General features: G+C 35.6%; 2 protein-coding genes across 2 annotated transcripts; both read right to left on the bottom strand.

The window, feature by feature from the left end:
- Nucleotides 1-5,474: 5,474 nt before the first annotated feature.
- Nucleotides 5,475-74,679, bottom strand: LOC112046573 (nose resistant to fluoxetine protein 6). Its single transcript, XM_024083269.2, has 12 exons — nt 74,162-74,679; nt 29,079-29,248; nt 19,498-19,691; nt 18,662-18,944; nt 17,739-17,902; nt 16,529-16,697; nt 15,646-15,839; nt 13,986-14,111; nt 12,123-12,328; nt 9,038-9,180; nt 8,088-8,199; nt 5,475-7,509 (listed from the first exon to the last, which is right to left on the bottom strand). Exons 1-12 carry the CDS (start codon nt 74,625-74,627, stop codon nt 7,424-7,426), a joined length of 2,313 nt encoding a protein of 770 aa, XP_023939037.2. The 5' UTR covers nt 74,628-74,679; the 3' UTR covers nt 5,475-7,423.
- A 2,136-nt stretch (nt 74,680-76,815) lies between these two features.
- On the bottom strand, nt 76,816-110,343 carry LOC112046566 (nose resistant to fluoxetine protein 6). Its single transcript, XM_024083254.2, has 12 exons — nt 108,826-110,343; nt 106,703-106,941; nt 104,414-104,637; nt 102,068-102,228; nt 96,061-96,242; nt 92,314-92,456; nt 91,255-91,423; nt 87,236-87,429; nt 80,334-80,454; nt 78,714-78,903; nt 77,738-77,880; nt 76,816-77,396 (listed from the first exon to the last, which is right to left on the bottom strand). The coding sequence occupies exons 1-12, from the start codon at nt 110,141-110,143 to the stop codon at nt 76,854-76,856; spliced, it is 3,627 nt and encodes a 1,208-aa protein (XP_023939022.1). The 5' UTR covers nt 110,144-110,343; the 3' UTR covers nt 76,816-76,853.
- Nucleotides 110,344-126,096: the final 15,753 nt, after the last annotated feature.

Genomic DNA, 126,096 nt, shown 5'->3' on the forward strand with positions numbered 1-126,096 from the left:
TTTCCAATTTCTCCTGCCATTTTCCCAGTCTGCTCTGTACCTCAGATGCGTTTTCTCCGACAAGTACAATATCATCGGCGAACAGCATACACCAAGGTGCTTCTTCCTGTATGTCTGATGTCAGAGCATCCATTACTAGGAGAAACAAATAGGGGCTTAAAGCCGATCCTTGGTGTAAGCCCACCTCCACTTGAAACTTGTCAGTAACACCAGCTTCTGACCGTATGCTTGTGCATGCATCTCTATACATTTCTTTCACTATTCTAACATACTTCCCAGGTATTTTCTTCACGTTCATAGCCCACCATACAACCTCACGGGGTACTCTGTCATACGCTTTCTCTAAGTCAACAAACACCATGTGGAGATTCTTTTGTGCATTCCTGTATTTCTCACACAGTTGACGCAAAGCGAAAATGGCATCAGTTGTACCCCGTCCTGGCATAAACCCAAACTGATTTAGAGTAACCTTACTCTCCTCTCTTATTCTCTTATCTATCACTTTCTCCCAAATCTTCATAGTATGTGACATGAGCTTTATTCCTCGATAGTTGTTGCAATTCTGGACATCACCCTTATTTTTAAATATGGGCACCAACGAACTGCTGGACCACTCTTCCGGGATTGACTCTTCGTGCGGTCCCGGTGTAAGAATAGGACCGCTCCATATCCTCCCGTGGATGTCGTAAAAGGCGACTAAGGGAAAATGTTGCTAGTGGGTGGCGGTTCGAAAAAATCCACAACTCTAAGGATTCCCAAGGAGGGTTGACGTCAGGCAGGCGGCCGGTCACAAAAATTACTAGCCAAAACATTTAAAAAATATATGAATATATGGATATTTAAAAGGTAACCTGGCGCGAATCGGCCTGTATGAATTCTTCGCCGCTGCTGTTTACACCCATCTGCCAAATATACACAACGATATGACCCCTTTGTACTAGAGATGTCCTAACGCCTGTGACAAGAACAAACGCCCACTTGTTTGTATAGGCTATAGGCGTATTTGGTTTAACTTCGCAAGATAAACTGCGTGGTTTAAATAACACACAGACAAATATACATTTAAATACTACATGTCTTTGTATGTGTAAGACATTATTTTAACACGTAAAACTAACGTACTAACTTTTAAGTTATCTGCATCACCATTGTGAAGTGACAATGAGGCAGATAGTTCGAAGAGTCTATGAACATTGGTGTCCCAAGGTCTTGGCAACCGCACCAGTGTGCCTAGTGGAAGTTTTCAATGTTTTCATACTGTTACTATCGCGTTAACGTAAACGCGAATTTATATGGAATTGAAACAATTGTGCAGTAGTGCCACTAGATGGCGCAGTTTCAATTCCTTAGGAAATCGCGTTTACGTTAACGCGATAGTAACAGTATGAAAACATTGAAAACTTCCACTAGGCACACTGGTGGACTGACGACATCAATCGAGTCGCAGGGATTCGCTGGATGCAGGCGGCTCAGGATCGTGATGTTTGGAAATCCCTACAAAAGTCCTGCAGTGCACGTCTATCTAGTGGCACACACCAACTGAGAATTTTTACTTTACTTAGAACAAAAAAAACTCAGTACTTCATAGACCAAGACTTGAACCCAGAATCTCGTGATCCAGATCCAATAAGCAAAACCAATATATTCAGCTTTATTTATTTTTTATTGAATTATAGGTATCAGACTAATTTTTCATCATCATAATCAACCCATATTCGGCTCACTGCTGAGCTCGAGTCTCCTCTCAGAATGAGAGGGATTAAGCCAATTACAGAATTAAGAATATTCTTTGGTTTCCTCACGATGTTTATCCTTCACCGTTTGACACACGTGATATTTAATTTCCTAAAATGCACACAACTGAAAAGTTGGAAGCGCATGCCCCGGACCGGATTCGAACCTACATACTCCGGAACTGGAGGCAGAGGTCATATCCACTGGGCTATCACGGCTCACTGGGCTATCACGGTAATTAATTTACAATACGCAAAATATAATATTTGACTCTATAACCAACATTATAAGATGTTAATGACAATAATAAGCGAATCATCATCGAACCACAAAATAGATAAAGCGCTAAAGGTATCACCCACACCAACTCAGAATTTTTACTTTACTTAAAACAAAAAAGTCACAGTAAAAAAGTCCACAGTTCACAATGCTCTTCGCGTAGCCGGAGAAAGGAAAAAATGGCTTGATTGATGGAATGGATGGAGGTGGTTACGACCCTCACACATGAGGATTACGACTCACGGAGGAGGACGCAAAATATAAGCATGAATTCACATATAATAGATCATCTACAAAGTTTAAACGTACCGACACGTCTGTAGAAACTTCGCTTCCGACACATACGTCAAAACTAAATGCAGTAAATAGAAAGCATATTTTAAACTGGATCACGTCATGTAATTCCAGTGAAATTCTGCTCGCCTTTCAGCGCTCATCAGCCTCGCCAAAACTTTGTGGAGATACATTTTGAAAATAGTTTGAATAGATATACAAGCATCGTTAAGCTGATTGTCTACATTAATATTAATAACAGGAAAGATTTTTTTGTTTGCATGTGAAAAGGCTCCGGAATTTATTTTAACAAATTGTTCCCCCAATGGAAAACTATATTATCAGAGAGTTACAAAGACTCTTTGTCTCTATATTACTATTTATATTTCAAGTAGTTAAATCGTAATAATAAAACAAAGAATCAAAACTTACCTCTATACCTAATATTAGTTATGACACTCAGATTAGCGATGTTCAGTAACTTTTACAATAAAGTTAAAATTTTATATCTATCTATCTATTTTCAAAATCTCCATTTTGTTTCTAAAAATCCTTTGCACCGCAAACACGTTATCCGCGAGCCAATACTACAAAATACTTATATAATTAAACAATATATTTTTATCGGATCTAATGTCGAAAAATATGTCAGTCTTGTACTTGTCAAATCCCTCGGGAACCATAGATTTTTCCGGGATGAAAAGTAGCCTATGTGTAAAGTAGCCTATGTGTATGTATAAAGAGTAAAATCTATTTTCATTCCAAATTTCAGCATTTTCAGTAGTTGCGGCGTTAAAGAGTAACAAACATCCAAAAAAACCGCCACACCAACTTTCGCGTTTATAATATTAGTAGGATTCGAAGACACACATTTTTGTATTTTCATTACATAATAAAAACAAATTTTTCTAAATCGGTTCAGGAATCTTCGAGTAATCGGTGTACATACATAAAAAACAAACATACCTGTCAACTTGAGAACCTTCTCCTTTTTGAAATATGATGATAATAAAATATGATGTCGCGTAGAAACCAAACAAGGGGTAAATAGATTGAATAATCCATAGTAATCCTTCAACCATCTTAGACTGCATTGTACTGCACCTTTAGATCAAGAATGGCAAAGTGATTACTAAGTAGATAACTTCAAGGCAACATAATAAGCTGAAGGATTTACTGGAGTATGTATTAAATTCAGTAGAACACGCTAAATAACAAAATGTTAAAATTCTAAAATGTCCCCGGTTTAAAACTACCCCGTCCAGCGTTAAGCTATTAAAGCAAACAAGTATATTTACTAAGCAAATTTGTCCATCCCAAAGCCTAGATGTATTACCGGGGATGTACATCCATAGTGTAAGAGGCGATGGGGTATTTTGTAAGATGCTTGATAATATTTAAGAGTATATAAAGAAATTATGTAGGTAGGTAAATGTAATCCGCTTTTCAAAGTATTTGCTTTAAGAGTTGTAAAAATTTATAGTGTGATTTCATAAAAATAGAAACTGAAATTGTTTTTTACTAAATCGTCACCTTGACTGAAGGGCTGAAATAAGTAAACTATTCTATAGTGCTTCTCTCCTCACTGATTTCATTGGTATAACTTGCATACTTACAAAAATGGATATAGATTATTAAATAAATGTTGAGTATTTCAGTTACCGTAGCAGTGATTTGATTTTCAAATGATCCCTAAAAATAGCCTTAAAAAAGAATTCAAGCACTTGTTACTTTTTCTCTCTACTCCTAGACTATTATGGAGTGTAATAAAGAGAAAGCGTAGCGTAATCCGGATTACGTCACGAAAATTTCCGTCCGTCCTGCATTTGCTTAAATACGAGCCAACATAGAGATTATGCAAGTTACGCGAATTGTTGCCTACGTCCATAGATACAAGAAATACTACAAAATAGATAAATTTTATTCTTTTATTTTTCAAATAATTTGAAAGAGATATAATATATAATAGAAGATGAGTGGTTGTGTAGTCTACGATGGTTCACTGTTAGATGTCGAATTTGGCACCACAATGTAAACAATAACCTAAAATTAAATAAGTTGCGATAGCGAGAAAAATGCTAAAAAAAAGAAAAATGTCTCTAATCCTGCTTATCCCTCATTGTTTATATCACTCATGCTTTTCTCTAAAAGAAACAACTGGACTGGAGGGATTTCATTTTAAACTATGTAGGTACTTAAATGATATGCGTGTTGCCAGTGATGATCTACGGATCAGAGACTTGGTCGCTAACTATGGGCCTTATTAGAAGGCTCAAAGTCACTCAGCGGGCGATGGAGCGAGCTATATATAGCTTGGAGTTTCTATGCGTGACCAAATCTGAAATAAGGAGATTCGCAAACAAACCAAAGTCACTGAAAGCCGATGTTGGGGTCCGAATGAGCTGGAAAGCCGACCCCGCACCGGAAAGTGTTAGTCGATTCCCCACTTGGTGGACCGAGGATATCAAGCGGGTTGCAGCGAGCCGTTGGATGCTGGCGGCTCGAGTCCGTTGTGCTTAGAGGTCCATCCAAGAGGCCTATGTCCAGCAGTGGACGTATATCGACTGATAATGCTGATGACGATGACTCAATGATGTTTTGTTACTTTGTGCATCTTAACTGTTTTATATCATTGTCTACAACTAAAGCTTAATTTAGCCGCGAGTAATTGAAAACTGACTAACTTTTGCTCAACGCTGGGCACCGCGCAACGCTTGCAGGCGGCTGTTTAAGGCAAATTATAGCTTTTGAATAAAGTTTCCTAGCTGTGATATTATTCACTGCATTAATAAGAACAACATTTTATGTGTTATATTTATTAAAAATTATAATATTTACTGTACAATGATCTCGTAAAATTGTGTTGTTTTATGAAATTACTTTGCAAGTGAAATAAACGCCGCCATATTGGCCAAGGCTGCTTTGCCTTTCACTTTATCTTTACGGTGGGTTGTAATACGATGAAATAAATTAAGACGACGGATAAAAGTTCAAAAACAAAAAATTACGTAAAGTTGCTCTAGACCATATTTTCTTTTGTTTCCAACGTTGGTTATGGTTTTGGTTGCCATCCTTTGATACAGACCGTACCAGTTTAAAACACAAACTTTTTCATTAAAAAGGAAAAATAATAATGAATATGTGTAGGTAGTAAAGAGTCTTAGGTCCATAAAAAATAAAAAAAATACTTATAATTTTGAAACACAGGTTTTAATATCAAAACTGTAAAAATCTCATTTTTACATTCTCTTTACATCTACGTATTGAGCAATACACTATTAATAATAATTACAATAATGTCAATAGATACTAATATCAAAGTCTTATGTATAATACATCTACATTCTTTGATACATACCTGATACGAAAAATACCTAAAATTGAAACGAAATTATTACTGCTTACTAATACTTTGGTAATTATGACAATATCCCAAAAGAAAACACAATTTTATAAAACACTCGTATTACTCATTTTAATCAACGTGAATATGTAAAAAAAAAGTTAAATGTCTGTTTGTTTTTTCGCTAAAGTTACTTAACTAATTTTGTCGAATATTGCTCAATGATTAATTATTGATTTTGATAGATATAATTTTCAAGGAACACAAGTATTCTAATAAAAATATTAACGTAGAGAACGTTAAAGAAAAATCATCATTTTCCAATTTAGGGATATTAAATAAAAGTAAACACAACTTTTATGAAAAAAATTGTTTTCTCATGATTTGCTCTACAAAAGTTATTCTAGGTACCGCTTATTGCCTTGAATACTATTAAACTAAACTAAATGAGAATTTTCTGTCTCTCTTTTTACAGGGATTTATGTTATATTTGCAAGTTTTGGTTAAATAATTTTTATCTTAATTTGAAACTCAATTAATATAAAAATTACAGTAATTACTTGGAAATAATTAATAATCGTTTTTTATAACGAGCCCTTATTTCCCTTACCATAAAGCTAATAAAATTTAACTAATATTTACATGGCTTAATTTAATTAATTAAATAGTTATTTAAAGTCCAATACCACAGAACAACACGCCATACGTAACAAGGCAACAAAAATAACTATAATATGTACATCGGTTAAGTTACAATTGTTAGTTAAGGCGTGATAATAGATATATTTATTACCCGGCCGAATCTTAGTTTCAGATCAAAACCGAAGCTGTATAATCATGAATGACCTTACATTGAAGCACATAACTTTAACCTATACCAAAGTTCATTGCAAACTTTAGTATAAGTTAAAGTTAATCCACAAAAGCCGTAGAATTCGTCTAGTAACTCACTTTTTGGTTGACTCCCAACATTTTGGTTGTATATTCGACTCTGGATATAAGTTATTTTTACAAACATCGTGGTAAACCAAAGCTTATTAACAAAAGATATATTATTACAAGATCAACCAAAGCAAAGCTTAGACTTATTTTGCTATTTTTCGCCAAATCCAAGCGGCAAAACCAATCTGACCTTACAAATAAAACTACATAATATGTTTCACTCCAAAGCTGCAAGTATATAGTAAGTATTCTTAGAATTTCAGAGTGGTTTGCCGCCTCATTGACTTTTTGCGGGAAATAGCAAACGAAATCAATTTTAGACGTAACTTAAAACCAAGTCATCTTACATCTTCAACCAACCACAAATCTCTTAAATGAAGACCATGAAATTATTATGTAACAGGAAAATACTTGTATACAACTGTGAAAGCATTGATGTATACTCTTTGCTTAAATGAGAAAGTACTGTGAATGGCAAGCGCGATCCGCGCACGCTTATTCAGAAGTCAAATCATTTAGCTTTCGTTTAACAAACTTTTATAAGAGATAGCATCCAGTTACATTTTAAAAATGAAATACGATATATTTTGTATAGCTATCACAACAGCATATCATTAAATTTAATTATAGTACAGTACATAGGTTTTATGTACAGGAAAGTTTTAAAATATTATTTATGTAATATAATTTAAACGTTATTTAAAATGCATTGGCGTGTCTTCGCTTTCATCGTAACTTTGCGGAACGGTATAACATTCGGTTATTCGACGATTAGGTTTAGTCGAACTTTGAACTTCGGTCGGAATTTACTGGACATTATTCTTTTAGTCCCTAAAGTAATTGAAATATAAACTACGTTTCCAATTTACTTTGACTAGTATGTCGCGAAGCCTCACAGGAGTCGTCTCGTTTCGCGTTGTCACTCAATACTGGTCGAGCTGAAAATAGATACACATTTTCATTTTTTATCTGTTGTCCAATATATCCGGTACATTTTATGCACTAGTTCAGTAAAAATAGATTTACAACGTAGCAGAAATTCACAAAAAAACTGAAATTAACAAGAACTTTAGGGACATCATTATAAAATGAAATTGTTTAAGTCCTAATCGATCCCAAGTATGCACAAAATTTTAAATATTGTTAAACATTTATTTTTTTTAAATACGTTTAGTTTTATAATAAAAATAGCTTAGTCAAAAGAGTTGATCATAAATAAGGATTCTAAGACTGAAGTTATTGGTAGGTGATGATCTACAGTTGTGGGCGTTAAATCTTCTTAATAAATAAGGTTAATAATTAAAAATAAACTATTACTTAATTTTATATAGGATATATATAAAATATAGGATATTTCCTTGTTTGGTCTCTGTAGATAATAATTTTGTTTACCTTTTAAATAATATATTAGTTTATTAATAAGTTGCAGTTGTTCTAGTAATAAGATAGTCGTTGGACTGACGTATTGGTGTGTGACAGACGAAGAGTCATGAGTTTTTAAATGATTTATACTCACCAAACATACGCAGTAAAATCTTCTCTATCCCATGTAGAGGAGATTCGAATATTATACACAGTATCAAGGCGAGGAAGAATGTGAGGACTATGTGAGATATAGCGTTGGCTGCCTGAAAATAAATAACAATAATAATAATTAATTAAGCTCTATCATTTGTTTATAGAAGCCGTGCATTAAGTTATTTTATATTAATCTATAATTAGAATATCTACTAAAACCGCCTGACGTACTAAGCCCTTATGTGTCTGTAATTACACCGACAACCATAACCCTTCAGACCGGACCAGTTACAGCAATGCTGCATGGCGGTAGTACCTACTTCTCCGGACGAGCTCTTTGAGAAAAAGCTCTACTACTACTAATACTACTAGAGGAGTTATATTATTATAGTGAATATACTCTTAATATATGACCTCTGCCTCCGATTCCGGAGGGTGTGGGTTCGAATCCGGTCCGGGGCATGCACCTCCAACTTTACAGTTGTGTGCATTTTAAGAAATTAAATATCACGTGTCTCAATCGGTGAAGGAAAACATCGTGAGGAAACCTGCATACCAGAGAATTATCTTAATTCTCTGCGTGTGTGAAGTCTACCAATCCGCTTTAGGCCAGCGTGGTGGACTATTGGCCTAACCCCTCTCATTCTGAGAGGAAACTCGAGCTCAGCAGTGAGCCGAATATGGGTTGATGACGATACTCTTAAAGCGGTGTATTTACTAGACGGACGGTCCTGGGTTCCATCCCCGGCTGGACCGATAGAGGACCGCTTCGAGTGAGGCTAGCGGAAAGACGTACCGCCAAGCGATTTAGCGTTCCGGTAAGGTGTCGTGTAGAAACCGTTACCCCTAAGAAGGTAACCCGCTTCCATCTAAGATTGCATCATCGCTTAACATCAGGTGAGATTATAGTCAAGGGTTAACTTTTACAGATAAATACAGATTACTTACTATAGTAAAGAATGTGATGTGCAAAGGATGCCTCAACTGCCCCACGTAGTACAACTCCACAATGCCGTTGACCAAATAGGCGCAAAACGTTAGCCTTGCGATCGGAACTAAGAACTTCCAATTCAAAAGTTTTCCAAGGATTCCTGCAAAAATTAAAAAAAAAATCAACTCAGCACTTGACTATGATTTTGATGTTAAAAGAGATGGTAGTGGTAGTAATAGCTTATTTGATAAAAGCACATTTTAGGTAACTTAGCTATACCTAATATTAATATATTTTTTTATTAATCCGGTCCAGGGTAAGCACCTCCAACTTTTCAGTTGTAAGAAATTTAAGAAAATAAATATCACGTGTCTCGAACGATGAAGGAAAACATAGTGAGGAAACTTGCATACCAGAGAATTTTCTTAATTCTCTGCGTGTGTGAAGTCTGCCAATCCGCATTGGGCCAGCGTGGTGAACTAAAGCCTCTAACCCATCTCATTCTGAGAGAAGATTCGAGCACAGCAGTGAACTGAATATGGGTTGATAACGTTGACGATTAATATTTTAAGAGCACCGAGAGGAGATATTATGGAGCTTAGACCCACCGCGTTTCTCCAACGCATCTATGTATGCTATAGGAAAAGTATACTTACAATCCAAAAATGTTATTGTAATTCGCATATATCTTAATAAAACTAACAATTTACGCGCTTAAATAAAAAACCGTGCAATTTTAAACTGCACGTGATACTACCGCCGGCTATTTCATTTTAAAATTATTTATGGGAGCCATTCATTTTAATATAGACTGTTCTGTTCCGACCAATGAGATGTTATTGACTCTTAGAGGGTAGAATGTTAATATTTCTACATATAGAAATACTCATCATTGAATACCTAAACTATTTTATATTCCATTACAGGGTCAGACTCAGTAGCGCAGCGTGCTTTGGCGCTGTATACAATTGGTTGGGATGGCAAAGTAAAGTAATATGTACATGACAGTGACTTAACGTATGTAAGATGTTTCCATTTTTAGGCTGCACGCTTAACCTGGGGAAAAATGTTGCTTTTTTGAATTTTGTAACTTCTAAAGTGAAATTCTATACTTTAGTAGGCAGTTTTTATGTTTTTTTTTTCGGGAAGCACCAGCAAATCTGTGGATGGATTACATTATTTCAATAATTATGATAATTGTAATATTTTTAGTTAATAGTTTTGCTTCAATATATATAGAGCAATAGTCTTTTTTATATTTCATCCTTATTATTTACGCTATTGTCATACGGTCTAATGTTACTTTGAACTTTTTACTTATTCGGGTACTTGGAGTTTTTGCAATGATTATAAAACTCCAAGCTAAGATAAAGAAATAGCCATTTATTTTACTCAAATTATATTGTTTATCTAACCATGTTTCTATGGAATAGAATTATGTTATACCACTACGCAAGACTAAAGACACTAAATGAATCGTTTTAACTCTAGAGCTGGAAGCATCTTACTGGTTCTGACGTACAAAATAATATTTTTCTATTTCCCACGTCTAGGCACGCAAAACTTTTTTGTGATCCGTTTTCACATTATTACATTATTATTATTTACGTAGCCTTTTTGATGAAAACTTATATAAGCATAGTTCGTGAATAGGTATTATTAAAAATACCCTTTCAGATAAAACTACTGTTCCAAGGACACAAGTACATTTACAAGCAATCGGTGGATTTACAAGACGGAAGTGCTGGGTTTGATCCCCAGCTAAGTTAATTGAGTTTATTTTAATTGACTAGCTGACTGGCTTCGGCCGTGGCTAGTTACCACCCTACCAGCAAAGCCGTACCGCCAAGTGATTTAGTGGTTAAGTACGATGTTGTGTAGAAATCGAAATTGGTGTGAATTTTCATTCTCCTCCTAACAAGTTAGCCCGCTTCCATCTTAGATTGCATCATCACTTACCATTAGGTGAGATTGTAGTCAAGGGCTAACTCGTAAAGAATAAAAAGAAAGAAGAAAGAAAGAAAACGAAACGAATCAGATTTGATAAAGAAAGGAAAAACCTGGCTGATCTTGTTGTGGCCTCTCGAACCAAGGCGCCTTTGTAACCCTCGTAACTTTTATTTAAAGTTTTCGACTAATTATTTATTATCACCATTATCTTATAATGTGATGATGAAAATCGCGAAAAACTATTTTTTTTACCTTGAATAAAATTGTTTCCATACACGCGAATGATGGGGAACTTTTATACATTTTTTATAATTGTGTTTTGAACAATTTTATTTTTATTGATTTTCAGCTTGTTGTGACTTTATGCACATTCGAATGTCTAAATTGACCGGACTATATAGATATTAAGTTGTCTATAAAAAAGATTATACAAAGCTTATACAAGTGAATGATAGAGATCTTGATTACGTGGATGAATATACGTATCTTGGCCAAGTAATTTCTCCTAAAAATATAGCATGCAAAGAAATACAGAACAGGATTAATAAAACGTTGGGAAAGTATTGGTCGTTAAAGGATATCACTAAGAACCCAAAAATTCCACTAAAACTAAAATCTCGAACATTTAACTCATGTATACTTCTTTGTATGACATACGGTTGCCAGACATGGGGCCTAACGCAGAAACACTATAAAAAACTAGAAACATGCCAGCACAACATAGAAAAAAGTATGTTATGTATAAGGAGAAAGGATAAGATAAATCTTAAATGTATCAGAAAAAAAACAAAGGTCACAGATGTGACGTATACAATCAGAAACCTGAAATGGAAATGGGCTGGTCATTTAATGCGAAACAAAAACGCAAATTGGGCTAAGGACGTAACTGTTTGGTACCCTAGAGACAACAAAAGGAAACGCGGCAGACCATTAAGAAGATGGGAAGATGATTTGAAGATGACAGCAGGAACACTTTGGAAAAGGAAAGTTCATGATGGCAAGGCATGGAAGATCTTGGGGGAGGCCTATGCCGAAAGGCAAGACGATTTACCGGTGTCGTAATTTTTTTTTATATTGTATAGTTTTTTATATTAAGGTAAATTGTTAATAAAGGCTATTATTATTATTATTATTATAAAAAAGATGCCTTACCCCCGTTCCCTGTAGCGCATGCCACGATAAGCCACCCATTGGCTATACTCCAGGCAAACTTGTGGAGAGAGATGTAAGCAGCTGCTTCGATCGCGCTGTAGTGATACCAATCCTGGTAGAACAGGCTGACGGAGAAGGTGGTCACTGTTCCGAGGACTATGCTGGTCATCCAACCGAACACCTTCAGGATACTGGAGAATTCGTAACTGGAAATGTGAATAAGACTATTTAAAAAAAAAATTACACTACCTTCAAAAATACTTAACTCTGTATCTCGAAAACTACTGAACTAATTTTGATGATGATGATGATGATGATGATGATGAATGAACTTGTAGTTTCTGTGGATTTACAAGACGGAGGTCCTGGTTTCGATCCCCGGCTGAGTCGGTTGAGGATTTCTTAATTGGTCCAGGTCTGGCTGGTGGGAGGCTTCAGCCGTGGCTAGTTACCACCCTACCGACAAAAACGTACCGCCAAGCGATTTAACGTTCCGGGACGATGTCGTGTAGAAACAGAACGGGGTATGGATATTGGTGTGAATTTTCATCCTCCTCCTAACAAGTTAGCCCGCTTCCATCTTAGATTGCATCATCTCTTACCATCAGCTCCCCTAGCCAAGTGGCACGTCGATTCTCTTTCTACGATCGCTAACGCTTCGAAAACTAGAAAGATGTATGGGAATGACATGTGCTATCTACAGGTCATGTGATCAAGATCTGTTATTCCCATACATTTTTCTAGTTTTCGAAGCGTTAGCTATGGTAGAAAAAGAATCGACATGCCACTTGGCTAGGGGAGCAGGTGAGATTGTAGTCAAGAGCTAACTTGCAAAGAATAAAATAAAAACTTCGTACATTTGTACGATTTTATGAAATTTTGGCTTTGGCACGCATATTTAAAAGTTAGTATAGACTAGCAATTATAACTATAGGTACTAGTAGTTCCTGAGATTACCGCGTTCAAACAAACAAACTAACTCTTTAGCTTTATAATATTAGTACAGATTACTACACACGTGTCGAATTGATCGGTATAATTCTATCATGACGCACTGCCCTGTCAATGACCCTGCAATCAGCCATTAAAAAAGGGCTGACGATGCTAAACTCGCTTGTTGTGTTGGCGTATGCTCAATTAGTTTCAAGACCTTTCGGGGTTAAAAACCTTATTCTTGAAACAAGGCACGAAGAAAATTGTTTCGCAGTTCAAATTGCCCAAATCATCGTAGGTACTTTTAGGTACACTAAGAAAAACCTTTACTTGCAATAAAAACATTTTACGAGGTAAAAAATGTAAATGACCATAATTGTAGAGTGTACAAAGAGCAATAAAAATATTGAGTCAAAATTTTCGTACCTCAACGGAAAACCGAGTTATTATAAAAAAACTGAATTCAACCCGTTTTTAATGATAGCGGAAAATGCACATTGGAAATCTTGGTCGACAATTTGAAGTTTAGCATTCCTAAGCTCAAAACACGTCATATCCAAAGCTCAGATTTTTCGGTTAATTAGCATTTCCAAATGTATTTATTAACTAGACTATATAAAAACCTTTCAATTATTTGAAAACTAATGGAAGCTCGCAACGGTTTTCTGAAATTATGATCATTTGAATCATTTATAGTGTAAAGGTTTTTATTTTATGAAATTAAATATCACGTGTCTCCAACGGTGAAGGAAAACATCGTGTGGAAACCTGCATACCTGAAAATTTTCTTAATTCTCTGCGTGTGTGAAGTCTGCCAATCCGCAATGAGCCAGCGTGGACTATTGGCCTAACCCCTTTCGTCCTGAGAGGAGACTCAAGCTCAGTAGTGAGCCGAATATGGGTTGATAACGACAATGAATGGATACTCACTTTTCCAATTGGATCCTATGAAGAATATATCCAGTCAATATTCCCATAAAGTATGGCGTCATCTTCATATGAGTTCTAATATATGCCTCGATAAAATAATTGTTTGTAGCAAAATCTGCAAATTCCCTGAAAATAAAAAATATTCATTAAAAATTTCATCAATAATAGTAACTAAATACCGTTTAGGTGCAGTAATCATTGGAACTACCAGACGGATTGCAACACATATTTCTATATTATGATAACAACACACGAAGGTGGCAAAGGTGGCAAAGTTAAAGAGGGCGAGGTAATAGATAGAGAAACTTTTTATGTTCCTTAAAGTTCGAAGGATAAGGGTTTTCTAAGCGGACGAAGTCGCGGTCATCTGCTGCTGCCATTTTCTACTCTTTAGTAGGTACCAAATGCTTCTATTATGGGAAACGATAATAAAATATAGAAAATATTCTTTATTTCCTATCGTGACCCGTGAAAAAGGTTTTCCTTTTGGTTCGCAATGATTTCGTGTTTAAAAACATGGTAAAACGTACGAGTAAATACTGAATACATAAAACTGGAGGTACCGAGCCAAAGCAGTATTTTATGACGCACATAATATAAAAGATTCGAAAGGAAAACGTCGTCCAAACAAATTGTGGGTCAGAGTTGTAGCTCTGAATAGTTAAGGAGCTTGTGGCAATTTCAGTATTATGATTTTAAATAAATATTGTAAGTAGCGTATTAGATAAATAGCTGGACCGCAATGGAAACAAATTGCCCAGTTGCCGATTCTGAAAAGAAAAATGGGAATCCTTGGCAAAGGCCTTTACCTGAGAGGGGTTCCCAGCATAAATATGTAGAGTTATACAAAAAAAATGGTACAATGATTGTCAAGTACAATGGTTTGTCAAAAAATGATAATTTAACATACCTTATTACTGTTACATCTACTTAGAAAATAAAAGGTTTTTTTATTATTTTCTTAATAAGCCAAAGTTTCTGAAATTGTTGTTGTAAGTAGCTTCTTGGCAGTTTTAGCGAAAAATATTTAGACGAAACTTTTAAATTTTAAAAGTGTTTTAATTTAGAAATAAATTATTAACAAAGATCAACAATCAAGTGTCAGTACTTTGTATACAAAAGTCCTTAAAAATGTAAGAAAGTGTCTGTCTGTTCGCGCTATTAGATCTTCAGAACAATTTTTCATGCAGTTACATCACAGCACATTGAACGCTTTGGTTATATGCACTCGTTTTCAATAGTGCTTGGCCTATCATTAATTGATAAATTCATCAAATATATCATTTGAAGGTTTACTACGAGGCCAGTCCTCCCTCCTCGTAGGGTTTATGGAGCTTAGACCCTCCACGCCAGTCTAATGCAACCACTATCAAATGCTGACTGAGACCGACTTCGACGGCTTAACGTGCTCTCCGAGGCACAGCGGAACAATACCACCATTTTCGAACCCCGGTCCGAGAATTTTAACTAAATATTTCTTAGAAGAAAGAAAAGCTTAGTATCTCATAGCTCGATCCAGGATCTGAACCCAGGACCTGGTGATCCGATACCTGGTACACCGTTGGTCCAGTGAGACGGAACCAACGAGGTATTTATAAGGATGACTATGGATCTTAATTCTTGTCCGCTATCTCTTAAACTATAAACACACTTGACATACTTAGCATAAAACAGCAAAGTCGGATCCAGGCGCTCTTTAAACGTGATGACAGAGGGTATGACGAGGGACACGAAGGTGGCCGCCGCCGTAAATATGGGCCCAAATCTCCTCCAGTGCCACAGGCTGTAGATAAAGAGCGGCGCCACGAAGAATAGCTGCGTGTCTACCGCCAGATACCACGATTGGAACATACACTGTGGACAACAAAAAAACAATGGCATAGGCGTATTAAAATAAAACATATAAATAAATGTGTGTGTTATCTCAATAGTTATGTACACGACACGAAAACATAAACCTGCTTTTTAAAAAAAAATGTCTATCTTTTGTTGTATTTTTCCGGGCTAATATTTGAAATTGTTTACTTACTTACTTTCACAGGCTAGACCTCCCATTGAGCAACTTTTTTTTTATTTATTTTCTAGGTTTATCTGCGATCAGTAAAATAACTATTAGCAGATGTGTTCTATGATAACTTCTCTTTTCGAGTGTATTCCCCAGTTAGAATACATAAAGGCTACTTTTTGTTTTGTAGTACTTTTTATACTGTACTATAGTTTCCGAGGGATTTATAAAACAATTAATTTAATTTAACGTGAAAGATTGCCTGTTTTAAAAAAAAAAAATACCGACCGAATTGAGAACCTCCTCCTTTTTGAAGTCGGTTAATAAATAGTATTCTATAGAAGCAACCGTTAGTTAGCTAGTTAGTAGAAAAACCGACATATCCAAGTTACTAACTTTGTCGTAGTTATCATCTCCGAAGGATGCTTCTTTCGGGGTGAAACGTGCGTAGACGATTTTTGGGAGTTGTCGTTTGGATTCTTCGGTTTTTCGCGGATAATTGCAAAAAAGTGTTTAACGCTAATGAAAATTTTCTCACCAATTTATCTGGGCTAAAATAATTATTGATATACAGTATGTTCGCCCACCACACTTCCGAGCATCTCTCTTGTTCCAATTGCAATCTTCCTTCCCATAGTGGGCCTTCTCCTATCTTTGGTAACCAAGTCATGTAGAACAGTATGACTATTAGATATGCCGGAGTCACTCTGTATAAATGAAACAAAAAAATATTAAGAAACAAACGAAAGATAAGGCTTTTTCGTAAAATATTTTCTAATGTTTATGAGGCACTTTCCCTATTGCTATTGGATATAAATACTAAAAAAAGTGTGTGAAGTTTGCCAATCCGCATTGGGCCAGCGTGATGGACTATTGGCCTAACTCCTTTTATTCTGAGCCGAATATGGGTTTGATGACGAAAGAACGACCAAACAAAAAAATCTGAATGAATTCTTTCTTATATGTAGCTAAAGGCCTATGGATCCATTGAAGGTCGTTTCTATTCGGATCTTAGTCTTACAGTAATAATGGGGATCCTCATAAAGTTTGTGTTTCTGTAAGTCAATTTTATAAACCCATAAAAATACATAAATAAATTTTCTTAATATATATTTTAGTAGATACACTTACAACTAAATTATATTATGTTAGTGTGTTAATTATGATTTTATCTACCATTTGTGAAGCACTGTGAGTGCATAAGCAAGTGTATCCAATGCTTCACAAATGGCTTGTCACTATTTTTCAAAAGTGTTTTGATAATGCTGTTAGTGCTCTTTATGACTAAGATATTTTAATTTCATACAGGTTACTCGTATATGAATAAAACCTCATCATCATCATCATTATATCAGCTGATGGACGTCCATTGCAGGACATAGGCCTTTTGTAGGGACTTCCAAACATCACGATACTGAGTCATCTGCATCCAGCGAATCCCTGCGATTCGCTTGATCTCATCAGTCCACCTAGTGGGGGGTCGGCCAACACTGCGCTTACTAGGGACCCCAACGTCCATCGGCTCTTCGAACTATGTGCCCCGCCCATTGCCACTTCAGCTTCGCAACTCGTTGAGCTATGTCGGTGACTTTGGTTCTTCTGCGGATCTCCTTATTTCTGATTCGATCACGCAGAGATACTCCTAACATAGCTCGTTCCATCGCCCACTGTGTGTCTCTGAGCCTTCTTATAAGGCCCATAGTTAGCGACCAAGGAATAAAACCTACTCAAAAGTAATGTAAACTTACCTAATATATCGGAAAACCAGTATCGGCAGCACATTGAGCCGCCCCCTCCGCTTGTCCAGCTCAATGAGCAACAGTCGACTGAACAGAAATGCGCTGAGGAACAGGAAAGTGTCGACGAGGAGAGCATTATTCAGCATGAAAGCGTTGGCCGGGTTACGAATTAACTGAAATTTTACAAATGGTTACAAAATATGTTATTTACTTCTTGTTTTATATTTACTATTTTGCCTAATTGAATAAATGCAGATTGGTCACATGACCAGTCCACTTAACACCACTTTTTCGGTTAACGGTTCACTTAACACCAGACTATATTAGACTGGTGTTAAGTGAACCACACAAGGCATTGTATCTCACAATAACCCATTATGGGCCACGTCCGAGCGATTAGCCAATTTAGACCAGCTTGGCTATACTGGTTCATCTTGAGAGAGATGATGTCCCCCGGTGACGCCGCTGAGGTCCCATAAGGAGCCTACGGCACTTACGCAATCAGAAAAAAGGCATTGTACCCAAGATTGATTTCAAGAACTGGAATTCAATAAACTATTAAGTTATTTCCAAGCATGCAAGTTTTATCAATAGGCCGAGTCCTCGGTGTGTTTTAGGCGGAATTTATTCAGACAACAAACACATATTTTTTTTTCATATTTATGTTGTCAATTCTAATATAACCTAATTTCACTTTACGGCCCACATAATCAGGCCTCCCTTCGTCAGGATATTGAAGCTCTATCTTTTTATGTGATACAGTCTTATGGCTCTAAGAAGACTGTATCATATAAAGATGTTTTTTTATATGCGGAACAAGCTCGCGCTTGACATGACGATCTCGTAAGTAAGGTAGGTAAGTAGATGTTGCCTACAATCAATCAACCTATAACTTTTACAACAGATTGTAAATACGACAAAGTCTAACATACCCGATCCCAAGCTTCAGCGTCCATCACAGGTCCACTCCCAATAAACAGGCAAGCGTGGCCAGCGATGATGAAGATCATTGCTAAAGCCTTGATGCCATTGACACACTCTAACCCAAGGCTGTTGTTCTGTTTTGTCGACAGTATCTTCTTGGTATTGTTAATAAGAGAGAAAGAGACGATGAGATCGTGGACTACGCTACTTTTCTTTCTTCTCCATTTCATTGAGTAGACTTCGTAGGAAGTCGTGAATATGAGAACAGCGCCGAAGAATAACAGTATACCTCTGGAATGATATAGAGTCTATGAAAGTACCTACACAAAATATTTACAAAACTGAAACACTAAAATTTAGTTTACGGGGGTCAATTTCTATAGGTGCTATATGCTATAGTTTATTCCAGTTATCAATTGCGTAGAATTTGCTAGTAGTTTCATAAATAAATGTACTGACATGGAAACAATGTTCAGTTTGGTAACTTTCATGGGTTTCCGTGTATAACAGTCTTTCTCTGTAACCTCCACGCCGGTAGAGTGGCCCACTGTATGCGACAGTACATCGCTTACGACGTTTGGAACGTACACCGCCCAGCGAATTAATGTCAATGGGACAGTAAAAATAGTTAAATAAATTCATATACTAACATAAAAGCAATGTACAGTTTAGTAACCGTCATGGGCTTCCGTGTATAGCAATCTTTCTCAGTAACCTCCACACCGGTAGAGTTACCCACTGTATGCGACATTACATCGCTTACGACGCTTGGAACGTACACCGCCCAGCGAATTAATGTCAATGGCACAGTAAAAAAAATAGTTAAGTAAATTCATATACTAACATAAATGCAATGTCCAGTTTAGTAACCGTCATGGGCTTCCGTGTATAGCAATCTTTCTCGGTAACCTCCACGCCGGTAGAGTTGCCCACTGTATGCGACAACACAGCGCCCACGAAGCCTGCCACAGCGCTGGCGTCGCAAGCGCTTGGCACACACACCGCCCAACGTAGAGCCTCCCCTCTGCCTGTCCTTATCTGAAAAGACGAAAGACTCAACTAGAAGTCGAAGAAAATAATAAAAATGTATTACTCGATCAAACTAATTGAAAACTTGTTAACATTTAGACACTAAATAATAATAACTTAACCATTGAGTTTCTAAAGGCCGGGTTCACCACCTTCTGATAAGTGTTGGATTGTCTAACCATAAGTTTGGTCAGTTTGTTACTCTAACAAAAATAAAATATATATTTTTTTTTGTTAATATCTGATAGGTACAAATCATGCCTATTGAAATTTCAAAACCTATCAGCGCGGTCAAGACGCAATTAAATATTTATTAATAACTTTACTATGTAAGTATTGCAGCTAATTAAACCTTCCAGGAAGTTAACGATAAATAATATATAATTATCTTTATTTTTCATAAAGTAAGAATTTTTTATACCGTTTTCTACGGAGTTTTTAAAATTTTAAAGAAAATAACATAATATCTTCTTTAATATATTTTAAAATATGAAAAATACGTCGTGGCGTATGCTCGTAAAAATCACGTAACACGTAAGAGATCCACGTCATAAATTGTAATTTGTATACATTTTTTTCATTTTAGCCGTGATGACCCTCCATTCTCGTCGTTCTAAGTAAAAGGCCAGTACTAGAAGTATATAGTCCAATAATATATAGTCTAATAGTATATAGTCTAATAGTATATAGTCTAATAGTACGACAATAGTCTAATAGTTGGACTTTAAAACTAAAGTTCTTCTCAGGTTTGAATTCGAAAATCAAATCCGAGAAGTACGATCCAACCCAATTTATTTACTTTAATTGAGATTTTATAAAAAAAATAATTTAAATGCGACACGTTCTGGTACAGGTTTTACGCTTCTCAGAAGATCTCCGCTCAATAGGACGGCTTAAAACTTTTATTGTTTTTTATTAATTAGCAAGTTAACGTTTGACTTTGACCTTACTTGGTGTTAAGGGATGGCAGACAGTCTAAACTGCGTTGTAGTTTGCATGCATAGTTTATTAATGAAAATAATTCTTTATTGCTAAAACTAACCACGAGCAAAACTAGCCAACAAAACCATATATGAACAGTAAAGTTATAACAAACCCAATTAAAAAATATTGCTTTTCCCTAGGTCGGTGAAAAAGGCTGTAATTTAAAACAATGCTCTTTCACACACAATTGCCTCTACGAACTTTTCCAAAAGGAAACGGCGTAGCGACGTCAAGTAGCTCCACAAAGACTGCTTTGTGTCCATCGACTCATTTTGTAGGCACAAACGCATGACCTATTTGCTGCGGGTTCCGGTAAGTTACGGCCATTTGGAGCTCTTGTACTACGTCCGATATTGTAACGATTTCATACCGATACGATATCGTGTCGTATATCGTAGCATGTAATTGACAGTCGGGTATAGAGTTGGCTTCGCCGTGGCTTTCACATTCCATCAAAAACATCGCAGTCACACATTCTACACTAATATTAAAAAGCTGTAGAGTTTGTTTGTTTGGTTGGTTGAACGCGCTAATCTCAGGAACTAGGTACTGAACCGATTTGAAAAATACTTTCAGTGTTAGATAGCCCATTTATCGAGGAAGGCTATATGTTATATATTATTCCCGTATTTCTACGGGAACAGGAACCACGCGGGTGAAACTACGCGATGTCAGCTAGTATCGTATAATAAAACATAAAGCAAAATAGAACCTAACCTAATATATCTAATACTAAGAATACCTATAATTATCTAATACAGATTTTGAAATCTCGTTGATATATCTGACATTTAGGATGCTGATTACCTTGTCGCGAATTTCAAAATGAAAGTTCCATTTCTTAATAGAGTAGTCTAAGCTCTCATCATTGGGCAAGTCAAAATTTTATTGCTTTGGGAACATTTTTGTTAATATCTCGTCATAAATAACGTAATAACGTTACATAGTTCGAAAATCTGATGAACGTCGGGGTCCCAAGGTGCTGGAATGGTGACCCCGCACCGAAAAGCTCCGTGTTGGTCGACCAACTATATCAAGGAGCCGCTGGATGCAGGCGGCTCAAGACCGTTGTATATTTAAGGGAACACGGGGGAATTGGCACCACTCAAGAAAAAAATCCTATAACTTTTTAAGAACTTCACTGTTTAATATAGTTTTGGTTTTTTTACCAAAAAACCAAAAACTATATTATTAAACACAAAAATTAAAAAACAAAACACGCAAAAACATTTATTTACCCAAGAATTATGTAGGTACTCGTAATAAAAAAAAATAACAATTAATACGAAATCGATTAAAATTACACTTCTTACTCTGTACCTACAGGAAATTATTTTATAAACTTAGTTTATTTTGTTTCGTTAGTTATGTTTATTAATAAACATTTATTTACTGTTTCGTACAACACCTGTTGCTGCATTTTTTTTCATTGCGTTGGGTGACTTTAAATATCGATACAATTGTTTTAGTTTATAATTGAAGACCTGGGTTCAGGTTCAGGAATTTATTATTCTATCAGTATATGATAGTGTCGCTTAGATTCGTTGTTTTTTCGTATCAACAAACAACAAACAAACAAACTGTATCAATTACTTATCCTTATTCATAATGAACCACAACATAACGCCTGCTTCGTTTCAAGAAAGTTTTAAAAGTAAAAAAAGCCTCAATAGCTCAACGGTAAGAGCGATCGGACTCATCACCGAGGGGTGGTGGTTCGAACCCCGCCCCGTTGGTCTATTGTCGTACCCACTCCTAGCACAGTCTTTCCCGACTAGTTGGAGAGGAACGGGAATATTGGTCATATTATAAAGAATATGACAAATATTCTTCTTAAAAAAAAAAAAAGTACCTACAATTTTTGGAGTAAGTATTTATAATGTCCAAAATACTAAGTAGGTACCTACAAGAATTTCTGGTATTGATAACACATACGAGTACAATACAGACAGATAAATGATCTTTCTGTTGTAATAAATTTGTTAATGATTAAAGACAGGTTATATCGAGGTAATCGCATCTCAACACAAGTCCGGTTTGGGTTCACTGAAATTTTAAATTCCACCATTCCGGGCGACACTAACAAATTAGTCACCGAAAACAGCAGGCTAATTCACTATCTTTGACGTATGCCAGTTGACTTATACGAAATTGAGATTATATGTAACAAATGTCATCCGGTGCTTACTGGTAGACTATACCTACTACTGGACTATAGGAGCATCAATAAAGAATGAGGCAGAAATGGTAACAAATAATCATTTTGATAGCTTCTGCTAGGCAAATATCATATACTAGCTGACGCCGCGCGGTTGCACCCACGTGGTTCCCGTTCCCGTAGGAATATGGGGATAATATATAACCTATAGCCTTCCTCGATAAATGGCCTATCTAACACTAAAATATTTTTTCAAATCGGACCAGTAGTTCCTGAGATTAGCGTGTTCAATCAAACAAACTCTTCAGCTTTATAATATTAGTATACATAGTACAGATATCATGTATGACGGAATCACATACCTATCCTTAAGTAATACATAAAGAGCGTAATATGAATAGATTAAAATTTAATAAATAGATATTTTTCATCATGATCGACTATTAAATACGTCAATGTAACAAGGTATAACAAATGTCCCACAGGTCACAACAGGGCAACAAGGTCTGATAATAATAATTAGATGTTTTCAAAAACATACAATAGATAGGTACATACACCTAATGGCATAGAACTTACAAAGACTTGGAATAATTACTTTAATTTACGTACCGGTTAAGTATTAATTTCTTATTATGTCGTTAAAATTATATTATTATTTGCAGTGTGTAATTTACGCAGAAACCTTCAATAGAGACACTTTAAATAGTGTAAAATGCAATAATATCATGTTTGCATATCTAAATAAATATGTTACATTTAAGCAAATAGTACCTAGGTACTATGCAGTTTTCTGTGTAAAGTCTTAAGTAAAGACTAGCTCATATTAAGGTACTTGCATTTACGTTTTACATTTAATATCCTACAAATCAATGAGGAGTGACAACAATTTTTAAGTAATTTTCTGTTTTATTAGACAAAAAGGGATATATTACCATACTTTTTTAATATGTCCAATTTTCCATTGCCCTCCACAGTCGTAAAAATTTTGTTACGTATGACGTATACGTATGAGTCTAACGAACGAGACCCGAAGCTATGATCTTTTTTTTTGATTCCTTAACTTTGAAGCTCTTTCTGCTATTGAGGCTTAATTAAGTTATATCTTCTTATTCCATCACTATTGAAGCATGTTTGAAGGGCCCAATAGAAGGCAAGGGCCAGTGGTGAAGGGCAAAGGGCATGGTTCCAATCGGGACCAATGGTTTACCGTACTCGCGAGGCACGGTGGTTTAAAAAAAATCGTTTATTTAGCCAAGAAAAGAAATTACAGACTACTTATAGAAAAGGTAACTTAGATAGGTACATATTCATTATACCTAATGACATATACCTCACAAAAACTTAGGATAATTACTTTAATTAACTTTATTACAACCAACCAAACTCCGGCCTGCTCTTAGAATTACTCATAAGAAATAGGAAATCAATATTCCTCAAACCCAGTACTTCATGATCCGATGGAAGCTAACTATTGGTTAAAGTAAAACACTAACTAACTCGAGCTTTAAGATCACGGCAAACATACAAATAAACTAAACACTATAAAACATTTCCAATAGTTATTTGTTCGTTGAGTTCTGAGAATACCTACTGTTTAACATTAAGTAATGTTATTTTATTACACTTAAAACCCACAACCAATAGCCCAGAGAGCCGTGAATCGTGATAGCCCAGTGGATATGACCTCTGCCTTCGATTCGAGGGGCCTAGATTCTAATCCGGTCCGGGGCATGCGAAATTAAATATGAGGTCAAACGTATCGTGAGGACACCGGCATACCTGAAAATTTTCTTAAGTCTCTAGGTGTGTGAAATCTGCCAATCCGCATTAGGCCAGCGTGGTGGACTATTGGCGTAATCCCTCTAATTCTAAGAGGAGACTCGTACTCAACAGTGAGCCGAATATAGGTTGCTAATGATGATGATGATGATGATGACACCCCTAACACCATTTATGGAAGCATAAAGTCCAACGTTAGCAGAGGCGGGATACGAGAAACACCAAATCTGTACTAATATTATAAAGAGGTAAAGTTTGTAGTGTTGCAAGGGGTATCCTCTGGATCTACTACACCGATTTTGAAAATAGTTTACCAATAGAAAGCCACATTATTTGTGATTATAATAGATTATATCTCATTCCGGTTTTATCACGGGAACGGGAACTACGCAGGTGAGTCCGCGGGGCGGTGGCTAGTTGATGTAATAAATCTGTGACATACAAAAATGATTGAAAAATAAGATAAAGCCTCAATAGCTATACTTAGGGCTAATAATAAGGGCTCGACTGCACATAGATTTATCATGTGCAGTCGATATTATTAGATAACAATTCCTACTAAAGTTATGTTAGCACATTCTCTTCTTCTTTCGGTTTTAGATTATGCGGACGCGAGCTATCTAAATATAACTGAGGACCAACTCAATAAACTTGAGCGACTTCAAAATCTTGCTATTCGGTTCATATTTAGCCTACGCAAATATGACCATATTTCTGAATTCCGTCAGAAGCTCAAGTGGCTCCCTATTCGTCGTCGCCGGGATCTGCATGTACTTTCACTTTTGTACTGTGTGTTGTTTAATCCAAAATCTCCTGTGTATCTGAAGGAGAAATTTACGTTTCAGGGAGTGCAGTCTGAACTGAGACAGTGTCGATTACTAACTCTATGTTTACCCGTGCATAAGACGAAATTTTATAAACATTCTTTCGTTGTGCAAGCCGTTAAGTTATGGAATGCTCTCCCTTTAAATATACGGCAATCAAAGACGCTGGACATTTTTAAAAATGCCGTAAAGTCTCATTATCTGGTGCAGTAAAGACGATCTGTATATATTATTTCTTTTCAATATAAGGTATTTATTAGTATATTTTGATATGTATTTTATTCAATATTGTAGGTATTTGTGTAATATTGTTTATGTATTAGGATGTAAATTATTTGTATGTATGTGTATTACTAATACTATGGTTATTTTTGTTTTACGCCACCTGCTGATGTCCTTAAGTTTTCCTAAACCGAAGGTTGCCTGGAAGAAATCGCTACTTAGCGATAAGGCCGCCTTTTGTATGCTGATCTCTTCCTAATTTGTTTTTTATTTCACTTGTTTTTGTCTTTGTGGTGTGCAAATAAAGTATATTTATCTTATTTATCTTATAGATTCGAACCAGACGCTAAACTATTTTTTACTCAAAGCAATGTTCCAACCGTGTGTCGTTAGACTTATATAAAAAAAAAAACTCAACTTTTAACACGTAATCCACTAAAACCGATTTGTCGTCATTCCCAAAGACTTAAATGCGTAGCCATAAAAGGTCGTTAACGATGGTGGATATAAGAATTATGAACCGTCATAAATAAACATTATCAAATTTTTTAGCTGTGATTTTGCTGTGAAAATATATCAAAGTTTGAAAAACCCATCAAAATGTGATTATGCGTCAGCCTTAACAAGCATATAAAGACTTACATACTTATATACTTACATCCATACATAATATAAAGTTTGTTTGTTTAGTTGAATGCGCTAATCTCAGGATAGTCTATTTATTAAGGATAGCTAATAGCTATAGACTATATAGCATATCATTAAGATTAATAGGAATGCGTCAACCTTCCTAATAAGAACTGCCAAAATATGGAATGCCCTTTCGCCGTCTGTGTTTCCTGACACCTATAATTTGTGCACCTTCAAGGCAAGAATAGGCATCTTCTAGGCAAGTGCGCTTCATCTTAGCTTTCCATCTCATCATTGCTTTCCATCAGGCTTGATTGTGGTCAAGCGTAAACCTTTTTTTTTTTATTCTTTACAAGTTAGCCCTTGGCTACAATCTCACCTGATGGTAAGTGATGATGCAGTCTAAGATGGAAGCGGGCTAACTTGTTAGGAGGAGGATAAAAATCCACACCCCTTTCGGTTTCTACACGGCATCGGAACGCTAAATCGCTTGGCGGTACGTCTTTGCCGGTAGGGTGGTAACTAGCCACGGCCGAAGCCTCCCACCAGCCAGACCTGGACAAATTAAGAAAATCTCAATCTGCCCAGCCGGGGATCGGACCCTGGACCTCCGTTTTGTAAATCCACCGCGCATACCACTGCGCCACGGAGGCCGTCAGAACCTACACTACATAAAAAAAATAGGAGCGCAGCATCAATGAACAATGTGGCAAAACCAGAAATAATATTCCCTTTTTACAGAGTTCAGTATAAACTGCCTGTGATGGTATAGTCCTGTACATTATATACTTTCTTTATCCCTCAAAAGTAGTGAAAGAAGTCTTTCATTTTTGACATAAAAACAACTTTAAACCATACACACATTTGTGTCCAGAGTTTACAGCTATCATCACGTTGGTATTTTTTCATTAATGTTATTAAAAGAGTGAATACAAATACAAAAGCGAACTACGTATGTGCCACGTGTAGAAGCTTCGATAAGATACCTATATGGAGCTTGATATAAGGCGATTCACAAACGACGCGGCGCATTGCCACAGAGAGAAACGCTCGGTAAAGCATAGTACTAGTAAATTCGTTCATTTTTAAGTGCAAATTTATTTATTTAGTCAGTACCAAGCACGGGTTACCTACACTGTCAGATAAGGTATCAATATCATGACAAATTGCATACAAATTTTTAGTAGTAGTAGCATTTATTGTGACATAGTTCGTTTAGGGAAGTACAGCTACCATGGTTATTTCTGTCAAGCAGCACTGTTAGCGTCGGTCTGAAGTGCACAGTTGCCGGTGTAATTACGGGCACATACCCGTATATTCATAAAAAATGGATTAAGATTTAAACCTCCATTTTCTGCAAAGTAAAGTGAACCTAATTTCTACTGTTTCAAGTTAACTTTACTTTGAATAAAATTGAGGTTTAAATCCTAATACATGTTTATAAATAACGCCGATGAAGCCTAACACGTTGGAGGTGTGTAAGGAGGTTACAATGATTATCCACTTATTAGCAGTTAGGTTAGCTTGAATCGAAAATTAATATGTCTTAAAAAACGCCATGCGAAGTAAGATCAACGATCTTATGCGATTATAAACACTGTCTCTAAAAAATCGATGTTTTATAGTTTACAATCGTGTCCGTCGGTTAAAAACCTCCGTAAAAATACATTTTTGTGTACTTAAATGGTGTAAAAAACGACCAAAAACTGCTAGTTTAGTATAAGATATGCATGAAATCTAAGCTCGTTTTACTTAGAAAATGGCAGAAAATTTTGTTCGTGAATTTGGGTGCGATACTAGTCCTTATGTATTTAGTCTGAGGTTTTACCACGTAACGCGGCGTGGCCCAGCGTCGTGTATAAATGGCCTTACTCCAATCATCATAGCGGTAATTTAATGATTATGTTTGTATGAATTACAACAAATGATTTATTTATAACCGTGATTCAGCCATTGAATTATACTGTAACAACATTCAAAGCACTTCAATGATTTTAAATTGGCGGAAAAGTTATTGTGTGTTTTAAATCAACAACATCAGTTCTCAACAACTTTATAGGTAACTATAAACAGACTAACACTAACAGGTGTTATTTTTGCTTCTATCATTTTTTTTATAATCTTTGTCGATAAGTAAATCAAAATTTTGACGGCCTCCGTGGCGCAGTGGTATGCGTGGTGGATTTACAAGACGGAGGTCTTGGGTTCGATCCCTGGCTGGGCCGATTGAGGTTTTCTTATTTGGTCCAGGTCTAGTTGGGCGAGGCTTCTGTCGTGGCTAGTTACCACCTTACCGGCAAAGGCGTACCGCGCAGTGATTTAGCGCTCCGGTACGATGACGTGTAGAAACTGAATGGGGTGTGGATTTTATCCTCCTCTTAACAAGTTAACGCCCATCTTAGAATGCATTGTAGATGTAGATTGTAGATGTAGAGTGAGATTGTAGTCAAGGGTCAAGGGCTAACTTGTAAAGAATAAATAATTCAGATTTAAAGATACTGAAAAAGATGTTTTCCTGTATTTTTAGTTTCTCTATTTATTCAAGTATCATACAAACTAAAAGACCTATTTAAAGCATCTTGTTTTTTGCCTGTTTTGTCTAAAAAAATAACACCTCGCAGTAGAAAGTGCAGTATTGGTCGACCCCTCACCAGGTGGATTGACGACATCAAGCGAGTCGCAGGGATTCGCTGGATGCAGTAACGTGATGTTTGGAAGTCCCTACAAAAGGCCTATGTCCTGCAGTGGACCTCCATCGGCTGATATTATGATGATGATGATAGTGTGATGTGATACCTTGGTACTTTCGTCGCTACGTCGCCACTTTATAGAGGCGAGACAGTATTGGCCTTCCACAGTCACTCCCTCGCCCGGCTCCTTGATACCGACGCACTCGTCGAAGTTGCCCAAGTGGTAGGAGGAACCAAACAGCAAGCCCTGCGGTGATTTGGCCGATGCGTCGAACACTGCAATTAAAAACATCAATTATACTAAAGCCCTACTCGATGTACTGTTTCATCATTATCAACCCATATTCGGCTCACTGCTGAGCTCAAGTCTCTCTCAGAATGAGAGTGGTTAGGCCAATACCACGCTGGCCCAATGCGGATTGGCAGACTTCACACACGCAGAGAATTTAAAAAATTCTATGGTTTGCAGGTTTCCTCACGATGTTTTTCCTTCACCGTTTGAGACACGTGATATTTTATTTTTTAAAGTGCACACAACTGAAAAGTTGGAGGTGCATGCCTCGGACCGGAGTCGAACGCACACATCACACACAGACACAGAAGCAGAGGTCATGTCCACTGGGCTGTCACGGCTCGATGTACTGTTTACCGACAAACAAATTAGAAATGATAGTAGAAAACGCGTGTCATTTAACGGCTTGAGACCGTATTGTTTGGAAGTCCATGCAAGAGGTCTATGTCCAGCTGTGTCGTTCATCAGTTGTTAATGATAATGATGAGGTGCAATTAAATATTACGGTTCCTTGTGGACCACGGAATCCTTAAGACGTCTTTATCTATACTAATATTATAAAGCTGAAGAGTTTGTTTGTTTGTTTGTTTGATTGATTGATTGAACGCGCTAATCTCAGGAACTACTGGTCCGATTTAAAAAATTCTTTCAGTGTTAGATAGCCCATTTATCGAGGAAGGCTATACATTATCCCCGTATTCCTACGAGAATGGGAACTACGCGGGTAAAACCGCGCGGCGTCAGTTAGTTATATTATAAAAAAAACATACGCGTCGAATTGTGTACCTCCTCCTTTTTTTAAGTTGGTTGAAGAAGGTACTGAAAAAAAGGCTACAAACAGAAATTGAGTTTTAGAATTCACTTTTATGCAATAATTCGCCACTTTTATGAATTTATTTGTGGTGTTTATACAGAGTGCTCGGGAGAATTTCCCATAACTCTATGGTATAAGATTCCCATACTCATAAAATGTCTGAGGAACATGTATTCCAAAATGAATATTTTCGGAGTAAAAAATATTTATTTTTTAAATTGTGTCCCTTAATTGCATCCTTATATTATGACCTAGCCAAACTTATTCATTGATAAATTCATGAAGTAGCTTACTAGTGAAGTGCGGAGTGCCAGTAATATCTCGTCGATATCGACAATCTTACCACTACGATTAAGTTTCTTAAAATGCAAGTATAGATAAAGGCGTGTGTTACATCGATAGTCGGAATTATTTGAATTACTTTGTATGAAAACATAAAAAAGAAAGAAATAATTTCAAAAGAAATAGTTATGCAGTTCTGATCCTATAAGTGGACTTGTCAACATCTTGAAATTATGGGCAATACTCCGCAACACCCTGTATATTTTTAATAACATTTTAAGCTTTTTTACTTTTTTTTTTTTTACTTGTAGCTTACTGTTTTAACTTTGAGCGTAATATTAATAAGGTAAAAGTACCTACTTCGCACCACACCACATCAAACTTCACTTCGTCAAACATAATTTTGCGGGATCGACTAAATAGATTTAGGTGAGGATTTTTTATTTAAATCACATTATAAATTCATATATAAATTACATTAAATATTATATTAAGTTTAATTGGTAATTAATTATTTTTTGAAAACATATTTGCTGTAATTTGAATTTGTTTATATTTTTTATTTTAGCTGTGGATGTAGAAAATCAGCGCCGTGTATTATACGTGTATGTAGTGCACGGCATATGCTGAGCTGTACACCCTTTCTTTTTAATTGTTACAGACAGACTTGTCTTTAGGGTAAGATACTGTCTGTAACTTTTAAATCTGCATAAATTTATTTTCTTTCTTGCTTTTCTTCTATTAAAGACTGCTGCAAAAATAAAGAAAATAGAAGTTCTGTTCGGACGAATCCAAAGCCACCGCTAGTTGCATAGTCACTTGGTAATTAATCAAACCTTTCATAAATAATTCAACGTTTTAGACGAGCGCTGTTGATACGGCCGACCCTCCAGAACATTGTTTGTTTAAATTAATTTACATTTACTTTATCGGCCATCGAACAATGAATCTGTTTGAGTTGGAACCGCTGACTTTTACAATTAATTTGAATTATGAGGTTAAATCGCTTTGACGTTATTTGCATAATTATTATTGAATACCCAATTAGTTCGGTTGACAATAATTTCGTGTACCTACATACCTATTTATTATATTATGTACAATGTACATGCAATTTGATTGCTTGATGAGGGTAAACTGATTATTATTAATTAAATGCACATCGTCATACCCACGGGACATAAGCCCAGTGTGATGCGAATAAATCTTCTCTACTATTTTTGGAGAAGAATTTACCCATGAAGATATTAACGATTACTAAGAATCGATTTTTCATTTACGAAAAAATATGAGCAGTAAAATTCGATGAACGAATGACAGCGTTATGTTTTTGTGCGCAACCTATTCTGCGCACCTTTCACCGTGTACGCCGCCAACAGCATACACATGCGTGGGAGTCCGCCCTAGCGCGCCAGCATGCAAGTGCACGCAGTTGGCGGACGCGCACGCCGCGGCCTGCTGCTCCTCGGTTGCGCATCTTTCACTTTTCAGGCGTATTATTGAGACTGCGGGGCAACATATACCTATTTAGACAGTCGATCTGAAAGATTAGACGCCATTCACGCGTCGGATCTGACACACACTTTTTTAACATCGTTAGGACATCTCTTCACGCGAGTTCAACTCGTACTCGCACTTTTTTCTTAATTCTCGACCCAGCACTCAAACCCAGGTTCTGAAGTTACATAGGCTAACCGTTGGACAGGCTTGAGTCCTTTTTATGAAAGAAGTCCCACGGCTAATACCTGAACTAAAGTTTACAGCGCCATACACTAATTACCAAATGACAATGAGCGAAAATACCATTAAGACATGAGCACCAAGTCTGGGGGACTTCTTTTATGAATAGGACTCGGACGAACTATACCACAGCCCTACTCGATTAAAAACTACTACCACTACTGTTTAACAACAAACAAATTAAAAATGAGGGCATAAATACGTCATTTCACACTTATAATTACAATTAGCTCGTTCTTAAATTAATGAAAAAAAAATCTATTAATAAGCTTAGAATAATTAGATATAATATGTATAGTTAATATATTTTGAATAACATTTTATAAACAAACAATCATCATCATCATATCATATCAGGGCCATATTTGTAGGGACTTCCAAACATCACGATACTGAGCCACCTGCATCCAGCGAATCCCTGCGACTCGCTTGATGTCGTCAGTCCACCTGGTGGGGGGTCGACCAACACTGCGCTTATTAGTGCGGGGTCGCCATTCCAGTTTGGGACCCCAACGTCCATCGGCTCTTCGAACTATGTGCCCATTGCCACTTCAGCTTCGCAACTCGTTGAACGGTATGTCGGTGACTTTGGTTCTTCTGCGGATCTCCTCATTTCTGATTCGATCACGCAGAGATACTCCTAACATAGCTCGTTCCATCGCCCGCTGTGTGACTCTGAGCCTTCCTAGCGACCAAGTCTCTTAACCAAACAAACAATTCATAATTTAAAATCTCTCAATCTCTAAGTAGAAGGTATCGACATCGGACCAAAATGTAGAATGGCCTTACGTGACAGTACATCGTTATCGGCAGAACAAACCAATCACTGCGCAGGTACTATGCGTGAAACTATATCGATTATTCTAGATGATTATTCGATTATATTATACATGAATCTATTTCGATTAGATACAGTAAAACATGGTTTATACATGCCGATTGTAACTAATGTACAACCTATCTACACAGAACAGCGCTATTCTGTAAAGATGTTTTGTAACTCGACATTATGCGTCTCGAATTTCTTTCTTTCTCTATCTTTGCATCGTGTTAGACAAAGAGAGATAGAGACGAATTTGAGTCACACAATGAAGTTCTAAAAACATCGATGCAGAATAGCGCTATTGAATTTAGTTTCTTAACAAAGACAAGCAAAGCGACCTTCAACGAAATTGCGGAAAACGTCCCAGAACCTTTGAACATCCTCATAAATATCGTTTTCCTTTGACATTGATGTGATGAGTTTGACGATTTGTCAGACGATTTACAAAAATAATCGTTCTTAACAATGATTAATGATACAATGGTATCGCATTAAAATAATCGGTATAGTATTTTATACATTAATTTATTTACAAGTTCAAGGCCTTCTCTGTGACATAAATGGCAAACCAGTAGAAAAAAAAACTTATAGGAGTATTATTTAAATTTTATCATAAATATTTTACTTTTAGAGTTCTGTACCTCAAAAGAATATATGGAACTTATCTCGGGAACGCATAGAGGTTTAGAGTCTAAATTAAAACCATAATAATTCTGGTGTAGACCTGAATATTCTATGTTTTTGATTCCTTGAAATTTCAACAAAGTTCAAAAATAGCCTGAATTGCTTCACGAAACGTATGATAACGCACCGGTTTTTTGCTCGTCTTGGTCATTGAGGTGCATCCAGCTTCCTAGTACCTTGAAAAAGCCATTCTTTTTATCAAAATTGTTAGTTTTACATTAGGGTAAAACTCATCTAACAGCTGGTGTAAAACAAAATCTCCTGAAAATCTACTGAACCAATTTCGAAAGTTCTTTCCCCACTTTCAAAGGCTATATTTTTCCCCTTAATCTCACGGTAACAGAAACTACGCGAGATAAACTGCGGGGCGTCTGCTTGTATTATATAAGATCTCACTCATTCACCGTAGTATGTATGCATACGTAGTATTTTTATTCCATTATTAATTCCGTGGTTTGATAGCACCCATTGTCAGATTATAATTTATTTTTAAAAATAACCCCAAATATTGCACTTAAGATGCGTCATTTTTTAACAGTAGGTAATGTTTTTCTACTTGTTTATTAATTATCTTATTTGGAAATATAATTAACAATGGTTTTTCCTACCAAGGTAATTACATCGAAATGTTTTGTTGGAATTTTTAAGAAAAATTAAAAAAATTGACACTTGGTTGATATAGATTTGGAAACCCCGTTCCTATTAGTTACAATACTATTTGAAGAAATAACTTTGCAGCTTTTTACGAAATATACAAATAGCACGGCTCTAATTCAGGGCCTGTAGCCAAGTGGCATGTCAATTCTCTTTCTAAAAACGCTAACGCTTCGAAAACTAGAAAAATGTATGTGAATGATAGATTCGATCGTCAACTTGATCACGTGACCTGTCCATTGCAAATGTCATTCCTATACATTTTTGAATTTTCGAAGCGTTTGCGATCGTAGAAAGCTATCGACGTGCCACTTGGCTATAGGCTCTGGACCTTGTGTTCGAATGTCATATAGACAAACTACAGATGAATGAAGCAGTTAAATGGAGAGCACATTTTGATTAGTAATTTTAACTGACTGTGACGTCACGAGGGTCTCAGCTGAAAATCAGCGCTGGGTTTTACTTTTTTTTGCAATGAACTGAGATGTTGAACTGTAAACCCTTTCTATTTGGTGACACAGGCACTAGACAGTCATATATTACGTAAAATAGGATGTACTGTTTGTCACACTAAACATGAATAAACGTATTTTCTTTCTTTCTTTACATTATATTTGTGTTACTGTGTGTATGTTGTGTTGTGTATAGTTTTACCTACATGTTAGACAGTATTACACGCATTTTTGTCAGGTACAATTACTAAGCCAAGGCTTTACTCGGACAATTCATGTTCCTACGCCATTAAGCATTCCACTTTCTTGGCGTGCACGATAGCGTTAGATTAAGCACACATTAATCCCTTAATTATACCACTAAAAATTTAAGTGCAAAATAAAATTATTGCCCTTATAAATAACGGTTAACTACTGACCTGCGAAAGTAGATAGTTTTACGCAAATGTATATTCTTTTGTCCAACTTTAAATTATTTCTAGCGCTTGCCAGCATCACCTGAAGTTAAGTGACGCAATCTAAGGAAGGTTATTCTTAATTGGTCCAGGTCTGACTACCGGCAAAGACGTACCGCCAAGCGATTTAGCGTTCTGGTACGATGTCGTGTAGAAACCGAAAGGGGTGTGGATTTTCATCCTCCTCCTAATAAGTTACTCCGCTTTCATCTTAGATTTCATCATCACCTACCATCAGGTGATGTTGTAGTCAAGGGCTAACTTGTAATGAATAAAAAACCCTCCGTAACGCCGCTGATGTCCCATTAAGGAGCCTACGGCACTTACAATCAGGCAAGAAAACTCCAAGACGACAGCACACTTTTTGCAATTTGGCGGCATGGCGACAAAATTGAAAAAGCAGCAACCAGTGTTGGTCGATCCTCACTAGGTAGACCGAGGACATCAAGCGAATTGCAGGAAGCCGCTGGATGCTGGCGGCTCGAGACCGTTGTGCTTAGAGGTCCATGCAAGAGGCCTATGACCAGCAGTGGACGTCTATCGGCTGATAATCATGATGATGAACCAGAAGCAGCTTTGCTATGTTTTGGTCTAAAGAGCATGGTTGTCTGAGTATTTACAGCCCACGGCTTAGCAACTACCCCTTAGATTGGTGGACACAGCGCGACACTTTATAGGACGTGTTTATAGAACTGCAAAATGTTGCTCTGTTTAAAGGCGTTGGCTTTCTATTTGACTTATAAGGTGGACCACCTGTATAGTTCGTCAGAGAGACGAATGTCTAAGCATTCGTCTCTCTGACGAACGTCGCACGGGTAAATCCATTACCCGTGCGAGAGCTGGGTCCATCGCGTGGCAGAGATACTCTGTGCAGGGTCCCGGACTTGTGACCAATGAACGTAGAGTGAAGGAATTCCTTGGCAATCGTATTTTTCTTTCTGCATAGCCAAATTTGGTAAGATCCTTGATCTTGAAGATGGTAATCCTCTCACGCATAGTTCTACGTCGTAAAAAAGTCTACTGTTGTCAAAAATGTATCGTATAGTTACGCCCTAATGAATAAATCTAACTTTTCTATAGATTTTTTAGAAATTAACACATAACTCAAGGATACAAATTGTCGGTAGAATTAAGCATGCTGGTGGTAGAGCATTTCAGAATTCTCACAAATAATCTGAAGTTATAAAACAGAAACACAGTTTTTAAAGAAATACGCAATTTTAAGTAAAAAATATTAGTGGAATATAACTTTACGACGTTCATAAGTCGCAGTTAAAAGCACATACATACTATATACTTAAGTTGGCTTTCCACTGGCTAGGAGATGAAGTTAAGAGGCGAGATATTTTAAGCTATGAAGCATGTCTATTTTTAGCAAAAGAAAATAAATTGAGCTATGAAGAATCAATCTTCATAGCTCAATTAACGTTAAATGATTGGATCAAAACGATCGATCGATTACTTAACGGTGTTAAGAAATGCTGAGACCTGATGAAGCATGTCCGAAAATAAGCACCTACCTCAGGAGGATTCATTTTGCTATCATCCGCGAAAAACTGACGAACCCATGCGACAACGTCACCAAGGTCCGACGAAATACTCTGACTCGACAACGTGCAATTGCGGATGATAGCAAAATAAATAAATTATTATATATTCATGATGAACTTCCGCAAAGTAACGCCTGCTTCTGTCCAAATCAAAGTCTGTTATTTTCATGTAAGCCCAGGTTACAACATTTGAATTTCAAACTAATTTTCATGATATACTCGTAAGTGGCAACAATAAATGTCATCATTAATATTATGTAAATAATTATGATAAGTGTTATTTAAATAATAATAATATTCAACTATTACAGATGGTATGTAATTTAAATGTGTTTCTTATTTCATGTAGTAAGTGAGAGACGCATATCAATCTCTCACATTGGTTAGAACTAGACTGAAGCAAATCGGCCTATATAGGACGAGTATTAGTTGTAACATTTTACACTGGCAATATTTAGTAACGCAGCAGCGAGCTTATAATACATATTCGAATAATTAGAAATAAAGCATGTTTCTTTATTACAAGCACAGATCTCTTGTGGAAAAGCAGCCTAAAGCCTTGTATATACTGGTGGACTGCGATACGCGGTTCCGGAAAGGAATATATGCCACGTTTTCCACACTATACATTTTTATGGCCACTTAAACTATATTTTGTATTCAACACCGCACTAACCGATTTATATATACAGAGACAATAGACCAAATAATATGCAAAACATCTGACCGCCATGTTTCTACCTACCACGTTCTACCTACCACGCATTACTACCTTGCTTTATCTACCACAATTTAACTTAAGGTCCATTTATATCTACAGAAATTCAGCGTGCCAGACGCGTGCCGTCGCAGACAAAATAATATTCTTCTACACATTGTTTATTAACGTATTTTATCTATCGTAACGCGGCCGCGCAGTCGTTGGCAGACACTGGCCAGCCCGGTTTAGTATTCGGGGAAGGAATATTTTGTCTGTGCGGTTCATGTCTGTAGAGTCCTTTTCATGAAACCTGAACTAAAATTGACAGTGCCTTACGCAAATGACAATAAGACCGCCATTACCAAATGACAATCAGCGCCGCGGCAATAGCGCCGCGTGTGGGGGACTTCTTTCATGAAAAGGTGACTTTAAGTGACTTTAGCTACCTGCAGTGTGAATAGACGGTGTCTGTGGGTGTCTGCCACGCTACTTGTCTGTGACGCACTGTGTCTGTAGATATAAACGAACCACTCGTGCATATTATCATCAACATGGCAGCAGATAATAGAGCTTCTTCAGGCACTTCCAATAATAGCAGCTTTGCGACACGATTGACTATCGGTCACTTTATTTTGTACGGATCTCCTAATTTCTGTGATAGTGACAGTCTACATAGCTCTCCATCATACGCTCAGTGACCTGTAGCTTTCTTATTAGGTCAATTGTTAACGAGCATATCTGTCTATTAGATCGTAGTCTTCATTGACTGTTAGAATCTAAGATCGAAATGTATTTAAGTTCAATACACGCTGTAAAACTTCTTTTAAAACTTCAGTACAAAGAACGCAATGCACAAATAATATAAAGGCACCAAACTCTTTAAATGGCTCCACAGAAGACCAGCGCTGCGCTGGTGGATCTATCTATATATGTATACTACCTATATATATATACTATCTTATATGTACTAGCGTAACACATGTTGAGTGGTATCTGCGTCGACAGGTACATAATATTAAAAGGTTTGGGTAAAATATAACGGCTGAACTAGGCTATTCTGTAACGATGTTTTGTTTATCTCGCAAGTGCCAGTTTCGAATTCACCTCTATCTCTCTCTGTTTAACACGATACTATAGAATGAAAAAGATAGCGGTAAATTCGAAACTCGCACTTGCGAGATAAACAAAACATCGTTAGAGAATAGCCGTGCAGATCTGGATTAAATTAAGCACAGAGAAAGATTAGGTACAATCTGATATATACCTAACACATTATTTAGTTTCATTCATCCCGTTATTGAAAGAACAGGTAGTTCATATACTGTCGGACACGCCATACTCTTTAATAATATTATCTTTTTAATAAAAGAACCGTTTTTTCTAAAGCATGATTTTTCGACACAAAGTGCTAAAAAAATAGTTTTAGTGTCATTTACAAACCTACGTTATTTGCTAAATAGCCATTTACTGATTTAATTAACTTATTTAGCGGTGCAACATTTGATTTTAAAAATCACACTTTGATAACATATTTCGAGTGTAACTGTAAAAATTATTTTTCATTTCATTACACACGGTCATAATACATTATTATCTTTTATTATACATATAATGAAAGAGCACAGACATTAAATATAATTCCTAACGGCTTTATTGAGATCAAACATACAAAGTATTTGCAGAAGAACACATAATTTTGTTTAAAAAAAAATTAAATTTATTGCAATCTTTAAGCCGTGTCTTTCTTTCTAAGCGATGTGAAAATTCACCTTTGATATAAATTTTATATCATATCTTAGGTCTTCACACAGAATATTTACTTTATTTAAATTAAATTCATTTAATATTGAAAGTTTATTTTGACTATGATACTTTATTTTGACTGGTCAATATTTTATTTATTTATTTATTTATAAACCTAAAAAAAAGCTCTTCAACATATTCATTTTAAAATTAACCCCAACAATACTCAGCAAAGTATATTTTTTTCACGACATTATTCCTATGGCTTATCTCAAACAGCCTTTCATACTTATGATGCTACGTTCATCACTTGATATATTAATAATGCATGCCATTCCTTTAGTGACTCGTTTATATTCATTAAGTCTTTTGAGTTGCAATTAATTTGTATGAAAATCACAGTTTACACGGCTTGTACCTAATTACAATGTTCAAACGTGTATTATATCGAAAACAGGAAGGAAATAATGATTAAAATAAACAATTAAACTTCATTTGTACAGAGCTTAGTAGGGTATTATGTATCTCAGTGTACCATTCAAATAATAATGAGTCACTATGTCGTTTTTTATCGTATTTTCGTTATTGCAATCACATAATCATGAGAGTCGTGATAGACCAGTGGATATGACATTTGCCTCCTATTCCGGAGGGCGAACGTTCGAATCCGGTCCGGGGCATTCATCTCCAACTTTTCAGTTATTTTCAGTTATGTGCATTTTAAGAAATTAAATATCACGTATCTCAAACGTTGAAGGAAAATATCGTGAGGACACCTGCATACCTGATAATTTTCTTAATTCTCTAGGTGTGTGAAGTCTGCCAATCCGCAAATTGGGCTAGTGTGGTGGACTATTGGCCTAGGAGGAGAGGAGACTCGTGCTCAGCAGCGAACCGAATATGGGTTGATAATGATGATGATGATCATATAACATTGTGTTTTGAACGAAATGACATAATTATCGTCATTCACATTCACAGACATTTTTAGATTAGATTTTACATAGAGTCGCAAAAAAAACATCTTAGATGATCGTAAAAACAAAATATCACTGCCACTTGATGTAAAATGTAGTCAAGGTTATTTCGTTGAAATAACTGTGTTAAATCATGACAAAAACGAAAATTCGATGAATAACTTTGTAGTGACTCATTATTTGAATAGTGCACCGAGATACATAATAACCCTGTAGACCACTCTAGAGTTACTGGATAGCGGATACTGTAGTCCGCCATTAGCGTTGTTAGAAGAAACACCAGTTCCTCTAGTTATGATTATAGGTACTATACAAGCTCATTAACTTTACTTCCTTTCTCAGTACCTAACTATTAGGGGCACTGACTCCCACCCACTCAAAGTCTATATTTTCATACTTTTCCAGTTAGCATCAGTGTGCCTAGTGGGAGATTTTAATGTTTTCATACTGTTACTATCGCGTTAACGTAAACGCGAATTTATATGGATTTACCTTCTACCAAGTGTTACAAAGTTATGGTCTACAGAAATAGGTTTACATAATTGTGTATAATGCCTAGGTGGAGCCAATATTTTTTGATAGCGGTAACTTTTAATGGGTAAAAACTTTTTATATAGAATGGGGATGATGACTAGGTTTCAATATATTGATTTTTATGATACATTTGGGTAAATAAGGTCAATGTTAACTAATTTATACATAAAAAGCAAAGATTGACTGGATATTTGCAAAATAAATAAGATTATAAAATTTCAAAATCTACTAAAAATATTTTATCGTAATTAGATGAAAATTCATACAGTTTTAGCTTCCTTACATTAAATGTGACATTTTGCAATAAATGAACTATAAACATAAACGCACAAATAACAAAAATATTAGTAATTTTGTTTACCGCCCATACAAATCTAACGATCATTAATTGCCTTCGACGTCATAAGTGCGTACCATTTTGTATGGGGCGTTTTTCAGGGATCCGCGGCAGCGCCGCAAATCTGACCCTTTAAATCCCTGTAACTCCGAAAGTAATGATCGCAGATACCCTGTTACTTTTACAAAATTGCTTTACTATGAGCATACTCTTAATTTATATACAATTTAAAAAACTGTCATCATCCCTATTAGAAGTAATCAACGATTATTGGGTTCCGTGGGTAACTTAAATTATATTGGGTTGCATAGGTTGCATAAAACCTACACTGAAGAAACGCCAGTGTAAAGGGATTGCAAGAGCGTATTCTCAAAGCACTGGCCTAGCGCTCTCGATTATCGCACGGTGACAACTCGTTAACAGTCCCGCCGCCCGCGTCGCTCGTCCTTGGCGCCCAGTGCGAATGCCTAAGCAGACATTTGGGTGCTGTGACTCACATGGTGATGTTGTACTCTGATATTGACCCACTATTGACTTGTGTAACAATTTTTAATTGTTACTTTTTTTGCAACCTTTCTATATAGTACAGGCGTTTATGATTTTAATCCGGTTCCAAATTCAAATTTGTACATGTAGTAATTGGCTTATATACAAGAACTTTTGAAAATCTAACACCGATTCAAAAGGCACATTCCAGTAGTAAAAATAATAGCTAATATGCTCTTGACAATTTTACATTTTAATGCCTTGTATATATCAGAAATAGTAGTCAATAGCTTCCATAAATACTTACCATTAAACTTATGTAGGTGTAGACTTTATTGTAACAGAGACAAAAACAAAAGTAACATGTATTACTTGCGTATACTGCAAATTTTTAATCTGTTTGCTAGAATAAAATATAGCCTATGACACTCACAAATATGAAATAACTTGGCTTTCTATTGCTAAAAGAATGTCCGAAATCGGATCAGTAAGTTCAGAGATTACAACCTTACAAATTTTACCTAAATATATAATATTAGTACTTATAGATGATTTCCACTCCGTTCGTCACTTATTATATTTTTTTTATTCTCTACAAGTCCATGACTACATTCTCACTTGATGGTAGGTGATGATGCAATCTAAGATGTAAGCGGGCTGAGAGTAGGATGAAATCCACGCTCCTTTCGTTTTCTACACGACATCGTATCGGAACGCTAAATCGCTTAGCGGTACGTTTTTGTCAGTACTAGCCAGACCTGGACCAATTAAGAAAACCTCAATCGGCCCTGCCGGGGATCGAATCCAGGACATCCGTCTTGTAAATCCATCGCGCATACCACTGATCTACCGAGGGCTTCAAAATATATACTAGGTATAGAATAAAAAATCAGTCATAATTCCTCGACACAAAAAGTTTACAATATAAAAACTTTAAAGAGAATAAAAAAAGTTGACATTACAATAGTTTCCAAGCAGCATCGTACGGGAATTACCTGTAGCATTCCGGTATGATGCCACGTGGAAAGCACTTCAAGGCAAACAGGATCTTTGCAATTTCACATACCAGAAAGAAAAAACTTATAATGAAATAAAAATGTCTATAAAGCAATATTAAACCGGTCACATATGAGGATAAATTACGGAACTCTGGAAAATAATATTACCTACATATTGGAATACGAAGTATGACATCATTAAGTTGTTTTGGTCTTCCCGTTCCTTTTGAAGTTGAGTTGCCATTTACATAATGCTTGACGGGTCATCGCTCGTAATTACGTTACATCTCAAATACGACGTCGAGTGATTGATCTGCCGTAATTGATAAATATATTTAATATACTTTATAATAGTTCACCGTTAAGTATTCTTAGAACCATATTGCGTACGTATTCTTTGTTATTGTAAAAGATTTATAATGAAACGCACAATATCTAGTTGTATTTTTTAAATAGAATATAATTACCATAACTTATAAATATGATTAATCATTTCCTTCGTCCTTCCCCAATATAAAGACTCGCCACAATAGACCAATAAGCAGGGTTAGAACACATGACCTCTAGGTTAAGTGTTACTCCTTATCCGTAGAGCTATTGGATCCCTGTGTATTACTTATCTCAATATTTATATTGTCGACACGATATCTTCTTGTAATATAATATATTGTTGTACATTGATCTATACATTGTAAGTTAATATTACAGCAAGTATTAAATTCCTACGTACCTGTGAAAAACGCATGAAAAAATGTACATACAGCCGAACATAGAACCTCCTCCTTTTACAAGAACAAATAGTACAGGATAACTTAACTTGCTCATCAAATCACAATTCACTATTACACCGAGATATAAAATTGAAAATGTGTACTTATTCTGTTACCCAGTATTTTTACAAAAAAAAAGTTATTATCAAAATCGTGTTCAGAAGACGATCAATGGAATGCTATGTTGAATGAATAAATCATCAATGTTTAGAATGTAATAGTCATTTTGCTATAGTCCAAGGTCTACGAAAAATTAAGTCATTTGAATATAAACTGCTCGTAAAAGTTACGCATGCATAATAGTTTCGTGTAGACACAAAATAGCAGTTATAGTATGCAATTATTTTATTCACACTAACGAATATTTAGAGAGTTATACATATAATAAAAGCAAACGCCATAATAATGCCTATTTCGTAATCCTTAGCTATCGATAAAATGTTCTTATTGCATATGAAACTTCTATTTCATGTACCTACCAACTGCTTCTTTCAAATCTGCATTAACTCGTGCATCTTATTACGTTGATGCGGCTATTTAAATTATTTAATAATAAGTTTTATTAGACTAATTGTAAACCATCAGTGAAGGGAAATTTGTTTATTGTTTTTTTACTATATATTATAACATTTTTTTATGATTTATTCTATAATTCCTTTGTTTTTTACCCTACTGTCAATACATTGGTTTCACGGTTGCACGTTCTACAGCATAAACAATTTGCCGATTTTTAGTTTTAAATTATAAAGAATCATTAGATTCGTCTCGGTCATTGACGTAGACTTTATTTCGCGGAATACCTTTTACGCAGGCATTTTTTTTTTAATTTTAATCAATTCATAAGTCGATATTAGGTAATCGCATACAATGAATGATGATCATATCGGTATCAGGACCAATTACACAACAATGGGCGCTATACTATGTGCCGAGTGTTATTATGCGTGTCATCTATAGTGCTTCATCGTCATAATATTAATTAGCGGAATTGGCTAATTTAGCTGAATTGCATTACGTTCCATGTACATTGGACGCGTTTGCAACGCTGTCTCAAGGTATTCTTTGTAACCGACCTCGGCGAAAATGGATCCGTTTGAATGTAAAGTATCATCGTTCATATTTACACTTAATTTTTTTATTAAATCTTTTTTATTGTAAAAGTTTTAGCTAAAATTTTAATTTCAGATAGTATCCTTTTTATTCGTATAATATATTTGTACTTCCCCTAAAAGTCATCTGCAACTTCATGTGCATGAATAATAAGATTCAGAGAGAAAGGAAAAGTGTGTGGAATATTGTCAGTAAAAAATTAAACTTATTTTACTTACAACATGCTATCCACTTAATGTATCAAACTGTTAACATTTGTATCATTACTCCTTTTATAGTCATTTCTGAGGCCGTATATACAGGATGCCAATATTCAAAAATAATTACCAAGTTAAAAATCAAAGCTGTAGTAATTTTTCAGCACATAGTCCGACTAAAGGGCACTGAAGGTAGTGATTTTTGTATTTTGTAAAAAAATCAATATGACTTAAAAACCGTAAAATTTCGGCTAACATGTATTGCGTAATTTTATTAGGCTTTGATGTCAGCTATCACCTGTAGAATATCACCTCAATAGAGGTGAAATAGACTGATTAATAAATAAGTTTTGTTAGTAGAGCTTAATCCGGTAAATACCTGTAATATATAACTATATGGGGTATACAGCTTATGTAGTTATACTTTACTGATAATATGCTAGCGTTTTTCAGTGTACGTTTAAAATCTAGTGTATAGTACCCCTAAGATTATAATTAGACGGTCAATGGAGGTCGTTATATGCAACGAGTCCTACACGAATTTACTCTGACCTCCGAATTTTAATGTATTCATGACCCGATTTATTTAGATCGCGTCGGCTATTCCTAACATACTGTATTATTTATTTACCTACAAGTGTTTCAATTGAAACATTCACTTTGTTGGTTGTAAATTTCTAGTTTTTCCCTAAACCTATCCATATAGATTGAAGTTTAAAACTGTGTTCCATAATGTATTAACACCAACCAAAGTACTAAAGCGAAAAATGTACAGTAGCACAGAATACATTATGTATAAGACAGTAGTAACTTTTCCGATTTCAATTTCCCTTTTAAAGTCGAGATAAAAATTATACTATTGTTATAAAATATCGACCTAATAGCCTAACAGCCGTGATAGCCCAGTGAATATGACCTCTACCTCCGATTCCGGAGGGCGTAGGTTCGAATCCGGTCCGGGGCATGCACCTCCATCTTTACAGTTAAGTGCATTTTAAGAAATTAAATATCACTTGTGAAACGGTAAAGGAAAAACATCGTGAGGAAACCTGCATATATGTATTTTTTTTAATTCTCTACGTATGTGAAGTCTGCCAATCCGCGTTGGGCCAGCGTGGTGGACTATTGGCCTAACCCCTCTCATTCTTAGAGGAGACTCGTGTTCAGCAGTGAGCTGAATATGGGTTGTTATTGATGATGTTTTTAATTTTTTTTTCAAGTCGTATTTGTTTTTTTTTTCAAGTCGAGGCAGCAAAGCAAATGAACCTCAACGAGTACTCTCAACTTATGTATGATAAGAGATGGTTTACTTATTGAGCTGAAGCACAATTCGCATGGCAAACAAAGAACACGTGCCTGAAGCCTGTCTCAAGACACATACGTCAGTAATTACACCTGAAACCATACCCTTTAGATCGGAACACCAAATTGCTGTTTGGCGGCAGGAATATGCACTGTCACCGTCATGTTTTGTGGGAATAAGCATTGCGGTACTATAGTTACTAGTACCTAGGGTTGCCAACCGTATTATCTATACTAATATTATAAAGCTGAAGAGTTTGTTTGTTAGATTGAACGCGCTAATCTCAAAAACTACTGGTCCGATTTGATAAATTCTTTCAGTGTTAGATAACCCATTTATCGAGGAAGACTATAGTCTATATATTATCTCCATATTCCTACAGGAACGGGAACCACGCGGGTGAAACCGCGTGGAGTGAGCTAGTAATATATAGTATTGTACTATATTTCGGGTTTGCGTACTATATACTGTTGAAGAAATATATAGTAAACTTTACAAACATCTTTTATTTCTTAACTTTTAAACATTATCATTGAAACCAAACTTCTCTGTCATATCGAATTCCGAAATTAAAGTTTGGTTTTAGTTTTTGAAAAAAAAAAAATTTGGTTTTAGTTTTTGAAATATTTTACTTGAAAAAGCAAATATATCTCTTAGTTACTTATGACAAAAAATCTTGAAAATGCGATAAGTGTAAACAAATATAGATTTTATAAAAACAAAAGTGTTTGTAAAATGTTATATTTTCTTTAAGCCGAGGTACTTTATTTTGTGTGGCTGAATCTGAAAAATACTATATTTTTCCTAAGAAATGTTAACAACCCTACTCTTTTGCTTCAATAACGTAATAACTCAAAAAACCACAACTTTACAGGAGGTTATTTTTCTACTTTCAAAAAAGTTTCGTGCCAACACTAATGTTATTCGAGTAAATTTAAGAATAGAATACTTGAAAAACACATCATTTTTGACACATTTTTTTTTAAATATAAAAATAGCCTGTAAAATGGTGTTTTTCGAAATATCGTTCGACATTATTGAAGCAAAAATGCGCGTAACTTTTGTATGAATATATTTCTCTATTTGTAGTTTGAGCTTATTCTTTTCGTATGTCTTACATTTGTTTAGACCTGTTTAGAATTAATAAACAGAAAAAGGTGTTGTCATGACCTACTCAATACGTTCTTGAGAACACAAAACAACAACGCTTTTAGACCCCATTCGCACAAGCGTTCTATTAACGAGCGTTAAAAAGCGTTCAAATGTTAAAGGTCTATTTCCAACGCCCAAAGGTCTATTTCCAACGCCCAAAATTGAAAAAAACGTCGTGTTTTTAAAACGCTGACGTGTGAACATAATATACTCGTAGTTAAGAATGCATTTATTCTATTTGAACGCTTTTTAAAGTCCGTTAATAAAACGCTCATGCGAATGGGGGCTTACTCAACCGCTTTTACTAAACTAAATAATTCAATTATCTCCCAACAAACATTCGATACATAATAATCAAATATGACTAATATTATTGCAATATAACTTATGAGTCTGTCATTTAGTTGTGTTAGTTTTGCATAGCAGCAGACCTTTTAGTTTGCTAAGATAAATTAATTACAGCCACCTGTGCTGTATTATATTAATAAAATTATTTTCATTAAAATAAATTTAGGCATTGGACACACGACTAATATTCCGTTATTAAAATTTTACATAATTTATAGGTTCATTTATTTTATGTTTTTGTTTTTGTAGTAAAATTCAATCGACTAATTTATTTCAATTTATACATAGGCATTTCAATTTATGCATATACCTGAATGAAAAAACAAGATAGTATGCGTTATCTAAAATGCTTATTGAACTTTGCCATGTTTGATAATGATAAATAATAATAATGAAAAATAATAATTTATTGTATTCATTAGAAAACTGGTAAACCAGTTTTCTAATTAACACTACCAATAAATAATAATCAAAATAAATAATAATAGAAAAAGAGATTGCGATGACCAGACATACCTCATAGTAGGTACGGTAGCCAACTATGGAGTTAGAACGATCCAAATTCCATAGCTATCTAGCTATAGTAAGTAAAATAGTAGGTTTCAAAAGTGCAGATCCTCAATTGTCGGAGTAAAAAAACGTATTTTTTTATATTTTATGCTGAAACATGAATAATTCCAGCCGTAGCTTCATGACTACTTTTCGCTAGAGATTTTGAAAGTTTGTTTTGTAGCCATAGATTTATAGCACATAGCGTGTAATCGCAGGATTCGTAAGCCGTTTTATGTGCCCCGAAATGGGAGCCCTTGACGCATCGCTGTGCTACTATAAGTACGCCTGTGTGCGTGTCGACGAGATTTTATACTAGAGAGGGTAATTAGCTTAGCTCTTATGCTCACGTAGTCACAGAAGTGGCTTACGTTTGGAGTGAAAAATTGTTAGGTTTTGTGAGTCTAAAAGGTTAGTCTAAGTCTTTAACAGTGTTATTGAAGTCTTGCCAAGAAGCTAGGTAGGACTGGGACATGATTTCTCAAATCACGCTGAGGAAATACAAAAAATACGCTTTATACTTGAACGGTTGACGATCCTTGAAACTTGGTACCTTCCAAAGCCACCACAGTCTAAACTCCATAATTAGCTACTTTCCGGTAGGAGCATGCTGACAAATTTTTGGCCTTCATAAAATGAGGTTAATTGGTTCAGGTCGCCAAGCGATTTAGCGTTCCGGCACTATGTCGTGTAGAAACCAGAAGAGGTGTGGATTTTAATTCTACTCCTAACAAGTTAACTCCCTTCTATCTTAGATTGCATCATCACTTATCAGGTGAGATTGTAGTCAAGGTCTAACTTGTAGAGAATAAAAAAAGCATGTCTGACTATCACACGCTCTTAATGCAACACTATAACAAAACTTAAAAATGTTTTATTGCATTGACGGCCGTGTGGCGCAGTGGGTAGTGACTCTGCTTTCTGCATCCACGGTCGTGGGTTCGATTCCCACAACTGGAAAATATTTGTGTGATGAACATGGGTTTTTTCCAGTGTCTGTGTGTATTTATATGTAGTATATAAATGTATATGAATATTATAATATCAACTATCTTAGTACCCGTAACACAAGCTGCTCTGTATGCTTACTTTGGGGCTAGATAGTGATGTGTATTGTTTAAGTATATTTATATTTATATGCATTGAAGTGAGAAATAAATGTACAAACGTTTGCCTACAAGAAATCGTCCCTTACCGTACAAATCGAATAGTTCAGTTCACTATGCCCAGTCTTTAGGCGGGAATTATTTTTGGTATGCAAGCTAAGTTGATATGCAAAGCTCGTTTAACGTCGTCATTGTTTCACAACGGATTGTTCTAGAATGTGACGTCAGACGTAAAATACGAGCAATACTTGGAAGGCTTCCACTGAATGTTATGCTCTACCAAGTTAGCGTCGGGGAACAAAACAATACCAAGCTATCGAAACTGTACTTTAAGTATGTATGATATAGTCACAGATTAAATAATAATAGGCAGATAGAGCGCACGGAACACGGCAGTGATGCAGCCATTCCAAATACAACTTCAAAAACGAATACATTCTCTAGTCAGTACGACACAAAGCGAAGCATCAGTAATTTCCAATATTATACAAGAAAAATAACGTATTATGTTTATATATATTTCAAAAACTGTTTACAGAATACTGTTCACTAGTATTGATTATTAGTCTATTATGATATTAATTTACGTGATTGTTGTTACTACTACATAAAGACTGTGTTAATCAGTAGGTTTTGAGTCCGGCTCCTTAACCTTTTGGGATTTCAAAGGTATGAAATGAACCTTTTGGTATGAAATGCTAAGGTATGCTTTATATATTTTAGATTATATAAGATATGTATTGTATAAACTCACAAGAGTTATTTAGTGACATTCAACCTTGCTGTTGTGCTGACCCATGGTTTCGAGACTTGGTCGTTAACTATGGGCCTCATAAGAAGGCTTAGAGTCACACAGCGGGCGACGGAATGAGCTATGCTCGGAGTATGGAATGAAAATGAGGAGAAAAAGAGAGGAGAGAACCAAAGTCACCGACATAGACATAGACATTAGGGACCCAAAGTGCTAGAATAGCGACCCCGCCCTGGAAAGCGCAGTGTTGGCCGACCCCCCACCAGTTGGACTGATAACAAAGCTAGTTGCATGGATTCGCTGGATGCAGGTGTCTCAGGATCGTTATGTTTGGAAATCCTTACAAAAGGCCTTATGATTACGATTTTGAACCTTTTTTGTACAGTTATGGTTTAAAAGCGTGAAATCAAACATACATAATTAATATTTAAATTGATATAATGAGTTAGGATTTATTTATATAATAAACATAAAATTATTGATTACGTGACCTTACACCATACTACATATTGCAGCTTACTGTGAACATGTTGTTATTGCACAGTCAACCATAACAGAGTATTTTTCTTAAGATATTGTTCATAAATTGAAAACTGTGAAAATATATCTAATACGAAATACCTATATTTTGTTTGTCTGTATTTGAGTTTAGTATCAAAAATACAGCACAACTATGAACCATTTTAACCGCGAATCTGTTTTGGCAGCTGCCCAGCTGTACAGAGTATGTAAAGGCGCGCTTACATTGCACTAAATTTTTGTAAAAAATAAACATTATTTCCTACTAATTACATGAGCAAGAAGGCTCAGAGTCACACAGTGAGCGATGGAACGAGCTATGTTAGGAGTATCTCTGCGTGATCGAATCAGAAATCAGGAGATTCGCAGAAGAACCAAAGTCACCGACATAGCTCAACGAATTGCAAAGCTGAAGAGGCAATGGGCGGGGCACATAGTTCGAAAAGCCGATTGATGTTGGGGTCCCAAAGTGCTTAAATCCCTACAAAAGGCCTATCTCCTGCAGTGGACGTCCATCGGCTGATATGATGATGATGATGATATGAGCTTCTTTAAAAAATAATTAATTATAATAGTGTTCATAATTTGAAGAATCTAAGGTGGATCCCAAGTTGTAAGGATAGTCTAGATAGACCGCAACGAAAAGTGCAATGATCGATCCTCCACTAGGTACCACAAGGCAAAACAGGGAGTCGCTGGCTACACGCAGCACAGGACCGTTGTGTTTGGTTGTTCTAAAGTCCTGCGAGTAGGTATATCAACTAATAGACGTTTATGTGACGTCTCATATAAAAAAGAAAGGGAAGGGATAATAGGGAAGATAAAAAATCCTTTAAAAGACTGTTTATGACTGCGGTTTAAAAAAAGTTCTTGGCCGGCAGTAATCAGTCACCCGAAATTTATATAAAACAATATGTTTACTAATGTAAACGGTCCGTAAGTGCAAACGGGTATAGTTTAGTTGGACTCGCCCAATAACATTGCAGCCGCGAATTTTAACCGGTCTGGCACAGCGCTGTGATCCCTCGACTAACCCGGCGGTTGCAGCACAATGATTTAAAACTCTATCCTCTGTCTTATAAACCTGCCTATCTAGGTTAAGGGAGAGTGTACACTTGGCCAACTGTAAGTGGGCTTTTAGTCAGCCCATAGCCTCTTTTTAGCTTCTACTTAGTTTTCCCCGTATGTATGGTTTTGTGGGTAAAATTTTTAAATTTTTCAAATCCTCTAAACTTCGGATTATGGAATTTTAATTGCTTGTTCAGTTACTCCAAGTTTGAATAACTTTGTGCTTTTCAACTCGTCTTAACACGAACATAAAACTTTGCCTGTATGTTTTTTTAGAATCAAAATATATATTAGAAAATAAATTTATGCTGCAACCATGATTTTAGTATGTTAATAAATTTAATATTTTATATTTACCTGCTCGTATGTATAAATGTGCATTTAGTAAAGATTTCTTATGGGGCGTACAGTAATAGAAGCTTCAAAGTTGAAGTACTACAAAAAGCGACGGAAGTTCGATTGATGATCATATTCGTGAATATTTACATTATTAAAAGGTTCTACAACTATGAGTCAAGAGTCGTTAAATTTTAAGTTTGGTTTTATCAGGAATTTCTTAACAAAAACTGTTAACAACTAAAACTAAAACTGTTTTTTACATTGGATCCGTCCATAGACTCTGATTCTGCCTTACTTCTAACTATAATTACTAACTTACTTATAATATATAACTATAATTTGTTACATATGTTCCTACTTGTTTATCTTTTTACAACAATCAGATTTTCAATAGTAAAAACGATATTTACTGAGGTTTTATAACTACCAAGCATAGTAATTAGCGAAATCCGAAGGTAGTTAAAGGCCTTGCATTGTCCTTTGAGTTTTCGAATTTTAAAAAGCTAGAATTTAAATTACGATATACAATTACGCTCACTGACCTTTATTACTCGTTACATAACCGCGAGCAAATTAGAACATTTCCGAGTTTCATACAAATGTATTGTGAAATCGTTCAGTACTGTACGGTTCTATACATAACTTTTGTATATTCGTAGTTTTTTTTTTATTCTTTACAAGTTAGCCCTTGACTACAATCTCACCTGACGGTAAGTGATGATGCAGTCTAAGATGCAACCGGGCTAACTTGTTAGGAGGAGGATGAAAATCCACACTCCTTTCGGTTTCTACACGCTAAATCGCTTGGCGGTACGTCTTTGCCGGTAGGGTGATAACTAGCCACGGCCGAAGCCTCCCACCAGCCAGACCTGGACCAATTAAGAAAATCTCAATCTGCCCAACCGGGGATCGAACCCAGGACCTCCGTTTTGTAAATCCACCGGCCATACAAGAGGCCGTCAAAAAGTTTTCGTCGAAGTATTTTTTTTTTACTTTAGTGGTTATAAATGAAGTCCCGGGACTTTGTGGTCTGTTTACAAAAGTACCAATTATGGATTTAAATACTAATTCTGTCTCTTTTCTTCCTAGTGCCCTCTAGATTCTAGATGAATCAATATTTAGATTTTGTTGGCATACCTACATATACATACATTACATTATACATACTCTACTCTATAATTGATTGATTTGGTTTATTTCTTACTGCAGTTTCCAGCTGGCCTATTCACTATTTTGGTCTTTATTATCAACCTTAATAAAATGAACATCAAATCAATTGACAAAATGTCGTTTACCTACTGTTGACATTTGTTACATAGAATGTCAATTTCAACAAGCATATGTCTACTATAATATGTCAACTAGCGTACGTCAAAGATAGTGAATTAGCCTGCAGGCACAGTAAATAAGATTTTCAGTGTAATTTTCATTAGATCAGGTACTATGTGTTATGACTAATACCTACGTCTCAGGTTGATGGACTCACAAGGGCACTTTTCAGGGCGTGTTTCTTACATGCCCTGCGAAGTACGAAGTTTAAGATATTTATTGTTTCAAAACTATATAGTTACAAGTTAGTTATAAATATAAAGTTACAATTTATATATTTGTGAGCGCGCTTGCGGGCAGTAAACAAATTAGTCATTTAATAAGTTCAATTTTATACTGTAAGGTGTACGCATTAGTTATTTAATAAGTTAAAATTTATACTGTACGGCGGCTACATAGATGTTCGATATCAGGATGTGGCATCACTGAACATTGAGTACCTAAATATGTTGTTCTTTTTGCAGGCGATAGCGATTTCCACATATCATCAAGTGGATCACCTTCTTGGTTCATCAATTATTATCACAAAAAAGAACCAAAGCGGCCGTATAAGAGTTTCTATATTATGAGATATAGAACCTTAAAAGGGTTCCGGAACAATCTAAAACCAGTATCCTATAACATGATTGCACTAAAGTGATTGCACTAGAGTAAGCTTGCCATTACTGCTATTTGGACTGGAATTAAGCACAGAGACCTTATAGGAAACTTGTACTGACACGTAATAAAACAACTAAAGCTTTGGCAAAAGTTACGGATAGAAATAGACGCCCTGCAGATTCAACCGCGTAGTTCCTGTTCCCATGAGAATAATGATTTTTTTTTATTCTTTACAAGTTAGCCCTTGACTACAATCTCACCTGATGGTAAGTGATGATGCAATCTAAGATGGAAGCTCGCTAGCTTATTATGAGGAGGATGAAAATGCACACCCCTTTCGGTTTCTATACGACATCATACCGGAACGCTAAATCGCTTGGCGGCAAGTCTTTGTCGGTTGGGTGGTAACTAGCCACGGCTGAAGCCTCCCACCAACCAAATATATGACTCTCACAAATAACGTGGTAGTCTAGTGGTAGAAGAATTTTCAAAATCGGTTTACTACATCCAGAGATAGACTCCTACATTCATTATATGATAAGTTATATTGTATATTTACAAAAGTATGCCAGATAGCCAGTAACTTTTAACCATTAGGTAGGATCGTTTGTATCGAGTAAATATCAACTGAAACTAGTCTATATTAATGTTAAAATTTAGAATATTATGTAAAAGACGATAATAATATATTAGAAGTATATAGTAGTAGTAAATTAGACGACTCCGCTGAAAGTCAATTTCATGCATGTCTTTGAAAATTTTTTAAAGAAAAACAAAAAAAAAGCAGCAATTAATTACTTAAGATGTAGAAACTACTGAGCATTTCTTTAAAGTGTTAAAGACTACTGATCATTTCTTTAAAGTGTAAAAGTTTAATTTTTCTAAAAAAAAACACATTAGGTACTCCGGTTTCTCAGATATCTAGATACAACAATGAACGTAAATGGATTTTTAAAGGTAATCCGCCGGGAATTGGCTTGCATGAATTCTTCGCCGTAATATATGACTCTCACAATCACATAATAAAGTTATTTGAAACACACAGACATACAGAACAGTGTGTCCGCTAATTTATCATAAAATTACTTAAGGACATCGAGCTTAGAAAAGTCAGGGCTACCGGTTTGCAATTTTGCATTTACATATATTATGTTTTATGACAAATAATTATTACATTTGACTCGGTAGTATTGTATGTGTTCTAAGTGGATAATATTATAATAACAGGATAATAAATCAATATAATCAAGAAATCAAATCTGAGAGGCTTCGATCCCCGCCCGTTGGACTATTTTTAACCGACTACGGCGAAGCCAAAAGGAAGGGTAATGAAATAAATATGAAAAAAGGACAGTTTACGTATGTATGTGTGTATGTTACACCTTAGCGCCTAAACTACAAAACCGCTTTACTGAATGAGGTGTCAAAAGATTTGTAATAATAGCCTGCGTGATATAGGCTATATGAATTTTATAAATTTGTTTTATGACGGAATTTAAACCTTTGATTCTAACCTCAAAAAAAATTAAATTAAGATAATTAACAAGTGTTTGGTATCAAACGGCAAAACATTAAGTTTAAAAACTATAACTCGACTACTTAAAAAAGAGGTCTGAAAAGGACGAAACAAGAAAATATTTCAGATAGAAATAGAAAAATGCATAGGTTTAAAAATGGCCAAGGTAGAGCCGTGGTCGCACCCATTATATACCTAGCATGTACATAGGTACATGCTAGGTATATAATGGGTTAAAATAAAAGTATTCCTGGCGTGACAGTAGTAGGTGCAACCTCGGCTCTACCATGACCATATTGTACCTATGCATTTCTCTAAATAAAAGTTAAATATAAGTATAGTTTTTAAACTCGATTTTTTCGCACAACCTATTCGGTTAGTTATCAGTCATATTTAAAAGATCATTATGTATAAACAAAACCATTAAAAATAGTAAAAACTACCAAACATTGGTACTCACATTGCATTTTTTTCTTTTAAAATACATCAATTACTCCAGATTCCATTCACAGAAAATAAAAAATGTTTTGAACCATTTGAAAATATATTTTTATTTAATAAGTAGCTAAATCCAAAACGATCCTTTTGCATAAAAAACTGCATTATTTATGGGCGGCAATTAACAATATTTTATAGGTAGACATTGCATAGTTTATAATATTTTAATCAATAAACGTCTAAGGTCGCATTTCTTGGTATACAATTATATATATATTTTTAAGGTAACTGGGTGAGATGCCTTTTGACGGTCTCATATTTTAGACCGGTTACCTGGAATTCCGAATTTGACCACGAATTATTGTAGGTTAAGTCTTCGTAAATCCTTCAGTCGACTTGAACCTTGTAATCCTCGATGAAAATAAATACTGTAAGCCCGTTTTTAATATACAAGTCATAAGAAAATGTGATAATTATAGTCATAATATATATATATATACTTGTTAACTCGGCAAACATTGTTTTAGAGTATAAATTTCTTTTATGTATATTATATACATAAAATATTTTTTACAACCCGTCTGGTAATTCCAGAGATTCATCGTCGTTATCATCCCATTTTGGCTCACTGCTGAGCTCGAGTCTCCTTCCAGAATGAGAGGGATTAGGCCAATAGTCCACCACGCTGGCCCAATGCGGATTGGCAGACTTCACACCCACAGAGAATTAGGAAAATTCTCTGGTATGCAGGATTAATTATGATATTTTTCTTCCCCGTTTGAGACACGTGATATTTAATTTACTTAAAAGGGACATATTCGAACCCACACTCTCTGGGATCACAGGCAGAGGAAAAGTGTATTTGTATAAAACATTTATACAAACACACTTTTCCGCTTTATAATATAACTGTACTTACATTAATGACCCAGCGTAAGTAAAGACCAGTAACTCAGTAAGTTCCAGAATAAAACATAATCTGCTAACTATGCTATGATCAGCAAAAACACATCTTACTGCACGTTGATGAGAAAATAACAAGACAAGACGCACTTTGCATTACAAGCAATTAATTGCTTACGGAAGCATTACGCATTTACTATGTACATGACTGTACTTACATATATATAATTAAAGCTACATAAGGCAATAAATATAAGACAAAGATCTTAAAAGATATGGCAAATATTCTTTTAAAAAATAAAAAAAAAGATCTAAAATCTCTGTATTGCAATATCTACCTACATTTTACGGGTTAAATCTTAGTACACGTATATACCTACTTTAAAAATATCTATGGGTTATACCTACTCATTTAAAAAAATAGCAATTACACAGATAATGTAATTACATATAAGATAATTATACAGAGTGCACAAAAGTAAGATCTTAGAATAAAAAATGTTATTAAATATAGTAACGCTAATTATTATTTGAGCAAATAAGATGCAGTCAGTTATAATGTAATTTAAAAATTTACAATTTATCTGACTGCAATCAGAATGCTGAATTGATTTGGAAGAGATATATTACAAGTTATACCCTCTGGCTAGTTTCTAGGCAACATTTTAATTTTAAACTCTTCGAATGTTAATTAATAAAATGTTTATTTCTAGTGATCGACGACGACTAGTTACCGACTAGTCGGTAAAGCCGACTAATCGGCAAAGTCGCCGACTAGTCGGTAAAGCCGATTAGTCGGCAAAAAATCGGCAAAAGTCATAGTCGGCGCATCTCTATTTATTTCCCATCACTTTTTACAGATTTATACTTTCGATTTCTCGAAGTACAACAATAATTCCAACAAGAGCCGTGATAGCCCAGTGGATATGACCTCTGTCTCTGATTCCGGAGGGTGTGGGTTCGAATCCGGTCCGGGGCATGCACCTCCAACTTTTCAGTTGTGTGCATTTTAAGAAATTAAATATCACGCCCCACAGCGGGCGATGGAACGAGCTATGTTAGGAGTATCTCTGCGTGATCGAATCAGAAATGAGGAGATCCGCAGAAGAACCAAAGTCACCGACATAGCTCAACGAGTTGCGAAGCTGAAGTGGCAATGGGCGGGGCACATAGTGCGAAGAGCCGATGGACGTTGGGGTCCCAAAGTGCTGGAATGGCGACCCCGCACTAGTAAGCGCAGTGTTGGCCGACCCCCCACCAGGTGGACTGACGACATCAAGCGAGTCGCAGGGATTCGCTGGATGCAGTTGGCTCAGTATCGTGATGTTTGGAAGTCCCTACAAAAGGCCTATGTCCTGCAGTGGACGTCCATCGGCTGATATGATGATGATGATGATGAAATATCACGTGTCTCAATCGGTGAAGGAAAACATCGTGAGGAAACCTACATACCAGAGAATTATCTTAATTCTCTGCGTGTGTGAAGTCTGCCAATCCGCATTGGGCCAGCGTGGTGGACTATTGGCCTAACCCCTCTCATTCTGAGAGGAGACTCGAGCTCAGCAGTGAGCCGAATATGGGTTGATGACGACGACCGAACCATGTATACTGAAAACCTAATATCGTAATACTAATTTACTTTTGTGGCAGGTATCTACAACAGATAGATACTAAATTTCTATAAATCTACCATAACAAGCAATTATTTTATTATAGAGTTTTAATCTTAAAAAAATTTTGGGGTTCCTTTCCTACATGCAAAGTAAGGATGATTTTTTTATCGTCCATCACATGGTGTGGAGTATGGTTATCGGTATTTTTGTACATTACAGGGTTTAAATTGCTAACTTAATCTACGGAACTCTACAATGCGCGTGGCGCGATACACACTTGGCTGGTTTTTACTTTAAACTTTATTAGTAGTAGTAATAGAAAGTTTTAAGTGATGAAAGTAATTATTTCAATTAAAATACCCTAATATATTGCGGCTGTTACATAGTGTAGATAATAGCAATGAACAACATGATATTATGTGAAGTGATTCTGAGGTTATGTTCTGTTGTTACTTGATTATTATCCCAGAGACAATAAGGCTCTCTCTACACTGCATCCTATCAGAATTCGCTATTTTTTTTTCTGTACAAGTTAGTCCTTGACTACAATCTCACCTGATGGTAAGTGATGATGCAATCTAAGACGGAAGCGGGCTAACTTGTTAGGAGTAGGATGACAATCCATAATAATAATCTTGTGAGTACCTCGTTGGATCAGCAGTTGGTCTATGTGGCCTCTTTTTGCGAGGTCCTGGGAGTCTTGGGTATATTAATTTACTACTTTTTTTAAGGAATAAGCTCGCGCTTGACCACGATCTCACCTGATGGTAAGTGTAGATGTGGCCTAAGGCGGAACGCGCTTGCCTAGAAAATGCCTATTCATCCTTCTTGGATTGTAAGAATTAAGAAACTGCCCAGGTTGTAAAAATCAGGAAACACTGACTTTCGTCCTTCTGAGAAACTTTAAATAAAAGTCACGAGTGGGGTAATTCGTGATGTTACACCACCGTACCTTGGAGAGCAAGTTAAATAGATTAAGATAATGATAATGATTAGTTATTTCAAAATGTTTATTTTGTTATTTCTAAAAAAAATTGAAACGAGGTTTGCGAGCTAGATTTGAATATTTTAGCTTTCGAAGTATCTACATTTCGAAAAGTTGATAACTAATTGACTCAGACAACACAACATGAGCGTCGACCAGCCAGTCTCAAGATATTGCACGCATATTGTAGTTTTGCATGAATGTAAAATCAACAACAGATTTCAGTCCGAATATTTTAAGACTGTATTACATATACTGTTTTTCAGCTACTTATATGTTTCAAATGTTTTATAAGATATAGAAGACCGTCTATCACAAGTCAAAGTAACAATACTATTTTACTAAAATGGTCCCAATATGTATTTCATGTATTATTAAGAAGAGATGATACTATAGTACGAGATAAATATTTTTGTATTTGTATTTGTCTCAGTTTCGGATCGGATTCAGTGTGCATATAGCCTTAAACTGACGAGCTAGCTGTCGTAAACAAGATATTTAATTATCGCGTAGCGTGAATAATTGTATATCTAATTGCGGTACATGTATGTAACACTGCATCTAATATATTAAAATCATGTGTTTGTGGTCGCACTCCCCCCAAAAGGCTCAAAAGTTTTTTTTTTATATTTGGTATGTACAGACACTCAATAGGGTAGTTGACTCTTATCAGAGATGGTCCATTTCAGGTCCACTCTTGCACCCCGTATCATTAAAATTTAAAAAATACAAGGGTTTTATTAAAATTTATTAAAGTGAATAAATGTAACTTAATAAAAAGAAATAAATAAAATTAAAACCCAAGTTTTTGAGTTATATCAGGCTGGCTCCCTTAAAGCAACTATGACATGACAATTGACAGCAAACGTCAAATCGACTACTGCATTGAAAACGTCATCAAGCCGCCATTATTACCCGTAATAGGCATAACTAGCCTTTGACTTTATCCGCGTGGAATTTAGTTACTCACAAATTTCGCGAAACCATATTTTTTTCCGAGATGAAAAGTAGCCAATGTTTTAATCCAGAGTATATATTTCCATTCTAAATTTCAGGCCACAAAAATTCAAAACAAAAACTTATTTTGGTTTATCTCGGACTTCGGAATTACCCATAAACATACTCGTAAGTGTACTTATTAATAAATGTTATAGTTGTTCTAACGCGGTATTGTTGCTTTATGTAAATTTAAACAGTAACACAAATTAATAAATTATGTAACAAGTTTTAACAAATTAACCATTTACATCGTAGCAGTACAATTAAACCAGTTAGACGACGTTGAAAGTACAACAAAAGTAGAAACAACTTTAAAATAATTTAAAAAATAACTATCCATGTTTTGTATTATACTTAGTTTGAATGTCTAATTCTTCAATCTATCTTGTTTCAAACTTATAGTTGGAGGGCATTATATAATCGATACTAAAGCAAACTTTATTTTTTTAAATTTTTGATGTGAAACATTATATATAGCAGGCGTGGCGACGCATGCTGTGGTGACGCGTCGCCACGCTATATGATGGTATATATATATACAGTCTATATGCAGTATGTGTGGTGTGGCGACGCGTCGCCATGCGCAATCGACTGTGCGATTCTCTTCCACTGTTCTTTTCTGCATATTACTTTTACAAAATAATGTCGATGTTTCACATCTGCCAGGCGTCCCGTGACGGCTCAATTTTTTTTTATCTGTAGGTATATCTGACTGTCCGTATTTTTGTTGATCGGGCATCACGCTAAAACTAATGAAACTTGACACAATTCGAGAACTTATCACGAAGAAGGTTATAGATACTTCTATTTTCGATCACGCAGCGAAACTCCAAGCATAGCTCGCTCCATTGCCCGCTGAGTGACTTTGAGCTTTCGTATGAGGCCTACACTATAGTTAGCGACCATATTGTCTAGGATCCGTAAGTCATCACCGGCAACACGCACTGTTCACAGACTTTTGTCTTCAGGGATTGAGGAATATGTTTACAGAATAGATATAGGTTATTCAGTACTAACGATTTAGCAGCATTAAATAATAGCAATAGCCAGAGGCGTGCATATTATCTAAGGTTTAAATTCCTTCTCCACCACAGGTTTGTAATGAGACCGGGGGTCATCATCATCACTATCTACCCACATTCGACTCACTACTGAGCACGAGTCTCCTCTCAGAATGCAGATTAGCACACTTTACACACGTATAGAGAATTAAGTGTGCAGATTTTTTCACGATGTTCTTCCTTCACCGTTTGAAACAAGTGATATTTATTAAAATGCGCAATGCACATAATTAACTGAAAAATTGGCGGTGCATCTCGGACCGAATTCAAACCAACGCCCTCCGAATCTAAGTCACAGGTTTCACTGGGCTAGCACGAATCTGGGGGTAGGCAGTGAATTTTTGCATCTATGGCTCTAAATAAATTGAGGCAAGGAACGTTCAAAGCCCCGACGTAGGTATTAGTAGTGTTATCGCCGCGTTGCAACGACTTGCGGTACGGACGGCTTTAGTGTGTTATGTTATGTAATTCTTTATGGGTTACTTGGAATAGGCGAGGAGAGTGGCTTGAGTGGAAAAGGGGAGTGTTTGTTAACAGTCGAAGGCGCCTTGAACCCTACACACAACGTTCACAAGTGCGTGACTTCACCCAAGGTGCCATTTTTGGCTATTTTGATTTGTTCAATTAAGTTGTCCTGACAAATGTTGTAAATCATAACCTTTGTTCGACATTAGTTTTCTTATTTTTGTAATCACTTCTGAGTCTGCTAAAAGTAGGTACTTTTGCATTGACTGCTTTTCATTGAACAAGTAACTGGAGCCCTGTGCATATGTAAACAGTATTGCGGCACTGTTGACGCGTCGTCTGACGTAGCGCGCTTTGTGAATACAAAAGATATGCATGTGGCTTACTACGCATTGTTTTGTCAGTATATTATTTATACAAATCTTAATATATATATGCGAAAGGTCATTCATCACGAAATCTGGAAACCGTTTGATGTACATAGCTGAAAGGGGAATACCCAGGCCCAGGGAATCCAGGTCTTCTTCTTAGAGTGCCTCTCCATTACTGAAGGTCGGCGGTCAGCTTTCTAAACTTTTCCATATCCATGGCTAGGCGGAAAAGTTCTTCGACGGTCTTTATGCCAGTCCACTCCCTTATATTTCGTAGCCAGGACTTCTTTCTTCTTCCTACACCTCTTTTGCCTGCAATCTTGCCCATCATGATGGTTTGAAGCAAACGGTATCTTTCGTGTCGCAAAATATGCCCTAGATACGACATCTTCCGCTGCTTAATCCAGGTCTACCCCCGTATATAAGTATATAGATAGTATGATGGTTAATTAATTAGCATAATAAAAGTATGTTTCTTGAAGAAAAATAATTGTTTTTATCAATCTTCTGGGACAAAGTGTTCGCCGGTGTACCAAATCGGCGAAGTGACATTTGAAGCTGTATTATTTATTTTATATTTTTTTTTCCGATACTAACAAGCTTGGGAAAGACTCACTCGAAAAGACTTTCCACCACCTGTCTTCAGAGGATCCTCGAGTACTTCGGTCACATTGCCAGGAGAGAAGGAGATAACTTCGAGAAACTGGTTATCACTGGCTAAGTGAAAGGGAAGAGACCTCGGGGACGTAGCCCGATGCGTTGGTCAGATCAAATCCGCACCACTCTCGATACAAAAGTACACGAATCGCTATAAGTCGCGAAAAGCCGAGCCGCATGGCGTGACATGATGATGTGATAGGGGTCACGACCCTCAGTAATGAGGAACACGACGCGGAGAGAGACCAACAAGCTTAACAAACAAGAAAACGAATAAACATACCGATCATAAGTCTACCAAAAATATCGCAAAACTCAGGCACTATGTTCAACGATCTTAGCTTGTCCCCGTTGTGGACAAATGAATTAAATATGTCGTAAAACGGTGTAGCAAACTTTTTTTGAGAAAGTAATGAAATAGAAATATCAATTTTTTTGTAGATATAAGTAAACTGCCGAGTGCTTAAAGCAGGCTTGGACCGGGAATGGGCATTCCCCTTCAGCAGGAAGGTAGTTTAAAGTTAGTAGGTATCCACTAAGAACGGATATTACGATAGGGCCAGATTAAAGAGGTATAAGGGCGGACGAAGACGCAGGCATCCGCTGGTATACATAAATCGCTACTTTTTAACCGACTTCCAAAAAGGAGGAGGTTCTACGTTCGGCTGTATGTATGTTTTTTTTTTTTTTTTATGTATGTCCAGCGATAATTCCGTCATTTGTGGACCGATTTTGAAAATTCTTTTTTTGTTTTGAAGGGTTTGATTCCAGGGTGGTCCCATTTTTTTCATGTCAGGATCTGATGATGGCATCCTGGAGAAATCGAGAAGAACTTTCGAAAATCGTAGAGACGGCTAATGCGTTTGTTAGTGTTTCCATAAGGTATTTTAAACCACTACAATTTTATGAAGGTCTGGAGTTGGTCTGATGATGAAGCCGATACACAGACGATGGAACTCGTCAACGATTTACAGCAGGTACCTTTTGTTTGGGCTTGATTTATTTGTATTGATGAGAACTTTCCACCTAGATGGTTGTGGCTGTATTAAGGGTCTGATGATGAAGACGAAGGACAGTGAAGAGAACTCCTCGACGGTTCACAGTAGCTACCTTGTGTTTTGACTTGATAATTTTGTATTGATGAGTACTTTCCACCTGGATAGGTTGTGACTGTATTAGAGGTCTGGCTATGAAGATGAAGGAGAGTTAAGGGAACTCCTAGACGGTTCACAGTAGCTACCTAGTGTTTGGACTTGATAAATTTTATATTGATGAGAACTTTCCACCTTTTTGGATTGTGACTGCATAGGGGGTCTGGTGATGAAGACGGAGGACAGTCACCTTTCACGTTTTTCTGAATATTCATATTATGTGTGGATAAAGGGGGAGTGAAATTTTGTATATGAGTTAAGGTAGTGTTTTTAAAATTGGGATTGTTGGACTTAGATACTTATCATAAGAAAATAACGTTTCAACTAATTACTCATTAATTTTTGTTTACACTCAGTTAGGTGTGCTAACACTAAAAATTAAAAAATAAAAATTTTAATAAAAAAAATTCAACCGACTTCCAACTCAAAAATTTACCTAAACTAAAAAGCAAAAAATAACATCTTACCTATGTGCTACCTTCTGATCAGTTTGAAGGCGGTGCCAAGCCAGTGATGTTTTAATTAAACACGTTTTACAAAAACACACGTCTACAAAATATATGTGGTTCTTTCAGAAACAGCTTTAATTAAAACACGACACTGGCTTGGCACCGCCTTCAAACTGATCAGAAGGTAGCACATAGGTAAGATGTTATTTTTTGCTTTTTAGTTTAGGTAAATTTTTGAGTTGGAAGTCGGTTGAATTTTTTTTATTAAAATTTTTTTATTCGGTAATTCAGTAGTGGCGTGATCATAGAAAACTTTAGAGCCATTAAATAGGGGGAAAATTTGTGAGAATCGAACCTAGGGCCTTGAATGCAGAAAGCAGAGTCACATATACTTAACAGTCTACACCACTTGGTCTTTAAAGAACACACAACACTCCAACAAATAAGTGCTTACTTACTACTTAAATGTACCTAACTGTAGTAATAGTTACTAGTAGTTACTCTTAACAACAACTTGAGCTTTTTGTAAAGATCCAAAATAAAAAAAGTTCTCAATATAGACTCATCTATATCCTCAAAGAACTGAGTTAAAATGACCTCTTCTAACCTTATTTGATGGGGACTTACCACATCGCCACTAATATGTCGCCCTAATGTTGTAATAGCCCAGTGGATATGACCTCTGCCTCCGATTCCGGAGGGTGTGGGTTCGAAGCCAGTCCGGGGCATGCACCTCCAACTTTTCAGTTGTGTGCATTTTAAGAAATTAAATATCACGTGTCTCAAACGGTGAAGGAATAACATCGTGAGGAAACCTGCATACCAGAGATTTTTTTTTATTTTCTGCGTGTGTGAAGTCTGCCAATCCGCATTGGGCCAACGTGGCAGACTATTGGCCTAACCTCTCTCATTCTGAGAGGAGACTCGAGCTCAGCGGGGTGGATAACGACGACATCTTTACAATTTTTATTATTAGTTTCTTCTTTAGTGTTTCCTGGAAGTGATCGCTTGTTAGCGATAAGGTCGCCAAAAGTGCATTTTTAGTATTTTTTTTTGTATTGTATGTTTCTTTGGGGTGTACAATAAAGTGTATTTGCTTTTTTTTCTTTCTATGATTGTGATTACATTTTTTGATTTATTGAAAACGTAAGTTTATCAGCTTTGTAGTTTGTAAAATTAAGCCGAACTCATTTTATCGGCTTACCATTTACTTTACTTTATCTGATAAAAAATGTCAAAATCAAGAAACTTTACGAAAATTTTACAATATAAATTTAAAAAAATTGTCAAAATAAAGTATGTCATAAATTAAGTTTAAGAAAGGGATTGAATTATATTAAACTAACGGAAAAGCCTTTGAATTGTAAGAATCAAACTTTTAGCCTAAACCTGTGTCAGTCCTTATAGTGTCTGCTATCATATTAAACAAAAAGATTTTTTTCAATCGGACTGATATGGTAATTCTATAGATTAGCCCGTTTACGCAAACAAACATCCAAACTCTTAATAAAACACCGGCAGGCCATTCGAACCGGGGCACAGAAATGCAAAAAAGCCGCGAATGTCTAACTATTACAGCCTCTAATTTTAATACAATTTTTCCACACGTCAAAAGACACCGAATATGACGTCACAATAACATTAACGGATTTATTGACGGCTTTAATTCAACGGAAACACGGTCTAGTTAAAAATAGCTTAAATATTCCGCTAAACAACTAGTTATGTTAATAAAATGACTAATTTACTATGAACTAAGCCCGCCATAGCCAGACCTACTTCATTTTATGAGAACAGAAAGTTCATCAGTCTCATGCCCCTTATGTAAGTACCGGTAGCTAATTATGGTGTTTGAACCATGGTGACTTTAAAGGATCCAGGGGTAATTGCACCTTGATCGGGTCCGTTTGACGGCAAATTCATTACATTAAAGTTGTCAAAGTGACATTTTCCCAGAGATTTTAAATTTATTTGACGTATATTTCATTAAATTACTTATTTCTTGCCTCATTGGTACCGTGGTTACCTAATTCAGCTACAAACAATAAGGACCTAGGTTCAAATCCCGGGTCAAACAACAGCTGACAAACATTCAGCCTTCAAAAAATGCAGTATATCTGGCTCACACAGGCCCTCGCTCTACTTCGAAAGAACGTCTAAACACACGTTGCCAAACAAGACGTGACAAAAAGATAAACTATCACGTACGATATGTTTCATTTCCTATGTTTTTGTTTGAATAAATGCCACATAAATCTTTTGGATTAACATAATACATTTAAGTAGTATTTTGTTTTACAAGTATGTTTATTACGAGTTTTTTTAATGTTTAATATCGCGTAAAGTGGAAAATTTGGATGTGTCCACTATTTCTCAGAAACATCTAAATTTAAATTATTGTTTTTTTTTTTTTGTATTTTATTACTATTAAGCAATCAGCTTCAACAGCTTAAGAAAATTGCTTAAGGGTACTCAAAACCTCCTCCGTGGCGCAGTAGTATGCGCGGTGGATTTACAAAACGGAGGTCCTGGGTTCGATCCCCGGCTGGGCAGATTGAGTTTTTCTTAATTGGTCCAGGTCTAGATGGTGGGTATAAAAAATATCTAATATTTTATAGCGGAAAAGTTTGTTTTTGTTTGTTTGTTTAAAAGCATTGATCTCGGAAAGTAACAGTAGGATTGTTATACTTAATTATTTTGGTATAGCGAGACTCATTTGCCATGACACAGGATACACTTTAAAGTATACGTCCCACTTCAGGCGGAATAGAATAGTTAAGGAAATTTTGTATGTAAGTAAATAATGTCCTTTAAAATTTCTCAACGTAAGGATTTTCTACGTGGGCAAAGACGCTGGCGACTGCTATCATAATTAAGATTTACTAGTATATAAGTTTAATATCAAGGTTGAATGTGCAAGTGGAAGGACATAAGAGGAGAGGAAGACCAAAGAAGAGATGGCTGGAGTGTGTGAAAGAGGACAATTGTGTAAAGGAAGTGAATGTTGAGTTTAGGAGTAAAAAAGACGAGTAATAAAGACGAAACTTAATTGGGTTATGGGAAAGAAAATAATGATGATATAAGTTTCATATCAAGTTGAATCATACGTAATTTATTTATTTATTTATTTAGGAAGACCAACCGCAGAACATTGTATCGTGTATACATATTGATTACATACGTTGTGTTCAATGGTGAATGTTCAACTTATTATAGATCTTCACAACGTTTACAATATTTAAAAAAATATAATACATAGTTCATGTCATCTAACTACAATATATATCTTAATTCTAAAAATTAAAAAATATTACAAACTATTTACTACAAATTGAATTAAAACAAAAAAAAAATAAAACATACAAATTAAATTAAAACAAACAAAAAATGAAAAAATACAAATTAAATGAAATTAACAGAACAAAAGTACAATAATTCAATTCAATTCAATTTAAATTTTTGGTTTTATGGGTACAATAATTGAATATTGGTTATTAAATGAAAATGTAAAATAAAATAATGTCAAATAATGTCAAAAAAATGCCAAGAAATAAAAAAAAAATGTCAAGGAATAAAAAAAAAATGTCAAGGAATAAAAAAAAATGTCAATAATGTCAATAATTTTCAATAATTTTTCGCCGAAAGTCGGTATATTTGTTGTGGAATAAATCGATGTCTTTCTGTTTTGTCGCAAAATTATTATAAGTATCTGATATCCTTGGTAAAGGAGAATGTTGACCTAATTTAGTTCTATATGGCTTGTGGTATAGCAATTTGCAAGGATACCGAGGTTTATTCGTGCGTGGTGTTCGAAAAGAAAAGCTTTGTATTAGCTCTGGACAATCGATTTCATTATTGAATAATTTGTATAAGAATGACATCGACAATAACCGTCTTCTATTTTCAAGACTGTCCCTCTTAAAAAATGTAAGTCGGTCCACGTAATTACTAAGATTTTTATTAAATCTAAAGGAGAGTTGCCGTAACAACCGTTCCTGTACCCGCTCAATTCTTTTAATATGAATATTAGTGTATGGAGCCCAGACTGCACAGCAATATTCGAGTTTGCTCCGTACGTAGCAATCAAATAGTTTTATAATTGTGCTACATTGCTTAAAGGTTTTAGAGGTCCTGAGAACAAATCCAAGTGATTTATTTGCTAATTGAAGAGTTTTGTCTATATGTGGCACAAACGTAAGTTTGCTGTCTAAAACAATTCCTAAGTCCCGAATAGTGTCTACTTCATTCAACTGTTTGTCATTGATACTATAGACAGATAATATTTTTTTCCTGTTCCGTGTGAATTTGATATGATAACACTTGTCAACATTTAGAGTCATTTTGTTTGTAATACACCAGTCATTTAACCTAGTCAAATCTTCCTGTAATAAATTTATGTCAGCATTGCTTCGAACAATTCGCGTCAGTTTCAAATCATCCGCAAAGAGACTTGCGTTGCTATTATGAAATATGTCAGTTATATCATTTATAAATATGTTAAAGAAAAGAGGTCCTAGGTTAGATCCTTGCGGTACGCCCGATTCAGCTATAAACTCTCCAGATTGTTGTCCATTGATGACTACCCTTGACTTTCTATTTTCAAGATAAGATTTGCTCCACTTTAAAAAGGTATCTGTGATGCCATGTGCTCGAAGTTTACTTAGTAGCATACGGTGATTAACCTTGTCAAAGGCTTTTGAAAAATCAGTATAAATTGCATCGATTTGACTACCGTCATCGATACATTCTGCAATATTTGCAACGTGCAATAGTAGATTGCAGTTTGTTGAGCGTTTGCGAATAAATCCATATTGCTTGTCACTGATAAATCTTTTTAAATGGTTATACATATGTTGGTAAACTAATGACTCAAAAGCCTTTGCCATGGTAGATATAATAGATATGGGACGATAATTTTTTACACTTTTCTGTTCCCCTGATTTGTGGACAGGAACGATTCTGGATTCTTTCCAAGTGTCTGGAAACTGGCCATCTTTTAAGGACCTGTTAAAAATTATTGTAAGCGGTAAAGATAACTGCCATGCACATTTGATTAGGAAGATCGGAGGTATATTATCTGATCCAGCGCCTTTGTATTTGTCAAGTCTTTTTAGTTTTTTATATACATTTGACCGAGAAAGATTAAGATATTCGATTTCTTCAAGAAAGTTAGAATTAACAATGTTTGATTCGCTCGCGTAGTTCATATCTCGTTCATATACCGAGGAGAAATGGGTTGCAAATAACTCACAGATTGACTTAGTGTCATTAGCTTTTATATCATTCAATGTCATAATGGGTGGATATACGCAGCTTTTGTTTCTAATGTTTTTTAAATGTGTCCAAAAATACTTGGGGTTTTTCCCTATTTCTGTTTCTATTCTGCTTATATATTGATTATAGCAAGTTTTAATTAACTTATCACAGTCCTTCCGTAGGTATTGAAACTCTAATAAATCTAATGGGTTATTATACTTTTTAAATTTCATATGATATTTACGTTTTGTTTTTAGTAATTTTATTAGTTGGGGAGAAAACCAGACAGGGTAGGTTATACATTTGTGTTTTTTTAAAGGGACATGTTTATTAATAATATTACGCAAAATCTTATAAAATTTAGCAACCATTGTATTGACATCATTGCAGTCGGAAAATTCATCTATCCACAATATAGCGTTTAAGTCATAAATTATTTTATCGTAGTCCGCCTTATAAAAGTTCAAAGAATTTCTAGATGTATTTATATTCTGATGGTCGCATACTGGTAGATTGACGTTCATTTCTAGAGGGGGATGATAATCATCTATATTTCTTATTGGATTATTACTTTTGCTGACCGTAATTTCTTCATTACGTAATCAATTGATAGGTATAATAATATGAGAATTATGAGTTCTTATGGTTTTTTAACAACCGTTTTATGTTAAATGTTATTGTTTTGTTTAGATTGCTTTAATATAGGATCGGTTAAAGACAAAAGAGTATTAAGAAAACCCCAGAAAAATAATAAAAATATGGAAAAGTTCCAAATTGTTATTCATTTAGTATGGAAGGTTCAAATGTATTTTTATAATTAACCAGCGGACGTCCGCGGCCGGTGAATCTCTGAACCACTACATTTATTGTTACCTATATACCTTTAGAGCAGTGATAGCCCAGTGGATATGATCTCTGTCTCCGTTTCCGGAGGGTGTGGGGTCGAATCCGGTCCGGACCATGTGCTTTTAAGTTGTGTGCATTTTAAGAAATTATATCACGTGTCTCAAACGGTGAAGGAAAACATCGTGAGGAAACCTGTATACCAGAGAATTTTCTTAATTCTCTGCGGCGTGTGTGAAGTCTGCCAATCTGCATTGGGCCAGCGTGGTGGACTATTGGCCTTACCCCTCTCATTCTGCGAGAAGACTTGAGCTCAGCAGTGAGCCGAATATGGGTTGATAAATAAGAAGAAGATATACCTTTAACATTTTACGAGTACAACATCTACTAAAATTATAAAGAGGTATTGGGGTGTCGTAGGGGTAATCTCCGGATCTACTAAACCGATTTTGAAAATTCTTTTGCCGCTAGAAAGCCACTTTATTTACGTAAGTGTTATAGGCTAAGGGAATAAGTCGTGTAAAACCGCGGGGCATCAACTAGTTATTTATGAACCTTCAATATGATTCTATATATCTATTGATGCGATTTAGTGTTCCGGTATGATATAGTGTAGAAACCGAAAGGGGCTGGATTTTCATCCTACTCCTAACAAGTTAGCCCGCTTCCATCCTAGACTGCATCATCACTTACCATCAGGTGAGATTGTAATCAAGGGCTAACTTGTAAAGAATAAAAAAAAAAATCCTACTCCTAACAACTTAGCCCGCTTCCATCTTAGATTGCATCATCATTTACCATCAGGTAAGATCTAACTTGTAAAGATTAAAAAAACCGTATTAAATCCGTTGCGTTGTATACACGATCTAAGACCCCATACGCACGAGCGCTTTTTAACGGACGTTAAAAAAGCGTTCAATCAGAACAAATGCATTCCCAAGTATATGTTCACACGTCAGCGTTTAAAAAACGCGACGTTTTTTTTCAAACTGTGTTACATTTTCAATTTTGGGCGTTGGAAATAGACCTTCATTTAACTTTATACTATATTTGAACACTTTTTTAACACCCGTTAAATACGCTTGTGCCAATGGGGGCTAAGACTAACTGCGGGAAAGGACATTGTCAATTCTACTAATACGTTGCAAATACTACGTACTATACATAGAAAGACGTATATGTCACTTATGTTAATCCTACTAATGTTATAAACGCGAAAGTTTGTATGGATGTTTGTTACTCTTTAACGCTGCTACTACTGAACCGCTTCAGCTGAAATTTGTAAATAAATTTTACTCTGGATTACTTTTCATTTCGGAAAAATCTGATTCCCGCGGGATTTGTGAAAAACTGAATGCCACGCGGGCGAAGTCGCGGTCGTCCGCTAGTTAATTTATAGTAAAACTTTTAGATGAAGTTGTGTAATAATTAAGAAACAGATACTTATTTTAGATACTGTTAACAGATTATAATACTAAAAGTAGTAACTGACTGATTTCCGATAAACTTAACCTTGTAGATGCTCTGACTCGGCGCTTATTACAATAGAATATCAATTTAGTGACGTTTCACTAATTAATTATGGGCCTACTGTTGAAATAATAGTCTAAGAGCCTGTGTTGACCAGACCTTAGCCTTTTTATAGAAAAAATTAAACCAAAAAAATAACCAAAAAATTACTATTATCCTTTTTTGTGCAATAAAGTTATTATAAGTAAATAAATAAATAAAAATCCGGTCTTTACAAATATAGTATAAATAGTCAAACGCGACGTTTCAAAAGTGCTTGTATACGAAGCCTTCTTGAAATAAATGAATTTGATTTATAATTTTAATTTTTAAAACATATTATACGTAAATATAAAACCTATCACTATGAAATCGTCTAATATTTATAAAATTGTTTGAATATGCATGTATTGCAAATTTTTATTTTCGATTAAATTTTCAATTAATTTAATATTATAATTAACAATAATAACTATAATTAAAGGTCATTTTTAAAAATAGCCTTATTTAAAAAAAAAGAATATTATGTCAAGTATAAAATAAAAAAGTAAAATAAAATAGCGACTTAATAAAAAATATAATTGTACATTTAAATGTCAAAAAAACTACTAAAACCGATTATTTTTAATTATCACTACGGAAGAAAATTCATATTTCTTTTATATAAATTATTTACGATTGTATACGAGACGAGAGATCTAAGATTTAAATAAATGCAACCCTTATCTTGTTAATGATATTTTTGTTTTATTAATAACATAAGGTTTAAAAAAACTGTAAAACAAATAAAAACTGTAGGCTAAATGTTTTAATTGGTAAAGACGCTGCTGTCTATAGTAACAATGAAACCAAGGAGATAACTCACTTGTAGTGCTATCATGCCACCAAAGACAATTATATCGTGAAGAGAAGTAGACAAAATTTCAACCAATGACGACGTAGTAGTTCCAGTACCAGTTCTTATGCCCAACGTAATGAAAGAGATACTTGTGGTAGTGCCGTAATTGGTTGACTTTTGTCTATTTCTCTTCACGAGCTACGTCGTTTGATCGCATGTTAGGGTATCTGATGGATGTAAAACCCTCGGCTAAATAAAGCTACAACTTCACTTAATTAATTTCTTTTTCTTCAATAATATTGAAAATTACTGATGCGACGGTTCGAGTCGTACTGACTCGAGAATGTATTACTTTTTGAATTTCGTATTGGAGTGGCTACGAAGACCGTCAGATAGATAACCTCACCAAATTACAAAATTACTATTGGATATTAAACTTATTTCCTTACATGTATCCAAAAACATAAGAAAGACAAACTCTATTTACATTTACTCTGTTGCTAATCTCATAAGCATCTTTCTGTATAAAAGACACTAAAGGAATTAATGTAGCGCGCTATTATCCGGGCTGTAGCAGGTAAAATATTCAAGATTTCTCGCAAAATCGATTTAGTTTCTTCGCGATATTTTATAGTTTTTAAACAGAGCATCGAATGAATTTGAATAGTAATTTAATGCTAAATGCAAAGAAACATGTATATTTAGAATATTCGAAAGTATTCATAAAACATCTTATACCTACTTTAAAACCCCCTGATGACGCCGCTGAGGTCCCATTAATGATCCCATTACGGTACTTACACAACCAGAAAAAAAATCTCTTGATTTATGTAAAATAAAGGAATGTATTCGCGAATGTTAATCAAAATTGTCAAGTTTAGGCAAAAATAATTAATTGACATTGGAAGTCTTGCGAAGTTTAATATATCGAGTATTTTTTAAGTTGTCGTCTTTTGCGCGGACAGGCGACAGGATTTTTATAAGGTCAGATCGTGCTCTTGAAAACAGTTTCAAACGAAATTTAATGATGCACTAAAGACTGAGGAAATTTGCAGTAAATAAGTCACAGTTATGTAATTTTGTTTGCTGTTGTAGCAAACGGAAATAGACTGTTGGGATGCGACGTTTCTGGTTCCTGAGAAGAACTACCAGTAATACTAGAAAAAATTATAAAACTTTCTTTCTGTGTAATACATTGTTATACCTACCTTTAAATACATCTCCAGAAAGCGAGCAAAACTGCCGGAAAAAATTAAACAAGGCCGACTAATTTAGTTTTGATGTGATAAGAATCGAACATTTTTGCCTATACTTTTTGCAAGCTGTGGCTACCTATAAGTAAAATTATATGTGTTATGCTACCCTTATTTGTAAAATATTTTGTATGTGTTCATATAATTTTGTTGGTGGTCCAAATAAATAAATAAATAAATTTTTCTTGTTAATAAAACGTTAATACTGATGAAGACTTACTTTTCAGCGCCCATCTCTTGTTAAGAAGCAGTCCATCCAGGAACCTGTATCCTTGTTCCCTGCAAACTTTCTCCTTCACATTAGCCACAGCACTCGAGAGAGACAGGAGATCGCTCGCAAGCACTACTGATGACGCATAATCTGGAGATTCCTCTACAACATCAACTCTAGAAGCCTCAATATTTCCGGTGCCGTCTTCATATAAATTGTAATTGGTGTCGTGCTTTCTTTTGACATCTCGCTCATTTTTCAACCTTTCAGATAATTTGGCAACTAAGTCTCTATCTAATCCTAATGTTTGCGCTGTACGATTGAGTCGAGCGATATCCCGAGGGTCCAGATGACCGGTTGCGTTGATAATTGTGTTGAGACGTTTCAAAACCTGTTGGTCGATGCTCGTCTCGTTGTAATCCTGCGCGGTGGCAACGATCGCGAACGCTAAGACGAGCACTCCGATCGAGATCATTGTGGAGGCGTGCGCGCGCGCCGCTTCTGTTTACCGACTGAATCACAGCCTTCGAGGCTCGATCAATGAAATCAACTAATTCACCTCTTTGTTCATAGTGTCCTGTGACCATTACCCTATTGTGATCGCTATTGTTTCTTCGAGGCTGTATAATTTCTTAGCAGTAGCGTGCTGTAAGAAATGTTTATGGCAATTCGAGTCTTGTTTTCTACTGTAGTATAAGTTATTTAGATCCAAACTTGATTACAATCATTCATTCCTTTTTGAATCGAAACGATTAATCTTACTGAAATCATCTTAACTGCATTATAGTCTTTATAGTCCATCCTAATATAGTATCCATAAAAATATAATCAAGGCAAAATGCGAAATATGGTTACCTACTTTTAATATAACCTCAGCGTCGAATAACCTTCCAATTTTTATTGCGATATTCGTCAAAATTACTCTATTAGCACTTCCGAATTTTTTCGCTTTTGTAATTTTAATTTTAATATATCATTTCTTACATATCTTACATCTATACTAATATTATAAAGCTGAAGAGTTTGTTTGTTTGGTTGGTTAAAAACGCTAATCTCAGGAACTACTGGTCCGATATAGAAAATTATTTCAGATATGTTAGATAGCCCATTTATCGAGGAAGGCTATATGTTATATATGATATCCGTATTCCTACGTGAACGGGAACCGGGTGAAACCGCGCGGCGTCATTTACTTATGTTTTGTACGCCAGTTTTAATAACATTTTAAACACCTACACTTCTATTACTTATATCATTTGAAGGATTTAATATCTTGTTTAAATGATAAATTACATGACTACCAGATAGATAAGGCTTATAAAAATATGCTAAATAGGTATAAAATATGACATTGACGATATTATATTATACTTACTTATTGAAATTTTAATGTACACATTAATTATTCATTAACAATTAAAGTGACATAATTGAATATTTTTGATTTAATATATATTATAGGATTTTTACTTTTACGGGAAGAAATTTTACATAACATTTGAACTTGGTTAGATCTGCATTATATTTATATCTGAAATTCCAATCAATAAATTTATTTTCAATCAAGCGAATAGCAGCGTCAGGGATTGTACCATCATTTTTTGGTAGAGGATACTTCTTTAACAGGTTTTTTTTTTATTCTTTACAAGTTAGCCCTTGACTAAAATCTCACCTGATGGTAATTGATGATGCAATCTAAGATGGAAGTGGGCTAACTTATTAGGAGGAGGATGAAAATCCACACTCCTTGGTTTCTACACGGCATCGTACCGGAACGCTAAATCGCTTGGCGGTACGTATTTGTCGGTAGGGTGGTAACTAGCCACGGCCGGAGCCTCTCACCAGCCAGACCTGTACCAATTAAGAAAACCTCAATCGGCCCAGCCGGGGATCGAACCCAGGACCTCCGTCTTGTAAATCCACCGCGCATACCACTGCGCCACGGAGGCCGTCTAAGGTCCCAGGACTTGTGAAATTGGGTGTATGTTTAAACCTACCTTACCTACCTTTCAAAATGCAATAACACTCACCATTCCCTGCATATTATACATACCTATAAATTTGATATAAGTCAACTACCCTATTAGATTAGGTAGCTTCGTATGATGGTGTCCTCGATTAGAGTCCTGGGTCTTGCATACTGAGCTTTTCCTTTTCTTTCTTCTAAGAAATTTTCAATAAACATTCTCAGTACGAAGTTGGGAAGTTAGAGGTGTTAACTCGTCGGTCCCGGTCACTAACGTTTGATAGTATAAGATTTGAACATTTTAACCCTAACCTGCATTAGAGCAGCACGGTGGATCTAAGTTCCATAGCCCCACTTTTATAAGGAGGGAGGTCTGGCTCTATAGTAGACCGTTAAAATTGTTAGTGTTGATGATGATCAATTATTCGTACAACATTATTACGTAAACATTGATTAAAATTTTATTTTTATGAAATTAAACCTAAAAGCTTTAGTTTATTTATATGCAGGAATTGAACACACATTCCAAGTAACAGTTACACTGCTAAAGGATACTAATTAATTATATTGATAAGGCCATCCTTTTAACAGTAAAGCCTTCTTAATATTCGGCCAAGAGGTCGATCTTTTATGCAATCGAAAACCTGATTTTTGTACTTGGTAAAAAAGTACAGGACAACATTGTAATAGAAACATATTATTTTTGTATTTAAAAAATATATTTCATCATATCATTTATCTGCTGTATCGATAGTGTTGACTTCCTCTATCATTTCCATCATTGGTCCATTCCCATTCATCTATATCCTGATCATTATCCCCTGAGAATGAGCGAGTCACATATTGATGTCCTTCTGGGCCTTCATCGTCCTCTCCTTGCTCCTCTTCAATGATTTCTAATTCTTCGTCTTCCCTTTCCTCCATTTCTTCTTCTAACTCGTCTTCTTCTTCTAAAATCTCTTCTAAGCCCTCATTTGAATCTCTCTGGGTTTCGTACTCGACATCCACTTCTGGAATTTCTTCAAGAACTTCTCTGTGGGCCATGAAAGATCTTCTTTGTGGAGCTTCCTTTAAAATCGGATCTTTCTCTACTTTTATATCATTGCCTTGTTTATGTTCCTCATTAAGTTCTGTAGGTTCTTTTTCCGTGTCATTTTCTTCTACATTTTCCTTTTTTGTTTCAAATGATATTTTAGGTACAGATTGCAGTGGTATTATTAATGTAATTGTTAGAAGAACTGAATATAGTGCAATGATGGAAACTTCTTGAAGGTCGAACTGGAAACAAAATCAAGGGCAATTAATATATTGCATAATATTGCATGTTTGTTAATTACATGTTTTTGTGTTAGCGTTTACACTGAGGCATACTCGTACATGGCCTTGAGGTCATTGATATATTGCCAGATCTAAGGGAAATGATCCTTGAATAACTTATTCAAACTCTTTAGCATAAATTTATTTGGTTTTGCTTACATATTCATTATTTAATTTGTGCGATTTATCACAGAATAATGGATTGGTAGGAATAAAATAAGTATCGTCAGCTGTATTACGCAATCACTTATACTTATTGCATTAAAAGATGATATCTATAAATGTAATCTCATTGATCTTACCAGTGTCATAAGTGAGAACTCTTTGGGCGATCGAATTGTGGCGGTATTTGTGAAGTATACGACAAATTGTATGAGGTAAACCGCGTAGGATATGCGACTAATGAAGAGCAGTGGACGACTGCATAGCCAGCGAGACAGGAACCCTGCAAGACACAATGATACCCATCATCATCAACCCGTTACAAGACCAGGCATCCCTCATGTATCAACAGGGAATATGGAACTCATACCCATCCCACTGCTTCCATGCGGGTTAGCGGACTTAGGCTGGTGAATTAATTCAGCAATTATCTATATCCGATGTGATAATGTGTAAAATTTAACGTATTGTCCGAACACTCCGTCACATGTGTGTAATACGACCAATCTCCCAACTCCGGGTTAAGAATGGTTATTGATATTTTTCATATCCAGATTTTAGCTAGAATTTCTGTTGACGCTAATGAATTTTTGCGATTCTACTTAAACCAAACCCTAATACCATTTTAATAGATAATCTCTCCACATAAATACGAGTATCATCATTAACAATCCATATTTTGTATCACTGTTGAGCACAAGTCTCCTCTCAGGTATACAGGTTTCCTTATGAAGTTTCTCCTTCATAGTTTTAGACACGTGAATTCTTATTTCTTAAAATGCACATAACTGAAAAGTTACAGGTTCCAGTCCCGGAAATTGAAGGTAAAGGTCATATAAACTGGACTGAACCGATCCCACATAAATATAATAAAATTCCCACAAATATAAAGAACTAGCTTATTTCGCGCGATTTCACTCGCGTGGTACCTGTTCCCGTAGGACAGTAACCTATAGCCTTCTTCGATAAATGGGCTATCTAACACTGAAAGAATTTTTCAAATCGGAGCAGTAGATCCTGAGATTAACGCGTTTAAGCAAGTAAACGAACAAACAAACAAACTGTTCAGCTTTATAATGTTAGTATAGATAGTATAGATTAAAGTTAAAGTCTTACCATCTGAATTCTTATGGACGGCATATATAATCCACGCAAATCCTAAGGCAGTCGCTAACGGGGTGAGTGTGCCGTATATAGCTGCAAACGTGACGTCATAGCGATAGTCGAAGTACCCTGAATCCGATGCAGCCCACAGAACCAAGGCCCATACAGCAGCGCAGAAGAACCACCCGAAGAAAGATACAATCTGGAATAACATTTGAATCATCATAATTTCATCATCATCATTTTCAACCCTTATTCGGCTCACTGCTGAGCTTGATTCTCCTCTCAGAATAAGAGGGATTAGGCGAATAGTCCACGCTGGTCCAATGCGGATTGGTAGACTTTACACACGTAGAGAATTATAAAAATTCTCTGGTATGTACGTTTCCTCATGATGTTTTTTTCTCCACCGTTTGAGACACGTGATATTTAATTTCTTAAAATGCACACAACTGAAAAGTTGGAGGTCCGGATTCGAACCCACACCCTCCGAAATCGGAGGCAGACGTCATCACATCATCGTCATCCACTGGGCTATCACAGCTCTCCCTATTACAGCTCTTCATTATGACGTAATGTTAATAAATGTAAGGAATGAAATGAAATAAAGGTATAAAATTAACATCATCATCATCATCATAATTATCAGGTAATGGACATCCACTCAACTGCTGGATTTAGACCTCTTGCAAGGACCTTCGTCAGATCTGTGTGACGAAGACATGAGAATTGTCAAGCTTTATTCAGAATTATAGCAGATTACAGAAGTGATCTATTAGAAAAACATTTTATACTCTGCGCCACCAAACAAGTCCCGTAGACGGGGCTTTAATGTTCTAATAGTTCTAATTGACATTTGGTCTTATTGTCATTTGTGTAAGGCGCTGTTTATTTTAGTTCAGGTTTTAGCCGCGGGACTTCTTTTGTGGCACGGAGTCTACATTTGAGACTAAATACCTAAATGTAAAGTAGGTAAATAATATTACTCGTCGCTCCATATTTATTGTTACATTCTATTTCCAAGGATAGTGTTACATTTACATTAAAAATAGAATATTATTTTGTATAAATTTAATTTTAAAGATTAATGGTTCTAGATTTAAAGATCACGAAATATTCATCCTTTTGAAAGTTGATGCAATGATACTCGTATTTTGTAATAATGCGAACTTCTTTAGTTTTATAATAAAATGCTTTTGCAATAAAAAGGTCATCTTTAAAATTATTTAAAATTCCGATTTAAAAGTTAATTTTTATCCCTGAAAAATCCATGGTTCCCGCGGGACTTGTGAAAAACAAAATTGCACGCGCATGAAATCGCGGACGTCCATTTTTTTTATTATTTACAAATTAGCCCTTGACTACAATCTCACCTAATGATAAGTGATGATGCAATCGAAGATGTAAGCGGGCGGTTGTTAGGAGGAGGATGAAAATCCACACCTCTTTCGGTTTCTACACGACATCGTACCGGAACGCTAACTAGCCACGGCCGAAGCCTCCCACCAACCAGACCTGGACCAATTAAGAAAACCTCCATCGAACCCAGGACCTCTGTCTTGTAAATCCACCGCGCATACCACTACGCTACAAAGGCCGTCCACAAGTATTATACATAAAAAAATACTATACCTTTGATATCCCCGACTTCTTCCTCAGCGCAAGTCCCAAACTGAGTCCGATCAAGTAAGGCGAACATCGGTGTAAGATAGATGTGTAACTCAAACGGCCTGTCCTGTACAGTTGACTGACACTGAAAAAGAGTCATCTTCATTATACATTAAGCTATTTTAATGGCCCATAGTTCATGGCCTACCTCTTTGTAGGAGATGTAATATGGGGCTTAGACCAGGGGACGAATCTTATGTAGTACGAGATCCGGTATATGAAATATATACCCTCATCTGTTATTTAACATGTTCGCTGTGGCGCGAGGTCAATTGACCTCGTATATGAAGTTCTAGTATGAGGTTAAAAAACCTAGTACCGCACCAGAGGAACACCGTACAGAAAACTCAGTGCCGCAACGAACGTGTTAATTTAATTTAAATTGCAATTCGTTGTCAATATTTTCTATCATTTATTTTCCATCAATTATCCTAATTAATATATTGCACATAGGTTGCCTAGTTTAATTGCAGCCGAACAGTATTAAATTATCGTTGGTTAATTAAAGAAAAATCGAACACTAGTTAATAGAATATACTCAAAAGAATTCAAAAAGTAGTCATTTTCTTTCACACTGCAACTGTGGTGTTGCCAGATATAAAGAGTTGAGTAATGTTATTTATATTCCCTCATCAGTTCTTTAGTCGTATAATATGTCAAGCTTAGCATAAGCAAGCATGAAAGCTTAATTTACGCCTAATTTAACTGTATTAGGTTGCCTTTGATCAAGTTCATGAATTCCTAGATTTTGTATGAAAAATGTGTTTGGTCGCAATTTAACTAGGCATCATATTTGTAAAGTGTCCAACATAGCCCAGTGGATACGACTTCTGCCTCCGATTCTGGAGGGCGTGGATTCGAGTCCGTTCCGGAGCATGCATACTTCCAACATTTTAGTTGTGTGCATTTTAAGAAATTAAATAGCACGTGTATCAAACGGTGAAGGAAATACATCGTGAGGAAACCTGCATACCAGATAATTTTCTTAATTCTCTGCGTATGTGAAGTCTGCCAATCCGCATTGGACTAGCGTGGTGGTCTATTGGCCTAACCCGTCATTCTGAGAGGAGACTCGAGCTCAGCAGTGAGCCGAATATGGGTCGATAATGATGAAACTTGATATAAGGTTTAAAAAGAAATCATATTTCCGGAAAATCACTGTCACAAAATAGCTTGTTTTATAAAGGTCCTAAAATAAAATTATTGTAAGTTCGTATTGTAACTGGGCGGCTGACCTTTATTTATTTTTATATAAAGATCAAAAAGCACGATTAAATTAATATTACATGGATAATTTAAAAACGGATTTTTAATTTTTTTTTTCTTTGTTCTTGTGATCGGAAAGTTCAAATGAGCAGGATTCCATAATAATTTTTTGTGTCTTACATACATACAATTATGTAGATTTTTATAGAAAAAGACTTGAAATGTTTATACTTTACCACCAGACCCTTTCGACATCTGTTTCTGTATAAACATTCAACACATAATATGATTTAAACAACTTTAAGGTCAGTGTTAAGGCTAAGTTAGGGTGCGTTTACACATGTGCATTTTATTTAGGGTTAGATATTTCCTTTGTATTCCATACTAGCAGACGCCCGCGGTTTCACCCGCGTAGTTCTTGTTATCGTTGGTGTACAGGGTTAAAATATATAGCCTCACAATTAACGTGGTTTTGTATTGCTAAAAGAATATCTATATCTATACTTATAATAAAACAGTTGCTGGTTCTGTACATTGAAGATATTTTAAAAAAAATTGTTGGGAGGCATTATATAATCGATATATAATATATTTTTTCTGTCTGTCTGTCTGTCTGTCCGTGTTTTTTTGTTATTCTGGCATCATGCTGAAATTACTGAATGAATTCAAATAAAATTTGACACGGTTTAAGACATTAATACGGAAAAGGTTATAGGATACTTTTTCATACATCATTTACCAAATAAAAAAGAAATAGCCCCATCAGCGTCACGCCGTTTTCGCGTCCCGACCGATTACTGACAAAGGTTGTAACGGTACTACAACTCAGAAAGAAGACAAACCCATGGTCTCCCACTTCAAAATTTACCAACCACTATACCAAGTGAATTAAATTAAAAAAACACTACAAATCGGGCTTAATTAACACAGCAATAAAATCATTGATGACAAGACAACTACCTAACGCAACTACCTAATATGCAAATTTTATGCCATTCGTGATTATTATAATATAATTAGCCATAAAAATGTGCGGCGTGCCATTTTATTAATTACTCAACAGCTATAAATTCGCTTCCAGCATATTGCAAACATTCTAGGTAAGGTATATTGCATTTAATCTGTAATTTCCGTGCTACAGTTCTAAATTTTAATAATGATAACTATCTGTAATAAACGAAATAATATGTGTGCTAATACAAAAGTGTAACAGGATTCTCTAAATATATAATGAAGTTCCAAGTTCGATCACAGAATTGACTTTTCCTGCATTTAAACGTAAATTACACGAGTGGTTATTATTTCATTGTTTTTACTCTACGAAAGATTTTTTTAATTTTAGCTGAATCTATACTAATATTATAAAGCTGAAGAGTTTGTTTGTTTGTTTGTTTGTTTGATTGAACGCGCTAATCTCAGGAACTACTGGTCCGATTTCAAAAATTCTTTCAGTGTTAGATAGCCCATTTATCGACGAAGGCTATAGGCTATACATTATCCTCATATTCCTACGGGAACAGGAACCACGCGGGTGAAACCGCGCGGCGTCGGCTAGTTACTGATAATTCAAATTACATATGTTCTTCAATGTATTATCGATAATAATTACTACTGCAAATTGACTTATTGACATTTTGACATTTATTTTATATTTTCCTCAGTCGCTATTTTCATTCTTTATATCTAATTTTTGAATTAAATATTTTTTCTTGTGAATAATTTTTAATTAATGTGTATAATATAAGTACTATTGTAAAATATTGCTAAAAATTTGCACGCTGACTTACTCGGTAAATTGTGTTGGAAATCATACCATTATTGTAAGATCTATTTGTAACCCACAATTTGGCAAATAAATTATTATTATTATTATTATTAAAACCGGATTTTGATTTATGAAACAAAGTCGTCCGCTGCGTTTAATAGGGATGATGACAGTTTTTTTTTTTGTAATTGTATATTAATTAGGAGTATGTAAAATAATTTTCTAAAACTAACAGGATATTTGTGATCATTATTGTTTTAGAGCTACTAAGATTTAAAGGGTCAGATTTGAGGCACTGTCACGGATCCCTGAAAAACGTCCCATACAAAATGGCACGAATTTATGACGTCGTTGATCATAATGATCAAATTATTCGTCGTTGATGTTAATGATTTTAATATGGGCGTTCAGACAAAATTACAAATATCTTTGTTTTTTGTGTGTTTATGTGTATTGTTCAGATATTGAAAAATGACTGACTGAGGAAGCTAAAAATGTATGAATTTTCATCTAATTACGATAAAAGATTTTTAGTAGATTTTGTACCTAATATTATTCATTTTGCAAACATCCAGACAATCTTTATTTTTTACATATGAATTAGTTATATTGACTTTATTTACCAGAATATTTAATATAAAATTCAATATACCTATTCAAACCTAGTGTTTGTTTGTATGTATGTTCGCAAGTAGCTCACTAATAAAAGGAATAACATGCGCTTTTCATAAATCTTTGATGACCCATATCTGGCAGACTTCACAATTACAACAAAAAATAAAGAAAAACCTCAGGTATGCAATGATGTTTTTCCTTCACTGTTTGAATCACGTGATATTATTTTATTTTTCACCATTATAGAGTGACATATAAGGAAGCTTTCGGTGTATAATTTAATATATTTATTGTCAAGATAATAATGAAAAATAAATTGAACGATGAAAAAACTACTCCTAACTAAACATTTGGTATGGGCTATTAAATATTGCTGATAATGAAGTTAATTTGGAGTAAAACCATTAACGTTATGTTCCACAAACCCAGTCACAACTCCTGAATGATCGAAGCCAGCCGTTTCCTGCTGTGAGCTATACATACATTAATAATTATATTAACCCCTGAAACCTGCAGTGAGGCATGATTATTTCCTCTCAAATAGCAGGTCTTATCATTGTAACTTATCAGCTAATTTAAAAGCATTCTACAGGGCCAGACCTCCTTCCTTATAGGAGACTAGATGATGCCGCGAGGATTCACCTGCGAGGTTCTTGTTCCCGTAGATTACGGGCATAATAAAGTCAAAATCAAAATTCACTTATTTCAAATAGGCTAAGTTTACAAGCTCTTTCGAAACGTCAGGTAATAATATTAAACTTAAGATAATGGTGATAATAATTATTGGAAAACTTAAAATTAAACTTACGAGGGTTCCAAACGCGCCTTGGTCCGAGAAGAGCCCACAACAAACTCAGACAGGTTTATCCTTTTTTAGTTTAGTTTATATAGTCTATAGCCTTCCTCGATGAATGGGCTATCTAATACTGAAAGAATTTTTCAAATCGGACCAGTAGTTCCCGAGATTAGCGCGTTCAATCAAACTCCTCAGCTTTATATATTAGTATAGATGGGATATGGAACATAGATCCACCACGCTACTACTATGCGGGTTGGCGATCTTAAAGTTATAGATAATATTTACTAGACTCTTAAAAGATCACCATTTTGATGACAAAATAACCGACACCAACAGCTCTTCGCACTAAAATTTTTACTGAAAAAAAAATTTAACAAAAAAAAATACAACCGACTTCAAAACCTAAAAACGTACCCACTAAACTAAAAAGTGAAAAATAACATCATAATATGTTCTACCTGCTGATCAGTATGAAGGCGGTGCTAAGCCGGTAATGTATTAATTCAAGCCATGTGAGAATATCTTATAGATTTAGATTTTGCAGACAGTGTTGTTTCATGTGGTCCTGTCAGAAATGGCTTAAATTAAGACAACACCGGCTAAGCACCGCCTTCATACTGATCAGCAGGTAGAACATATTATGATGTTATTTTTCACTTTTTAGTTTAGTGGGTACGTTTTTAGGTTTTGAAGTTGGTTGTATTTTTTTTATTAAAATTTTTATTATTTTTCCATTTTTAGTGTAAAATTTTATCTCAAACGAATACATCAGACCCCTAATGACAGTCACAACCCATCTTGGTACAAAATTCTCAGCAATACAGATTAATCAAGCCCAAGCACAAGGTAGCTACCGTAAACCATTAAGGGGTTCCCTTAATTGACCTTAGTCTTCATCATCAGACCCCTTTTAAGAGACACAACTCATCTAGGTAGAAAGTTCTCATTAATACGAATTAATCAAGGCCAAACACAAGGTAGTTACTGTAAACTGTTAAGGAGTTCCCTTCAGATCCATCATCAGATCGATTTCAAACCTTCATGAAATTGTAGTGCTTAAAAGTACTAAATGGAAAATGAATACGAACTCACTAGACACCCATACAGATCCATCATCAGATCTTGACATGATGGCAATGGGACCAAATGGGGACTATACCGCTTCAAACAAAAAAAGAATTTTTGAAATCGGTCCAGGCGTCTTTGAGTAATCGGTGTACATACATAAAAAAAAATAAAAAAATACCGGCCGAATTGAGAACCTCCTCCTTTTTGAAGTCGGTTAATTACTTGGAAGAGAATCCTATATTTTTTCCTTCTTCAGCAAAAATTGCTGTTTTTACACTTGTTACACAAAATGTTATCTTATTTGTCTAAAGTGAAACTTGCTATTGAAAATTTTACAACAAGCTTTCCTTTCTTATTTAATTTATTGAAAAACAAAATTTTGTATAGTTCAAACCTACAAAAATAGCGAAATCCCCAAACAAAGATTCCTATAGAGCCTTTTATCCACCAAACAAATCACATGAGGCCCATAATAATAATGCAAAGCTTATACGTATAGTTCGCGTCGTGCCTATACTGGTTCTATTAATTAAAGTAGTATCCAATGCTAATCAGTACCAAAATGTCCGAACATTGCCTAAAATGTTATTATACAAGTATTGTATTTGCCTTGCAAATTATCGGGAAATACCTTTGTTTTGTTTTACACTTTGTATCGTGATATTAATTTATCGCATTAACGTTGTACAGCTGTAAGTTATGGATTCCGGGTTCATAATCGATGTATCGTTGTCGAGAATCGATTGATAATAGCGGCAGGCGAAAATGGATTTAAACAACTTTATTTTAAAGTTTAAATTCATTCAAACTTATTTTAGATACACGTGTAAAATAATAGTTACTTATCAAAGAAAAGATGTAAAATACGAGTATGATGTGGAAGAAAAATAAATATAACAGAACAGAGCCTCAATAGTTCAACGGTAAGAGCGGTCGGACTCATCACCGAAGGGTGGTGGTTCGATCTCCGACCCGTTGGTCTATTGTCGTACCCACTCCTAATACAGTCTTTCCCGACTAGTTAGAGGGGAATGGAAATATTGGCCATATTATAAAAAATATGGCAAATATTCTTTTTATTAAAAAAAAGAGATACATAGTAGTGTGCACTTCAAACATGTATAAACAAAATACGCTGAGCCCTCATTCGCACGAGAATTTTCAGGTATGCAGGTTTCCTCACGATATTTTTCCTTCACCGTTTGAGACACGTGATATTTAATTTCTTAAAATGCACACAAGTGAAAAGTTTGAGGTGGATTCCTCAGACCGTATTCGAACCCACACCCTCCGAAATCAGAGGCAGAGGTCATATCCACTGGGCTATCACGTCCACTGATTGGTATAGGTTGTGAATAATGTTGATGATGGGTAACCTAACTATACCTACATAGAACTGCTTGTTACACATACCTAACCCCCTGGTAAGCCAATGCCGTGAGCCGGTGGTCTCTGAAGGTGGTGTATCTGGAGTACGCAGCGAGGAGGTGCAGCAACTGGGTCACGGTGCCAGAGAATGGCACCTCAGACTGAATCGCCCACACCAGTATCCCGCCGAGGATCGTCAGCTGGAAGTCTATCGCCATGTGGTGGGTTTGGGGTGCACACTGGAATATAATGATTTTTTTAATAATCGTACAGTAAGATGAGTTGCAATTTGGGAAGTGGTGTTAATTCCCCGTGCATCGGAATATAGCAATAGGGATTGCAGAAAGAAACTTGATAAATGGTGGTATACCCCTGCCTCTCAGAGCACGTTAATGGTAGGCGTCTACAGATACCACAGATAGATAGTCGTCGTATGTATCGGATGCATTGTACGGATTTTTATTTTACGGTAGATAAAATCCGTTTGATCGATCCGCACGATGTGGATCAGTGGATGCACTTGTATGACTTTATAAACAAAGAATACTGAAACCCGTTTAAGGCGATGCGTCCGATACATACGATGCGAATCAGTGGACGCCTCGAGCATTAAAACCCTAATTCCACCAACCTGCATTGAAGAAGTCTAAGATCAAAATGCCTACTTCTATCAGGAGGCCTATTAAAAGGCCTCTCAGAAGACCTATCAGGCCTATCAGGAGGCCTATCAGGATGTGATTAAGTCGGCTGATATTAGTTAAAGCAACAGATCCAGCTCTGTCTAGTGCTGCAGCACCTTTATATGTCCACCGTCAAGGGTTCTTAAACCCAAAATCTCTAAAAAACTTCGGAAAACTGCATACTTGAGATCTCAATAATGTTCAAGATGCTGCCAATCTGCACTTGATCAGGATAACGGAATATGTCCTAACCCTTATCATTGTCAGAGCACTCGTACTCAATAGTAAGGTGTTGATGGATTGACACCTTAGTAAAACACCTGAGGAATACAGGTGTTAGACAACGCTGAGTAGGACGTGTTTTGAGTGTGATGTTCCCAGGTTACGTTATTTACGTTAATTTGCCCCTTAAGATCTTATGGTTCATCTTGTTACACTAAACATAAAATACCTACGAGTACATAGCTTACTCACATTACATAAATACTTTTTTTTATTCTTTACAAGTAGGCCTTGACTACAATCTCACCTGATGGTGAATCTCAAGTGATGATGCAGTCTAAGATGGAAGCGGGTTAACTTGTTAGGAGGAGGATGAAAATCCATACATACCCCTTTCGGTTTCTACTCAACATCGTACCGTAACGCTAAATCGCTCGGCGGTACGGCTTTACCGGTAGGTTGGTAACTAGCCATAGCTGAAGCCTCCCACCAGCCAGACTTGGACCGATTAAGAAAATCTTAATCTGGCCAGCCGGGGATCGAACCCAGGACCTCCGTTTTGAAAATCCACCGCGCATACCACTGCGCCACGAAGGCCGTCTAAAAACTTAGGCCTCAAACGGTGAAAGAAAAATATCGTAAGGAAACCTGCATACTTGAGAATTTTCTTAATTCTCTACGTCTGTGAAGTCTGCCAATCCGCATTCGGCCAGAAAGAAAGAAAGAAGAAAGAAAAGATCTTTATTTTTAAGTAATGCCACATCACATTAAATCAAAATTATAACATATTATGGCTTAACTGTCCACTCAAAGAGTGGAGCACTAAAGAATGCCCTGTAAGAATGTGGCATAACCTAAAAAAAGGCCTCAACTCAGAATGAGAGGGGACTCGAGCTCAGTAGTGAGCCAAATATGGGTTTATAATGATGACGACTACTATCGTTTTCCACGTGTGTGCCATAAACAACAAAAACCTTGAAACTTAATTGGATTTTTTAACCAAAGTCACACATTAATACAAATTTTGATCGGCACAATCAGCGGAATTTATCCTGTCCATTCAAATTAAGCAACAAACATTTCAAAGTACAATGGCGCCTACCTAAAAAATTAATCAAGATTAAAAATTAATTTTATCAAGGGCACGCTAACTCTCAATCGCATTTCGTTAAGTAGCGGCTTTTTTAGAGGTTACAAAGCACTTTTAAATATAAAACTTAATAAATTATTATTACAACAAGATTGTTTTCTTCGGTTAGTTTTTCTCACAATATTTTAAGAGTGTACTAAGTACTGGACCAACATCATCATTATTATCATTAGCAACCCATATGCTCTCTATCTTTATATATAACCCATATTATGTTATATATAAAGATGTGACTTTACTATTTTATTTTTGAAGAAGGCTTAATTTCTTTGACTGTTTAGAATATTCACAGAATATTGATAATTCTAAGCTAATTACTAATAAATATAAAAATAGTTACCATAAACCATATTAATTTACTATACGATTACATGTAGAGTTTTAATATGAAAAACTCTTGTACAGTTTGAAAACAAAAGCTGTTTAATTGAAATACTTCATCACCTAGCAAGTTAAAGTATGCAAATAGTGCAAAAACTCGGAAATGCAGTAAGTACTCGGGAACTTCATTCATACGAACGAGGATATTTAAATTCGCTCCTAACTTATTCCACTCGTTTCGTCGGGACCGCCGAACATATTTGCGGCGCGATTTCCCTCGCTTTATTTACTGAAATAGCACAGACCTAGATTTTCAAAAGTGCACCTTCTACTTTTTTAAATAATCTCTGCTTGACAGATTCGTCTGGGATATTTTACTATTTTTTTAATATTGCGTCACCAAGTTCATATCATATATATCATCATAGCCTAGTGTATAGACTTTAACTACCTTCGATTCGAAGGGCGTAGTCCGGGGCTTGCACCTCCAACTTTACAATTACGTGCATTTTAAGAAATGTCACGTGTGTCTCAAACGAATTATAACAGAGTTATAATAAATAAACAAATAACCTAGCTTAGTTAAATTAAGTCCTTAGTGGTAGTATAGCCGTCATAGCCCAGTGGATATGACCTCTGCCTCTGAATCCGGAGGGCATGGGTTCGAATCCGGTCCGGGGCATGCACCTCCAACTTTTCAGTTATGTGCTTTTTAAGAAATTAAATATCACGTGTCTCAAACGGTGAAGGAACCATCGCGAGGATACCTGAGGATTTTCTTATTTTTGTTATTATGATTAAAAAATTTTAGCAACAAATGACCTGAATATATAAATTGAAATATTGAGTTCTTAGTGTATTCTCATACTCATACTAAACTCCCTTTAGCTAAGAATTTTCTATATTCTGTGAATATTTGAACAGTCCAAGAAATTAAGCCTCCTTCAAAAATAAAATAGTAAAGTCACATCGCTAAGTTACAGCTACTTGTAATTAATGAAAATTTTCTTCGAAAATAAATTCTTGTTATCGACCCATTTTATTAATTACCTTTTCTCGGTTACGTGTGCCAAAGAGTAATACATTATTTCATAATTTGTTTTTTTAAATAGTTAGAGCAGTGCAAGTTCTTTATCTATATATATAAAAATGAATTTCTGTTCGTTAGTCTCGCTAAAACTCGAGAACGGCTTAACGGATTTATCTTATCTTGGTCTTGAAATGTTCGTGGAGGTAGGTATAGGGAAGGTTTAAAAGGTGAGAAAAAATCAAATAATTTCCGGGAAAACCCTAAAACTACCCTTTTCTATTTCCCATACAAACGTTTAAGAGTCAAGCGGTAGGGGTAGGGTAGGGGTAGGGGTAGGGTAGAGGTAGAGGTATAGAAGGGTAGAGTAGGGATAAAGAATAAGTGCACTTATGTCAAAACGAAGCTTGACCGGGTCCGCTAGTATATAATAAAAAGGCATAACATACTCGTACATTGCAGGTTTGAATCTCAATCTAAATACATAATATGCGATAGGTCATTCATCACGAGATCTCTAAAACCGCTTGATGTACAAAGATGAAATTTGGCAGGGAGGTAGTTTATAGATAGTAGAGGTCTGATAATAACGGGCTTTGCGAGAGGGCCGGATTAAGGAGGTCTAAGGGCTGACGAAGTCGTCCGCTAGTTCGATATATCTCACCATTTCCTCAATACCGAAGTAATTCTGCACATACAGCATGTTCCACCACCAGCCCTGTTGGCAGAGCTCTGCGTTCTTCGTCACCAAGGTACCCCACATCGGCCCAGAAGAGATATTGTCCCAAATGTAGGCATAGAACAACACCACGGCTAGTAAAGCTGGTGTTAATCTGAAAAAGAAATTACCAAATATGATAAAATGTCTTTATTGTAATGAAAATTGAGAAAAGCTTCATTTGACGGCCTCCGTGGCGCAATGGTATGTACGTTTGATTTACAAGACGGAGGTCCTGGGTTCGATCCCCGGCTGGGCTGATTGAGGTTTTCTTGATGGGTCCAGGTCTGACTGGTGGGAGACTTCGGCCGTGGCTAGTTACCGCTTGGTGGGCAATGGAAGAAAAACTTATAACTGTTATTTGTATTACTAGTTGATACAATAAGATAACCCACATGATCTTAATTGTATGGAAAATCACCATATTTATCAACGGAGTATAATAGGACGCTACGTGCGTCAATATGAAGCAAAGGTTTTTGTCATAGTTTTATTGATCATCATTGTTGATAACTGTTTAACAATTAAGTTAACTTAACTATTAAGTTATACTTTCATATATACATTTTTTTTAAATTATTTAAATATTTTTTATCCTCCAGACGCATCCAATTCGGCGATTATCTATATTACCCTATCACGAGTTATCTTCTACCATATGTTTTCTGTGCTTCTACCTCGTTGCTCCTCCTACTTATAGGTCATTATATTATTCCCATCTTCTGTTCTGCTTCACATGTTTCTTTTCTTATCACGAAGAAGCCACTACATTATCTTTTAAGTCAATTCTTATGCAACTTTAAAATTAATCTTTCTTTAAATTAAAATTTTAAGATTGTTAGATTTTATTTCGTCATCAAATAAAAACCAAAGAGTAATTATTATTATTATCTTATTAAAGCCAACACTAATTATTGTTATACCTACATTAATCACTGAGTCTGATTCTAGACTTTTAGAATTCGACTGACACGCGGCCGCGTGTCTCGATATTTTTTAATTTACCTGAAATATCTCGACAGTAGTTTTGCCGCTATCGTATCGCTCGTAGACTTCCGGTAAGACGTGAGCGTGCCACTGATGAGGAGGAAGCAATCGGTGAACATCCATCCCGCTCTGCACCATGATAATAGTGGAGACGTCACTATCTGGAAACCAAAACAATTGCTAAATATTCAAACTTATTCTTGACTTGCAAATTATTCCAAGAGCTGGCGAACATTTTTATTTGGTTGGTATATAAGGCAAGCTGGAAACTTTTGCTATACCTATACTTAGAGGCACAATTATCCACCCATTTTAGTATACTCGCGCATATTAAAGTGGGTGGATAATTGTACCTCTGAGTATATATACACTCGTAGCTTAAGATTTAAGACAGAATTGGGGCCCTACCTGGAGAGTGGGGGGGCTTTAATTTCACATAAAATATGCAATTGTAAAGAGGCTAAGACTGTAGGACTACGTATTGCTCGGGCAATACTTACCGTCATGTTCTAGCCTGACGTAAATAACTAATCGCCGTTCCCGGAGAATAAATGCTAACTGCCATTAACACGTATTTTATTATTATTATTTTGTTTTTGTGATCTATAGATATTAATACATCTGCTCAATTGTTTTTAATAATTTGTATGCAGTTATTAACGAAGTTACAAGATATTACAATAGTATTCCAAGATATAGTCACTGGCATGAAAGTATGAGAAAAAAATGGTAATATAATATTATCATAATGTATTCCTACTTCTTAGTACGGTAAACAGTCATACAGTTTTTTTACGGTAAGTGCAGAGTACAATATTGGATTCCGGTTAGACTGTACGGCGAATAAAATAGTAATGGACATTTAATATGAAATTGAAAATATAATTTATTATCTAGGCTTTTGTCAATTATGCTTAACAAAAGCTATAAAAATTTGATTTTATTCAAGCATTCTCATTTTTATCTAAGTCTATTACTTTGTCAACAATCGCCAAAATTATGTTTTTTATTTTTCCTTCAAAATTAGCTTTTTGCAATTACAATTTTATTCTCCGTGAACAGCGAAATCTTTTCAAGCTAATTTATTTATCTAATTATTAAACTAATTAGAATATTAAACTAACGGCAAAAACTAGTTAGAAATAATATTACTTATTAAAATGATTAAAACAAGATTTACTTTCAGCTTTTAGTAAACTTGATTTCACAAAATTATTATATACGACTCTGTGTACTTAAAACTTTCTGTTATCTCTATTAATTATTTCTATTTTGATCAAACAACCTTTGACTGTATGAGTTCTTTATAAATTATGTAATTAAACTGTAAATTGGCCGTCAAAACTAAATTTAAATAAATTATTATTATTATTATTTATTATTCAACAAACAACACATTGAAATTAAGCCTAACCATAGTGCAACACAAACCACAGTTAGTTTTACTGTGCACTGGTTATTATTGCATACAATAAATACAATATTTAGGAAATCGGAAATAGGTGGACGCAAAATTTATCTAGCAAAAGATTCGCCATTTTATTATTAAAGTTTCAGAAATTAAACGTTTCTTTAAGTAACGAGCGCCTGTTTAATATTCTCAGCAAATATTTACGAATTCAATTGACACTGAATTTTCTCTCATAATTCTAGAGCACCTACAAATAAACAAGAATTTTCTGAAAGAGATCGCTAATCTTCTATGTATAAGTAAATGTGCCTCGTTGGATATATCGATATATTTCGGACTCTTATTCCATGTACCTACTACACGAAATTATTATTGTTTAAAATGTTGGTTCCAATTAAAAAGTGCTGTTTTCATCACATTTAGAATTTCCTCCGCTAATCGGTTTATCCATTTGATGAGTAGGTATAAGTAAAAGCCGTAACTCAAGCGTTGAGTGTACAATTTCATAAAGTTGACTGAATTGGAAATATGCCAGTTCTAATAAACAACACGTGTTCGCTCGCCGATCTATGGCCCATCGTTATTTATTGCTTCCAAGCAATGTTCAATATAGTGGATATTATAAGAGAATCTTATAAACTTGTCACACTACAAAATAAATTATTTTTTGTTTTTTTTTTATCCAATAGTATTTTTGGGGAGGAGTCACGAGAAATATAGTGATATCTAGCAAAAACAAAATCTTTTGAAACACCACTTAGCAAGTATAATCGTCGTTATTAAAAATCTATATATATTTACAACTATTACAATTTAATATTTTAATAAAACCTGTCCTAATTTTCTTTCATTCAAAATTCTATAATCGCGTCAAAAACATGGGTGTAGGGTAAGAAATACTTTACGATTTATTCTTATATCTTACAGATTTACACAAAAATAACATTAAATTAATTCGTTATCAACCCATATTCGGCTCACTACTGGGCTCGAGTCTCCTCTCAGAATGAAGGTTAGACTAATAGTCCAACACGTTAGCCCAATGCGGATTAAGAAAGAGAAAATGAGAGAAAATTCTCTGGTACGCAGGTTTCTTTACGATGTTTTCCTTCACCGTTTGAGACACGTGATATTTAATTTCTTAAAATGCTCCAACTGAAAAGTTGGAATAGCATGCCTTGGAGCGGATCAGAACCCATACCCTCCGGAATCTGAGGCAGAGGTCAAATCATGAATTGGTGAAGTTGTTCAGATTAGTCTGAGCACAACCTCTTGATTTGTGGTCATACTCATGAGACACGAGATTTTTTGAATACTTATTCGTACAATCTACAAGATTTTCACCAGCACTTTACTTATTCTCTCGCCAGATTTCAAGTTATAAATGTTTATTTTAATTTTGGAAGAGTAATTTTTCATAAAATAATATGAATTATAACTATTTCATAATCATCATTATCAGCCGATGGACGTTGCTGCCACCTGGACATACTCGTATGATTTTTGTAAGACCACAAAACACCACGCCACATCCATCTATACCTAGAATATACAGCTGGGCATTTAGTTCATAATAATTTATTAAACCCAGAAACAATTTTGTACAATTTGGTTATCTGATATAACGCAATTACTAATTGTAATCCTAGTCGTTTATTATGGCAGTGTTAATTTCATCCATAATTGCTTCAATTATCGGAACAGGCGTTTTGAAATTGGGCCATAAATGGATTTAAATCGATACTATGTAGCTTTTATTGGTTTTTTTTTTTATTTACTTGTATGTTGTACTAGGCATATATATTTTTTTTGTATCCATACCCAAAAAAATTGGAGGAGTTTTTGTTTTTATAGGTTTAATCTCCGATGGAAATGGCAAAAGGAACTTTTGAGAAGCACACAAAAAATGGTTTCAGAATTTAGAGAACAAAAATGTTCAAATACTTAAATAAAGTTTGACAATCTCTTTAGAGCAGTTCGTTGTATGTGGTTCTCAATAGATAGGTTCTGGGTTCGATACCCAGTAGGTTAGTGCAGGGCTTGATCACAGACAAAGGTTACCTCGCCATTGAATAACAATAAAGTTTTTTATATTATGGTTTTTAAGCTCATTCAATTTTTCAATCATTCGGATTTCTGGGTGTCAAGTTAGGACGAGAGCCTCCCCTTTGCAGCGTTGACTTCCGAGTCAGCACGGAAGCACATAACATTTCCTTATGCTAACTGCCTAACTGTTGTCTTCCTTAAGTTTTGTCACTCTTCCGATTATTATTTTTCACACAAGCACTTGCCCTAATATTTGCCACTTGTTCCTGAGACAAAAAGTGGTAAATATTTGGGCTTAATAAACCTACCTCGCTGATCCTCAATCGGTTGGTGTACGGCGTCAAGGCTATGGGCAGGAACTTGTGTGCGAATAGCAATGCCACCGTGGCAATGGCTCTCACACCATGGATACAGGCTATCTCTTCGCTGCTCGCCGGCGCTACCAGCCTCCCGAGGGTGTTGTAAAGGGAGAATGAACTTAGGAATCCATCTGTAGGAACAAAATAATTAAATATTTTAACAAAACTTTAGTACCAATCTGAAGTGGGAGTTACCTACTAACAAAATTGGAGGTGTACCTATTTACCATCTAGGTAAGCGAATTAAGCTCGGTGATTATTACTTTTCGTAAAATCATATTACCATTTTTTTATTTACTTACAGAAAGTGTACCCAGGAAGATATTACAGTTGGCCAATTCGTCTTCCCAGGCATTATGATAAAAAAATTACGGGTACTATTTACAGAATTACTGAAGAGAAACACAAGATTACAAAATACAATAAAATTAACAAACAAAAAATAAAATGAATTAAAAATACAAAACATTTAAAAATAATTATATAACGATTTAAATTTATTATCTTGTAACCGCATATAGTTTTTAGGTAATACGTACTAATAAAATTATCTATGTATAACTTCAACCACAGAATATAATTACAATAATTAAAGTCAGAGTTAAAGATTATTTATTTGTTATTTCAAGTACCTATTCTTAGTTTACAAGCACTTTTGAAAGTGTCAATCTAATTTTAATATAGATAACGTTTATGATTTTCCTTTTGTCCTCATTTTTAAATATAAAATAGGTACTACACAACAGCCTCTCTTGATGAGTACTGTTTACTAACAACCAAATTAAAAACTGAGAGTATAAATCACTAATCATTTCACATCTAATAATAATTATAATTAACTTGTTCTTAAATTAATGAAAATAAATTTGATTAATAAGCTTTTAGATATATCTAGTTAATATATTTTTTAAACAAACCATACATAATTTAAAATAAAATAAATTATGAAATATCAAAACCTCATAAAATACAAAATTTTATCTTAATTAATAACTTTAAGTTTCTATTTCTTCATCGTTATAGATGATTGATTTTCAGACAAAAAATTCCATCATAAGTTTTCATTGAAAATAATAGAAACACAATAGAAAATAAAGCCCTAATTCCATTGACACCTTGACTTTGATATTTCGTTAACGAATCGCTTTACCCGCCAGAATCTTTTTTGAGTTTCATTTATTTTTCATTCGTCCTTCGCGACCCGCGGAATAGTAACAAGAGCAGCGCACACTTCAGACTGCTGGCTCAGACTTGTGTCGTGTCGTATGTCGTATCTTAAACCGACCGACTGCCTCCTTACACCTGAATATACTTCACTGTAATCTGACATCATAATATAACAACAAAACTGCGTAAATCCTGTTCATGTAGAAACATCTGGATAAAAAGTAGTAGGTATAATTTCGCCTAGATTCGTTGAGCCGAAGTTGATATTACTTGACTTGAGTTCGAATTTGTCTTTACATCTCTTTGTGCAAGTAGTGTTGTACAAAGAATGATGGATGAAGAATACTTTAACTAAGATTGAATTTTGGAGAAGACTTGCGAAATATAGTTAGCATTACAAAACTTTAGGATTAGGATAAAATAATGAGACGAAACGTACAACATAAAATGTGCGGAGATACGACTATTGTTTTTAAATTATTATAGCAAAGTGCGACTACTAGCTGACGCCGCGCGGTTTCACCCGCGTGGTTCTAGTTCCCGTAGGAATACGGAGATAATATAGTCTTCTTCGACAAATGGGCTATCTAACACTGAAAGAATTTTTCAAATCGGACCAGTAGTTCCTGATATTAGCGCGTTCAATCAAACAAACAAACAAACTCTTCAGCTTTATAATATTAGTATAGATTATTATTATTATTATTCTGCGTTATTAGCTTCCAATATCGGGATAATAAAACCTGAGCATTGTATTTAGCCGTTTCAGTCGGGTCTCGGATCGGAGTCGGACGCAATGCATAAGCTATCGCTCACTGTAAAGGCACCGCACGCACCTCTAAGCCGAAAGTAGTTTCGCTCTAACAAAAATAAAAATATCAAGAAAACTCGAGCGTAAAACTCGATGTGACGTAAAACTGTCGGCGTTCCCAATTTACATAATAAATTATTTCGTTCGTTGATTTAGAAAAGAGCCCCGAGTTCGTAACTGAGGGTTTTTGAGGCCTCCAAATTTATTTATGTAAATACAAATTTCGCGGGACGCCAGCACCGTTGATAAAAACGGGGTCGCATTTTATGTACATAATAGGATACAAAGGAGTTTTCTTTATTTACTCCGTTTTTTACGCGGACCGCGATTTTGTTATAGCTACTTGTTAAAACTTTAAAACAGTATCATCGTTTGACGTAAATTGGCTCGAGGATCAGCTTCCATGAAGTTTTACGTAACAAAATACGCAATGAAACATGAGATATTTGAAACAAGTTGTAAATTACTTAATGATTGCTTTGTTTTCCATTACCTATTTTGTTGGTTACACTACAGATATAAGCCTTCTTCTCCTATAGGAGAAGGGTTTTAAAGTCTCACAATGCTGCTTCAAAGCTGATTGGCGGGATTCATTAGTATACCTACCAGAGTAAACAATAATATGACATTCCAAATATTTTTTGGAATGCCATAAAATTGTTTTTATGCGAATAAGATCTTGTCGATCACATGCAATCGACGCAAAATGGTATAGCTTTTAATTATCTAATTAGTTAGGCCTTTCTTTTCCTACAAATATTATTATCGCTACAAACTGTTATATTTAGCTATAATTTATACCTCACATGATTGTTAGCGCGGCTTATCTACCAAGCTCGGCAATGCCGGGCAGCTCAAATAAGCTATGACCTTTATTCCAGGTAATATCAATTACTATAAGGGTAATACAGATTTTAGAAGCTTAATATCACGGCTAATTTATTTAGATAAGCGCAAATTTCAAATAAGCCTTATTACCTACATAGGCACAGGCTATACCTCTAGGCAAATATAAAATAATTATACAGGCAAACTTTTGGCATTTAAATGTATTCTTATATGGAATGGCAAAAGTTCCTCGACCCAAAAATCGACTGCCGTATTCGACTTTACGACATTTAATTTTACCTATCCGAAATTTGCCCAACATTTTTTATTGATCAAGTTTACAAGGGCCTTTGTGAGAGAGAAATTACCACCACTCTTAATTACACATCCACCAAACTACTTAATAAAGCCTCCCACTAGTCAGACCTGGACCAATTAAGAAAACCTCAACCAGCCAGGGCGGGATCGAACCCAGGACCTCCGTCTTGTAAATCCACCAAATATACCACTGCGCCACGGAGGCCGTCAAATGATTATAGCTTATAGGTCATGATCTTGTGTGGAAAAAATAATCCTCCTTGAAATATGACTTTTTTGTTGATCTATAAAAGATGAATAGTCCACGATATGTGTTTTTGTTTTTTCGACATTTCCAATAATCATCATGATCAACACATATTCGGCTCTCTGCTGAGCTCGAGTCTCCTCTCAGAATAGGAGGAGAAAGAAAATTCTCTGGTATGCAGGTTTCCTCACGATGTTTTCCTTCACCATTTCAGACACATGATATTTAATTACTTAAAATGCACATAACTGAAAAGTTGGAGGTGCATGCCCCGGAGCGGAGGCAGAGGACATATCCACTGGGCTATAACGGCTCTCCAACAATATTATCGTCATATTTAAATTTTACACAAAATCTTGATTATTTATATACCAATACCTTCCTCATCACTCACTGTATACCTACATATACGTGAAAACCGCATGAAAATTCAAACAGACAGACGATTCAGAGGTATTTTTATAATATGTCAAACATAACATAAATTTAATAGCTATATTTTAGCAAACACATCTCCCACGTGGTTTTGCGGCGCCCTGTATAGTGAAATAGTGACAGCAACCATTAACAAATGATAGCCGCTTCTCTCGCAACCACTAAATCCCGGCTGAAAATGTGACAATCAATATTGCACACTACTGGCTGCGCTCGGGGTGTACAATAAATAATGTGCGTAATTGTATTGGTTGCAAAATAAGGCCGCCTACACATGCAGCGATTATAATGTATACTAATATTGTACAGAGAAAATCTATGTTTGTATGTTTGTTTGTTTGTAATGAATAGGCTCAAAAACTACTGGACTGATTTTAAAAATTCTTTCACCATTCGAAAGCTACATTATCCACAAGTAACATAGGCTAAATTTTATTTTGGAAAAATAAAACACACAAGGTGTAAAAAATCAACCAGAAAATTTGGGTAGGGGTAGGGGTAGGCTACGGGTTGGCTAGGGGTAGGGTAGGAGTAGGGTAGGGGTAGGGTAGGTGTAGGATAGTTGAAAGTTTACATCAAGTTTCACGCGGACGAAGTCGCGGGCGTCGGCTAGTCTTTTGACGGCCTCCGTGGCGCAGTGGAATTGGCGGTGGATTTTCAAAACGGAGGTCCTGGGTTCGATCCCCAGCTGGGAAATTGAGATTTTCTCAATTGGTCCAGGTCTGGCTGGCGGGAGGCTTCGGCCGTGGCTAGTTACCACCCTACCGGCAAAGACGTTCCGCCAAGCGAATTAGCGTTCCGGTACGATGTCGTGTAGAAACCGAAAGGAGTGTGGATTTTCATCCTCCTCCTAACAAGTTAGCCCGCTTCCACCTTAGACTGCATCATCACTTACCATCAGGTGATATTGTAGTCAAGGGCTAACTTGTCAAGAATAAAAAAAAAAACATAACACAGACGCTTTCCGTTTTTGTACGATTAAAATAACCTACGCAATGGATTTTAATACGGTTTTCAGTAACAGCAATAGTGATGAAAAAAATGGATTCCACACAGGTGATGTCATAAGCGGTCGCTAATAAAAGCATAAATTAATTTTAATATATTATTTTACACGAAAACGTCAATAAACTCTCACAGTTAACAAATACGCTAGTTAAGTTGAAAATGAAAACTATCGCCTATTAACGCCTCGAATGAAAGCAAAGGTATTCCACAAAATGTTATGAGCTTTTAAGTTCACTGCCAATCCTACCCTACAGATGGCTTATTCAATGAATTAGTGTCTTTTAGAAGATAAAGTTCAATAGGTTGTCTAAAAATACAATGTTCTAGGTACATTGCAACTTATTCAAGTCATACAAAATTGCAGGTTGTTTGAACTTGAAGGCTAAAATGACCATGACCCATTACAAAATCGTTGGGTACATCAGATAGATCTACCACGCAGTAAAAATCTAAAATTTTTTGTTACTCGCGGTATTTAAAACGCTTCGTCTGTAGCATTCCTTATCGCTCCAGGGTCATAAATCATTGTTGTATCGGGTCACGCGGCATTGATAAACATGTCACAGGTCCGGTGATAGCAACAATTAGCCGACGTGACCCGGGTTGCTGCAACCCGAGCCTGTAAGACCTGTGTATGTAATTTATGCTAATTAAAAATGCCATCGTCATTCGGTGTCAATTTGAATCACAATCGAGTTGAACTCTCGTTACTTAATGTAGGTTAAGGTTGATCTAGAGGTCCGTGGAATTCGTGAATTATATTTTTTACTCAATTTCTAAAGAAGGGTAATGTTTTTCTAGTGTATGTTTGTCTAGGCACGCTTCTGCATACGAGTACGGTGTCATTAGATTCGTCTCATTCCTTACAACTGGTATAACTAAGGGGGACAGAAACAGTGGGAGGGTTTATTATTACATAATATACAGTGCGAAGGGTATAGGGGTAGGGAATGCTTTATATACCGAAAAATTTTTAACCGACTTCAAAAATAGGAGGAAGGTTAAGGTAGTAGGTATTTAACCAACAGGGCTAGAATGGTCGCCACGAGTTATCCGGTGACGAGAAAAAGACGACTTCGTGAACCTTCGGAGATTCGGAATCGTTCTCTCTTTCGTCTTGTCACGACAAATTATATGCTTACCTGAGCCTTTCTTTTCTTGGACATCATTCCCTTCTTTCTCTTCATTCCCTTGCTCATCAGATTTCCCTTCTTCCGTTGTTTCCTCTTCAGAATTATTTGTACCAAGATAATCTTGTACTGTTGCAATCAGCACCAATGAAATGACGGTAGCGTATAGAGACCTGTAAATAATACGATTTGAAAATATTAAGCGTATGATTGCTAGTGGTTGCTGTGAAAACCTTTCTGGTATGTCATCATCATCATCATCATCATCATCATTAACAGCCGATGGACGTCCATCGACTTAGACCTCTTACATAGACGTGAGTTTCCAGTCTGGCTACTGGTTATAGACCACAGAACATAGAACGCTAAAGCTAACGCATCAAATACAAGTTCTGCGCTTAACGAATATTACGCCTGATAAGAAGCAGTAAGCAAATATGCGGATAATCGAAGAGCATGCCTATTAACTAAACAGATTTCTTTTTTAACCGAGGAGGTTCTCAATTCGGGTGTATGTTTTTTTTGTATTATTGTTACGCGATTACTCGAAGACGCCTGGACCGATTTGAATAATTCTTTTTTTGTTTGAAAGGGTATAATTCTTGAGGAGGTCCCATTGTAATCAACAGCAAAGCAGCAGGAACAAAATATGTTATTTATCACTTTTAAGTTTAGTCAGTACGTTTAATGTTTTTTTTAATCTCTCATTATTCCTGCCATCTGTCGTGAGACATTCAGCTGGATTTTAAGTATTTATGTAAAGGCGTGCTAGGTTCAAAGACCAGTGATTTGCCCAAATATATGTAGTGTCTATTTCAAGACATCTTGTGGTACTGTCTCTTGAGCCTTTTGAAAGGTTTCTTCATCATTAGGTTCCTTGCAAGTTAGTTTGGATGTTTCCGAATACGCTTTTGGTATGCTTTCATTGAGTATGCAACTTCTGTCTATAAAGTTTTAATTTTTAGCTCACGATCCAAGTGATCATTTTTGATGTACCAAGGAGCATTGGTAATCATGCGAAGCATTTTTGACTGGAACCGTTGCAGAATTTCCAAATTCGAGTTTGATGCTGTACCCCAAAAGTTGCATTTCGTACGTCCATACCGGTTTATGTAATAAAAGCTTATTTTCCAGCGATAGTTGGGATTTTCGATTTAAAAGCCGATACATCTTTCTCACTTGTTGGCCAAGGGCATTTCTTTTCGTGAATATGTGTTTTGTCTAAGTAAAGTAAGCCATCTGTCTAAACTAAACATTTAATTACAAATATACCTAATACGTCTAAGCATTGATGTTTTATGCTTTTTTTTATTCTTTACAAGTTAGCCTTGACTACAATCTCACCTGATGGTAAATGATGATGCAATATAAGATGGAAGCGGGCTAACTTGTTAGGAGGAGGATGACAATCCACAACCCTTTCGGTTTCTACACGACATCGTACCGGAACGCTAAATTGCTTGGCAGTACGTCTTTTTCGGTAGGGTGGTAACTAGCCACGGCCAAAGCCTCCCACCAGCCAGACCTGGACCAATTAAGAAAACCTCAACCGGCCCAGCTGGGGATCGAACCCAGGACCTCGGTCTTGTAAATCCACCGTGCATACCACTGCGCCACGGAGGTCGTCGCTTATAAGGTAAAAATAAGGATAAAAACGTCAGTAACAATAGTTACTGAAAATTCAGGAACTAAGAACACCTTAACAAGATTTGGTGTCCCTTTGTCAAGTTCGTAACTCAATAGGAACTACTTTAGATATATCGAACTTGAGTAACTTTTTTCCGTGTCACAGAAAGTGTGTTTAAGCCACGTTAGTGAAATATTAAGTGGATGATGAGTTGACGAGTAATAGAGACGAATGGAAAAGATTGACATATTTTTCCGACCCCACTTAATTGGGATAAGGGTAAGGAGATGATGATGATGATGACTACTTATTTATAATATAACATTACTTGATTGCCAACCCATATCTACTTTATCTGTACCTACGATTTATTGTTTGGATCCTTGTTTGTACTACTTGTACTTTAGAAACCATGAACTTTTCTATGGACGGTTCTAAGGTTCAATTTATCGTATGGAGATAATTTTTCATACAAATCAGTTAAGGGGCCGGTGAAAAGGTAACGGACAAACAGACAGACTAACTTTAACATCACACTAATAATTGTCTAAGTAAGTTTTATTCCTCTTTTACGCTTCGGCTACTGATTTGGCTCAAATTTGTAATGGAAATAGATTTTACTCTGAATTAACACATAGGTTACTTTTCATCCCGGAAAAATCCATGGTTCCCGCAGTTCCAAAGTCGCGGGCGTCCGCTAGTTAATTAATATGAGTGTAGATAATACTTACAAAGTCAAAATGGTAGGCAAATCCAGCCATTCCTTCCACCAGTTCGCCCCCCTCCTTGTGAAGCAGTCTTGGTCGTCAACCCTCACCCGGAAGCTGATACCAGTCTTGTACTGATAGTGCTTGATAGCATCTCTGAGGATGACCTCCACATCTCCAGAGCTGCAAGGCGAGGGTACGCAGACCCCCCAGCTCAGCGTGGAAAAGCGGGGCACGAAGTGACCTGGCTAAACAAATTATGATAAGGTTTTGTAGTTAGAGATGTAGTAAACTAAAATAAGGTATTTTTTATTTTGTAATAGAAGACTTGGCCGCGTGGATGAAACCTAATAAAAATTCTGTTTTTCATAAAAAAAACACATTATTGAAAAAATATGCTGTTAACCCCATCAAAATCAAATCAATAGTTTTTGAGAAAACCGTGGTCAAACAAACTTACATACGGGTTGAGAACAGCATATACGACTTCCTATTTTAATTTTTAGTTCAAATTAACTTTGAAATCAATTAATTAATCGTAAAAAAGTACAAATAAAAAAAAACGCCACCTCAAGATCTTCCTTCTTTTTGAAAATCAGGTAAAAATTGTTTGTATTTTTAAGCAATTTCATTTATTATACCTACAGAACGCAGCCGTGCTATACGACGACCATTAACTCCCATTGATGTACTCATAAAATTAATTACGACAATAAAGACAGGGAATTCATTAAAAAACCTTATAATTATGCTAATTTATATGTCCTGTTTGCCATGGAGTCTTTGTTTTTAAGTGCCAAATTGTTTTTAAGTGAATTTACACCATAGGTTCTCAAAGTAGGTGATAGGATGTAGGCCCTTGACGGCATTTGATATTTAAAAGGGGCACTAAACGACCCAAAAAAAACAAGACATTAAGGACATTTGGTTCAGAAGCAGTTCTTACAACTGCTTCTGTACCATTTAATGTCTTGTTGTTTTAACTAAGAAAAAATAGTCTAAAAGAATATTAAAAAAAATAATATAGAATCACGATCTAACGATTCTATAGATCCAATTTGTTATTTGTTTGTTGAATAATTTCACCGCGGCTAGTTGCCTCGACTGGTTACAGAAGGGCTGGCTCATTTTTTCCGCAAAGGGTCAGCCTGGCTGTCCAGCGCGTAAATGCAGCCAGTATTCTTGCCACCATTCCACGTGGGCATGACTTGTATAGTTATTAGGATAAGTTAGCTTAAGTTTCTTATTGTATTGTTTCTCAATAATAAAAAAAATGTTGTACAAATCGATGTTTCATTTTGTTGAAATTACACGTGTGTGTATTAGAATTTAAATTTAACTTATTTGTAGTGTAAGGACTCAGGATATATTTATTGGCGTTAAATATCTTCGATGTGTGAGTTTACCTCGTCCTCCTCAATAAACGACAAACAATTTTAGTGGTAAATTTAAATGCGATGCAAATCTAAAGGTAATAAAGTTTTCGAAGCGTTAGCGATCGTAGAAAGAGAATCGACGTGCTACTTGGCTAGGGGGGGCTGAAAAGTAGTAGTAAAAATAAGGTTGGAAACCTATGGTTTACCCCATAACTTAATGATTCTGTTTGTATGAAGCCTATCAAAAATAATAATTAATAAAGTTAGCTGGCTAAGCGTTAATTCCGCTTTCTTAGTAGCCAAAGCGGATATGATTTAAGCATAAAAAATAACGATATAGTCTCCCACTGAGATTCTTGGATAATTTAATTTAATTACAGTAACAATTTATTTACTTTTAATTTTTATATTTGTCACTTTATTTTTTTCTTAAATCAAGAATTCTCAAGCCTTTACGGAAAATTATATCCATAGTGTTTCTAAACTTCCTCTATTTTTTTCAGATCAAATAATCTAATGAAGACTTCACTATCACCATTACATAATTAATCGTCTTAAAAATCTGCATAGTATTTAACAACTCGATAGCTTTAGCAGAATGAAAATCACCCCATACAAGAATAATACGAAATATTGCATTATAATTATATCACCGTCTTATAACTTGGATTAGAATGAAAAAAAAATCAGTCACACCATAACTAATAATAATAATGACTATTACTCATTCTTGAGACGGCGCGTATTGTGAGGAGGTTCCTCACTCTGGAGCCCTGACCACCGGTTGCTTGGGCACTCAAATGTCCCGCAGCGGAAGGGTGATTTTTTTTTATAAATTTTTAATAATATTTTATACTTATATTGTTAAAAATTAAAGAAGTAATAAATAAGTGAGAGAACAAAATGACTATATCACACATCTTAAAAGTATACTCACATCATCAATCCTACTCTTGAACAAGTTCCTGGACTGCGCAAGATGTACTGGCGTCTCCAGTTCAGGGTGTTCCGCCTTCACATCGATCATGGCCAAGCAGTACCTCCCTTGCACCCTTACAATGCTGCCGGTGTCCAATTGCACCCTAGCCCGGACGCCCAGGCACTGGTCAAAGTCACCCAACTGTATGCCGTTGCCTTGAAGTAACCCCGAGGGTATCTTCGCCGTTGCGTCGAGCACTGAAGGTAATGAAAAATTCCACATTTGTCCAACTGAATGTACCCTTTGGGAATGATTCAACGCAAACGTTTACGGACACGAATGTACAAAAGTACATTCGTGTATATTTAACTACGTATTGTTAAAGTGTAGAACAAGTGAGGAGTATGAGGAGAATGTAATATTCAGATTGAGAGAATATTCAGATAGAAGTTACTTTCTTTTGTAATATTACATTTAGAAAACTAAAGTGTCTATGTTTAATTTCAAAATAACGGTGTTTTCCCAAATATTTATAATTTATATATTTATTCACACAAACAAAATTTAGAATTACTATACCGATTTTGCCGGACACTCACTGGAATATAGAGTGAATATCCCGCGGGATTTATGAAAAATTGAATTTCACGCGGACAAAGGCGTGCTTTCAGTAATAACATAACCGCTAACCACGATTTGTTTATTAGTTAATCTATTTAACTTTAATTTATTAGTTAATATTTATCAAAAATTTACTTCAAAATCATCTTTATATCATACATGTATTTTTTTTCAATCCAGTAAGTACCTAGTATTTTTTTGATTAGCCACTAAGCAAAGTCACCAAACTTACTATGTACAGTCGCGTGACTGGTACACCATAAAGTCAATCCCATAGCGACTGCTATTCTAGTAGTTTGTTAGCATGTTAGATATCATACTCGTATTATACGAGTAACTAGTCTATACTAATATTATAAAGAAGTTAAACTTTAGGGTAAGATCTGGATCTGGATTTTGTAAATTCCTTTGCCATTACAAAACCACGTTATTTGTGAATGTCATGGACTATATTTTACCCTATATTCTTACGGGAACGGGAACTACGCGGTTAAAACGCGAGCGTCGCCTAGTACCTATTAAGAAGCGTGATACTATTATGTATTATGTTTAAACTCAAAAACTTACTTTTATTATATCTAAGTAAATACGTGCAAATACCTAATATAATACATACCGATGCTGAAAAGTGAAACTTAAAAGGGGATCAAGCCCACTCTTAAATTGTTGAATTGCTCTGAACTTTGTTAAATCTATCTTTTTTATAATAACAGCTTAATCATTAATACGGAGAACCAAAAACCGGCAGCCAAAATATAAATAAAAGTGTATATTACTATATTACTATATTACTTCACATGTTTTTTTTTAATTATATTCGTAACTAGTAGAAGCTCGTGATTTTATCCACGTAAAATTTAGTCAAAGAAATCCCGCGGGAACCATTAATTTTTCGAGATGAAAAGAATATGTTGCTCAATAAAAACAGAAAGACAGACAGACAAAAATTAATAAAAAACTTGTTTGTGTTTCATTATCGTGTAAATAACTATAAGCATTTGAGAAAGCACCGTTATCTTGAAGTCAAACACAGACACTTCAATTACATTCATTAATAATCAATTATATTAATTATATATAATTATATTGATCTGTATTTATGTGCTCATAGAAATTTGGTTAATCATAATGATGTGACAATATTGTGACTAAATGAAATATCATCACTATTGTTCTTAGTAATGATATTTCATCTATACTACAGCCTTTCTTGATGAGTTCTGTTTACCAACAAACAAATTCAACATGAGGCTATAAGTCCTAGTCATTTCACACCTAAAAATAATTATAATTAACTTGTTCTTAAATTAATGAAAATAAATTTGATTAATAAGCTTAGAACAATTAAATATGATTAATATATTTTATATAATATTATATAAGCAAACTATACATAATTTAAAATAAATAAGTTTTGAAATGACATGCGTTTTCTACCTTCATTTCTAATTTCTTTGTTGGTAAACTGTACTCATTAAGAACTCTAGTATAGTCATAAAGTATGCAAGCTTTGTACTTACTGTTTAGGGCCCATAATTTTGTTCCACGTAACTGTCTCAAAAGTATTTGTCCGTGACGCCGGCATTCAGGATTATGTACGCGCGAAAAGTTTGGCGCAAATGTTGGGAAAATGCCGTAAAAATCCTCAAATCTACTATGTAACAAGTTTCGCCTGTGCAAAACATCTGATACATGTTGTAAACGACCGTCTTTGCTATCGGCTTTTGTAGCTTCTTTGCTATCGTCAGATTTGTCTTCAGAACTTGACTCTATGGTCTTTTTTGATTCAGACGTAAGTTTTATATGTGAAACATCATCTACAACAACTTTTTCTTTGCTTTTCTTTATCGCTTCTTTGACGATAGTAGTTTTTTGTTTGCTATCATCTTTTACCTTAGTTTCAATCTTCGCAGCTTTTTCTTTGATTTCGGGTACCACAGATTCTTTCAATGGAGCATCCGTTGGTTTACTTATTATTTTAATCTTAGGTAATTCTGATTCTTTTTTACTTGGTTTAGTATCTTTTCCTGTCTCACTTTTGATTTCTACTTTTATTGTAGTTTTTAAAGGCTTTTCAATATCTGCTTTAGGTTTTAACGTTTCTTTCAGTACAGTTTTAATAGTCGAAATATCTACTTTATGTTTTTGTTGGTCCGTAATTTTCTCTTTTTTATCAACATCTTCGATTTTATCTTTCTTATCTTTACTAATAATAACTGTGGGTTTAAGTAATGGTTTCACAGATGCAGTCGATTCTTCTTTGTCATCTAACTTTTTTTTAGTATCAACTACAACTGGTTTCTTATGATCAGGTGGTTTGGGAGGATCATAGTCGTCATCGTCGTCTACTTCACTATCGTCGTCATCGTCATCGTCGTCATCATTGAAATCCAAAATCAATGACACCTTTTTACTTCTTGGTTTAACATCTAACTTACTTTTCGTTTCAGCTTTCTCTAAGCGTTCAAAACTAGCTTTTCCTTTTTCTAAACGCTCAAAACTAGCCTTCACTGAATCAGCTAAACTATCATCGTCATCATCCTCAAGATCATCCTGTTCATCGTCCCTCTTTGTCAACTTTTCCTCAAACAAATGTCGTTTTGCACTAAAAACCTTTTTAATATCATCGTAAGAACGTTTCGCACTCTCTTTTTTAAAACTATGCACAACTGGGTCAAGGTTAAGGTCACTCACGCCACAGTCCTCACATATGCGTCTTCGTTCAGATTTCACTTCATGAGATGCACCAGGTAAACGTACGCGGAATGCGCTTATCACTGTAACTAATATTGGAACGATGATTAAAATTAGAGCTAGCGTCCATCTGTGGCACACCATGGCCGCCGCGTGAGACGCTCACGGCGCCATCGTTTGTGCGACTGAAACGTACTTCAGCCAGCAGCCCTGGCGCTATTTGCGTCGCACTCCGCACTCTCCCGTGCTCAACTACAGATGTTTCATTGATACCGATGGAATACAAATCGGGAGGTAATTTTCATTTGTTATCAAAACTTTTGGTCGCAAAACAGACTTTCCCAGCCGGAGTTAATTCGAGTGTACGGGAGCGAGGGCACAGTGGAATGGCACTCCGCCAAGATTAATGTAAAAATAGTGTTGCAGAGGCGATTGTCCGGTTCGCGAGTCAAATCGAAGACGATTGGATTGATGGAATTTCATTAGGGTGATTGATTGGCATGTGGCGTTAGCGCATTTGACTTACCACCTTTGATTGATTCACGAGACTTTTTAAAATGATAATGTAAGTTAAAGGTGGTTGATCTAATTAATTATAGTTCTTACGCATGCATGGTGTGGGAGACAGTTCGTTCCACTCTTGAAAGATTGCCGCGATTCACGATAATAGTTCGTATTATGAACGTCATACAGGCAACTGTTACTCGCACCATGCTACAGCCCACATGGGATAATAGTAGAAATAGAATTGGAAATACACCACACTAAGAGTGTAGCAAATTTATTAAATACATAACGGTGTTTTAGTTTCCAATCTTTAAAAAATATAATATTAACTTAATTGTAGCAAACATTTATTAAACGCGCTAATCTCAGGAACTACTGGTCCGATTTGAAAAATTGTTTCAGTGTTAGATAGCCCACTTATCGAGGAAGGCTCTAGGCTATATAATTATTATCCCAGTATTCCTACAGGAACGGGAACTACGTGGGTGAAACCGCGCGGCGTCAGCTATACTACTATCGTTAACAACTGAGTCTTAGGGCCATAAATCATTTCTCTATATCTATCTCGCTTGCACTTATGGGTCTTATGGAGCCGTCTAGTGAAGGGTGTAACAATGAAAGACATATTATCGATAAGTAAAGTTTATTATCGTATCTTGTTCACAAAATTAAAAAAATTAACAATATTTGATTTAATATAATACATATTTCATATTATATAATTATTAACTAAATAAACTTTTCAATTCATTGAGAAACAGGAATACGTTGTGAATCAGTGTTCGAGCTTGAGGGCTAATATCGCCATGTAATTTCTTCAGATCAACGTTAGAAAATAAAGTATCCATAGTGCGCAACGAGTAACACATGAATGTATTTATTTAATTGCAGTAAACACATTTATAGCAAAAAAAATACGCAATGCAATTACATTAGAAACCGACCAATCAGAATCGTCCAAATCATTATTGACTCATCATTAGCACGTGCGCAGGTAGCCGTTTATCGATAATTAGGGTGCGCAGGTAGGCGCGCTGCACATTCCTATCTTTTTTGACTTTTATGACCGGACGACTCAGATGATAACGCGCATACTATAGTCATGGATATATTTTAGAAAGGAGTTACTAAAAGTTACTTGATTAAAAAATTTTATGACCCAATCCGATATTTCCGCGTACTATTTTGGTATTCTATAATGTGGGTCTTTGCACTTTTAATATTAATAACTTAATAAAACTTTTACTATTACTTAAATAGGTATTTAATTTTAGTTTAATGTCTTTGCTTGAATTTTATAATAATATTATGACTAGATTCTTCCTCTACAATTTAAAATATGATTAAACAATTGTGTTACTGTAATATCTAAAGGTTACTTAGAAGAAGACAGAATGGAAATCTAAAGAGAAGGCATTTGTCAGCAGACAAACTGAACCAAAATAACGACCGTTCACCAATATTATTGACGGCCTCTGTGGCGCAGTGGTATGCGCTGTGAATTTACAACACAGAGGTCCTGGTTTCGATCCCCGGCTGGGCCATTTGAGGTTTTCTTAATTGGTCCAGGTCTGGCTGGTGGGAGGCTGGTCCGACAAAGACGTAGCGCCAAGCGATTTAGCGTTCCGGTACGATGTCGTGTATAAACCGAAAGGGGTGTGGATTTTCATCCTCCTCCTAACAAGTTAGTCCGCTTCCATGTTAGAATGCATCATCACTTACCATCAGGTGAGATTATAATCAAGGGCTAACTTGTAAAAAATAAAAAAAAACCAAAATAACGACCGTTCACCAATATTTAATATGGAAAAAATTCAAATTTAGACAATCTATAAAAAAATATGTTTTATTTTATTGACGTAACAACGTCAACGTCTTATAATCCGATGGAGCCGGCTGCACGCTCGAAAAAAGATGACGTCATGCGTCGTTCCCTCGCTCTAGGGTTGCCAACTGGTTTATGAAGATTATTAAACAGTATTTTGGAAAAACGAACATTTCCTTTTGAAAAATGCAACCATTATGAGTATTTTCTTATGACGTTTCAGGTTCAACTATCGTCAGTAAACCGACTTTACAGACAAACCAATTTTTTTTCATTTATAGTATCTAAGGAATATAAAACAATAGAACTTATACAAAAACAAAATACTTTAATCGTCAATTGTATCATTTACAAATCCGCATCGCCCTTGCAGCGCTGTCGCAACAGAGCACGATTGGCACTCGTCAACTGACTGACATGTAAACTGATCTAATGCTTACGCAAAAGGGATTAAGGACCAAATTACTGTGCGAATAATTAACGATATTGCTAAACGTATTTAAAAATAAACATACTTTACATCATGTCTGCCTCTCGTGCCTCGATGGCTCAGTGGTTAATTTATATATATACAAAGCCTCAATAGCTCAACGGTAAGAGCGGTTGGACTCATCACCGAGGGGTGGTGGTTCGGTCTATTGTCGTACCCACTCCTAGCACAGTCTTTCCCGACTAGTTGGAGGGGAATGGGATTATTGGTCATATTGTAAACAAATATGACAAATATTCATAAAAAAAAAAATATCGCACTGAACTTATATTTGTTATGTTTATGTTACCTAAATAAATCATTTGTATTTTTTTTTAGAGGATGGCCGCAATTTCGTTTTCGAAATTGAGTTTATAAAAAAATCCCGAGGGTACTACGGATTTTTCCTAATAAGTGGCCTATGTGTTAAACAAAGATGAAATCAATTTCCATTATAAATTTCAGCCAAATCACTTATATTTTTATTATATTAGAAGCTACGTGCTTCCTTCAGTGCCAATAAATAGTCAAATCATTAAAAACGTTACCGTTAGGTTTCAAAAACTCAAAGTTTGATAAAGGATTCATTGAAATCCATCAAATCAAAAGCCCAGGTCCACTCCCCGTCCTCTCATCCTTCCCGCTGGTGGGTGGCTTCGGTCGTGGCTAGTTACCACCCTACCAGCAAAGACATACCGCTAAACGATTAAGCGTCCCGGTATGATGTCGTGTAGAAACCGAAAAGGGATGTGGGTTTTCATCCTCCTCCTAACAAGTTAGCCCGCTTCTATCTTAGACTGCATCATCACTTACCATCAGGTGAGATTGTAGTCAAAGGCTAACTTATAAAGAATAAAAAATGAAAAAAAAAACTCGTGGCCCCTTCTTGCTTCTTATGGCGGCGTTTGTGGCTGTCGCGCGTGGTCCGAGTGCGGTGACACTTAATTAATATCAAATCAATCCTTCAACTCCCTCTGGAGTAGAGTGTTGGGTTAAGTTACAAATCCCCTTTCCCATAATGAAAATGTCCTGGCCTTGTAGTGGACCTTGAAAACTAGGCTGACGATGACGATTACAAATATAATCATAATATAACAGACATAATTATAGTCGTTATATAAAAAAAAAAAAATCACGTTTCATAGTTGTATCAATTCTTTAACATTTTTACGTTGCTTATTACCAGAAGTCCATTAATATCGTAGACTTACATCGATTTTATTCTTTTTGTATAATAAAGTAACGAAAAAGTATCAATAAACTTGCGGAAGCGTCAGTCAACTCCTTACGCTTGGTTATAAGAAAAAATTATCGCCAACTGATCATCAATAAAGTAATTGGTAGTTATAATTCATTACGAATGGGGTTATGGTTCACTTAAATTTTAAAACTAGCAATTGAGTGCATGTAGTTCGTTCCGCCTTGGTAATGGAATGATTCCCAAGAATTTATATTCTACCCCAATTCGTTATTTTCGAAATAATTATTATAGATTTGAAATCGATTCTGGTAAAAATAAATATATCCAGCAGTGGACGTCCATTGGCTGATAATGATGAAAAATAAATTTGAACCTTCATTTACCGAATTGTAAAAACTCAAATCCAAATCTGTACAATTACGCGTGATGTTGTAACCAATTGAATAAGCATTGCTTGCTTCATGCATGTAATTAGTTCGATTGAATTAAAAAAAAATGTTAATGAAATTAAATGGAATCATAATTTTTATTTATTACTTTTACGAAAGTTCACGTAAGTTCAATTAACTATTAATTAAATATTAAGAAATTTAATTTAATTCATTAACAGGTATCTCACTCCTGTGCTCAAGATTTGGAACATTAGTAAATTATTTTGTTTCCTTGGACGTCTGAAGAATCTATGTATCTGGTGATGGCCACATGATAGAACCACCAGAAAATGCTGATCTTAAAAGTAAAATATGACCTATTACAGAATTTCATCTTGCATTGCTCCGCAAGGGGGAGCTCTCTCACTGAAAACTCTCACATTATCCCAAAATCAGCGGCCTGCAAGAAAGGCTAGGCACTGGACATGAAAATTACACAAACTGGACAACTCCGTTAATCATCATCTTCATCATATCAGCCGATGGACGTCCACTGCAGGACATAAGCCTTTGGTAGGGACTTCAAAACATCACGATACCGAGCCACCTGCATCCAGCGAATTCCTGCGACTCGCGTGATGTCGTCAGTCCACCTGGTGGGGGGACGATCAACACTGACCTTTTTATTTTTTCAAATGTCAATTTAAACCCTATTTCTTAAACATGATTGATCCCCCTTTTTCTTTTAATTAAGCGAAAATCGTGGAAATGAGCACGACTGTTTCCTAGACCTAACACAAGCCGAATAGTTGAATAGGCGGGAAATAAACTTATGACCATAGGCTTTAAGTCGGGCCTCTTAACTTTGGAGCTATTGAGGCTTTACAATAAACTCGTGGTGACATTTAATACACACACCCTTGTCACAATTAGGTGAACATAAAGTTCACTTGACGAGCAATGAACTTGGCAGATTTTCAAAAATCTGACCGATCGCCTTCTACGTAACAGCCATTGCGTAACACATCGCGACCTTGCTTGGATACTATTTCTTTTAAATTATTATCTTGAACTCATACTGCCTTCTTTACTGCCATGACTTAAATCAAAACATGACCATACTTGTCACTACAAATGGTAATGTGTTATTAATATTGCTTTTCTTGCTCTGAAAATCTATTGACAAACTGTGAATACTCTTGTTAAACATGGTGTTGCGGTCACAGAAAACATTGGTGCGGTTTCAAAACCATCTTCTACCTACCCAGGTAGAAGATGGTTTGCGCGCACTTACAAATATGGCTCTAAAAATTGTCGACCTTAGATTACCACTTAATTATATATCTTCCTTTAAATCTATACTCTATACTAATAAATAAAGCTGAAGAGTTTGTTTGTTTGTTTGATTGAACGCGCTAATCTCATGAAGTACTGGTCCGATTTGAAAAATTCTTTCAGTGTTAGATAGCCCAGTTATAGAAAGGCTATAGGCTATATATATCCACATTTTCCTACGGGAACGGGAACCACGCGGGTAAAATCACGCGGTGTCAGCTAGTGTTCTAATATATTTTTAATAGGTTGGCTGTTGAGGATTTTGTAATATAAAAAAAATTACATCCTTACTGCCGATTCTCAGGTAACTTTTATCTACGTCCGATCTCTATGAAACAAATACATAAATAGGTACCTATATGTTTTTTTGTTATCTACAAGTTCTCTACAATCTCACCTGATGGTAAGTGGTACAATCTAAGATGGAAGCGGGCTAACTTGTCAGGAGGAGGATGAAAATCCTAACCCCTTTCGGTTTTATCACGACATTGTCTATAGACTTTGCCTCATTAAGCTTATTTTATCTTTGTAATACCACGCAACCATAATAATCTGTTTTTAACCGACTTCAAAAAAAGGAGGAGGTTTCTCAATTCGACCGTATATATTTTGTAGTTTAGAATACATTTAAGGAGACACACGCAATTTTTTTTTTAAATATTAATTTTTAACTTAGCTTGTCGGACGACAAATTATTATCAGACTTAACAAAATTCATTAAATGTTACAATGTAACAGTCATACAAAGAAATACAATCGCGCACAAAATGTTCCAACCGCTAATTTGAATTCAAGTTTACATCTCGAGGTTTAGCTACTTTGTGAGTTTGTGTTTGTCATATTAAAACTCCCGAGAATTATTACAAGAGCTTTGTAAATAAATAATTAGTCACGTATTTCATCGTTTTCAAACTTCAGCGCGTGACTAAAATACCGGGAACATTCCCAGTTCACCTTGGGACATCCTTATATTAAAGACAAAAATAAGTTTTACCGGCTACCTGGACCAGGTATATGGACCAGGTATATTATATGTATAACTAGCGGACGCCCGCGACTTCGTCCGCGTGGAAATCAATGTAACTTTAGACGTTGAATTTTAAAGATTCTTGAATCACATTATATTTTGTATTTTTTTATGATTTATGAACAAATTTTTAAAACTGTAACTCTAAAAATTAAGGACTTTCCATACAAACATGCAGCCCCTATTTCACCCCCTTCTTATTTTATTTTCGCAATAAAAAGTATCCTATAACCTTCTCCATATTATGGTCTCAAACCGAGTAAAAGTATAATTTAAATTAATTCAGTAGTTTCAGTGTGATGAAAAACAAAAAAACACGGACAGACAAACAGACAGACAGGCAAAAAATCGAAAAAATATATTTTTAGCTTCAGTATTGATTATATAATGCCCCCAAACAAAAATTTTCAAAATATCTTCAATGTACAAAATGTACAGAATTCGTATTATAAGTATAGATTCTAGATGGCGCTAGTAGTACTCTATTCCACGGTAACGTTTGGTGTTACAAATGGTATAAGTAAAATCTCAAATTACGAATAAATGTATAGAATTCGACCAGTTTTAATATAAGTATAGATATAGATATAGGTTTTTTACATTGTTTAATTTAGTTTTTCAATTTCAGACGAAAAGCTTCAGTGTCTACTATCATTATCATTATGAAATTAATTTATTATCTTATAAAATATTCAACGGGTTTTAATGCAGTTTTCAGCTTGTATGAAGTCTGCCAATCCGCATTGGGCCAGCGTGGTGGGCTATTGGCCTAACCCCTCTCATTCTGAGAGGAGACTCGAGCTCAGCAGTGAGCCGAATATGGGTTGATGATGATGAAACCTCTATAGGGATTAAAAAGAAGTCATATTTCCGGAAATTTCACAAAATAGCTTGTTTTATAAAGGTTCTAAAATAAAATTATTGTAAGTTCGTATTGTAGTAACTGGACGGCTGACCTTTATTTTTTTATAAAAAGATCAAAAAACACGATAACATTAATATTACATGGATAATTTTGGTTTTTTACATTGTTTAATTTAGTTTTTCAATTTCAGACGAAAAGCTTCAGTGTCTACTATCATTATCATTATGAAATTAATTTATTATCTTATAAAATATTCAACGGGTTTTAATGCAGTTTTCAGCTTGTATGAAGTCTGCCAATCCGCATTGGGCCAGCGTGGTGGGCTATTGGCCTAACCCCTCTCATTCTGAGAGGAGACTCGAGCTCAGCAGTGAGCCGAATATGGGTTGATGATGATGAAACCTCTATAGGGATTAAAAAGAAGTCATATTTCCGGAAATTTCACAAAATAGCTTGTTTTATAAAGGTTCTAAAATAAAATTATTGTAAGTTCGTATTGTAGTAACTGGACGGCTGACCTTTATTTTTTTATAAAAAGATCAAAAAACACGATAACATTAATATTACATGGATAATTTTAAAACTGATTTTTATTTTTCTTCTCTTTGTTCTTGTGATCGGAAAGTTCAAAAGAGCAGGATTCCATAATAGTTACTTGTCTCTTACTTATGTAGATTTTTTTAGAAAAAGATTTGAAATGTTTATACTTTTCCACTAGACTAGACTAGTTGTTTATTAAGCGGCTAAATTCGAAAAAATAAAATAAAATTGGGTTCGATTCCCACAACTGGAAAATATTTGTGTGGTGAGCATGGGTGTTTTCCAGTGTCTGTGTGTATTTATACATTATATAAGTATTTATATGTAGTATATAATTGTATATTATTATTATAATATCAACCATCTTAGCACCCATAACACAAGCTACTCTGTATGCTTACTTTGGGGCTAGATAGTGATGAAGTATATTTATTTATTTAAATGAAATTAAATCAATTTTCCACCCTTGTTTTCACCCTTGATTTTGTCCGCCTTAATTTTGATGCGCTAGTACACCATCTCTATTAAAAAATATCATTGGATTTCAATCAATCAAGTCAATGCTTTGAATATGAAGGATTGACTTAAGTTATCTACTTCATGAAGGATTGATTTCAGTTACTTTTTTATTTTATTTTTTATTCTTTACAACTTAGCCCTCGACTACAATCTCACCTGATGGTAAGTGATGATGCAGTCTAAGATGGAAGCGGGCTAACTTGTTTGGAGGAGGACGAAATCCACACCCCTTTCGGTTTCTACACGGCATCGTACCGGAACGCTAAATCGCTTGGCGGTACGTCTTTGCCGGTAGGGTGGTAACTAGCCACGGCCGAAGCCTCCCACTAACCACTTCACTTGAAATACTTTTAACAGGAAAGAGGCGATTGTAGACTTAAATCAGACAATAGACAAAGGGTGGGAAACGTACGTGATGTCATCACAAATTCAATATGGCGAGTGCTAGGAAAAGGGAGCACAATTTTACGTAAGGTACTTTTGATATGGGTATCAAGTAAAAGGGACTAGTGAGTAGGTACCGAGGTGAATACTAAAGTACCAAAATTAGTTTATACATACCTACGTCATATTATTACGAGCAATGATGTTAAATAGATGTGTTACTAGCGTATAAAAAAAGAAGCGCTCTAAAGAGGAAATTTATACACAACTCAATGTTAGTTACGGTCAACAACGAATGTTATTTAAACATATAATACCAGTTTAGCTACGCACAACTACGGGTTCGAATCCTGGGTCTGGCCAAAAAAAAAATTGATTATTGAGATTTTTCTTACAAGATTTTAATAGTAGCCTGGAGTTGGGAAGCGGTGTTAGTACACCCCCGTGCCTCGGAAAGCACTTAAAGACGTCGGTCCTGCGCCTGATCTCTCACCAGTCCTGTCGGTTTGCCGTCCCATCGGATTTCGAGAGTGAGGGAAGAGAGAGTGCACCTGTGCTTGCGCACACACTTGTGCACTATAACATCTCCTGCGTACATGGTTGATATCACCATGATATGAGCAGCGCCGGCCCGAAGTAAATTTTAGAATGGAGCGAGATCCAATTATGGTGCCTCTCCTGTTTGCTTCCTAATAATATATACCTATACCAATTGTGATTGAAAAGTAAGTATGGAACGTGAAGATCTCGACCATACTCTGGAGTGACCAACGTATTTTACTATTTAGGCGCCCTCTAGGGTTTGGCGAATGGAGCGACTGCTTCGTTCGCCGTATAGACGGGCCTAAGGCCGAAAGGTCTCAGCCCCGAAAGGGGCTGGAAGAACATGACCGGGGGAACAAGATCCCCCGTGCCTTTCCCGGGCAAGGAGGCATAGCGTCGAGGCCCGTACCCCCACTTGGATTTTTGTCCGGGAGGAGATGACCTGCCTGTATGGACGGGCCGGCCCTGACCATGAGATAAGCCCCCGTGACCGAAAAGTCGATCGGGAGCATATTATTATTTTTCTCTCATTCATTTATTTGTTCTTGTTTTAATTTTAACAATGTTACAAATACAAAATACAATACAAAACACAATGTAAAATTTATAAAACTCTGCAAACACAAGGTGCTATATAAATGACCCACCTTTGATTAAAAGGTTAATCAGCATACATTTAAAGTCTTCACAGTTGCAACCTTTAACCTTAAACAATACTCGAAAGGAGATTACCAGCAAGTATTTATAAATCAAAACCGCTTACATGAGGTCTGGGTTAAACCGACCTTGACTCACTTACGCTCTCACATGCTTGTATACAGTTAAAAGGTTCAAAGAGTTGAAATGTACACTTTCTTTCACGAAACTTCATTACTTAAGGAATTGTGAAAGAAAACTGGAAAAAAATATTAAGAAAACCAACGAGTTTTTGTGGTTTAGCTTCGTTCTTTTTAATGGAGGTCTTTGCTTGCGCCTTTCAGGGATTCGTAAATGTATCCGAGATGCCTTTTGTAGATACTCGTAGATTCCGTTTGGCCACGATCCTTAAAAATATTACATTTTGAAGTTTTAACTATCTACTAATGCGATACCAACATATTATTTATACGGATTAAGATCCACAGAGCCGAATAACGTTGCATGCTTTTCTGAGTTCAAAATTGTAAAAAGAATGCGCTGCTGGAATTATGCACACTCAATTACTATCAAGCGCCTGGTCTATCTATACTAATATTATAAAGCTGAAAAGTTTGTTTGTTTGTTTGAACGCGCTAATGTCAGGAACTACTGGTCCGATTTGAAAAAATTCTTTCAGTGTTAGATAGCCCATTTACCGAAGAAGGTTATAAACTATATATTATTCCCGTATTCCTACGGGTACGGGAACCACGCGGGTGAAACCGCGCGGCGTCAGCTAGTACTGTTATACAATCTTTGTACAACTTGGGTATCCTGAAGATGCTTCTAAATGAAACGTGCGTAGAGTTGTTTAGATAATTTGTATGGTGTTTCACTACACCTAGATACGTGGTGTTTGTTTTCCTGCATGTTTATACAGACGTGCAGCGCATAGTGCATGATTTTATTGCACCATGTAGATTTTCATTTACTTACATGCTAATCAATCATTGCGAAGTTAAACCAGAATAGGTAATCGTTAAGTACTTATCTGTAGCGTAAGCTTGTTCATCGCTTAGAATTTCTCGTTTATCCAAAACTAGCGCCCGCGAATTTGCGTGAAATTCTGTTTTACACAAATCCCGCGAGAACCATGGATTTTCCAGGATTAAAAGCCTATGTTCTGCTCCAAGATCCAATTTATTGTTATACCAAATTTCATCAAAATCGGTTTTAACCGTAAAAAGGTAACAGACAGACAGTCAGGCAGATTCACTTTCGAATTTATTACATTAGTATGGATGGATGGTACGGATTAGATTTTTACGACCTACATTAACTTTTGGTCTAAATTGTTTTAATCTTCTTCTCAAACTTTAGATGAAATATTTTATAATTCATATATGCTGTAGTGCATAATATTAACTGCCTCTTTGGTGCAGTGGCTGGCGTACGTGGCTTTGAATCCGTAGTTCCTAGGTTCTTATGGAAGTAGTGGTGTAACGTAGTTTCTGAGGCACAGCGCACAACTCTGGGCTATTCAAAATGTTTTAGAAAGAAAAGCGGCCAAAATTTTGTAGTCCAACCCAGGACTCGAATCTAGTACCTCTATTATCCGCACTGTACTAACGAGACACTAAAACTTATTAATACTGTTACTTTTACTTCTATTGGGTAAAGTTTTATTAGTGTTTCTTTATGCATATAAATAATCTTTACCTAGTTTTTTTTGCAACAGAACTATTAGGACATTCACCCACGAAGATATTCAAATGCAACTGCAACGCAACATACAGGTCGAATGCTACCAAGTCAAATAATGCTAGCCACTCACCATCAAATAAGATCACGTGCCTGCAGCACTAACAGCTTGACAGCCGATAAAACTGATCGTGTGTTGGTCGCGATGTTCACAACACTCGATCAGTTGGATGATGAGTGGCTAGCATAATGAAACTAGGTCAATCTGAAAATTAAAGATTAAGAGCTTTAAACTCGCATAAACACTTGTGTGTGAAGGTTATTTCGATGTTCTAAACGTTTTGATAAAATTCTCATAAAATATCGTGTTTGAGTCGTCAGATATTCTAGGTCAAATGTAAAAACAAAAAAACAGTTTAATCGCGATAAGTTGATTTTTGTAACATTTTGAATAATTTACAACGCAGATACAGTCAAGATTTTATGAGAATTTTTAATTCATCAAAATTAAGGTGTATATACAGTTTTACAACTTATTTTTTCTCAGCCCGAGGTTAAATTCCTATTTGAATGGGGCACATCCAGTAGCGTGCGACCGATACTGTTACGAACTAGAGTTCAAGGATCAAAATCAAAAATCAAATATTCATTTATTTCAAGTAGGCTCAATATACAAGTACTTTTGACACGTCAGTTAACTATTTGTAAAGATTTTACCACCGGTTCGGAAGGCAGAAGGATTTGGAATTGAACACCTGGTGACTCGTATGAGACTTAACCCACTCCTTAATCTAAGTACAATCAGATTATGAACCCTATGACTCTAGTAATAGGGTTCTCCATAACAGTATTAACCGTGTCAGTCGCACGTCTATACGATACGAATCGCTTACGGGTAGTCTCGTGGTAGAACAGCCTTATATGAATTGGAGCCATATGGAGCTAGTTTACAGCAGTTTGAAATTCGAATATAGTTTTCCCTATTATTCGGTTATTCAGCCCCCGTTTTTTCCACAATAGGTCTGCCAAACTTTTGGACCATATTTTTATATGTTAAACTAATTCTTTCTAGCAAAACAACAAAGCAGAAGTCCTTGAAATAACCCAATGTGAACTCTCTTTCAGTTATTTTTTTTTTATTAATAACTCTTTAACAATGGTTTCTGTTTTTCAAAGTTTATTACAAGTCTGTCTAGTATGTCTTTAATGTTAGCTACGTTCTATTATTTCTTGCATTTTTATTATTTCACAAAACTGTACCGTTTTTCCCCATTAAAATTTCAAAAAAAAGTCAACGACAGCATTTGTCTATCTTCTAAAGTTTACTTTTGTCAATTTGTTCTACGCTTACGCTATTTTCATAGCCGAATCCAGAACTCGAATCTAGTGAGTCTATAAACTCATGATCTTTTAGACCATGAGTTTATAGACTAGCAGACCCAGTCAAGCTCCGCTTTGACGTATGTGCACTTTCCCCCTATCTTACCCCACCCTACTCCTACCCTACCCCTACTCTACCACTACCCTATCCTTACCATATCCTACCTTGAAAACTGCCAAACGTACCATATAAAATTTCACCTCCTCTTTTAAGGGGTTGGGGTTGGGGGGTTTTTTTGGTCACAAATAGTCTGCATACCAAGTTTTAGCTTTCTACCTTAAAAATTGCGGAATGCTCCATACTAACTTCCACTCTCCATTTTAGGTAAAAAGATTCCTATGTCACTTAACGTCCAACTCTATCCGTTCAACTATCTCCACTTAAAAAATCATGTCAGTTCGTCGCTCCGTTTTGCCGTGAAAGACGGACAAACAAACAGACACACAAACATCACACATTCATAAATTATCTAATCAACAAGACAGTCCTAAAGTAGGTATAATCAATTAAAAAAAATTGAGACTAATGTCCCATTGTGCAATAAATATTCATGAATGGTTAAAAAACAGCTATTTTCCCCGTAGATGCACACGTTAGCAATAATGTAAAGTATTGAATTGCATCACATGTCATCGTATTTCATTCACAGTGCTGATGTGGGAACTGCATTGCATGCGTAATGATAAAACCACATTAAACAGACAGGCAATCATCATTATCAACCTACTTCACCGCCCCATTCAGGGCCAGGCCTCCTGATAGACCTTCCACCAGTTTGCCAAATGCAAATTAGACTTCACCTTTTAGATAACAAAATGAATCTCCGACGTACATAATCAAAAAACATATTCTACGTGATCGACGACCATCATTAGCAACCTATATTCGGCTCACTTTTGAATGGAGAAGGGTTAGCCCAATAGTCCACCACGCTGGTCCAATGCGGATTGGCAGACTTCACATACATAGAGAATTAAGAAAATTCTCAGGTATGCAGGTTTCCTCACGATGTATTCCTTCACCGTTATAGACGCGTGATATTTAATTTCTTAAAATGCACAACTGAAAAGTTGGAGGTGCATGCCCCGTATTCGAATCTGCGCCCCCAAATAGAAGGAAGAGGTCATATTCACTGGGCTAGCACGGCTCTTGGCCTGTGACGTCACACGGGTCTCAGCTGAAAATCAGCGCCGTATATTATACTTGCACTAGCACGGCATATGCTGAGCTGTACACCCTTTCTTTTTAAGGCTTACAGACAGACATGCTGTCATAAGGATAGGGTACTGACTGTCTGTAACTTTTACATTTGAATAAATTTATTTTCTTTCTTTCTTTTCTAACCCAAGGGCCAAGAACGACTGACCTGCAACCGGGCCAATGAGATACTTTGATATACTCGTAGCTTAATTTACAATAGTAATAAGTAATAGTAGGTAGGTATAGATTAATTGTTGTAATTAACAAAAACTGTAATTGGTCGCATTGTTAAATGGATATTAAATTAATTTGATAATCGATATATTGACCCCGTTGTACTAATATGGATCAAAGTTTTAATAAATCGTGTGAAACGGCACGTACGACATTTTCCAATTTCATCACACTTTTCCTCCTTCTCCTATTCACCACTATTAGCCTATTAACGGCCCAGGCCTAGCCAAGCCTCGCTCCTTATTCAAATTTAAAATAAAATGTTTTATTGAGCTTACAACTTTTCCATATATTTGATGGAACGGCAATTGCGAATATGGAGCTTGAAACCACCACACTGCTCCAATGTGGGTTTGCGAGCTTGTGGGTTTAGTATGGCGGGCGTAATGTTTTGACTGTATAAAAATCACCAATCACCATCAGATGTTCATTATAGGCACGGGGGTGTTTTTTTATATTATAATTTTATTGTTCTTTGCGAGTTAGCCCTTGACTACAATCTCACCTGATAGTAAGTGATGATGCAGTCTAAGATGGAAGCGGGCTAACTTGTTAGAAGGAGGATGAAAATCCACATCCCTTTTCGGTTTCTACATGACTTCGTACCGGAACGCTAAATCGCTTGGCGGTACGTCTTTGTCGGTAGGATGGTAACTAGCCACGGCCGAAGCCTCCCACCAGCCAGACCTAGACCAATTAAGAAAATCTCAATCGGCCCAGCCGGGGATCGAACCCAGGACCTCCGTTTTGTAAATCCACCGCGCATACCACTGCGCCACAGAGGCCGTCAAAACACTAACTTCTCGACACCAAAACATTTATAGCCCGAACCAGAAAACACCCAAAACCTCCTTATCCAAAGCCACGTTAATTAGTGGACTAACGAGATGGTCATCATTATTTTGATTATTTTAGTACACCGTTAGAACCATACAGGTTTTTAACCGACTTAAAAAGTCCATAAGAGATTCTATTTCGTATGTTTTATGTCGGCAATTTTCACAAAACCTTACTTAAATTTTAATTTTTACCGTTAGTCAATATACAATTTCTACAATTAAAATTCAATAACTAGAAAAATTAAAGGGTTTCATGATACAAAGTTTCAATCCTAATTTAACCCTTTTCTTTTTATATTTTCGCCATAAAAATAGCCTATGTTCTTCGTCAAGAGCCTATTTATGTTAATGTCAAAATTCTAACCAGTAATTAAAACCAATGTAACAAAATTAAGATCAGCTGGCCTATTCACTATTTTGGTCTTTATTATCAACCTATAAAAATAAACATAAAATCAATTGGGAAATGTCATCTACCTACTGTATGATATGCACTTGTAGACACCGGATGACATTTGTTACATATAATCTCAATTTC

Source organism: Bicyclus anynana, chromosome 6 (assembly GCF_947172395.1).
Source record: "Bicyclus anynana chromosome 6, ilBicAnyn1.1, whole genome shotgun sequence".
NCBI lineage: Eukaryota > Metazoa > Arthropoda > Insecta > Lepidoptera > Nymphalidae > Bicyclus > Bicyclus anynana.

Bases quoted from the DNA above. Each gene is read 5' to 3' on its own strand.
- LOC112046573 (XM_024083269.2), bottom strand. From the start codon at position 74,627: ATGATCTCGATCGGAGTGCTCGTCTTAGCGTTCGCGATCGTTGCCACC. The intron at 29,249-74,161 runs GTAAGTCTTCAT...TTTTAATTGCAG, and splicing joins CAAGAGATGGGCGCTGAAAA to TGTTCGACGCATCGGCCAAA. The intron at 9,181-12,122 runs GTAAGGCATCTT...TAATTTTTGCAG, and splicing joins ATGCGCTACAGGGAACGGGG to GAATCCTTGGAAAACTTTTG.
- LOC112046566 (XM_024083254.2), bottom strand. From the start codon at position 110,143: ATGGTGTGCCACAGATGGACGCTAGCTCTAATTTTAATCATCGTTCCA. The intron at 92,457-96,060 runs GTAGGTTTATTA...TTTGGTTTCCAG, and splicing joins ACCGATTGAGGATCAGCGAG to ATAGTGACGTCTCCACTATT. The intron at 80,455-87,235 runs GTATGTGTAACA...ACTCTTTTTCAG, and splicing joins TTGGCTTACCAGGGGGTTAG to TGTCAGTCAACTGTACAGGA.